Genomic DNA, 144,179 nt, shown 5'->3' on the forward strand with positions numbered 1-144,179 from the left:
CACGACCATGGTTAGACTTTGGGTCGTGACAATGAGTCACTTACTTGCTAGTGGCTTGCTTCCACTTGGGGTGGGGTTTTTATTTAATCTTTATCACTTATTAGGTCATTAGGTAATGTTCTGTTACCCGGTAATTAACCAATTACCCTTATAATTAAAAATTATCTCAAATTATTTAAAATTTTATTTATTTTTAGTATACTTTATACATCATACTGCCGTGGTCATATGGTACCTTGCATGGTACTAGTCCATAAGTGTTGGGTATTATAACTCAAACCGTATTTTATTCAAATTCGATAACCTTTAACGAAACTCATTTTCTTTAATTCGCGTACCCTTTCTTTCATGGAACTTACTTATTGCTTGATATAAATAGCATAAATATGCTAACCTCAAGATAATCTCATCCCCAAGTTTACATTCATTAACTGAGGACGAAACCTTAACGTACGAAAAACACGAGATGTAATACTCCAAAAGAGAAAGTGACTTAGCAACAAAAAGAAAAAGAAGAAGAAGTTTCTCAAATGTAGAGTAGTTATTCTTCAATGTAACGTGGCACATATATACATTTATCAAATACCTAAAAAAATACAACTAACAAAATATTATTAAGTACACATATGCAATGGTGAATTTATACTGAAAATAATATTATTTGATTGACATTTGGGTTGGGGTTGGAGGGGGAGTAAGATATGAAGTTGAAAGTTAAAAAAGAGTATTTGTAAGTTTTAAAATTCTCCAAATATTTTCAACATTTTTAGTGGGTGTTTGGACATAAGAATTGTAAATTTCAAAAAAAAGTGAATTTTTTTTTCAAGTGAAAATGGTTTTTGAAAATTAGAATTATATTTGGACATGAACATAATTTTGGGTTGTTTTTTTAATTTTTGTGATTGATCCGAGTGGAATTTTTGAAAAATAGCTTTCAACTTTTACTTGAAAATTTATTTTCAAGTAAAAATTAAACATATTATGGCTAAACACTGATTTCGAAAAGAAAAAAAATCGGAAAAAAGTGAAAAGATTTTCATGGCCAAACAGGCTCTTACCCAAAATTTATGGTGAAACGGGTTGACTTTTAACAGTAAAATCGTATAGAATGGAATACTTTGCCACTCATGTCTATTTTTCTCAAAGTCAAATTATAACTAATACTATGAAGCACGCATGCAACTTGGATATACACAGCATTTCAGGATTTTAGAAAAGATTGTGACTGTTATAAAATAAAGACTTTAAAGTAAAGAAATCGAAGACAAGTAGAGAGAGAGATTATTATTCAACTTCAAATTTATGTACATAATGAACCGAAATCTCTTCTATTTATAGAAGAAAAGAAGCTACTGTGTAAACTACTACTGCAAGCTGCTGTGTAAGTTGCTTGTAAGCTGCTACTTCAAGCTGCTGTTGTGACGACCCGACCCGTCGTCTCGTGAGTTACCGCCCCGTTTTCTCCATTTCCTATTTCTTTATGCTTCATTATCAGTGTTGGGTGTGAACGAGTTGATTTGGATTGGTTTTAGTAGGAAATGAGACACTTAGTCTCTTTAAGGAAGGTTTGTTTTGGAAAAGTCAATCGGACGTTGACTTATGAGTTAGAGGGCTCGGATGTGAATTCCGACAGTTCGGTTAGCTCCGGGAGATAATTTGTGACTTAGGAGTGTGATCGGAAGTAATTTTGGAGGTCCGGTGTAGAATTAGGCTTGAATTGGCGAAGTTAGTATTTTGGCGAATTCCGGTTGATAGGTGAGATTTTGATCCGAGGGTCGGAATAGAATTCTAAGAGTTGCTTTAGCTTCGTTATGTCATTTGCGATGTGTGTGCAAAATTTCGGGTCATTCGGACATGGTTTGGTTGGGTTTTTGATCGAATGTGTGTTTTGGAAGTTTTAAAAGAACTTAGGCTTGAATTCGATGTAATTCGATGATTTTAGTGTTAGTTGAGGTGTTTTGATGATTGGAGCAAGTTTGGATGATGTTTTAAGACATGTTGGCATACTTGGTTAGAGTCCCGAGGGGCTCGGGTGAGTTTCGGAATGGTTTCGGGCCATTTTTAGGCCAATTTAACTTGCTGGATTTTTGACAGCAAGGTTCGAAAATTTTAATGCGAGGAGCATAATTTGGAAGCTTATATCTCGTAATATATAAGGAATAGGAAAATGTATAAAGCATGAAAGTTGTAGCACTTGCATTTTAGTTTCCAGAAATATAAATCATTTGTCATTTGGATATTTGTAAAGAAAGTTATGATCAATTGAATAAGGGCTAGTAAAGTTGTTTTGAAATTTCCCAGAAATTTCTGATGCGAGGAGGCTAATTTGGAAGTTTATATCTCGAAATATATATGGAATCGGAAAATGTATAAAACATGAAAGTTGTAGCCCTTGTATTCTAGTTTCCAGAAATATAAACCATTTGTCATTCGAACATTTGTGCAGAAAGTTATGATCGATTGAATATGGCTGGTAAAGCTGTCTCTGGTGGACTTTTAGTGACGAAACTGGACTTTTAGTGACGGGTGGACAGAAACTTAAGGACCAAAAATGTTGATTTCTTTATTTTCGTTTTGGGATTTTTGGAGCTCGGTTCTTGGGCGATTTTGAGGTGTTCTTCACGATTTCAACTCAAGTAAGTGTCCTATACTCGAAAGTGTTTATATTACATAAATCCATGGTTATTTTCATCGTTTAATTCGGATTTAAATGGAAGAAATCAAGATTTTTGCAAAATCTTCCAAAAATGAAAAATTAGGATTTGGAGGTCGAGTTGTTGTCGGCATTTGATAATTTTGGTATGGTTGAACTCGTATCGGTATGGGTTGTCGGATTTTATAAGTTTCGCCGGATTCCAAGACGCGGGCCCCACGGGCGAATTTTGAGTGCAATTTCGGATTTTTAATGGAAAGTGTAGAATTCCATATGGAATTAATTCCTATAATTTTTATTGATTGAATCGAATTATTGTGGCTAGATTCGACGTATTCGGAGGTCGATTTGAGAGGAAAAGGCATTGTGGAGTAGTATTTTGCTCGGATTTTTGCTAATTTCGAGAATTTTGGTATTTTTCGATTTTTTGATTGGGCTTTGTTCCCTTAGCATATTATGACATATTCGTTCTGATTTTGGATAGATTCAACGCACGTGGAGGCCAATTAGAGGGGCAAAGGCGTCGCGAGCTAAAGAAGTAGCCGGTTCGAGGTGAGTAATTGATGTAAATGATGTCCTGAGGGTTTGAAACCCCGGAATTTCACATCGTAACGCTATATTGAGGTGACTTGCACGACGGATAACGGGCGTGGGGTAGAGCACCATTGGGGATTGTGACTTGGTCCGTCCCGAGAGATGTTTTACCGTGTTTTCTACTTGAACTAAATTGAGAATCATCCTTACTTGGATTTAACTGTTACATTTGGACTTCTTGCCAATTATTTGAATCCTTCAGGAATTGACATCACTGTTTTCGCATACATGCATATCATTTGATCTCAGTCCAAGGTTTTTAAATACTGTTTTGCAAACTTAGCCATCTTTCTAAGATTTGAAAACTTAAATGGTATTTTTAAATGATATTTCAGGCTGAGAACTACTATTTTACAAATGACCAAGGGGATTATGATGGTTTTTGGACTGAGCATGGATCAGGTTGCGCGCCGCAGCAGTATTACATTGATATTGAGGCCGAGAGCCTGGTTGAGTACATTGATATTGAGGCCGAGAGCCTGGTTGATTATACTGAGATTGATATGAGGCTGAGGGCCTAGATTTGATGTCACGAGATGGCTTGATATTGCGCTTGGGCTGTAGGAGCCCCTCCGGAGTCTGCACACACACCCAGTGAGCATCGTCGACGATAAATAAATGGATGGCTCGAGTTGCACGCCGCAGTGGGTACTAGAGTGTACCATCATATGCATTGCATTGCACTCATGCATTTGTTTTTATCGGTTATACATGTCTCAGTATTTGGTACTCTGATTTAATTGACTTGTTGCTTCACTATTTGTTGTTCTAAACTGCCAGTTATAGTTTACTTTGTATTTTTCTACGATTTCTTATTCTCAACCTTTATTTATGTTTATTACTCACTGGGTTGGAGTACTCACATTACTCCCTGCACCTTGCGTGCAGATCCAGGTACACCACAGGCTAAGTGAGGAATTGTTTAGTTGAGCAGGCAGTATCCGGGAGTATTGAGGTAGCTGCATGGCGTTCGCAGCCTTGATCTCTCCCCTCTATCTCTATCTTTTATTCCGTATTTTTCCTATACAGACTTGTAATAGGTGGATACTATGTATTAGAGGCTCATATTCGTGACACCGGATTCTATTGGGCTATGGTGTGGTATTTTAGTTGAATTTTCGCAGATTTTATTATTAATTATACACTTGAAAGTGATGACTTAGTAAATTCTCTGTGATATTTATCTATAATCTGAATAAGAATTTGGGATAATGTTGTTGAATGGTTGGGCTTGCCTAGCAGTGTGTTGGGCACCATCATGACCGGGGTTGGGGTCATGACAGCTATGTAAGCTGCTTGTAAGTTGCTTGTAAGCTGCTACTGCAACCTGCTGTGTAAGTTGCTTGTAAGTTGCTTGTAAGCTGCTACTGTACCAGATATAGATAATCTTCTGCCGGGGTAATATTTATCCATAACGGAGTACCCATATGGATAAGCTTCTTCACGAAGCTTATTTACAACGGAGTACTAAATGAACATCCATAATATTATATATATATATATATATATATATATATATATATATATATATATATATATATTTATAACACTCCCCCTTGGATGTGCATTAAAAGATAATATGCCTCATTAAAACCTTACTAGGAAAAATCCCATGGGAAAAAAATCCTAGTGAAGAAAAAAGAGTACACATATTTAGTAACATACATTTCTAGGTGCCTCATTAAAAACCTTATAAGGAAAACCCCGTGGGAAAAAACCTTAGTAAGGAAAAAGGAGTGCATCGCGTATTTTACTCCCCCTGATGAAAACTTTGTTTCAAATATTCGAGTCTCCGCATTCCAATCTTGTATACCATCTTCTCAAAAGTTGAATTTGTAGAGAATATTATTCACCACTATTTCAGATCGATTTAAATTAATCTCATCAAACCAAGAAGCTGCTACAAGTCATTTCATTGAGTTGCTTGCAACCTGCCTGCATCATCTGCTTGTAGAAAACTTCAATGGAGTACTAAATGGATAATCTTCTTCAGAAATATTATCTATATCGGAGTAATAAATGGACATCTACAAAAATATTTTCAAAACACTCCTCCTTAGATGTTCATTATTATGTGCCTCGTTAAAACCTTACTAGGAAAAACTCCATGAAAAAAATCCTAGTCAAGGAAAAAGAGTACACTAATAATATACATTGCAAGCTGCCTCATTAAAAACCTTACCAGAAAAAACTCAGTGGGAAAAAATCCGAGCAAGGGAAAAAGAGTACAGTGCAGAGACTTGGGTATATCTAGACCAAGGAGTTCATCATTCTCTTCTGGAGGTAAGAACGGATCCTTAATCCGTATAGGAGAAGAACTATATCTTGCTAGTAAATTAACAGAAAATGCTATATCAGGCCTTGTAGCATTAGCAAGATACATTAGTGCACCAATTGCACTGAGATAGGGTACTTCGGGACCAAGGAGTTCCTCATCCTCTTTTGGAGGTCGGAACAAATCCTTATCCACTTTAAGTGATCGAACAACTATTGGTGTACTCAATGGGTACACTTTGTCCATGTAAAAGTGTTTTAAGATCCTTGTTGTATAGGCAAATTGATGGATAAAGATCATGTTTGCTAAATGTTCAATTTGCAGACCAAGACAAAGTTTTGTCTTCCCAAGATCTTTCATCTCAAATTCTTTTTTAAGATATTCAATTGCCTTTTGGAGCTCTTCTGGAGTTCCAACAAGATTTATGTCATCAACATAAACAGCAAGTATAACAAATTCTGATGTCGTTTCCTTTATAAAAATATATGGACAAATAACATCACTTATGTAACTTTCTTTTAGCAAATATTCACTGAGGCAATAATGCCACATACGCCCAGATTGTTTTAAACCGTACAAAGATCTTTGTAATCCAATTGAGTACATTTACTAAGATTTTGAATATACTTCAGGCATTTTAAATCATTCAGGAATCTTTATAAAGATTTGATCAAATCAGTCACATAGATTATGACTCGCATTTAAATGGCATGACATCTTCAGGTGTCTGGACTACTGGTCTGATCCTCACAATATTTCACAGTATTGTGCACTATATCGTATCAAATATATCGTCGATGATCATTTTGTATCGGTTTGCAAAAGACATAACTTGTTGATATCTCATCACTTTCTTTATATTAAGGTACCTGAACTTCTTCTGGAGCTTCATGAAATGTTATGTTGTGGGCTCTTCTAGAGCTCATTTCCTCCCCATTATGATCATTTGATCATTATCTCCTTACAATTTTTCAAGGATTGTTACCTTTGGAACCGATTGGTCTACCACGCTTCATGCGTATAGTAAACTCTATCCTTCAGGGACTTTAAATTTTTAATAGGAGCATTTGCAACTGAAATATGATATTTGATTTTGGATCAGCAAATGCTTCTGGCGTTTGACTTGAATTATCTTCTAAGTGAGGATCATATTAATGATAATTCGATTCATATAGCATATTTTTCAGTTGTTTATTTCATTCCCCAAATATTAGAAAACTAACATATATTCCCAATCTTCTTTGGGAAACATATCTTTGTGCATTGTGGTAGAGAATTTAATCATATACCACACATCAAAAGATATTAAAAATATTTGGTTTATGATCCTAAACCAATTGTGAGGGGAGGACTTATCGTATATTGTTGGTATGATGCATACAAGTGTTGCTATATGCAATTTAGAAAATCTTAGACCAACACATGAAGCTTTGTTCTCATAAGCAATTATTTAGCCATTAATAGGAGGTATTCAATGCTAAACCAGCTTGGATGTAAGCCAGTATTATCAAGATGAACAGTCTTGATTTCATAATCTGAAAGTTTTGCTCTTAGTTGAGAAAAGCAATTTCAAATGTCAAACTACAGGTTGACAATGAACACACATGTAACCATCTTATATGTGCATCTATAAGTGGTTTAGATGATAGGTGAATGAGCCCATATTCACCTTTTATATATTCCAGAATTCAGGGGCCTTAGTCCCAACTTTAGCTGGTATAACTAATTTATTATGAGAACAAGCAGCACAAGAGAATTCTTGAAGAATCTTCTAGTTCTTCAGTATATGCTTATCTGAATTCTCAAATAACTCATTTAAAAATGGTAAATGAAAACTTCAAGTTTATCATGGCATGTGCTATCTCTTAGTAAACTTCTGGTATACTATGGTTGCTTTTGCATTAATAAACTTCTGATTTACTCTGATACATGATATAGTACAAAACTGAAGAATAGGGCGGGTAACTTCTCACATACATATTATTTTACCCCCTATAATTGTGCAAACATGAAGATTTTCAATCTTCCAATCATTTGTAGTCTCAATATGATAGTCATTTGTATTAGTAAACTTCAGGTTTACTGCAACATATATTTTGACCATAATCATATAATATGAATGACATATTTGTATATAAACTCTTTGAGAGCCTTCATTTATTATCCACAATTTAATATTTATCAGACACCACTAGTGTCATATGTCTTCTAGACAAACAGTTAGCTCTTCAGGAGTTGTTGATATATTTTATACTATCAAATATTGCTCAGACACTTCTGGTATCATAAGAGAAAATCATAATAAAATGAACATTATAAAAACAATTCTAAATTTATAAATGCAAGAAATTAAGAATTTCAATATTTTTACCTCCAACTTTGTAACAAATATCTCCTTCAGGGAGAAACATCATTAACATCTGAATATTTTATATCAAAGCGGCAACCACATAATCATTACATCCTTCACGGAAAGATACATGAGTTGTTATTTCCTTCGGGGAACTCGATAACTAACCATAACATATTAATGTGGTTGTAGTACAAAGCATTCTACAAGAATGATTTTTGCCTTAGAATGATATTTAATAAAATTATTCAAGATATTTTACGTACAACGGGTACGTGCGGCAATGATCTTTATGCCACAAAAATAAAAGTTATATCCTTTGTTATTCTACCTCTTCAGGAGGTGAGTTGTGGTATTTCTTCATTCACTCCACGAAATGAAAATGTACTTCAAAAATAACTTTGAATAGCTTATTATTTTGTTTAAGCACAGAAAGACACAGTTTCATAATATTTTCCTTCTTCAAGAGATAATTTCAATTGTGTTACTTCTTCAGGAGCAAATTTAAAATATGAAATATTGAGTATATATTCACTCAATCATATTACCTTTTCTGGAGGTGAATTGTAATATATTCACATTAAAAGCGCGTTCATATTTACGAGCTTTATTAATATTGTCACATTTACTTCAGGAATTGATTAATATTTATCAAAAGTTTTCATCCTTCAGGGAACAGAACATAATTATTTGAACGTGAATTAATCACACCAAATTGTGTGACGGCTTAGAACCTCTTTTAAGATATTGCTACTTCAGGAGCAAATCGAGGCATGCAAGTAAAGTAGAGAAATATTCTCTAACTTATCTTCAATTGTAACCATGGGAAGCCTAAATTATCACTTATGGCGGTTATAGGCATATACCACTTCTGGTTGTTAACAAAATTTAGTTACAATGAGATATACAAAACATAACCACTTCTGGTGGTTATATATTTCTTGCAAACTCTACTGGAGTTTAAGTGGATCTAACAATGGTATCCACTTTATAATCCCTTATTAAGATAATTAGGATGAAGAAAATAAATACCAAAATAGGTACTATATACGAAGCATATAACCAAGCAAGTGATGATAAAAATATTAAACTAAATATAAGCAAAAGACTCAAGTTACTTTACACAAATTTGGCCACTCCAGACGTAAGTGATATCCACATCTCTACTGCCAAGAAGAAATGTTCACCACCTCAAGGATATAATCTGCCTAATGATGCTCAGAATGAATAAGATCTAATCACGGATGTAAGAGTGTCGCCATTCATCGAAGACGAACACTGAAATAGAAATTAAATTTGAAGTAAATGCTCAAAATGGCAGAATTTCGTGCTGATAATGTGTTATAAAATAAAGACTTTAAAGTAAAGAAATCGAAGACAAGTAGAGAGAGAGAGATTATTATTCAACTTCAAATTCATGTACATAATGAACTGAATTCTCCTCTATTTATAGAAGAAAGGAAGCTACTGTGTAAGCTGCTACTGCAAGCTACTGTGTAAGTTGATTGTAAGCTGCTTGTAAGTTACTTGTAAGCTGCTAGTGCAAGCTGCTGTGTAAGCTGCTACTGCAACCTGCTGTGTAAGCTTCTTGTAAGTTGCTTGTAAGCTGTTACTGTACCGGATATAGATAATCTTCTGCCGGGGGTAATATTTATCCATAACGGAGTACCGAAATGATAAGCTTCTTCAGGAAGCTTATTTACAACGGAGTACTAAATGAACATCCATAAGATATATATATAAGTTTTTCTCTTAATAACTTTGTTTCTTTTTCATTGATTTATTTCCTTGCTTTGGTCTAGCTAGTATTAGTGTTAGTATGATATCTTTTATTCATAGATGTTTATTATTATTTATAATGTGACTAAATTTTTAGATACGATCTTATTTTATCTTGCTGTTATTTCTACTTGTTGCAATTACCTTTTCTTTTTCAACTATTCTCTAGCCAAGGGTCTATCCGAAAAAACCTCTCTATCCTTAATTTAAAGGGTAGGGATAAGGTTGCGTACATCTTACTTTCTCCAGACCCCACTTATAGAAAACTACTTGGTCTGTTGTTGTTGTTGTATTTCCTTGATTTGGCAGGTGTGTAATTATTGTTGCCTTAGTTATGTCAAGTAATGTTAGTTTTTGGAATAGAAATATATACAAATTTGAACTCACGATTAAGGGAATATACTAGGGAAATTACCAACTATGTCTATTTATAAGTAGCTCATTATAAAAATTGGCTGATTGATAAAATATTACTAATATTAGCCAAATTAGCTAATTAGCTATTGTAGCAAAAAAATATCAAATTTTTGCTTTGTTTTGAGTGGGTGTTATTAGAATAGATTGGGCACAATTTAAGGAGATTGAATCTCAGTTTTGGGATGATTTGGTGAAGTTTTGAGGTGGTTTGAATTGAAAATTCGAAGTAAAAGCTGAACATAAAAAAATGATATGTGTATCACATATGTATCATATTTGTATCAATTGTGTATCACATGTATATCCATGTATACTTGTGTGTGAGATACATGTTTGATTCATGTGTCACAAAAGACTTTTTTGAACTCGATTTAATTACGAATTTTGATACAAAACCAGTCCAAATCACCTCCAATCTTCCTCAAATTTTGTATATTGACTTATCTATATATTTTCAATGAATTTCAACTATACCCATTGAAAAAGTTCCTTTTTTGTTTAGATTTTTGGAATATTGTATAGATTTTTGTATTTCATCACCTTCTTTGTTACCCTATTCATGAAATTTCCTTTCCGTCTTGTATCTAATGTTGCTAATGACGCTTAAAAATATGAAACGTGATTTTTGCATGTGATTCTTTGATAGAAAGAACCCTATTATTTGGTTTTTCAATTTTTATTGGCTAGTTTTGATAAGTCTATAACTAATGGCTAGAGGTTGTTAAGTTGAGATTTATTTAGGATATTTGTGTAAGTTTCCCAATATACTAACATAGATTTTCTAGTGCAAAGGTATTCCTTAAAATTATAAAGATTCTATTGGAACAAGATCAAGGTGAATGGTAAGAATTTATTGTATAGTTATTTCCTTAAATATAATAAGATATATGAAGACCATATATGTAGCTCACTGGCAGTTTATTCTAACTTTTAATTATAAATCCTATATATAGGAGAATTACACCTGCCTTTCTCGAAGTTCTGACATAATACCGCACATCTTCTTTTAGTTCTTTCATATATTGCGTAAAAAGTTACATTATAATTTATAAATTGGAAAAGCACCAAATATATTCATGTACTATAAGAAAAGATTTAAATGTACCTCTCGTTACATTTTGAGTCTATATATACTCATGTTGTTATACTATTCGTTAAATATATCCTTTTTTCGTTAAGTATATCCAAAGTGGACATCAAATACTCCGTGACACTGACATTTGATGAGGTGGATACCACATGGCTTGCCACCTCAGCGTCCCTAACCCATTTTACCCCTACTTTCTATTTTTTTCCACCACCAAATTTCCTTCCCCCCCACCACTATTGCCACCATTACCGTTACCATGAAAAATATTATATTTCAATTTTTAGTCTTTTATATATGGATATTAGGGGCGCTCAGGTGGCATGCCATGTGGCATCTACCTCATCAAATGTCAGTGCCACGTAGGACTAGATTTTCACCTTGGACAAACTTAACAAAAGAAGGGTATATTTGAACTAATAGTATTACGACAAAGGTATATTTGGACCTAAAGTATAACTGTAACGACCCGGCCGGTCGTTTCATGAATTACCGCTTTGTTTTCCCCATTTCTGTTTTCTTATGTGTGGTTAAGCTACATTTTATCGTATCGGGTTAGTTGGCTCAGGTTTGGAGTAGTTTTGGAGTGTTATGAGACACTTAGTCTCTTAAGTTGGTCATTTAGTTGGAAAAGTCAACCAAAAGTTGACTTATGAGTAAATGATCTCGGAACATGGTTTTTATGGTTCGGATAGCTTCATGAGGTGATTTGGGACCTAGGAGCGTATTCGGAATGTAATTTGGAGGTCCGTGGTAGATTTAGGCTTGAATTGGCGAAATTGGTGTTTTGGCATTTTCCGATTGGTAGTGAAAATTTTGATATCGGGGTCGGAATAAAATTCTGGAAATTGGGGTAGGACTGCTATGTCATTTGTGACGTGTGTGCAAAATTTCAAGTCTTTCATGTGAGATTTGATAGGTTTTTGGATCGGTTGCGGAATTCGAAAGTTTTAGAATCCTTAGGCTTGAATCCGAGGGTGCTTTGGTGTTTCGATGTTGTTTTGAGTGTTCCGAAGGTTGGAATAAGTTTGAATAGTGATATGAGACTTGTTCATATTCTTGGGTGAGGCCCCGGGGGCCTCAGAATGATTCAGATGGTTATCGGAAAGTTTGGAAATTGGAAGAATTGTAGCTGAAGCTGCTGGTTTCGTTATAACCGCATCTGCGGTTAGGGGGCCGCAGGTGCTACAATTGCAGAAGCGAGGAAGGGCCGCAGATGCAGTTTGGCATCGCAGAAGCATAAGTTGAGACGCACCTGCGATCCCACAGGTGCGGATGAGGTATTTTAAATGAAATTCCGCAGAAGCGGAGGATTATGCGCAGATGCGGCCCCGCAGGTGCGTAATGGGAACCGCAGGTGCGGAAGTGCTAGGTAGGTTATATATAAAGGCTCATTCGCAAATTTTTGGTCATTCTTCACCATTTTTGACCGGGATTTAAGCTTTAGGCAGTGATTTTCAAGAGGAATCAAGGATTTTCAATGGGGTAAGTTACTTGGGCTTTATTATTTGTGTTTGTGATGATTTTTCCATTGTTTAATCATGATATTAGTGGAAATTAGGGAAGAAAGTTGGGAGATTAGGGCTTGAAATTTGGAGAGTTGAATTGGAGATTTGAGGGGCCATTTGAGGTCCGACTTTGATGTTCTTGGTATGTATAGACTCGTCGGAGGATGAGGATTCTTGTGATGTGATTTTTATCAAATTCCGAGACGTGGACCCGGGGGGGCGGGTTCGAGCAAATTCGGGGATTTTGGTCTAAATTGAAAATTTTTGTATGGGTTTCATTCCTTTAGCGTATATTGATGATAATATACTGATTTTGGATAGAGTCGGAGCATTTGGAGGCCTAATCGAGAGGCAAGGTCATCGCGGGCTAGAGTTTGTCTTGGCTTGAGGTAAGTAACGCTTCCAAACTTGGTTTTGAGGGTTCGAAACTCTGAACTATATGTTCTATGATTACTATTGAGGTGACGCAAATGCTAAGTGGCGGGCGTGTGGGCGTTCTGTTACGCCCTCCAGTATTACGACGATGTTGCACCCTGAAATATTGTACATTAACATTTCGTTTTTAATTAACCGATGTAAGACTCGGGGATGAGATCATCTTGACATTAACGTATTTACGCTAATTGTAACAAGCGATAAATAAGTGTCATGAAGGATAAAGTGTACACGAATTAAAAAAAATGAGTTTCGTTAAAAATGGCCAATTTGGGATAAAATACGGGTCGAGCGATAATACCCGATAATTATGGACTAGTACCATGCAAGGTACTATATGACCACGGTAGTACGATGTATAAAGTATATTAAAAATAAATAGAATTTTAAGTAATTCGAGATAATTTTTAAATTATGCGGGTAATTAATTAATTACCGGATAACAAAATATTACCCAGTTAACTAATAAGTGGATAATAATTTATAAAATATATCCATCTAAAATGTGGGAAAAAAGCCACCATGACAAAAATGACTCATTAGTCATTATGCCATGTGGCTATGTAAGAGCTCATTGAAAATTTAACCAAATAAAACTTGTAACAAGAATAAGAGATTAAGAACTCATTCAACATTCTGAATATATCCATACTAGCTCATGGAAACGTTATTCATTCTAAAGGAAAGCTTCCTTTCTTAGTTTATAGGTTGAGGATCAGAATCTAAGTTTCATAAGGAAACGTTAGAAATTCCAAACAACAAAAACTTTTCCTTTCTTTGTTGAACACTTCAAAATCAACAACAGAATCCCCAACGTCCAGTCACTTCAATGCCAAGAACGAAAGCTGATTTCGTTCATCAATTTCGAAACGCATAAGCTTAATTCTATTTTTGGGTCTAAGTTCAATTCACGAAGGTTTCCAACGGGATAATTATACGGAGTTATTCCTGCTCCAGGTATGTTAAGGTTATCCCTTCTTTCTTTTTGCATGATCCATACGATATGAACAAAACGTGCAAAAACACAAATTCCATAAGTGACTCTACTCATAGAAGTAATAGAAATATCTATGTTATTTAATTTCCATGTGTCATAATATTTTATCATTCGTTCATGGGTCTCAGAAAAATACGAAAGTTGAAAAGATGTTACTTTATGATATTGCTCAAGAGGCAAAATGGTCTTATGACATTCCGAATGATTTTATTGACGTACTTTACATGCATTGCATTCATGTGCATTGACCCATGACCAGATGGCGTTATATACGCGTATATATGTAAATATATGTATATGGGATACGGGAAAAGGTTATGGCGTTATATACGCACCACCACCTGATCAGCTGGTATATGATGATGATGTTGCCTACAGTGGCTGAAATATGATTCAAACGGCGTTATATACGCATATATGGGTATGTATTCAAATGGCGTTATATACGCATATATATGTATGTATTCAAACGGCGTTATATACGCGTATATATGTATGTATATATATGTATATGGGATATGGGAAAGGTTATGGCGTTATATACGCACCACCACCTGATCAGCTGGTATACGATGATGATTTTGCCCACAGTGGCCGATATGATATGATGGGATGCCCTCAGAGGCTGATGATATTATGAAATATGTACCTATGCACGACATGACATTCATACGCATATGCATGACATTAAAAGTAATTTATGATTTACAAAGTTATTCAGACTTACAGGTTGAGTTATGTACTCTATATGTCTTCCATATCTCTCATGTATTTACTTATGTGCCTTACATACTCAGTACATTATTCGTACTGACGTCCCTTTTGCCTGGAGATGCTGCGTTTCATGCCCGCAGGTCCCGATAGATAGGTCGAGAGCCCTCCAAGTAGGCTATCAGCTCAGCGAAAGATGTTGGTGTGCTCCATTTGCTTCGGAGTTGCTCGTTTAGTTAGTATTATTTAGACGTGTATTGTTTAGCGTGGCGGGACTCTGTCCCGACCCTTATGGCATTTATGTATTCTTAGAGGCTTGTAGACATATGTCGTGTACGTGAAAGATTGTATGGCCTTGTCGGCCTATGTCTTGAGTTTATAAATGATTATGTTGGCCTATTAGGCTTGTATTTCACGTGTATATGATGATGTGATAAGAAAGATACGTTACGTTGGTGCTCGGTTGAGTAAGGTGTCGGGTGCCCGTCGCGGCCCATCGGTTTGGGTCGTGACACGTTTACCGTGAGAATTGCGGCCTAGATCATTCCACGGCACCGCTTAGTGACTCTTTCTTGCTGATATCTATGTTGTAATTATGTGATTAAGTTAATGAGCTATAAATCATGCTAAGGCTTCACGCCAATACTGTTGAGACCCGATAGGTTGTTTCTTGCTGTCATATCATTAGCTTCATTGATATTCTGTACCCAATCCTGTTCATGCATATTATATCATGCATCAGTCTCGATTATTATTATTTGACACATCATATCATTGTTCGGGCTAGTATCATGATATTTTGAGCCCGTGTGTGTGAGACTGGAGAGTGATGACTGAGTGAGGCCGAGAGCCTGATATTGAGTGACAGTATGGGATCGGGCTCCACGCGCAACGAGATATTGAACATGCCTTCATTGGCTTGTTATAGCGCTTGGGCTAAGAGAAGCCCCTCCGGAGTCTTTACACCCCCAGTGAGCGCAGTTGATATTATTGAGGGATGGATCTTCCCTGGACATGGATCTTGTCCGAAGTACTTATTATCTGGAGATGGATCTTCTCCATGATGGATGGATTGACCTGTTCCTCGGTACTGGAAACTGTTGGTCTGTGATGTGTATATATTCTGGGATGGATCTTCCCTAGGCCTTGTGAGCCATATACAGTACCGAGTGGTTGTGAGGTTGTTATTGATATTATCGGGAGATGGATTTTCTCCATAGGCTGGAATGGCCTTCCTCGGTACTAAGTGACTGTTGTCAGAGATATATATATTCCTGGATGGGTCTTCCCTGGGCCGTACGCACCATATACAGTACTAAGTGGACAAGCATCTGAGATTGTGGGCACATGATGTTGATACCCAATTTTTTCCTATATATTTTTAATATGGATAAATATTTTTAAAATAGCATATATATCCATATATAAAAATGCACAAAGTTTTTATAATTGTTTCTATAATTTTAAAGATTTTAAATTGATTTATTTCCTCCCCTTTTTACTCATAAAATTCCAATTATTATCCCTCAAATTATTGTTGTGGTAATTTAGTCATCTAAATTCTATATTTATGCCAAAATATTGTTAAAATATTTTTAGTGCATTTTTATAATTGCATTTTGTATTTTTAAAGCTAATTTGCATATAATTGCAATATTAGCCTTATTAATGTACAATTACGTTTTATATGGATAAAATGATCTTCTATATTTTCAAAATGTTAAATATCTATTTTTAAATCATTTTAGTACACAAATTTATTTTGTAGAAATCATTTATTATTTATTATAAATTATATAGGGTTAAATTGGCTATTTAAAACTTAGCCAAATTGGATTTCAATTATAGCCTCAATTAAACCCAATACCCAGCCCAATTTCAGGCCAAATTACCCGACCCAAACCCTAAACACACCTACCCGACCTAGAACCAATTAAATCATGGTCGTTGCAAAGATCAACGGTCCGTATTGATTCTTGCCTTTTTTAATTCTAAACTACCCCCAACCCTAATCATTTTTCATATACCGCCACCCTAAAATCCTCTCTACTCTCAACCTAACCCTAGCCCTTCAATTGCCAACCTCTCTTCTCTGGTCATCTCTGGTGACCTCTCATCGTCTCCTAAGCCTCTGATGGTTTCTCTCATGCCACGTCTGCCTTCTCTAAGGTCTTCAAGGGCCCAGGGTCATGCCGACTTGCATCTAGGGTTCGTTACCTGCCTGTTCTTGGCTACTCTTGTGTGATTTCAAGCAAAATCATGCTATATTTGCAACGATCCTTGGGATTCTAGACAGGTTCCTTCATCTCTGTATGGGTGTCTTTTGAAACCCTAATTTCTTTCTATATCTCCTAGATCTACACAGATCTAAGACGATTTGAGTTTGTTTCTTTAATGTTTCACATTGTCCCTGAGATTCTTTACAAGAATCGTTGATTTTAAGTGTTTTTCACCTACTTCTAAAAATTAGGGTTTCAGAACTTCTTTTTAAAACCTTGTTTAACCGATTCTTTGTGTTTAAACTTCTATTTCTTGCATTATTTTAACTGATTTTATGACTTTACTACATCTTCAACTCATCTATGTTAAAAGCCCTAATTTTCTAGGTTTCTTCATTTGGTTTTGTGTATCAACATGACTGACCTGTTCTTGTTTGAGTTTCTGTGACTATCTTGCCTCGAATATGTTCCTACTGAATTTCTTAGCCTAACTTACATCAACTCTATATGCTTGTGTTCATCTTGACTGTTCAAAACTTGCCTCTTTCTATCAGTGTTGTTTAACCTCCATGTTTGCCATGTCTGGTTATTTTTATCTTACTCTATTTATATGCAAATACATTGACTCATGACTCTCTCTTTGATTGATTCTGAGTTCGCTGTTTCTTGGCTTGATTTGAAAACTTTCCTTTAGACCTTCGATTCTTCCTGTTAAAACTTGGTTTATTTGCTTATTCATGGGAACCTATGTTATTCTCCTTAAATCAGTAATTTCGAGTCCTTGATTCACTAATTTGCTATATGTTGATTCTCGATTATTTCCATATTCTGCAACCTTATTTATTTTTCTTACCTTATTTGGGTTAACCGCGTTATTTGCTGATTCTTCACTAACTGTTTTCTTAATTTAACCCTCATGTATTTATCCCTAATTGCATATTTTGTACCTAATGCCTTACTTGATTTCTTTCCTTAAGCATTTTTTGCCCATTACCGTTGGCTAATTACCCCTTAATTAAAGGAGTACTTGCATTGATTTGATTCTGGTTAGTACTTGGTTCCATAATTATTGCTGAACTTTGATTCTTGCCTTATTTTTTGCCTATTTTCAAACTATAAGTACCCTGCTTTTTATTAACACAACACACGAACACATTGGTTCAAAAACTCTCTCACACTCAAACACTTTTCTTCTCTCTCTCTCTCTCTCTCTCTCTTTGGTTACTTGCTAATATTCTGAGTTAGCCGGCTGCAAGCCAAGGCTAACTATTGTGCTTTCCTATTCCTTACTTTGTGTTTACTCTCTCTCTCTACTGGTATGTTCTGATTTCAATTCAAGTCTCAAAACCAATATGTTTCTTTTACTACTTCAGTTTATCATGTTTCTAATTTGTTTCTATCTATGGTTCTGTTGTTCAACATGCAATTAACATGTTTACATTATTGTTTCATCTAGCGTGCTAGTCTAACCTTCTTAGGGCTTTTCAGAACATGTTCTACCCCCTCCCTTAGTAGTCTGTCTCAACATGACTCTACCCTGCTTTGACTGCTTGTCTACTTGTTATCCAGTTTTGATATGCAAGCTGATCTGTCACTTTAAATGGCTAATTCTATGATTGTTTCTGAAACTCTTGTTGTATTGGTACCAATAGCTATCCCCTAATCTCTTAAACCCCACAAGAACTGCTATGCTCCTGATACTATGTGCTCTATGTGTCCCCAATTCCCATTCCCATGTATGAAGGACTGTTATTTGAGTATTGATGAACTTGTTTGACTGACCTGTTGCTTGTTTAATTACACCACTATTTTCAAAAGTTGTTTACCCAACAACTCTCTTGCTTACAAAGTTATTTCAACTAAGTCTCTTTTTTTACACTGTTTTCTTACCGAAACTCTTTCAAACTATGTCAAGCACTCTTACTCTACTCCTAAGTCCCTAGGTTCTGCCCCTCTAGTGTGTGTACTGCCTTGGGATCCTCTTGAGATATCTCTGAACTCTGGCACACTGAGGCTGGCCCTTCCACACTACACTTACTCAATTTGGTTACAAAGTCTAGGTGTGAGCACCGCCCAGGATCCTTGAGATCCTTAGGGAACTCTGACACACCTAGACAATGCTATTGTCTATGAAATTGACATTTGAGGCTATTGGAGGTTTGGGAAATCACTTGGGCCTGCTTCAGGCTCCCTATAGTGTAACTTCTTTGTCTTTATCTATTTAATTCATTCATCTAGTTTGTAATAATTTGTAAACGAATATTGGGGTGATTAGTAAAAGGGGGTGGGTAGTTACATATTTATGGGGTAATATGGGTAGAAACCATGCATATAAGATCTCATATTTGTTATGTTTGCCCTACCATGTTAGAAACCATGCCTATAGGATTTCATATATTTGTTATGTTTGCCTTACCATGCTAGAAATCATGCCTATAGGTTTTACAATCGACTTCACAAATAGATATCATAATTAAAGCATGTGATCAAGTTCAAGTTTCTGTTCCAATGGTTGTCTACATTTATTTCTACTAGAAATCATGCCTATAAGTTTATAAACAACTAGATATCATGCTCATAGGGAACAACATCAGAAAATCTGCCTATGGATCTAAAAATCAGTTTAGTTTAAATAAGTCAATCCAGTTCATGATTAGTTTACTTCGAAGTTGGTCTAATCAATGGTTTCTTTTTCCTGAAATGAATTCGTTCAAATACTTCCCTAGTTTACTATTAGAAAGCATGCCTATAGAAATTCAAGAGTCCGTTTTTTTTTAAATTTGCCCACTATTTTACAATATCAAATGCAGTTATCATGCTCTTAGGACATTACTATTCAGTATTTAGGCAAGCTTATAGGGCGTTTTCAAATCCTGCAACTATGAAAGTGCATTTTTGCTATTTAAAGTTGTTCAAATTTAACAGGTTAAAATCAGTAGGCAAAACTGATTAGGGCTTTACTGTCAAGTTTATAAAAACAAGGTTGCATGTTTCTGTGCATTGACTTTCACTTAGACGTCCAGTTCAGGCCTTTTCTCTAAACAAAAAAAACTGATCTTGTTTATGTTTGAGACATGTTACCTATGTGTATTATTTGTGGAGGTAAATCTGGGCCTTTTAACTGTCTATTTCCGTGTTTAGTTGTTAAGTCCTATGTGTTCTTGCCTGTCGCCTAGAATTCTCTCCTTTTTAAGCACCTTAGGGGTCGTCTAGAACTGCCCAAATTTAGAGGTCCTAAAATACCTCTAGGGCCATAAGGAAGGGACGGGTAGTGCATGCATAGGCAGTGTCAAGGTTACTAGAACGCTTTAGACTATGGCCATGGGGTGGGAAGGGTAGATATGGGATATGATGACTACGTGATAATGTCACATGTAGCCCCTCATTGAAGAGTGTTTACCGTACATTGTGTGGGGTGATCCTGTAGGCTAACCAACCTAGGACTCAACCTTTCCCAAAATGCCTTCTGTTGAAAACTCTGTTTTATATGTATACAACTTGTTCAGATCTTTTGTCTATTATCTGAGTCATACAATATCCAACCTGCTCTTATTTGCAATTATGTGTTTAAAAAATATTTATTTGTTAATGGACTAATTCGTAAGTTAAGTTTGGTCGGGACCCTAACACCTTCTCCTTAAGGTTATTTCGAGCCCTTACCCTAAATCTCTAGTAATGCAAACCAAGAGTTAATCTCTCTAGGTGTCCTAACGCACCATAATTCGTTAGGTGGCAACTCTTCAAATACCCAATTCCCAAAAAGGAAAGGAGTTATTACCCCTATGAATGTCAGAACTCGGACTTTCTCTGCGGAGGAAAAAATGGGGCGCAACACATGAGGCACTCTATATCATTATAGATTCTATATATATCAGTATCAGGAAGACAAAGGTAATGGCTTTAGATTCGCAGAAGGTCTCTTTAGAGCGGGTATCTCGGTTGTGGTACTTTTGGGGGTGCTTAAGAAGGATACGATGGTTTATGAGCCTTAGAGCGGTGTGGTTTTTTGCTAAAGTTTGTGGGGCAAGTTTTGGTTAAGGAAAGTGGTGTACTAGTAAGGAAACGTATCAATTTGAAGGTAATTCGAAAGGAGCTCAGAGAATTATGACAGTTTGGTAGTAGTTTGGATAAGCATGGTAATGGATATGATCGATTTTTGGGTGTTTATGATGCAGTGGGTTTCTACCGGTGTTTTGTGGCAATGAACTTAGGTTTTGATGGCTTGTATAGCTTGGTTGAGTTAGAAGGAGTCAGCCCTGACAGTTTGGTTTTGTGTAAATGGGATGCGGAGAGTTCTTGATTGTCTTCTACCACGGTTAGAGATGTATATTTTCTATTGGCGTAAGGAGCATGTGAAGTATAGTGATTTTCTTCTAGATTGGATCAAATGGAAAGTTCTTGGCTAGTTGAGTACGTAGTTGCTGGTGGCTCGGAATGGATTATGAAGTCCTCATATTTGACATAGGATGGCATGGTATATGCGGTATGTTGTGTAGGGTTGAGATAGCATGTGTAAGGTCACAGTTCAGTTCTAAAAGGAAGGTCATAAATTCTTAGACAGCACTGGCAGTTTCAAATGATTAGGCAAATGATATTGCTAATTGGTGTGACTTGATGAGGGCATACATTTCAGAAAGGGCAATATGATTGAGTTAATAATACATCATTGGTATTGTGGCACTCTTTTGTTTGATCGACTGTTGATACTCAAGGTTGCTTAGTGGCACAGAAGAATTATAGGAGTATCCCTTGTGGAATGATTAGGTATTAGAGGTGAGTTATATATTCGGATGGTGGAGTTGGGATCGGATATGATGATTCGTGTGCTATATATATTTGGAGACCCGAGTGGATCCTTTGTGCTTGGTATGTTAGATTTTGATATGATATTGGGTATAGACTGGTTGTCTCCGTGTCGTGTTATTCTGGACTGTTTCGCTAAGACGGCAACGTTAGCTATGTCGGGGATGCCATGGATTAAGTGGTGAGGTTCGTTGGATTATGTTCCCAGTGGGGTGATTTTTCATTTTTGAAGACCCAGCGGATGGTTGGGAAGGGTTGGCTTTCTTATTTGGTCTTTGTGAGGGATGTCAGTGCAGAGACTCCTACCACTGATTTGGTTTTGGTGGTGAGGGATTTTTTTAGATGTGTTTCCTGCTGCCGGGCATACCGCCGGACAGGGTTATTCTAATTTGGTGACCGGGCACCGTATCGTATGGCACCGGCGGATTAAATGAGTTGAAGGAGCAGCTTCAGGAACTCCTTGATAAGGGGTTCATTGGTAGGCCAATATGGATGTGTGTTCTGTATCAAGTCGGCTTTGTTGACTCCGAGTTGCTATTGTTGAGGGATGTGTTGATTCGATTGCTATTGAGCTTATTAGTGTTCTAGGGTGATCTATGAGTTACCTTTTCGTGTTGCGAGGCATTATGATTTATTGGTTATAGGTACATATGGTGCGGTTCTATTAGGGTCTCATAGTGGAATTCGAACGGGAAGAGTATTGGGTATTGCTCGGCGGATGGCATATCGGTTATGTCCTTTCGGGTTTGTGTGATGTTATGTCATTTGCTTCATTGTGGTTATGATGATTTGCCTTTGGTTCTAGACATCAAATTTCGCGTGGTTGTTGATTTTGAGCATAGTGACTCGAGGTGTTTCATATGGACCAGTGTTTGGATTAAGGTCGCACCTTGCAGCGAAGTTATATGGAGGTATGATCCTTCGGGTTAGATTCGTGTGTTCTGGTTCTACGATGTGTGATGGGTTCTCAGCATTGTGTTGTGGTGGTACTGGTGAGCTTGCGGTACAACTCTCTCATTTGAGTCATTTTTCATAATTTGAGTACATTTGTATTGTTGCTTATGGGTGCGCGGGTCGCACGAGTTATGGATCTAGATTGTATCGATGTGTCATGTCACTAGAGTAGTCGTGTTGGATGAGATGAGATCATTGAGATCTAGAATGAATACTATCGGATTCGATTTCAGTATGTTGGAAGGGTAATATCGGGATTCGGCTTAGAAATTTACTATGGTCCTTGCCAAAGGAGAGGGAGTTTCATGAATGGTTGATTGGAGGAATGATTATGATTCTGCGTGTTTCTTTCATCATTGGCAGTATATGAAAGTGTTGGAATGAGACTTTAATTGTTAAGAAGTTTATTAGCGGTATTCGGTTGTTGTGTGCAACTGTCGTGATTAGAAGTTATCGCTACGAGTGTCTGAGTTATGGGGTATATGGCTACGAGTGTCTGAGTCATGTAATTGCATCTTGGGTACGGATATGGGTTGATACAGCTTGTTCAGACTTATTCAGTGTATAGATGTGAGATTCTAATCTTATAGATAGTTTCGGAAGTAGAAAATTGGTACTAAGGTTATGGGCTAGGGTGAATTGTGAAATTTCAGTTATGTTGTGTTATCGGGCCTATATGGAATAGGGTTACATGGTATCACCCTCGGGTGTGTGCATGGTAAGGTTATACAGCGATTTGTTAGTTTTTGGAACAACTTTGGGCACGCTCGAGGACGAACGTTTGTTTAAGAGAGGGAGGATGTAACGACCCGACCGGTCGTTTCATGAGTTACCACTCCGTTTTTCCCATTTCTGCTTTCTTATGTGTGGTTAAGCTACATTTTATCGTATCAAGTTGGTTGACTCGGGTTTGGAATAGTTTTGGACTGTTATGAGACACTTAGTCTCTTAAGTTAGCCATTTAGTTGGAAAAGTCAATTAGAAGTTGACTTGTGAGTAAATGATCTCGGAACATGGTTTTCATGGTTCGGATAGCTTCGTGAGGTGATTTGGGACCTAGGAGCATGTTCGAAATGTAATTTGGAGGTCCGTGGTAGATTTAGTCTTGAATTGGCGAAACTGGAGTTTTGGCATTTTCCGATTGGTAGTGGAAATTTTGATATCGGGGTCGGAATGGAATTTCGGAAATTGGGGTAGGACCGCTATGTCATTTGTGATGTGTGTGAAAAATTTTAGGTCTTTCGGATGAGATTTGATAAGTTTTTGGATCGGTTGCGGAATTCAGAAGTTTTAGAATCTTTAGGCTTTAATCTGAGGGTATTTTGGTATTTCGATGTTGTTTTGAGTGTTCCGAAGATTGGAATAAGTATGAATAGTGATATGAGACTTGTTTGTATTCTTGGGTGAGGTCTCGGGGGCCTCAGGATGATTCGTATGGTTATCGAAAAGTTTGAAAATTGGAAGAATTGCAGCTGAAGCTGCTGGTTCTGTTATAACCGCACATGCGGTTAGAGGGCCGTAGGTGCGACGATCGCAGAAGCGTAAGTTAAAACGCACCTGCGAGCCCGCAGGTGCGAATGAGGTATCTTAAATGAAATTCCATAGAAGCGGAGGATTATGCGCAGATACGGCCCCGCAGGTGCATAATGGGGACCGCAGGTGCGGAAGTGCTAGGCAGAGTGTATATAAAGGCTCCTTCCCGAATTTTTGGTCATTCTTCACCATTTTTTGCCAGGATTTGAGCTTTGGGCAGTGATTTTCAAGAGGAATCAAGGATTTTCAGTGGGTTAAGTTACTTGGGCTTTATTATTTGTATTTGTGATGATTTTTTCATTGTTTAATCATGATATTAGTGGAAATTAGGGAAGAAAGTTGGGAGATTAGGGCTTGAAATTTGAAGAGTTGAATTGGGGATTTGAGGGTCCATTTGAGGTCCAATTTTGATGTTCTTGGTATGTATAGACTCGTGGGAGGATGAGAATTATTATGATGTAATTTTTATCAAATTTCGAGACGTGGGACCGAGGGCGGGTTCGAACAAATTTGAGATTTTTGGTCTAAATTGATAATTTTAGTATGGGTTTCATTTCTTTAGCATATATTGATGATAATATACTGATTTTGGATAGAGTCGGAGCATTTGGAGGCCAAATCGAGAGGCAAGGGCATCGCGGGCTAGAGTTTGGTTGGCTTGAGGTAAGTAACGCTTCCAAACTTGGTTCTGAGGGTTCGAAACCCCGAACTATGTGTTTTATGATTACTATTAAGGTGACGCAAATGCTAAGTGACGGGCATGTGGGTGTGCACCGTGAAAATTACGGTCTGGATCATTCCATGGCACTGTTTAGTGACTCTTTCTTGTTGATATCTATGTTGTAATTATGTGATTAAGTTAATGAGCTATAAATCATGCTAATTATCATGTTAACTGTTAAGGCTTCACGCCAATACTATTGAGACCCGAGAGGTCGTTTCTTGTTGTCATATCATTAGCTTCATTGATATTCTATACTCAGTCATGTTCATGCATATTATATCATGCCTTATAGCATGTTTGGCCAAGCTGGAGAAATCAGTTTATTTTGAGAAGTGCTTTTGAAAAAAGTGCTTTTAAAAAAAGTACTTTTGGAGAGAATCAGTTTGTGTTTGGCTAATCAGTCTGAAAAGCACTTTTGAGAAATAATTTGTGTTTGGCCAAGCTTTTTCGAAAGTGCTTTTAAGCGTCAAATTACGAATAAGGACATGAATAGATTTACTTAATAATTAATATTATAAGTAAATAAATAATATCAAAATTTTGTTATTACATGCAATAATTAAAACAAAATTCATTTTATTTAAGTAAAATATGAAAATAAAATTAAAAAGTACTTAATTCTTTTAATATAAGTTAAATATATTAAATTTCCTTCAACAAATATAAAAACATTCACCCCTAAAGTCACTATATATTAGAAAGTTTCCTAAAAATAAGAAGAATTATTTATAAATTAATATCATAAGTATTAGGTTTAAGGGTTATTTTGGTATATACTATATTTTGTTAAGGGTATTTTAGGTAAGAAGAAAGCCAAAACTGCTTTTGCTTCTGTTTTTGGAAAGAAGCTACTTTTTTCTGCTTTTCTGAAACTGCTTCTGCTTCTTCCCAAAAGCATTTTTTTCCCAAATAAGCTTGGCCAAACACCTCAAATTAGGAAAAAAAATGCTTTTGGAAAAAAAAGCACTTTTTTGTCTTGAGAAGCTTGGCCAAACAGGCTATTAGTCTCGATTATTATTATTTGACACATCATATCACTGTTTGGGCTAGTATCATGACATTTTGAGCCCGTGTGTGTGAGACTGGAGAGTGATGACTGAGTGAGGCCGCGAGCCTGATATTTAGTGACAGTATGGGATCAGGCTGCACGCCGCAACAAGATATTGAACATGCCTTTGCTGGCTTGTTATAGCGCTTGGGCTAAGAGAAGCCCTTCCGGAGTCTTTACACCTCCAGTGAGCGCAGTTGATATTATTGAGGAATGGATTTTTCCTGGACATGGATCTTGTCCGAAGTACTTATTATCTGAAGATGGATCTTCTCCATGATGGCCGGATTGGCCTGTTCACTGGAGATTGTTGTTCTGTGATGTGTATATATTTTGGGATGGATCTTCCCTGGGCCTTGTGAGCCATATATAGTACTGAGTGGTTGTGAGGTTGTTATTGATATTATCTAGAGATGGATCTTCTCCATAGGCTGGAATGGCCTTCCTCAGTACTAAGTGACTGTTGTTAGAGATGTATATATTCCGGGATGGGTCTTCCCTGGGCCGTACGCACCATATACAGTACTGAGTGGACAAGCATAAGAGATTGTGGGCACATGAGGCACTCAGCATGGTGCATTTCATATAGCATGTGCATTGACATGTAGATGTAGCAGAGTTACACTTCTTTCCCTTGTTCATACCTACTCTGTTTTACTGTTCGAGCTGTTTTATTTAATTGAAAGCATGCCTACATTTCTGTACATTATTTCTGTTATCCTTGAGGAGGTTGAGTTCGTCACTACCTATCAGTCCAAAGGTTGGACTTGTTACTTACTGAGTTGGTGTACTCACGTCACCCCCTGCACCTCGTGTGCAGATTCGGGCACTTTAGATCCAGTGGTGGTGGTTGATCGGGGCTTCTGACTTAGGAGATTATTGAGGTACCTGCACGGCGTTCGCAGGCCTTGGCTCTCCACCTTACTTTTCAGTTGTATTTCAGTTGTTCCCTTAGACATTATATTAGACTATGTATTTTTCTTAGACGCTCTTGCACTCAGTTACACTCCGGTTTTGGGCTGGATTGTATCTATTTCGATAAATTTCTTATGTTCCAAATAGTTCCTTAACTGTTAAAAGCTTCCGTAAATATTTTCAAATTTATTATTATTGTGTTGATTGTTGAGCTGAGGCTGGCCTAGTTTCACGATAGGCGTCATCACGACGGGTTGGGTTTTGGATCGTGACAATAATGGAGGATATATTTAATTAATATTTTCTCATAGTACAGGGATATATATGGCCCTTTGTCGTTTATAAATTGATAAGCTTATACCGCTTACAACTTGTTTGGATGGTTGCTCTGTATCGTTTCATATTGTATCTTAGCATATTATATTGTATTGTACTGTATTATTTTGATGTATAAAATATTTGGATAAATTATTTTGTTTGACGTCGTTTTATATGTCATGTACCAATAATATAAAGAATAAACTTGTAATATTACAAAGAAAAAATAAGGTATGAAGTAGAATTGTTATATAAGAAGGTAGGGTAAATGATAAAATATGATTATTTAATAATAAGAAGGGCAAAATGAGAGAGGAAAAAAATAAGGTAACGACGCGACCACACCAAATCGGTTGTTAGATAAGTTGATACTTTTACGTAATGACGGATTTAACAATACGATATAATAAAATTTAAGTAACAATAAAAATAAATATTATATTTAAAGTAATAATACGATACAATACAATAAGTAACAACCATCCAAACAAGTTGTGTCGAGTAACGGGGTATTTCTTTTCTCGGTAATAATTTTTTTTGTTTTAATCTTATTTTCTCATTGAAAGTATAATTTAACTCTTTCATCCCACTTGGCTTGTCTGAAGAAAGAAATCCCACTTGGCTTCCGTAAATAATTGTGCACATTAAAAATACTAATTAAGAATAACGTTTAAAAATTTGAGAAATGAAAAACGTCAGAATATAAAAGAAAAGATTGTTTCTACTCTTTTCAAATAATCTTGTCTATATATAAACACTTGGGAATCTAAGGTTCAATTTTTATGTATGGAGATTGATTTCAGAATACGTATTAATTACCTTTTTTTGGCCCATAAGAGGTAAGTATTACCGCCTAAACGAAATAACTACCATAGCTTTCCAATTAGCATAGATACCAGAAATAAAAATGGAAAAGAAATCTAGTTATAAAAGAAACTGAAAAGGAATAGGAAGAAATAAAGAAAGTAGGGTAAGTTGTGGGTATACTTTACCCTCTCCAGATCTCACTTATGAAATTACACTGAATTTTATTGTTGTTGTATGGTACCATTACTTTTATATAGTAAATGAAGAAATTAGATATGGCTTTGATTATGGAATATGAAATGCTGCTGATATTCGTCAGGCCAGAAGCACTATGAAAAAACCGAACATGTAAAAAACGTCTCTTATTGGTGTAGGGTACAAACAAAAATAATCGTTCTCCACCCCCAAAGGTTATGGTGGGTCTTGGGTTATAACCAGAGCTCTAAAGTTCGAACTTTAGGAATAAAGTCCGTCTTTAGTAATAAGGAGTGCGTTATCTCTTTAATGTGACTTTCTATCACAAATCCGAATTAATCGGCCCTTTATTAGAAAAAATATGAGTTAATAGGAGTAGAGTTACTTGAAAGAAAGGAAATAAATTAAATTAGAGGTGGAAATGATGCATCTCAAGCTGTCAAAGAAGTGATCCTTCCAAGGCTACCATTCCATCTCTTTTTAAGTTTTCATGTAGTTTGTTTGACTAGCGCTTAATTAATTTAACACTTTATACTACTGGTTTCTTTGATATTGGAGAAAACGTAGGAAGAAAAAGGGGAGAAATTCAAAAATAGCTAGATTTATAAGTGGTCATTCAAAAATAGCCATAGTTTCAAAAGTAATCGAAATTTAGCCACTTTTCAAGTTAAGATAAATTTAAACGAAAACACTGTTCAAAATTCGGAAAAATACTCCTTTATAAACCGGTCCAGCATAATATACTGGAGATTGGAGCAGTATATTATACTGGAACTTTCCGCGTGTTGGAGTTCCAGCATAATATGCTGGAATTCCATATAGAGGTGCACCGATCTTCAGTATATTATGCTGGAACTTTCCATGTTGCAGCAAAATAGTGGCTATTTTTTAATAACTTTACAAACGCTGGCTATTTTTGAATGACCAGTCCAAAAACTAGCTAGTCCTTGCTATTTTTACAAGAAAAAGTTTACTACTAGTAAAACATATTGTGGCCAGCAAAGCACTGGATCAAACTCGAATAATTCATGAAGGGATGAAATTTGACATTTGAATCAACATGAATTGAAAGAGGGAATGACTTTTACCTCAAAGATCACAAGAAAAAAGGAATTGTTTTACCAATCATGAGTTTAATTTTGATAAATTACGGTCTATATTTGCACTATTATTTTACCTAAAAGATAACTACAATCGTCTAAAAGTAACTGTTTTTGTAAGAGGTGTTACATTATGTTAAAATACATTGATTATACACTTAATTAAATGCATATAAGTTGTATACATCTTATCCATATTAGGTCTAGCGTGCATATTTCGACGGCAAATTCTTTATATGGTACCATTGTTCAGCCTAGCATTTGCTTTCATCCCATGTAAAGATGCTCTTATATAAGAAGTCAAATACGTAAAGTGGATCAACGCAAAAGGAAAGTGAACCATGCAGATATTATACGTATACCAAAAATATATAGTCGCATTTTCCTTGTACATGTTTGTGCATTAAACACTTATAGATCTTTCAATCTTCAACTTACCATGTAATAAACTTGTTTATGAACTATAAATATACCTCCATATCAATCCCTTTTTGCATGCATAAAAGTTTTGAGAAGAAAGTAAGTTTGAAAAAGAAGAGAAACTCAAGAAATCATGAATGGTTTTATGGATAATCAAAAACTACTTCGGGTTTTGATGTTTCCATGGTTAGGTTATGGTCACATTTCACCCTTCTTAGAGTTAGCCAAAAAGCTCAGCCAAAGAAACTTCACTATTTACTTGTGTTCTACACCAGTAAACCTAAGCTCTATTAAGAAAAAACTTAGCCCAGAATTTTCACCGTCAATCCAATTCTTGGAACTTCATCTCCAAACTTTATCTAATCTTCCTCCTTGTCACCACACTACCAATGGTCTCCCACCTCATCTAATGAACACTCTCAAAGAAGCTTTTGACTTAGCCAGTCCTGATTTTACCCTAATCTTGAAAACCCTAAAACCTGATTTATTGATTTATGATTTTCTCCAACCTTGGGCTCCAAAGGCTGCTGCTGAGTTAAAAATCCCTGCTGTTGAATTTATTAGTAGTAGCTCTACAATGACCTCTTATATGTTGCATGTGTTCAACAAGCCAGGTATAAAATTTCCCTTCTCGTCTATATATTATCGTGACTATGAGATCGCTCGTATAGAGAAAGATGAATCATCTATGCCTATGGAAAAGCTTGAGGAAGATAAAAAGCGAGTTAGAGATTGTTTTTACCTATCTAGTGATATTGTTTTGATAAAAAGTTTTAAGGAGATTGAGGGTAAGTATAGTGATTATGTCACTAATTCAACTGGGAAAAAAGTTGTGCCAGTTGGTCCATTAGTTCAAGAACCTACTCTTGACGATGGAGAATCAGAGTTAATAACATGGTTGAATGAAAAGGAGGAGAAATCCACAATATTTGTATCTTTTGGAAGTGAATATTTTTTGTCCAAGGAAGATTTACTGGAGATTGCTTGTGGGTTGGAAAATAGTAAGGTGAATTTTATATGGCCTATAAGGTTTCAAAAAGAGAAAGATGTTGAACTTCAAGAGGCATTACCTAAAGGTTTTTTCAATAGGGTAGGGAATAGGGGAAAAGTTTTTAAAGGATGGGCACCACAGGCAAAAATCTTGGAGCATTCAAGTATCGGCGGATTTGTGAGTCATTGTGGATGGAGTTCTGTAATGGAAAGCATGAAATATGGTGTTCCGATTATCGCTATGCCAATGCATATTGATCAACCAATTAACTCTAGGCTTGTTGAAGAGATTGGTATTGCTGTGGAAGTTGTGAGGGACAGTAATGCAAAGCTTCATAGGGAGGTAGTTGCAGCCATAATCAACCAAGTGGTGGTAGAGAAGGAAGGTGAATTTGTAAGGCAAAAGGCGAGGGATATGCAGGAAATCCTTTGTTCCAAAGGAGATGAAGAAATTGAAGAAGTTGCCAAAGAGTTGGAAAAGCTTTGTGCTAAGAAAACTCACAGTTTTATCGAAGGTTTTTAGGTTGTTAGTAAAGATTTATCTTCTAGTACTATTTTTATTTAGATGCTTATATAGTATAGTAGCTAGGGTGTTTTTGTTGCTTTATTAGTTAGGATTAAATCGTACTAGCTAGTCTTGTTCCCATGTTTTTTCATATGTTGGACACCCTACTATTATAAATTAGTTTTTATTTCCTACTATTTTAATTCCATTATCCAAGTTAAAAGTCAAATGATTCGGTGAAAGCTTTCAATTACAGGACTATCTTAGTTCTATTTTCTTTTCTTACTATTTCTCTAATTTAGGTTCTTGTGGTTATAATGGAAATAGTTCAATAATTGTATCGAGAGATGCATGGAATGTTTTTTAGCAACTTGGTGATTTTCAGCAACATTGTCCTTTTCTCGTCAAAGTCGAACAAGTAGATGGAAAAATCAGAATAAAATTAACCAGTTCACATATAGGTTAAGAAAGGGTCCCTAGACTCTAGGAAAAACTCGTACGTCATAACATCTTGTACTTGATATAATGATAAAATAGTGTTCCCTCCGTTTTAATTTAGATGGCACATTTCACTTATCGAAAGTCAATTTGATTAAATTTTGAAACTAAATTGTTTGAACACAAATCTATATTGAACATTCTTGTTATAAAATAAAGACTGTAAAGTAAAGACAAGTATAGAGAGAAACTGACATATTATTCGAATTCAAACTGATATAATGTACTGAAATCTCTTCTATTTATAGAAGAAAGAAAGTTGATGTGTAAGTTGGTACTGCAAGCTGCTGTGTAAGCTGCTACGATATATGGATAATCTTCTACTAAGAGTAATGTTTATCCATAACGGAGTACTGAAAGGATAAGCTCATTGTACCAGGTATAGATAATCTTCTACTGGGGCCAATGTTTATCCATAACGGAGTACTGAAAAAATAAGCTCATTGTATCAATTATGGATAATATTCTACCGGGGGTAATGTTTATCCATAATGGAGTATCGAAAGGATAAGCTCATTATACTCGACATGGATAATCTTCTACCGGAAGTAATGTTTATTCATAACGGAGTATCGAAAGGATAAGCTTATTATACCTAGTATGGATAATCTTCTACCGAGGATAATGTTTATCTATAACCGGGTATCGAAGTGATAAGCTTCTTCAGGAGGCTTATTTCCAATAGAGTACTAAATAGATAAACATATTTACGGCGGAGTCCCATATGGATAAGCTTCTTCAGGAAGCTCATTTACAACGGGGTACTAAATGAACATCCATAATATAATATATTTATAACACTCCCCCTTGGATGTTTATTAAAAGATAATGTGCCTCATTAAAACCTTACTAGGAAAAATCACGTGGGAAAAAAAATCCTAGTGAAGAAAAAAGAGTACACATATTGAGTAATACGCATTGCTAGGTGCCTCATTAAAAACCTTGTAAGGAAAACCCCGTGGGAAAAAACCTTTGTAAGGAAAAAAGAGTGCATCGCGTATTTTACTCCCCCTGATGAAAATTTTGTTTCAAATATTTGAGTCTCCGCATTCTATTCTTGTATTTGCATAACCAATACGATCTGCACCACATTTGTTAGCATTAGCAAGATACATAAATGCATAACAATTGCACTGAGATAGAGTATTTCAGGACCAAGGAGTTCTTCATCCTCTTCTGGAGGTCGGAACGGATCCTTATTCACTTCAAGTGATCGAACACCCATTGGTGTACTTAATGGGTGTGCTTTGTCCATGTAAAAGCGTTTAATGACTCTTTCTGCATAGGATTGATGGATAAAGATCATGTCTGCTAAATATTCAATTTGCAGACCAAAGACAAATTTTTATGTTTCCAAGATCTTTCATCTCAAATTCTTTCTTAAGATATTCAATTGTCTTTTTGGAGCTCTTCTGGAGTTCCAACAAGATTTATGTCATCAACATAAACAACAAGTACAACAAATTATGATGACATTTTCTTTATAAAAATACATGGACAAATAACCTCATTTATGTAATCTTCTTTCAGCAAATATTTACTGAGGCAATTATACCACATGCGCCCAGGTTGCTTTAAACCGTACAAATATCTTTATAATTTGATCGAGTACATTTTTTAAAGACTTTGAATTATATGCTTCAGGCATTTTAAATCCTTCAAGGATCTTCATATAGATTTAATCAAATAACTCATATAGGTTATGACTTGTATCTAAATGGTATAACATCTTCAAGTGTCTGGACTGCTGGTCCGATCCTCACAATCTTTTATAATATTGTGCACTATATCGTATCAAATATATTATCGACGATCATTTTGTATCAGTTCCTAAGCGACATAACTTGTTGAGATCTCATCACTTTCTTTATTTTCAGGTACTTGAACTTCTTCGGGAGTTTCATGAAATGTTATGTCGTGGGCTCTTCTAGAGCTTATTTCCTCCTCATTATGATCATTTTGATTATTAGCTCCTACCATTTTTCAAGAATTGTTACCTTTGGAACTGATTGGTATACCACGCTCCATGCGTACAGCAAACTCTATCCTTTAGGGACTTTAATTTTAATAAGAGCATTTGTAGCTGAAATATGATATTAAATTTTGGATCAGCAAATGCTTCTGGCATTTGACTTGAATTATCTTCTAAGTGAGGATCATATTAATGATAATTCGATTTATATAGCATATTTTTCAGCTGTTTATTTCATCCCCCAAATGTTAAAAAAATTAAAACATATCCCCTATCTTCTTTAGGAAACATATCTTTGTGTATTGTGGTAGAGAAATTAATCATATACCACACATCAAAAGATAGTAAAAATATTTGATTTCTGATCCTAAACCAATTGTGAGGGGAGGACTTTATCATATATTGTTGGTCTGATGCATAAAAGTGTTGTTGTATGCAATTTAGACCAACACATGAAGCTTTGTTCTCATAAGCAATAGTTTAGCCATTAGTAGGAGGTATTCAATGCTAAACCAACTTGGATATAAACCAGCGTTATCAAGATGAACTGTCTTGATTTCATAATCTGAAAGTTATGCTCTTAATTGAGAAAAGCAATCTCAAATGTCGCAGGTTGACAATAAACATACATGTAACCATCTTATATATGCATCTATAAGTGGTTCACATGATAGGTGAATGGGCTCATATTCACCTTTTATATATTCCAGAATTCAGGGGTCTTAGTCCCAATTTTAGCCGGTATAATATTATGAGAACAAGCAGCACAAGAGAATTCTTGAAGAATCTTCTGGTTCTTCAGTATATGCTTATCAGAATTCTCAAATAGCTCATTTAAAAATGGCAAATGAAAATTTCTAGTTTATCATGGCATGTGCTATATCTTAGTAAACTTCTAGTTGACTATGGCATAAACTTTTGCATTAGTAAACTTCTGATTTACTATGATACATGATGTAGTACAAATTGAAGAATAACGCGGGTAACTTCTCACATACATATTATTTTACCCCCTATGATTGTGGAAACATAAAGATTTTCAATCTTCCAATCATTTGTAGTATCAATATGATAGGCACTTGTATTAATAAACTTCAGGTTTACTACAACATATGTTTTGACCATAATCATATAATATGAATGACATATTTTTATATAAACTCTTCAAGAACCTTCACTTATTATCCACAATCTAATATTTATCGGACACTACCGGTATCATGTGTCTTCTAGGCAAACAGTTAGCTCTTCAGGAGTTGTTGATACATTTTGTACTATCAAATATTGCTCATACACTTCTGGTATCATGAGAGAAAATCACAATCAAATAAACAATGTAAAACAATTGTTTAAGCACTAGAAAACTCTTCTTCATAATATTTTCCTACTTCATGAGGCAATTTCAATTGTGTTACTTCTTTAGGAGCAAATTTAAAATACGAAATATTGAGTATATATTCTCTCAATTATATTACCTCTTCTGGAGGTGAATTGTAATATATTCACATTAAGAGCGCATTCATATTTACCAGATTTATTAATATTGTCACATTCACTTCAGGGGTTGGATTAATATTATCAAAAGTTCTCATCTTTCAGAAAATCGAACATAATTATCTGAATGCGCATTAATCACATCAAATTGTGATGTCTCAACCTCTTTTAAAATATTTACTACTTCAGGAGCAAATCGAGGCGTGCATTTAATATAGAGAATATTTATGTAGCTTATCTTCAATTGTAACCATAGAAAGCCTAAATTATCATTTCTGGTGATCATAGGCATATACCACTTCTGGTGGTTAACAAAATATAATTACAATGAGATGTACGAAATATAACTACTTCTGTTGGTTGTATATTTCTTGCAAACTCTGCTAGAGTTTAAGTTGATTTAATAATGTTATCCATATTCTTCAAAATGACATAAATAAGATATATTATAGTAAACATTATTATCAAATCATAATTTTTCTTTATGTACAACAATTACATAACCATACTATCTATTACAAACAACAAAAATTAAAATATTTATATTTCTACAGATTCACCACCGATTACATGACTTGTTTTTCCTTCTGGGAGTGCAAGGTAATCAGCTGCATCCAAATGCATGAAGTCCAAATTATCTTCAGAAATAAAATTTGCTTCAGCAGTTTTTTGTCTTCTTCAGGGAGGCTTGATAAAGCTCAACCAGATGCTTTGGCGTACGACAGGTACGTGACCATTGCCCTTTTCCTCCACATCTATAGCATGTATTTTTTGCATTTGGTGTTTGCATCGCTTCATGTTTTTGTTCCTTCCTTTTCCATTGCTGGTGGTGAGGAGGGTTTTTTGGTGCATTATTATTACCATGATTAAAATTTCTTCCCCGACCACGGCCATGACCACGACTGAGGCCACGACCTCTTCCACGTCTAGCTTGGTGGAAGTTCGTCTCATTCACTTCAAGGAATGGACAAGAACCAATAGGTCAGCTTTCATTGTTTTCATTAATAGCTCATTATGTTGCTCGGCTATAAGAAGATGTGAGATAAGTTCAGAATACCTTTTAAATCCAATCTCTCGATATTGCTGCTGCAGAAGCATATTCGAGGCATGAAAAGTGGTGAAAGTTTTCTCCAACATATCATGATCAGTAATATTATCACCACATAATTTATATTCACTTATAGATTTAAAATCTTGTAGCCTTAGATGAGTCCAATCATAACGTGTCTATGGAAGAACGACCATCTTCAGGTGGTCATATTTATCTTTCAAATTATTCCATATTATGACTGGATCTTTAATAGTGAGATATTCCATTTTCAGGCCCTCATCAAGGTGATAGCGTAGGAATATCATTGCTTTGGCACGGTCTTGGTTTGATGCCTGATTTTTATTCTTGATGGTGTCTGCCAGACCCATCGCATCAAGATGAATTTCAGCATCAAGCACCCAAGACATGTAACTTTTGTCTGATATATCCAGGGCTACAAATTCAAGTTTAGAAAGATTTGACATTATATAGAAAAAGAAAGTTCGTACCTCAGATACTTTCAAAGTATTTGCTGGAGATGGCAGAATCTCGTGCTGATAATGTGTTATAAAATAAAGACTGTAAAATAAAGACAAGTATAGAGAGAAATTGATATATTATTCGAATCCAAACTGATGTACATAATGAACTGAAATCTCTTCTATTTATAGACGAAAGGAAGTTGCTGTGTAAGCTGTTACTGCAAGCTGCTGTGTAAGCTGTTACTGTACCAGATATGGATAACCTTCTACTGAGAGTAATGTTTATCCATAACGGAGTACTAAAAGGATAAGCTCATTATACCAGGTATAAATAATCTTCTACTTGGGGTAATGTTTATCCATAACAGAGTACTGAAAGAATAAGCTTATTGTACCCGGTATGGATAATATTCTACCGGGGATAATGTTTATCCATAATGGAGTATCGAAAGGATAAGCTTATTATACCCGGTATGGATAATCTTCTACCGAAAATAATGTTTATTCATAACGGAGTATCGAAAGGATAAGCTTATTATACCTGATATGGATAATCTTCTACCGGGGATAATGTTTATCCATAACCGGGTACCAAAGTGATAAGCTTCTTCAGGAGGCTTATTTCCAATAGAGTACTAAATAGATAAACATAATTACGGCGGAGTCCCATATGGACAACGAGGTACTAAATGAACATCCATAATATACTATATTTATAACAATTCTGTCAAACTAGCTATCTTCTTCTTGTATTTACGTTTAAGGCCAATCCACATGCTATGTTGGAGACCCTCTATGGAAATCCACTGCTCAAAACTTTGATCATAGCAAAGTGACCTGGAAGTAAAGTATTTAACGAAATCCCAACTCTGGAGCAACATATAATAATCTCATCCCAGAAATGACTTAGCGTAATACGAAGCCCACTTATTCCTTTTCAAGCAAAGAAAAAAAAAATCAAAGATTCTTCTTATTCATAAACACCAGAACAACCTATGCTGGTACTCACTACCATTCTAATTCCAGTACAACATGACTGAGCAGAAACCACTCTAAGGCATCATTTGTTTGCACTTAATGTAGGTCTGAATCTTAATTATTAAGATCCCAGACATTAAGTACGTTTGTTTTTAAAGTCTGAATTTTAATTATTCAGATCTTAATCATTAAGTGTGTCTGTTTTTTTTACTTCACAACCACTTAATGGGTCTAAATAGGTCTGTATGATTAAGATCTATAACAGAGACTTGATTTCATTAAGATGCTATCACGTATTCATTATTAACTGCCGCCTACCATTATCAACTACCACCATGCTGCCGCCACCACCACCACCATACCCAACCGCCGCCGCCGCCGCCACCACCACCACCATGCCACCATCATCCTCAATCATAGCCTCCATGATCGACCATCACCACCTACTATCCCCACCACTCCGACCACCATCATTCTCACCCACAATCAACACTCATCCGCATCAACTACCACAACTGATCACCCCATCACCATCAACAATCACAGCCCGCACTGCCCATCATTTTAACCTTCCACAACCGACATTATTAACTATCACCACCCACCACCACCATCCTCAATCATAATCGCCACCACTACCAATCACTACTAGCTACTAGCATGAACCACCATCATCAATCAAAACTACCACCAACAACCGCCTCTAGTCAGCATTCACCCGTTAGTCATCACCACCAACAACTATCATATCTTTAAAAACTACATACTTTATTGATAGAATATTAGATTAGTTACTATTTCATTTGAATTTTATGTTTATTAATTTTCAAGTAAAAATAAATGTTATACATTCAGATGTTAAAAATCAAACCGTCTTAATTATTTCTATTCAGATCTTAATACACATCTTAATATATGCAGATGTGTATTCAGATTCAAATACGTTAATCTTAATACACATCTTGATATTCAGATGTGTATTCAGATTCAGACGTCTTAATCTTAAAAAAACAAATGAGGCCCAATTCCAGTATAACACGACCAAGCAGAAAGTACAATGACAATGTTTTGAGCTACAAACTGTAAGTACCAAGAAAGTGAAACTCAAGCTCTAGGTGGTTCCTTTCCGGTCTTGTTGAAGCATGTATTCTTTCTTCATTTCTTCCAAAACAGAGTCATTTGTACTGCATGAACAAGAAACAAGGAAAAAGAAATAGAACATCAGAGTGCATCGCGAAATTTAAGCGCTGAAATATTACAATAACATGTTGACCGCCCAGAGGATTTAGTTTAGTCGCAGAGATAAAGGGGTACAGTTCTCAACAACATACTCCGTATTACAATAACATGTTGACTGCCCAATGGATTTAGTTTGGTCGCGGAGATAAAGGGGTACAGTCCTCGGAAATCATTTATCCTGCCTCTGGTTTGTTCATTGAGTAGCTGAGGATTAGATGATGGTCTATTGGTCTCTAATACACCTACATTTGTTTTGAAACAAAATTTTGCCTATAAACTTGAAATTCCCCTTTGAATTACGGGTCAAAGAAATAATTTTACCCCTATTACATGTTCTGCCCCCCAATACCCAACAACCCACCCAATACCCATGGTTAACTTCTTTTTCCTTTCGGGTTTTTTCTGCTTTGGGTTGCAAGTCTAGTTCAAACCTGAGGACATAAGTGTCAAATATAACTTAATTCTACCCACTCCGTACTTTCAAAATGTCAAACATATTCAAAATATCAATTTACTTGCTTAGTCACAGCTTATCTCAAAGGGATGCCATGGACTAAGCTTGAGTGCATCTTAAGTTTTTATTTTTATTTTTTATTAAGTAATAAGCCTCTTATGGTTTATCTTAAGTTTTAACACACCTGTCATGAACAATGCTTCTAAAATAAGCATTCTAAGTTTTCAGAAGATCACATCCATAATGAGCAAAGTTGATTGTTTGAAGATTTGTTAGCTCGAACTTGCAGTATTCATATTTGGATACATAACTATTTGAACCTTGCAGTTAAGCTCAGTTTCTCTAGAGGACTTATTCAAAGAAAATCTCTCATCAGATCGTGGGAAAATTGCAGGCAAGCTAATGGAAGAAAGAGATGTCATGATTACCAAAATGAGAGCAAATAGTTGCTGAACATATTTAGATGTAACTAAAGATGAAAGAACAAGTTGAATCAAAGATGAGGAACATACTACTGATGGAGGCACCCATTTAATTCTTTAGCTTGTTTGCGGCACTGCCAAACAACAGATAATGTTCTTCCTGAGGCACATTCAGCATACTTTGCAGTGTAGTGATTGCATTGTTGAAGTGCTTTCTGCTTCATTTTACTGCGCAAAGCTGAATTATTGATGCATAAAACATTCAAGTTAAGGAATATGACTGAAAGATAAATTTATTTTTTCATGACAGTAGCTGAAAAACAGCGGACCGCAATACATAAGGGAACTGTCATTTAAGGCATAAATATAAGTCATATTTGTCGGATAAAAACAGGCACACAAATGTCAAACAAACATGGTCCTGACTATGTAACAGGGAGCTTTCGTGAAAGCATGAATGGCATACTTTTATCCAACTCTGTGGGACCAAATAATGTGGCAAGACATAAGTTGGAAAAGTGAACTAAAAGCTTTGTTCTTTTGAGCGTCCAGATCCAAGCAAGGACAACTGCTTGCATCACATGTCAAGACACCAAAAACCAAAAGCAACCAGATATTCTTGGCACATCTCAATCTAAAACAAAATTGGGCGCTAACATGGACAGTGATGATTCAAATAGCTAACCCGGCTTGCTAGTAGTTGTTGTTTTATTTCTCTGCTTTTGGATGACCAGAAAGAATGAATTGGACTCTAAACCAATAACAACCCTATCAAAACGAAAACTTCCTCAACGTTTAGAGGAAACAATTACAGAGAGAAACAAAATAAGCACTTAATGTGGAGGGTTGAAGATGATATAGAGTGTTCTTGATGAACATCAATAAGGGACAACACAAGAATACCTAAAATAGTTTCACAACCAACAAATTAAATTTTAAAGGCTTGAAAGTGGAAAATCATCTTTCTTCTTCATTCAGTAAATGGCGCATACAAATTTGATAATGTCCCTATCCAATAACAAGACTGTCTCTATTATCTAAGCAAATTTCTTGAACTTTGCTCCCATGGATTTTAAGCTAATGAGGTTTAGTTACGTGGAGTCTTGCTTAACAAATCTGCCTTCAATTTGTCAGAACGAGCCAGTTTGCACCTTATACTAAACAAATTACCAAATCAAACATATTTTTGTGTAAGCCCGCTGCATTTCTTACCGACACTCTATTTCTATAATATGTCGTCCTAAGACCCCTCAAACTACCCTAATCACGTTATATTAATAATGGCAATGGACAAGCAGCATGCTGACTGCTTAGCAGGTCTGGCTTGCCCTGCAATAATCCTTTTCCAGCACTACCTTGCATCCCTGGCAAACACTCTGTCCTGCGCAGTAGTAACCCTGCACTCTCCCTGCAATTTTTGTAATCTTTACAATATTCTGGTTATGGTCTTTCCTTCACCTCCTCCTTGCAGTCACAACGTAAAGTTTATGTATTATACTATGATGCCTTAATCCTGACGTCATAGCCAGCCACTCACATTCCCTTACAAAAGCACGCGAGAATCTATATCTAAACTGAAGAAATGTACCTAGTCAGGTAAGAAGAAAAAAAAGAGTGAAGCAATTGTAGACAAGGTGTACGGCTGTGGCAGACGAGGTGTCGAAGCAGAATCCATTTTTTCCTCCGTCGCCTCTCTCTCTCTTCCTGATTCTCACCCACCACCTCCTTATTGAATCTCTAGAGGTGATTTTACCCTAATTCCACACAACCTTACAACCTCTTATAAATTCTTTAACTGGAAAAACTACAATGGAGGAGGAGATTTATGTCCTTGATAAGCAATATAAAACATACTGAAACAAATAAAACTCTAAGAAGAACTGCGGACATATAGTGCCATATATCAGCAAGTAGTCCTTCTGCCTCATACCATTGAGATGCCAAAAAAATTATTCTAACAGAACTTAGGTCTACAACTCCAGCTTTCCAAATGGTTTGTTAGAAAATTAAACTGATGTGGAAAATGAATTGTGGAATATGGAGGTGATTAAACAATGTTTTTTTGCCATTTGAAGCTCACATTTGAGACTCGGCTTGAACTGCATAAAATATGAGCAATTTTTACAATATATACATTTGTACAAAATTGGCATTCATTTCCACAAAGTAGTAATGGGTGCGGTTGTATTCTACGCCTACTTGATGTTTCACAAATGACAATATATATGATTAATGTACATGACTGGTTAGGGGTTTAAGATCAAATTTACCTTCTTCAACCTTCTTCTTGACGTGATTTTCTCGGGCTTCCTGCACGTATCCCATTGCGATATTCCTGTAGAGGATTAACCCAAAGCAATTCTTGCCTGCGGCTCCGCCCGATAATCGGCTTTCGGACTTCTCAACTCTCTGAAACGGAGAGAGTACCCTTCATTATAAGTTTGACCCTTAATTATAGTTTGACCCCTTCAACTTTTTGGAATGACTTGATAACACCTCTAAAAGTTGTAAATAGCACATGAGAGACCAATTTGTAATTTCAAGTTTCGGTTTTTCCTTTTATTTGGTGATTCAAATCCTAACAAAAATAAAGATGAGTTTGTCTAAAGAAAAAATGATGCATCCATAACATTAAATTTAATGTAAAAGACAATTAAAATGAGTTTGAGTTCAATACTATTATAGTTTTTCATATAAAAAAGTATATTTTTTTTGTAACTAAATATTTTATTCATCACCAACAAACTTTACAAAACTGTAGTAACCGAGTAATTGTTCCACTACTACAACTTTTCTAGAATCTAAATGTATGAACTATTTTCCTAATTTTTTGTTGGAGCCCTCACACTAAAAACACATGCAATATCTCTTGCTAATGACTCGCTATTTCTGTACATTTTTTCAAAAATTCTCATGTTTCTTTCTATCCAAATGCTATGAACATATTCTGTGTATATCATCTTGAAAATCTGTGCAGCTTGAGTTCTCCCCTTTGATCTACTAATAATCTCATGTTGATGTTGTTGCCACCCCCTTGCATTCATTGGTCTTCCTTATGCCCATTGATTCACTATGTGTCATACTTCTTTAGCAAATTCACATTCCATAAAGAGGTGCTCATTTGTTTCCTCTGAGCTTTAACACGTCACATTTTGGGTATTTATCTCAATTCCACATTTGGTTAGCCTATCAGCAGTAAGAAGCTTGCCATGTAGCTGCAACCATAGTGTAAATCTTGCTTTTGGTCGAGCAGTATTCCCAAACATCATGCATTTCCATGGCACTCTAGTTTCCTCACTAATCAGTTGTATGTATATCTGCCTTGTGCTACTCTTTCCATTCCTGAAATTGCATTGTATATCTTCCAATATTGATCTAGCTTCCATAATCTTCCAAACCATCCAGCATGCCTGTTGAGGTATAGTCATAGAGTTTATTGCTTGGCCTTTAATATAATATGCATGTATCCATTTGATCCACAACTTATCCTGCTTGTGTGCTAGATCCCAATATTTTTTTGTTATAGCCGCTTTATTCCACATATGTAAGTTTGTCAAGCTAAGTCCACCGATACTTTTTGGAGAACAGACTTTATCCCAGGAAACCAGGGCTTTCTTGGTAATGGTATTGTAGCCTGACCAAATGTACCTTCTATAGTAGGCATTAATAGTTTTTAAGAATTTAGCAGGCAGTACAAAAAGTTGAGCCCAATAAGCTTGTATCCCAAATAGAACAGTTTGTACAAATTGAATTCTTCCTGCATAGGATAATTTCTTTGAAGTCCATGACGATATCCTTGCTACTATCTTCTCTATAAGTTGTTGCCATTGGATTAGGGAAAGTTTCTTGGTCGACAGAAGAACCCCAAGGTAATTAAAAGGTAGATCACTTTTAGAAAAGCCCAGTTCATGCTGAATTCTTTCTCTTTCTTCTCTACTCACTCCACCAAATATATTGAGCTTTTCCCTAAGTTTTCTTTTAGACCTGAGGCTTCTGAAAATTCATTACAGCACTGATGAAGAGCAGCCGCTGATGAGATGTCACCTCTGCCAAAGAGCAACATATCATCATCAAAACAGAAGTGTGTGATTACTAGTTTTGAACATCTTGGATGATAATGAAAGCCTTCCACATTTGTCATTCCTTTTAGGCTCTTACTCAAGCACTTCATTGCAGTGGCAAAGAGGAAAGGAGACATGAGATCTCCTTGTATGAGTCCTTTAGCTGCATTGAAAGGTTCTGATGGCTCACCATTAATCTATGTAGTATAATTGACTGTTTGCATACACACTAGGATCCATGTGATGAATTGTATAGGAAATCCTAGTTCCACCATGATCTGCTCCAAATATATCCACTCCACTAAATCATAGGCTTTTTGCAAATCTATCTTTATCATGCATCTTGGAGACACATGTTTTCTTGTGTAAGCTTTCACCAGTTCATGTGATAAGATGATATTATCTCCAATCTTTCTTCTAGATATAAAGTCTGCTTGTGATTCACTAATAATGGATTCAATGACCTTCTGTATTCTTGTTGATATGACCTTAGAGATAAATTTATACAAGACTGTGCAACAGGCAATTGATCTGTATTCTTTAACATCTTATTGGCTTATCATTCTTTGGCAGCAGAGTTATGGCTGTACAATTGATAGCTCTGTACATCTTCCTAGTATTGAAGAATTTCTGTACTACTCTTATCACTTCTTCTTTAATGATGGCCCATGATTTTTTGAAAAATGTAGCATTATACCCATCAATTCTTGGTGCCTTATCCTCACCTATGGAATCAAGTCCTCTTTCTTCAATGACTGTTGTAATTAGTTCAAGCTTCTGTTGTTGAGTTAGAGTTGGTCCTCTCTTCATGTTGAGTTTATTGATAACTAGTAGGTTCTGAGCTGAGGATCCCATCAATGATTTGTAGAACTTCACAATCTCCTCCTGAATATCTTTTGGTTCAGTAAATTTCACTCCATCTAAGGAGGTGATCTCCTTGACGTGTTTTTCTGGCTTTTTTCCTTGACCACAGCAGAAAAATATTTAGTGTTTGAATCCCCCAGCTGAATCCATTTGACCCCTGATTTCTACTTCATGATACTCGCTTCAATCAAAGACCATTTCTCCAAATTATGAAAAATAGCTCTTTCCTGCTCCATAAGGTTATCATACCATTGACAATTCAGTTATTTTTGGATTGCCACTAAGTCACTTCTTGCTTTGTCTACTCTCTATGAGATGGATTTAAACTCCTTATTATTTAGTTGCTTGAGCAATGGTTTAAGGGCTTTCAGTTTCATCCATATACTCCTCATCTTCCAGGTAGTGAATCTCTGCTGCCAAACTTTTTCAACTATGACCAAGTTGTTATGCTCAGCCCAGGAATTGAAAATTTTAAAAGGGACTTTGAAATTACTTTGATTTATTTTTAGAGAAAAAAACACTGGGGCATGGTCTGAAATTAGAGGTACATCATACTCCATCACTATGTAACCCCATTGCATCATCCATTCATGATTGCCAAAAGCCTTATCTAGTCTGCTACATATTCTGTCACTGCTTTGTTGCTCGTTTGTCCAGGTGTAGTAATCACCTGGCCATTTAACTTCATTTAGTAGCAAGTCATGTATATAGTCAGTGAAGTCTTTGATCTCTACATATTGAACTGGATTTCCAAAGAGTTTATCCTGTGGGTATAGAACTGCATTAAAATCTCCAACAATCAGCCATGACATATTTATTCCTTGAGCCAATTCCTTTAGTGTTCCCCACAGATACTTTCTTTGTTCACATGTGTTATACCCATAAATGACAGTTACTACACATGGCATACTAGTTGCTGTCATAGTAACTTGACAATATAATATTTGTGCCTCTTCTCTTGGTTTATCAACAGTGTATAGATTACTGTTTCACAGTAACCAAATTCTGCCATTAGTAGCGCTAAGGTAGTTATTTTAAAATCCCCAATTTGTAGCCATAGCTTTTGCCACAGTACGATCTTTATGCTCTTTCACCTTAGTTTCAGTAAATCCTGCTAAAGTAATGTGTTTGGCCTTTAGGTACTTCCTCAATTCCTTATGCTTATACCTTTTATTTGCACCCCTTACATTCCAGAACATCCAATTCATTGATTAAAGCTAATCCCACCTCCTTTGCCAGGAGGTGCTAATTGTGATCCACCATAGCCTCTATTTAACACTTCGAAGCCATTCTTAGTTGATACAGAACATAAGATAGGAAAATCCTGCAAGTTAAGTTCAGGTACATTACTTATTGTTTTCCCTTTGTTAGGTGTAATATTCTCACTTCCTGCACTGGGTGATAGCATGATGATGGATTGTTGCTCCTGCATCACTACATTCTTCTGTATTTGTTCAGCATCTTTTGTATTCTTATCAATTGCTTATTTGGTTCTGGCCACCTCTTGTTCTACAATCTGATCTGCCCCTTTATTGTTGTTTTTTATTGCTCTGTTACTTGTTCTTTGGTTACCCATATTTGGATGACTTTCTTAGGTCCTTCTTACTTTTTTGCCCGTTCTTCGTTTCTTCTTTGCTCCTTTGGGCAAACATGGCCAATTACTTGGCATTTGTTGCAGAAGAGTGGCTTCTAATCATATGTCACAGCTTGTTGAAAAATTCTGCCATTAGGATTCATAACTTCTATTTCATCTAGCATGAGTTTTGTCACAATGACCTCTACTAGCATTCGAGCAAAGGAAACACACGTCTGTTTAGCCGTGCATTCATCTGCATACATAGGTATCCCAATAGCACTTGCAATCCTACTCAGAGAGTTTTTTCCCCAACAATTCATTGGTAACTTTAGGAATTTTACCCACAGTGATATTTCAGTTGGGAACTCCCTATCAAAATCGAAATCAATTGTCCAAAGTTTCAAAATAATGGGGTCGATTATTGATAGTATAAGGGCCAGTATAAAGGATTTCTTGCATATCATATATGGATTGAAATTTGATGATATAGTATCCTTCATCATGCATAAAAAGATCTGGACTTGCAATTTTGTTCCATTTTAGATCTATATATCGCCGCATAGCATTATAATCTGGGTATTCCCCAATTACATATGCAATTAGGGCTCCTCTCCATTTTTTAGTTTCTCGTTCAACTTCCTCCTTTTCCAGCTGAATCACTACTTTGCCATTAACTAATTGAGGAGCAATATAGGAAAGAGCCATATCATTCTTCATTGTTCTGTTCTTCGCAAATAAATTCACCTATTGCTGTGTTGGTTGTTGTACTGTAGCATTGCAGTACTGTTCTATTGGATTCATATGGCTTCTTTTCATCAACAGAGTGGACATTTGTTATTGCTGTTACTTCAACCTCATTTCGTTTCTCGCTAGCCAGATCTGGGCTCAATTGAAATTTCTTAGCAGTTCCAGTTGATTTCGAAGACGATCCAGATGAATTGGCATAATTAACACTGATTCCTCATTTGTAGATTCCGGTTGCATGCGCGCTCCCACGAAGCTTCCAAAGGTAACTAGGGGAACTTTCTTTGTTCTTCCGCCGCGTCCCCTTCCATGGCCTCGTTCACGCCCTCGTGCCATGGTTATCCACATCATCGCAAGTTAACTATCTTGCGCTGAGAGCATGAGAATAGAGCTTTGTATATTACTTATTGATTACTTTTTTCATCGCTTTCCTGCTTTTCTAAAAATAAAAATAAAAACATCTGCAATAGTGATAATTATGGTAGCCTTTGTTATTTATATGTGCGCACTATGTGTACGTATATAAAGAGAGGGATTGCAGCCCTATTTGTTTTATTAAGATTAAAATGTATAAATCTGAATATATATACATCCAACTATTAAAGAACTATATCGATATTTAAACACTAGATAAATAGGATTTTCCATTTTTTTAACATATGATTATTTATAATTTATTTTGAGTTAACAAACTAATAGATTTAGAATTAAAATTATTTAATAAAATATATTAATCCACAAAAAATTATGAAAGATATAAATTGTTTCTTTGCTGACAGTGGCGGTGCCATGGTTGTTGTTAGAGGAGGGAGAATGGCGACGATAATTGTGGTAGAATGGTAGTTTAGAGATGATGAACATGCGATGGTAGCTGATGGGATGATTAATGATGGTTGTATGATAGAGACTCATGGTAAAGATGGTAATAACTGGTTGTGGATGTGATTGTTAGTGTTAGTTGTGTGATGAAAACTAGTATGTAATACTGGTGGCTGACGATGCGCACGATTGTTAATTTGATGGTGCTGATTGACGGTGGTGGAGTATAGTAATAGATTGTTAGTAGTGGTGGAATGTTGTGGAGGTGAATGGTGGTTAATATGGCCGGTGGTAATATTAAATAAAATAGCAATTAATTGTTGCATTTGTGAAATCTTTAAGTTAATGTCTTAAGAATTTTGACAGTATGCACAAGATCTAAATGATACAAAACATATTAAGAACTCGTTTGGTACGGGATAATTAATTTCGGGATTAAATTTGAGATGAGTTTATCTCATATTTGGTTGGGATAAAATTGTTGTATAATTAATCTCGGGATTAGTTATCCCGGAATTGTAGTGTTTTTTATCCCTATGAAAAAGTAAAATAACTAGTCCCAGAATAAATAATCCTGGGATAATTAATCCCAGGATAACTTATTTCAACCAAACGACCCCTTAGTGGTTGTGAAAGAAACAAAATATACTTAAATTAGTTAAGATGTGAATGATCAGATTTATATCTCAATTAAGTGAAAACAACTTAATTTAAAATAATTTAACTTTAATATTTTTATTTTTCTTTAAAATTAAATACAACTTTTTGTGACAGTTCTTAGATAAAAAAAAAGTTAATTATTTTTTCTTTAAATTGATATCTATTCAAATAGTATTATATAAAATTGAATGGTGGGTAATATTTATGTAGTTTTATTTTCACAAAACATCCATTAATTTTCCATTGGGTAGGGGAGTCACGGTTCGGTTCAAACAGTTATTTTATTAAACTTGTATTATATTAATTTTTGAATTACTTTATTTTGCATAACTATAATTAGATTTTTCGAAGCCGTTCTAATTAACTCTGTTTCTCTTAGGTGGTGGTATGATTCGATTAATTTTTTATATTTTTTAAATAGCATAGTCTTGTACTCTTTATTTTATAGGACTGGTACAAGAGGTTATAGCAGGCAGTGGATTTGATATTTCGGTGGCCGTTTGTTGTTGTTATTAAAGAAGTTTGATTAAAGACACGTTCTAGTGTGATAAGACATATTTGGTCATGCCAATATGCCATGATATCCTTATTGGCGATTAGAGTTAGATCAGAGTATTTTTAGCTTGCGTTGTTAAGTTCTCTTGTGTTTCAAAGTTTCAATTCCACATTTTGTGATGAACTATGTTCATGATCCTGACTAGCCTTTTTTTGTTTTAAAATTTGTTTGATAATCGTAATATCTGGACCAACTTACGCATATCTTGATTAGTTTTAACGAAATTAAAAGATTGATTGAATTACGAATAGAGAGAATCATGAATATCTTATAAGAATGCCACATAACTTTCAAGATGAAAGTTATCTCACCAGCAATAGGTACAGGTAATTATGTATAACAAAGCTTGGACAGATAAGAAGAAATCACCTAACGTTTTTATCTAGTTTTTTTTTTATTATTTATGATTTTACTTTTTAAGTTTCTATTTCATTGGGATCACTATTGTTTGTGAAATTTCGACGGGTACCACTAGAGGAGATTCTAAAATTGATCCATATTATTTACGAGGCCGAATACATAAGCTGCTTTTTAAAGCTGGTAACATGTTTTTATTTTTTAACACGTCAATTAAAGTTTGTACCTACAGTTCTTATTAAGACCAAAATGACATGAAATAAGAAATAAAATAAGAGACTTAAATTACTTGATTAATTTTGAATTCTCCGCTTTAAAGAATGTTAAATTTGTCTAATCTTTGCTAAATAACAAAGTGAAAAAAAAGGTTAAGTGTTGCGGGGTGAATCATGCCTTTTCCTAAACCATCCTTTTGAATTCACAAAAAACACCTAATTTGATTGATGTGTGAATCCAGAGGCGAAAAAGAAAAGATTAGGTATACAGCTAAACCAATATATCCGACACCCTCTCCCTTGTAACTTGTTTTCATTTAAAACTATTCACAGTGCCTTTTATTTTCAAGTAGTAATATGAAGTATTTATCCTTTACTTTAAATTTAAATACAGCAAATTATTACAACGTCACTCAATTATATAAAATTTATCGTAAAAGATACTACTACATATCTACTGGACTAAGAATAAAGTTAATTCCAAAGCAGCAATAATTAGAGAACGCAGCCCTCCCCTGTCCACTCCGATATTAGAGAAGCCACCATTTTTATGCACACAGCCAAGGGCGATTCTTGAATCAGATTCCCACCATACCAAGTACAGTACATAGTAAAACTCCAATATTTCCACTCTTAGCAGTAAAAGCGCACACACTACTGGTGAACAAACCCGAGAAGCAGAAAACTGAGAGCAGCTGCCACAAATATCTATGGCTTCCAGAACCGCCGTCATCGCTTGGTACAATGTCTGCAACTTCCTTTTACTCTCTCACTTCACTCTGATCACTATTTTTATTATATATATTTATGTTTTTAGGGGCTCTGGAGAAGATGGTCAATTGGGTATTGGAAATAATGAAGAGAAAGAATGGGTTTGTACTATTAAAGCTCTTAAGTACTCTGAGAAAGTTTCTTCTATTGTTGCTGGCAGTAGAAACTCTCTTGCTATTTGTGAAGATGGCAAAGTATGCTCCTTTTTTACTCTTTCACTCTCCATTATACCCTTTTATTGTTTTTTTATGTGTGATTTTGGTTATGTGGGTGTTTTAAATAAGCAGTTGTTTACATGGGGTTGGAATCAAAGAGGGACCTTGGGACACCCACCTGAGACCAAAACTGAGAACATTCCTAGTCAGGTTAAAGCTCTTTCCAATGTCAAAATTGTTCAGGTAATATTACAATCTCAGCTTTCAATTTTATTTGTGCAAAAGAATTTGCCTGAGTTTATTGGTGTAGGTTTTAATGGGCTATTTTTCTGATTGCAGGCGGCGATTGGTGGCTGGCATTGTTTGGCTGTGGATGATCAAGGCAGGGCTTATGCTTGGGGTATGCCTTAGCTTTATTCATCTTTACCCTTTTAATCATTTTTGTCTTTGGAATAAGGAAGGGTTGAAAATGTACTGCTGAGTATTCCAAATTTATGAGTTAGGGTGTCTTTTTTCCATCAAAGAATACACCAAAGATAAGAAAAAGAAAGGAAAAGTTTCAATTTTTCTTTGCGGTGGTTGATTATATCCACAAAAGTTAACATCTTTGAACTTCATATTGATATGCTTTATTTGGTTAAAACAACAATGGTTCAATACCATACTAGTAGGAACTAGGATCGACTATATGAATCCTCTATATCCACTTTGAGTTTATTTAGGCTTGTTTCTTTCCTATACTTAATAATCTGCTTTAATAGTTTAGCTTTCAAATTACTGAATTCTGGTGACTTGGAGCAGTTGCAAACTTGTACTTATTTTTTCAAGTTCATGACCCTTTACAGGTGGTAATGAGTATGGACAATGTGGTGAAGAACCGGAAAGGAAAGATGACACTGGAAGGCCTATTAAGAGAGATATCATCATCCCTAAGCGTTGTGCCTCTAAGCTATCTGTTCGTCAGGTGACGTTCTCGTTATATTGTGGAGTTTCTTTACTTATTGTGTTGGTTGATGATGATGCAAAGACTCTTCTTTGTTGGTTTTGGTTCTGAATCCTGGTAAATCCTTGCAACTTTATTGCATGTGCTCTCTAACCTCTAGTGTCTGGGTCTAAGCCTCATGCCAGCAAATTCATTGCTAATTCTTGAACTTCTTCCTTTCTAAACATCCATTTGATAGAATAGCTTTAAGATATAAGTTCAAGTTCGTTTGTTAAATATTCTATTCTTTGGAAGAAAAAATAATTTACTAAAGGTACTCACCAACCGAATCCCAATACATGCATGCCTATTAACTGCCTTTTCCCTTTCGTAGGATCTTTTATAATTATGTGCAGCAATTTAGGATGTGTTGTCTTTGTTGTCAATTAATTCCTAATTTCTTTAAACAGGTAGCTGCTGGTGGTACACACTCTGTTGTTCTTACAAAGGAGGGACAAGTATGGACATGGGGTCAACCATGGCCTCCTGGTGACATGTATAGTTATTCTAATCGTTGATCTTTAATAACCATGATATATACAATAATATTTGTTTTTTGTTGAAGAATTTCATCAGTGCTGCACTAAACTTTGCAGAAAGCAAATTTCTACTCCTGTCCGTGTGCAAGGTCTTGCAAGTGTGAGATTGATTGCCGTAGGAGCCTTTCATAACTTGGCACTTCTTGATGATGGAGTTTTAATGGCATGGGGTAATAACGAGTATGGGCAACTTGGAACTGGTGATACCCAGCCAAGATCACAACCCATTGCTGTTCAAGGGCTATCTGGTCTCACTTTGGTTTGTATTAATCTGTGCTTCGTGTCATTTTGACTCATTTTGTTTGCGAGATGATTTTTAATTGGTCATTTTCCTCCATCTTCTGCTTGTCCTTGGGTGTGTTTGGTATAAAGGAAAATGTTTTCCATGGAAAATGTTTTCCAAGAAAATGTTTTCTTGGAAAACAAGTAGTAATCTTATTCATTTTTTGGTGTTTGGTACGCAAAATCAAGGAAAATATTTTCTCAAGAGTATTCATAAATAATTTTGATACAATAAACATGAAGCCATAAACTTTGGAACCAACAACCTTCCAAACCCACAAATTTCATAAATTTCTGAACCGTAAAACTTTCGAAACCGCGAAATTTCAAACCAGTAAACTTTATAATTTCTAAACCCGTAAACTTTGAAACACATAGATCTCCGAACTCATAATTTTGGAACTTGTAAAATTTTGAACTTGTAAATCGAAAGATGAAAAAAGTAAAACTGAAAATATATAAAAAAATATTTTTTCCCGGGGGAGGGGGCAGGGGTGGGTGGTGGGGTGCAGAAAAAAAAACAGAAATTTGAAAATTACAAAAAAAAAAAAAATGTTTTTGCGGGGTGGGGTGGGGTTGGGGGTGACGAAGAAAAACCTTTTTGAAGAGAGGGCATAGGGTGGGGTTAGGTTGGTGGGTGTGGGGTGGGGTGGGTTGGTGAGGTTAAAGAATAGGGTGGGGAAGCTTGAGAAGGAGTTTTGGAAAATGTTTTCCTTCTCTTGATAGGGAAAACATTTTCCTCCAATTGAAGGAAAATGAGTTGATGAGGAAAATGTTTTCCAAAACATTTAAGCCAACCAAACATGAGAAAATTGGAAAACATTTTCCGGAAAATGTTTTCCTTCATACCAAACACACCCCTTGTGTATCTTCTTTTTCTCAAAAAAGTTATGTCCTGACTCCTGTGTGTCTAGTAGTTCAGTCCAATTTTCTTTGGATATATTACCTTACCAACAATCTTGGTGCATGAAATAACCAGCCTCTATCAATTCTATTGATTTTAGAACTGAAACAGGGCCAAAGAGTAATAGTAAATAATAATATACATCAATAAGAGAATGTAAGATGTATATAGAAAAACTATGTAAGCTGTTTCTGTTGTCATGTCCAGGTTGATATTGCTGCTGGAGGATGGCATTCTGCAGCTTTGACAGATGAGGGAGAGGTATATCTAGTGTTATACTGTTTATATTATTTCTGCTTGATATTTTTGCTTCATTTGTCCTGTACCTTTTTTTTAACAACAGTTAGTATATATGTTATGTCAAGATAAAAGACACATCCGGCAGAATTGTTGGGTATCTGACCATATGGCATTGTTATGGTATCTGATCAATAGATTTCCTGATCCTCTTATTTCTGGCTTGCGCAAAACCAAAGTGAAAATACTTGATGATTGGTGTTTTTTTTCCTTTAAATAAATCTTCTTACATACGAATAATGTAGTTTAAAGAAGCTGCATATAGTAGGCAATATGCATTTTCTCAACGGTCAACAACCTGTGTCAACTGTGTTTTAACCTCTGCTTACTGCAGGTTTATGGCTGGGGAAGAGGGGAACATGGTAGACTTGGATTTGGAGATGACAAGAGTAGTAAAATGGTGCCGCAGAAGGTTCAGCTTTTAGCTGGGGAGAACATTGTTCAGGTGACTTCTTCATATCCTTCAATATTAGTGGGTCTCTCTTCTGGTCTTAACTATGGAAGTCACTGCCCTGTGCTTCGTCAGCACTCTTTTTGTATCTGATGGAGGTGGGAAGCTAGCTGTATAAAGAATTGTACTTGTGTTCATTATTTTAGACTGACATAGAGTGATGCCTTTGCTAGAATCTACTTGAGACTGAAATATTGCTCATCATCTAAGTGGCGCAAATATGGACACTGGACAGGAGGTCAAAAAAGTTTACAGAACTAAGGGGACGCAACACAACATTTTTTTTATAAGGGGGGACACAACGCAACTTGGAGACTATATTATACCAAATTATGTGTCACCTAAGCTAATATGTGGAACATTGCTAGGAGTATTAATAACTGTCAAAGAAACGCAAAAATAATCTAGATTCTATATATTCTTTATAAAGCATCTAAATAGCACCAGATAAAACATGTAGCAAAGAAAGAGAATTTTAATCTGCAATTGAAAAGCAAAACATAATAGAGTTGCAAATAAGAAAATCAGTCAAACTTAAAAGATGAAACAAAAGAAAATAGAACAGTCAGAGTGGAACTGAAGAAAAAGAAGTAAAAAAAGACTGGAATTTTGAGAAACAAAACAGCAAATCAGGGGTAATAAGGTAGAACAATGCTCTTTTCTTTATCCAATAGTATCTATTTTTCTTCTTTCGAGTTTGGGTAATAATGTCGGTTTTTCTTCAAGTTTGATTGTATATTTTCCATTGTCGTTGAGGTCTCCAGGGTGTAGATTTAGGGTGATTCAGCTATTTGTTAGGCTTACGGTCTCAAAGTTTTTGTTCACTACATCGGTGCCCCAATATTTCTCGTCAATTGACAAATTTGGCATCCAAAAATAGGACATTTGTAACTAAACCAATTGGCCCAACAAATTAACCAAGGACATGCGTGCCAAGAAAATAAAAGAAAGCAGGAAAACCAAAAATAAAATATGTCCAACACTTGGCATGTGTGTGACCAAGTGGTGTCTGATACCGAGATGCAACATTAAATTTGGTATCATTGCTTCATAGTTCATAGAGAGTGGAAGAAGAGTAATCTGAATATGAATGCTTGAGTTAAGAATTTGTTTCTTGTTGTTTCCGACATATTTCTGAACTATTTGATCCAGGGTATGGTGAATTTAATTCAGTATTTATTCTTTTTTTGCGGAGGGTCTATCGGAAACAGCCTCTCTACCCCTCGGGGTAGGGGTAAGGTCTGCGTACACACTACCCTCCCAGACCCACTAGTGGGATTTCACTGGGTCGTTGTTGTTGTTTATTCTTTTTTTGCTTGTCCACCCTATGCCTATCCATTTATTCCTCTTGTCGATCCGTGCTCTGAGAAGAAGCATTGCGTTCCATTTCTAAGCTCCCCCCCCCCCTCTCCTTGCTTTTCTTTTAATAATTTATGTAGGTGATTTCCTTTTCTGATGATGCAGGTATCATGTGGGGGCACCCACTCTGTTGCATTAACACATGATGGTCGTATGTTTTCTGTGAGTATCAGACACTCTTTTCCTTCTAAGCCTTCAATTTGCACAAGCTAGGCTCACGCTAAAGCCCATCGTTTTACTTGTTTAAAAATCTGTAAGGAAAACATGCAAATGTCTTGTCTAAAAGCTCATTAGCCAGTTTGTTATGGCAACAAGCATTTGAATAATAATCTTGTGGGCAATCCGTATTTAAGCTTTTGGAAAAAGTTGAAATGTGAGTGTGTTGTACAATGGTTAAAATGCTTATATCTCCGGCATTTGTAGATAATACCTCATATTTCCATTTGAAACATCAATCTCCAAGGGAGTGAGAGCCAGTGGTCATCAGAAATTCTATCTTATCTTATGGCATTTAAAACGTTAAAGAGATTACATAGCCATTTGGTGTAGTAAAACATTACGATGCAATTGGTGATTAGTTATTCTGCATTACCGTCTTACTGCCCTAACTTGAAGATGAACTAACTCACTGGCTATTTGTATGTGGCAGTTCGGGCGTGGAGACCATGGACGACTAGGATATGGTAGAAAGGTGACAACTGGCCACCCATCAGAAGTTCCAATAAATATTCCACCTCCAAGTGATGTCAGCAGCACTGAAGGAGGGCGTTGGTGTGCTAAACTCGTTGCTTGTGGTGGCCGCCATACTCTGGCGATTGTGGAGTGGCAGGCAGAATCCGAATAGTCCGTATGAAAGTGTCAGATGTAAATCTGAATTCAGATATCTGATTCAGTGTCACTGTTGTATAAGGTGGTTGCACTTGTAATATGAAGATTATGAGCTGTCCATGTGACTCAAGTGGAAAATCCAGTTTTAACTATGGGGTAGAGAGGCGCTGATATTATAAAGAGGCAGAAATATGTAGGATTAATAGAATATGCTCTACTGGTACTATATTGAGAATAAGGGAATTTTTCTTTCTTGCTGCTTAAATCTAGTTGTTGGAATTACAATGCCAAGAGTGCGAATTTTTGTACTAGGATATTATGTTCTCATGCACGCAGCGTGGTCGAATGCGTTTATTCTCAAAAACATGTAAAAGAAAAAAAAGTCAGAAGATTTTCAGTGTTTGCAAACGTCATTAGAGAAAAGTTCTTATTAATGCTTCTTTTAGTTTTTACAAAACCTGAAAGACTTGTCTCCATTAGTGTTGGTTTAAAAACTTGTAACTGTATAAATTCCTTCGGTTAAGGGAAACCGTGGGGGGAATCGGAGAAGAAAGGGAACCGTTGGGGGAATCGGAGAAGAGGTAAAGGTAGGTCAAAAAAGTATTGGGGAGCATTGATTAGGCTGTATATGAAGCACATGTTCAGCTTAACGAAGATATGACTCTTGATAGGAGGGTGTAAAGGTCGAGAATTAAGTTATAAGGTTAGTAGTTAGTTGAGTGTATTTCTTTTCCATATTAGCAGTATTAGTATTATTCTCATATTTCCTTATTATTAGATTTCTATTACTACCAGATGTTTTTTCTGCTTTGGTTTTCTTATTGTTGTTACCGCTTCTTTTTCCATGGCTTCTTCTCTATGTATGCTTTCCTTGAGGCCGAGGTCTATACGAAACAATCTCTTGGTTCCCTCTTCTGGAAAACCATTGAGGTGGTTCTTTCTGTTTCCTCTCTTATCGGTTGGTTTCGGTCTTCAGTGCCTTCTCTTTTGGATCAGTCCACAACTACGTAAACCTTGCATTTCAATGAAGGAACTAACCAACCCTTGTAGCTTGTAAATGTGGAAACTCGAGTTTCCCCATCTTAGCCGGAAATCCATTTTTTCATGTATAGCTATTTCTTGCTATATATGCCAGTTGACGGAAATGGAGTGACATGTAAATTTTAACCACTGTTGAAAAGCAAGAATATTTTTCCCCAGATATTAGGCATACAATGTCCAAGTGTACCTCAGATATTGACAGTACAAAGTGGGGTCTATTGTATGCTGCAAATAAGCATCCATATAAACTTATTACTAAAAGAAGAAGAATGGTAGCTGAGCCATCCCACAAAACCTTTTAGATGTATATTCTAAGCAAAGACTTCCATTAGCTATTTCTATACACCGAGCCATACCAAGGGAGACTTGGCTAGTGCTGAGGCCCATAGGAACCATAAACAGGCCCGTACCTGCTGCGGAAAATGCCGGCGTGCAGCAACAGTATATACAGCAATTGACTCACCATTGCTATGGTAATCAAGGCTTCCAAAGTTTGCTGTCCATTAATTATACCAACAAAAAGATAAGTTGAAATGACTTGTTAATAGAAGAACAAATTTTGTAGCTGAGTATGAAATGGTGGTAATAAATGGAGGTTTTACAGAGACAATTACCAGGCGTTTTCCTCTGTGCCCTCCCATTATTATCTGCTTGCAAACTAGACTGCATCACAGGTTCATCCAACATTGTGAGAAGATGAGCAATTTATTGTCTAATCATGGAACGTCTCAAAATAATAAAAGGAATACTGCCTTCGATCCATATTATGTCTTAAATGCCCTCGTGTTGAGAACAACACGTATAGTTATTAGAGATGGACCCAGCATTTGAAAGTGGCAGGGTACCACCCTCGAATACAAATTTGCGCATATGCTGAAGTCCGAATGAATCCAGACAATGTACTAAAAAGTCAAGTTGTGCCCCACAATGCAAAATTTAAATCTTAGGATGCCAATTGAAATATATACTTGTAATTTAAGATATATACACATATTTTTTCTGAAGTTATCGGTGGGTAGGTCCGCCTCTGATTAGTAATAACCATAAAGCATTCGTCTAAACCATAAACATCATACTACTTACTTAATACTCCATTACCACTAATTGAAGTGGTAAGGGTTAATTTGGATATAAGGTACTTAATAAACATTTCTTATTTTTCTAAAATACGAACTCTTTTGAAACAAATTCAATTGGCCAAATGACAAAGAGAATATAGGTGGGAGGTAGCAATAGTTGTTAGTAGTACCCAAAAGCAAGAGCAGTAATGGCCCAAGAGATGATAGCTGAAGAAGCAGCACTAGTCAAAGTTTGAGTAGTCCATTTTCTGAGATGAACAAACCCCGCCAGCATAGAGGAAGCACCCATGACTCCACCAATCAATGCAAACATCAACATAAAACTTGTTGATGGATTCCCTCCTAAATCTGTTACATAATTCACATTGAACAGACACAAAATTAAACAAACTATACTATAAAACAGAGCTCAACACAAGATTATTTTATGAAGAAGTAGCTAACATACGAGGGTGATTTTGTTCGCCATCGATGTATTTATCAAGTGACCAGCCAGCAAGTCCTAGTACTATTAAATAAACTACAAAGTTTATGACCAAGAATGGTCCCATTAGGCTTCTGCCACCCCTTCCGTTCGCCATTATTTGATTAACTTAATTAAGCTCAGCTGAGAGTCAGAGTTCCACTGCTTTTGCCTTGCAGTATTGATGGTTGCATGTCTGGATTTTTCCTGAAAATAGGAGTTTAGTATTTTGGTTGTTGGTTACGTGGTCGCTTCAAGAGGACTCCATTGCTACACTTTACAGGTGTTACAACTTTGGAACAAACAATTACGTTGGAGTTGGACCCCTCGTCGAGGGCCGGTGGACTTGTATTTGCTAATTAAGCCCACTTCGCAGACTCTTTCCAAGCCCAAGACCATTGTTCCACGCCCCTGTGGGCCTCACCAATTGTCTCCTGTCAAAATAGTACCAATTTTTGTACTTGTACTTAATTCAAAAAGGAAATTTTAGAAAAGCTTAGTACCCTATTTATTTTAAATAAATACCATTTTAAAAAATTATATTATATAGCTACCTTTTATCTTTTATAGCAAAATATCTAATTATAGTTATATCCTACACTTAAGGCACTATATACGCTAATTAATATTTTTCTCTCTCCCTTTTCAGATTTTCTTTCACATAATAACGGTAAATTTCACAAACCACGTTCTCTCTCTCTTTACATACACTTTACTCTCTTCTCTCACAAAACCACGACTGTTGGCCTGCTGACTTTTCTCGAGTTTTTAACAAATATAGCAACAACAGAGAAAGAAAAGAGGTAAATATCAAGTTGCTTTAACTATGTGCCTTAGGGTTTCTGAAGTGAAAATTGTTATCTGATTGGTTTGTCGGTAACACATTGAAAGGCTTTAATAAAAACAACAACCGTCTCCATTCAGGGTTTTTGCACGACGGCGGATTCGTCGGAAATTCGGGTTTGTTCTTGAACAAAGACGACGGGTTTTGGGGTTGAGCAACTTATTTTTCTGTTAATATATTTCAATGTATTTTCAACGAATCACACTGTATTTTCATGTATTTTATTGTATTCATTGTCTTTTTTCATTGTAATTCAATGTATTTCGTTGTATTCCATGTATTTCATTGTATTCACTGTCACACCTCCTTTTTGCGCGCCCGCCCCGAAGGGTTAAATGCGCGAGGGAGTTTTTCCAATTTAAGTGACAATATTCGAAATGGAATTATTTATTTAATTCAGAGTCGCCACTTGGGAAATGTTTGGCTTTTGGTGTCCCAAGTCACCGGTTTATCTTGAATCCCAAATCGAGGAAAATATTCGACTTTTTCAAATGAAGTCTGCGAACCAGGAATTCTAAGTAAGGAATTCTGTTGACCCGAGGGAAGGTGTTAGGCACCCTCGAATCCCGTGGTTCTAGCACGGTCGCTTAAATTGTTATAATGGCTAAATATCTGATTTAAATATATGTTATGACTTACGTGCTTTTATTAAGTTTAAACCGCTTTTATTATTATCATTTATTTTTATAGAATTGCAACGTCGTGAAAATGCATCTCGAACCACGTCACAATCAATGCACCCGTGGTCGTCGACACATTTTGACTCCGTTGAGATTTGGATTTGGGTCGCATCAATGCACACCCGAATTTAAGAATGTAGTTTAATTAAATCGTGCCTAAAGAGTCCAACGTATTATTATCTTTGGGGAAGGCCGTAAAATTCGCTAAACGGCCTGTCCCGAATTCTAAGTATTTTTTATGGTTAATTATTGAGGGCCCCGCAATTCGCATTTTTTATTTGGCGAGGCTCATCTCATTTTTTGGAAGGATATCCTAAAGTGACTACATTTCTATTACGTTTGTCTCTAAAAAATAAAAAAAGGAAGATGCCAAACTTACTTGTTTAAACAAGTACATACTGAATTTTTACTATGTCTGCCGAATCCGAATTTTGTTTGATTACCTGATTGATTGTTTATGAAGTGAGAGTTACCTCATACCTTGTCTTCATCGAGTGAATACGCTTGTTAATTTGGTAAGTGAGGTTGCAAGCAAACTAATAACATATACTAAACTCATGTTGACGACCTCCAAGTTTGATTTTTAAAACTAGCCTATTTGGACTTGATAAATGAAATTGGCTGTTTATTAAGAAAACTACTACTTATTGAACTAAAAACGCCTGCTAGTTTTCCTCAAAAAGTCATCGCATTATTTCGAAACAGTGAATCTATACCGAAGCCCAATATCGAACCTATATCAGATCAAGTAATCTGACAAGAGAGTTGGCGTACATGGCCAAACTCTTAATGTGACCGCATGAGAGTTTGTTTGGGGAACATTTGTCCCGGACCAAATACAACAGATTTGGACAATTCAGTGGTCTAGACAAAATACATGCAGATGCTTGCCATGATTCTATGTTATACTGTCATAACTAAATCAAGACCCCAATGATTATATACATTAAAACACACCTGATCTAATAAACAATGCTATCTAATATTTCATCTCAAACAGAATGTATGTTAATTTATACAGAGCAATTGTTGTTGGAACGAACTTAAACAAATGCAGGCCGACTACCATTCAACCTATGGCCATGTTTTGAACATAGGTATTGTGAAGGAATCAACATTCATTTCTTTTATTTCTGCTTCAAAGCTTCAAGCTTTCAACAACAAGTAATTTCAGAAGTGTGTACCTGGAAGTGTTTACAGTTGAAGAAGAATAGAAGTCAGCAGAGTAACAATAGGAGCAACACCAAACAGCAGCAGTAGCAGCAGGTAACAAACAAGGCAGTGGAAATAGAAACCCCAGATAGACCAAACTTCAGGAAATAAACCAATGCAAACTACAACCAGTGAGCTCAGTTTAAACTTGGAAGGATCATAATCGATTGAACAAGTAGAAGAACAAATGAAATCCAGACAACAATGTAAAGAAAACAGTTCCTGATTTTTCTATATCCTTTCTCCCTTGTCTCTGTCTGTGTGTGTGTATATATCAAAATCTGTTTCCCCTAGGTTTTGTATGCCCCCCCTTTTCTGATGGAAGTCCTCCCCTTTTATAAGCCTTAACATCATCCCTTTAACAGCCTGTTAGACCAAAAGAATACCCCTCCCATGTGCTATCTTCTTTTCAGTTTCCACTTAGCTATTTAAGTATTAACCCCCCCATCACATTCCCTGGCAGACTTACTCTTTTAAATGAGGTTTAATACTTCTTAAACTAAAGTAGGGTAATGGGCAGCAGAATATATCTGACAGCATATGCTGTCAAACTATTTTTAAATCAAAAATCCCTTTATGCAGGAACCAGGCTGTGCATAAATGCACCTGTGGTGCACAAATGCACATGTTGCGCACAGGTGCACATGCCCTCCAATTCAGAACTTAAACAAAACATTCCTTTTACATTTCTAATTCAAATTAACAACTATAAGTAAACAAACTCAATTCCTAATTGATTCAAGCAAATGCTTAGCAGAAGTAAGTCGATTTGTTATTGTTCGGACAACTGAAACTAATTGACGACATATGTCGACTCGACTATACTAGTTATAACACATACAATCGTAACCAAAAATCAGACATTTAACAGTATCACACAAGGGGTTCAGATTGCAATGTTAATACAGAAAGGCCCTAGGAACTAAATGAACGAACCAATTCAAATTCATTTGATTGTACAACTTACACATACACATTATCAGTGAACAGAAGAGGGACTTAATCAAACACGTAGGTTCAAACAAAGTGGACAGGACACAGTTGATAAAATTCAAAACACAAATTTTCACAAAACATGAACAGCCTTTTAAACAATCACATGGACTAAAACAAATAAAGAAAAGAAAACAAAACTCACCTTAAACCCCGAAAAATCAAAAACCCTAGCTTGGACTCGAACAGACCTTTCTTAAGGCTGAACGGACTTTAATCGAAGTGTTTCTCATATGAGAAACACTTCGATTAAGGTCCATTAGACCTTAATCTCTTGGTTTAAACGAGATACGGACCAGTGACGAGGAACCCTAAGGTTCCAAAAATTAGATCCGGGATTCATGCTTCCCTGGTCAGATTCGGACCAAACCAAGCATGGTTTGGTCACGAGGGGGGTCTGGGGAGTGTCTGGTGTGAAGTTGAGGCCGACTGGTGTAAATCAGGTTCCGACTCGAATCTTCAAATGAAGATTCGAGAAGGTGGGAGGGGATTCGAAGTGTGTGATTGGTGGATTTGGGTTCAGGATGGTGAGGAGCATCTACGGTGTTAAGGGTGGGGTCACCGGCGTCCATGCCACCGGCTTTTCATGGTGAAAGTATACAGGGGCGGCTAGGGTTTGAAGGGGAAGGGTCTGGTGAAGACGAAGGCCGGGGTATTGGATAGGGGGCGGGGTACGGTTGTAGGTTTATATAGTTAGTGGATAGGTGGATCCTGGCCGTTGGATGAGACATGATGAAGGGCCAGGATCCTTCGACTAACAGGGAACGGCGTCGTTTCAAGGGTAAAGGGTTGAGGTCGGTCTGGGTGAGACGGGTCGGGTCTGTTAGTGGGTTCGGGGTGAGAGATCTTGGCCGTTGATCTTTCAGAGATCAACGGCTCAGATCAGCCTGGATTAAAACGGCGTCGTTTAGACGTTCTTGAAGTAGGCTGGTCACGGACCGGGCAAGCATGGGTTTTGGGCTGAGTTTGTTTGGGCCAATTTGTTTAAAATTGGACTGGCCCAAGTTCCTTTTATTATTATTTTATTTTCTTCTTTATTTTAAAAACAAAACCTAAGTGAATCAAATTAAAATTAAATAAACACTTAATACAATTATTTGCACACACATATTAAAATATTTAAAACAGGTAAAATCAAACAAAAACACAATCACGGACAAAGATGCCTATTTATGATTTTCTATTCAACGAACGGATCCCGGTTCAAATTACGCATGACACATACATTTTTTTGTATTTTGCTTTAATAAAAATAAAATGGGCAAAAATTATAAATAATTAACAAAGTGCCATGTAAAATCCAAAAAATTGTACAATAGGACCATTTGTTATTATTTTTATTTCTTTTTGGAGTGATTGTCGCGTAAAACAAAAATCACGTGCTCACAGCTGCCCCTCTTTGTTCGGAAACACGAAGAGTTTTCGTGCAAAGATAAAGTGAGCGGATATAAGCGATTTTTGCTTATAGACTACTCCGTGTGAAGCATGTTTTGAAAGTTTTGACCGAATCTTGCTTCAAAGATTTCCTACATATCCCGGGCTAAACAGGAATCAGGTCAATGTAGTTCGGGAAGCTTCGGTAGCTGGGACTACCATGGGATTGCAATGCTTGCTGTTACTGCTGTTACTGTTGTCACCTGCTTTAATGACCGCCTTATTACAACCAAAGAAAAATTGAAACTGAACTAAATACTTATATGCATGTCAACTGCTAGTTACAAGATCCCTATCTATGATTCTTCTGCGACTTGATCATGGGTCTTAGCTGATTTCGCTTGGAGACTTCGATCCGAATCTTGATGCTTGCAAGTTGTAGGTGCTTGTTTAACCTCTGGGATACTCAGTGAGACGTGACTGGCAGAGTTCTGGACCTCAATCAAAACTTGGAATGATCCGCCTTCCATTTTCTTCGGCATCTCGGGACATCTTCTTTTTGTCCTTTTCTTTCTTTTTCGGATTCTGAGTTGAGACTCATCTCGCGGGTCATTTCGATCTGTGTGGCTCGAGGTTGGACCTGCGGGAGAAAACAAACAAACGAACGAAATTTTCTGCCCCAGTTTCAGTAGGAAAATTTCGTTAATTATTCGCCAAGAAGTTCATAAAATTGAGGAAGGAAGATAAAAATGCTTAGTTCAGGGTTGGAGCCCTAATACCGACTAGCTGGGGAGAAACTCAGCTTAGGGTTTTAAAACCCAAATGCTGATTGCAAGAAAAAGCTCAGTTTAGGGTTTAAAACCCTAATGCTAGCTGAATGGGAAAAGTTCAGTTTAGGGTTTAAAACCCTAATGCTGACTAAAAGGAAAAGCTCAGTTTAGGGTTTAAAACCCTAATGCTGGCGGAATGGAAAAAAGTTCAGTTTAGGGTTTAAAACCCTAATGCTGACTGAAAGGAAAATTCAGATTAGGGTTTAAAACCCTAATGCTGACTGCATTGAAAAGCTCAGTTTAGGGTTTAAAACCCTAATGCTGGCGGAATGGAAAAAAGTTCAGTTTAGGGTTTAAAACCCTAATGCTGACTAAAAGGAAAAATTCAGTTTAGGGTTTAAAACCCTAATGCTGACTGCATTGAAAAGCTTAGTTTAGGGTTTAAAACCCTAATGCTGGCTGAATGGAAAAAAGTTCAGTTTAGGGTTTAAAACCCTAATGCTGACTAAAAGGAAAAGCTCAGTTTAAGGTTTAAAACCCCAATGCTGACTGCATTGAAAAGCTCAGTTTAGGGTTTAAAACCCTAATGCTGGCGGAATGGAAAAAAGTTCAGTTTAGGGTTTAAAACCCTAATGCTGACTGAAAGGAAAATTCAGTTTAGGGTTTAAAACCCTAATGCTGACTGCATTGAAAAGCTCAGTTTAGGGTTTAAAACCCTAATGCTGGCGGAATGGAAAAAAGTTCAGTTTAGGGTTTAAAACCCTAATGCTGACTGAAAGGAAAATTCAGTTTAGGGTTTAAAACCCTAATGCTGACTGCATTGAAAAGCTCAGTTTAGGGTTTAAAACCCTAATGCTGGCGGAATGGAAAAAAGTTCAGTTTAGGGTTTAAAAGCCTAATGCTGACTGCATGGAAAAGCTCAGTTTAGGGTTTAAAACCCTAATGCTGGCGGAATGGAAAAAAGTTCAGTTTAGGGTTTAAAACCCTAATGCTGACTGAAAGGAAAATTCAGTTTAGGGTTTAAAACCCTAATGCTGACTGCATTGAAAAGCTCAGTTTAGGGTTTAAAACCCTAATGCTGGCGGAATGGAAAAAAGTTCAGTTTAGGGTTTAAAACCCTAATGCTGACTAAAAGGAAAAATTCAGTTTAGGGTTTAAAACCCTAATGCTGACTGCATTGAAAAGCTCAGTTTAGGGTTTAATGCTGGCGGAATGGAAAAAAGTTCAGTTTAGGGTTTAAAACCCTAATGCTGACTAAAAGGAAAAATTCAGTTTAGGGTTTAAAACCCTAATGCTGACTGCATTGAAAAGCTCAGTTTAGGGTTTAAAACCCTAATGCTGGCTGAATGGAAAAAAGTTCAGTTTAGGGTTTAAAACCCTAATGCTGACTGAAAGGAAAATTCAGTTTAGGGTTTAAAACCCTAATGCTGACTGCATTGAAAAGCTCAGTTTAGGGTGTAAAACCCTAATGCTGGCTGAATGGAAAAAAGTTCAGTTTAGGGTTTAAAACCCTAATGCTGACTGAAAGGAAAATTCAGTTTAGGGTTTAAAACCTTAATGCTGACTGCATGGAAAAGCTCAGTTTAGGGTTTAAAACCCTAATGCTGGCTGAATGAAAAAAAGTTCAGTTTAGGGTTTAAAACCCTAATGCTGACTGAAAGGAAAAGCTCAGTTTAGGGTTTAAAACCCTAATGCTGGCGGAATGGAAAAAAGTTCAGTTTAGGGTTTAAAACCCTAATGCTGACTGAAAGGAAAATTCAGTTTAGGGTTTAAAACCCTAATGCTGACTGCATTGAAAAGCTCAGTTTAGGGTTTAAAACCCTAATGCTGGCGGAATGGAAAAAAGTTCAGTTTAGGGTTTAAAACCCTAATGCTGACTAAAAGGAAAAATTCAGTTTAGGGTTTAAAACCCTAATGCTGACTGCATTGAAAAGCTTAGTTTAGGGTTTAAAACCCTAATGCTGGCTGAATGGAAAAAAGTTCAGTTTAGGGTTTAAAACCCTAATGCTGACTGAAAGGAAAATTCAGTTTAGGGTTAAAAACCCTAATGCTGACTGCATTGAAAAGCTCAGTTTAGGGTTTAAAACCCTAATGCTGGCTGAATGGAAAAAATTTCAGTTTAGGGTTTAAAACTCTAATGCTGACTGAAAGGAAAATTCAGTTTAGGGTTTAAAACCCTAATGCTGACTGCATGGAAAAGCTCAGTTTAGGGTTTAAAACCCTAATGCTGGCTGAATGAAATAAAGTTCAGTTTAGGGTTTAAAACCCTAATGCTGACTAAAAGGAAAAGCTCAGTTTAGGGTTTAAAACCCTAATGCTGGCGGAATGGAAAAAAGTTCAGTTTAGGGTTTAAAACCCTAATGCTGACTGGAAGGAAAATTCAGTTTAGGGTTTAAAACCCTAATGCTGACTGCATTGAAAAGCTCAGTTTAGGGTTTAAAACCCTAATGCTGGCGGAATGGAAAAAAGTTCAGTTTAGGGTTTAAAACCCTAATGCTGACTAAAGGAAAAATTCAGTTTAGGGTTTAAAACCCTAATGCTGATTGCATGGAAAAGCTCAGTTTAGGGTTTAAAACCCTAATGCTGGCTGAATGAAAAAAGTTCAGTTTAGGGTTTAAAACCCTAATGCTGACTAGCTGGGGACAAAATTCGAGAACAACAACTGACCTCTTTTTTTGAATTTTCTTGTTTTAGTAAAAGACAAAAGGGAGTTTCGTGGAAACTTACCTTTCGAGTGAATTCCTTATTGCCAAAATATTTCTTGTACCCATGTACCTTCTTCTTTGGGCGACGCGCACTTCTTGCACCATTGTCTTCGATTAAACCTGTTTCAACTCTTCAGACAAAGAACAATTGTTAGTTCGGAAATGACGGTCGGTTTGGTGACCTAGATCGTTCCCGGTTGCTTTATTGCGTCTTCATTTCTGTTGTGAAGTCCCGCCATTGATTTGATTCATATGTCGGAACCTTTTAGACTGCTCAGGCTTGTATTTCCAGATTCTGTGATGATTTGCCTCGTAAGGCTCTTTTTCTTTCTCTCTTTTTTGTATCCCGTTTTGCTTGGTGGTTCTCAACGGGGATTTTATTGGAGGTATTCTGTGGGGATTTGTACAAAAGGAAGCTCTGTGGGGGAATATTTACAAAGTGGATTCTTTGTGCGGATTTTTGTACAATGGGGAATGCTGGGTAATTGTTTCGAAGGGGGGTTTCCACGATTTGATGGGGTAAGCTTGTTGAGGAATTTTTACAAAGGGACTCGCTGGGGATGTGCTGGGGAAATTCCAACGGGGATTTTTTTTTTTTTTTATATATTGGGGAGACTCTGTGGGGGATTGTACAAGGAGAGACTCTGTGGGGATTCGTCCGAAGGAGGACTTGCTGGGGGAAATTTCTCTTTTTCCTCTTTACTTTGAACGCCATCAAACATCATGATTTATCAAGTTTGGACAGACGTACCAACGAAACGGGGTGTTTTCCTTCATGAGACGGAATTCCGTGAAAACAAACCTGCCACCTGCCCTTTCCGGTGTATCCTGAACTTGTGGTTAAAACATAAAAAGGGATTCGAAGAGAAACAAAGAAAGGAGAAAACAAATTTCAAGAAGGGAATGTCTCTTTCGGGACGAGAAAGACTTATCTGAGGAAGATAACGCTGACTTTAAATGACATGACATGCTCTTTGGACCGGACGCCTGACCTTACATGAACTTGCGTTTCCCTGAACCAGAACGGATCTGTGATTCCAAGCCGGTGGAACTTTGCTGAGACCTCTTTGGGGTGGAGTCATTTTTTCCGGCCAACAGCGCCCTTTGCAGGTTTTCGCTGGCTGACCTCTCTCATTTCTCTTCCTGTCATCGCTTGATAGCACTCTTTGTGAGTTTTTACTAAACAAGCTCTCTCATTTTTGTTTCTCTACTCCCGTCGCCTCGTGGTGCCTGAAGGTTTTCACCGACGAGACTCTCTCATTTTATCTCTCTCAATTCAGAGTGTGCCGGTCTCCATTTGTGACGCTTATTAGTTCCCCACTATCTTTGGTAATTGATTTGAAGGCTTGTGCTTGGTAAAGAGAGGTAGATGATACTAACTTCTCAACTGCTCGACGTGCCCCGGTTTCAATTTCAGGGCGAATGGGATTTTATTGTTGGTGTGACTGAACCTCAGGGAGAGGCTGCCTACGTATCCTTTCGGAATCAAGTCAAACGTAGTTCAGGCCTCAATCAATGTTTTTTTTTGTGGCTCAAAAGCGGATCAAAGGTTTGTAGAGAGAATTGGGCAGTGTTTGGGGAGTAGTGGGGAATAAAACCTTCATCATTTCAAATGTGTCAAGACTACTGGAGTATAATTCAGACGTAGTATCTCTTGACTGCATCCGCATTTACTGCTGTGTCGGGGTCATTTCCTTCGATATCACCTAAATACAATGCTCCTCTCGGCAATATCTTCCTTATGATGTATGGGCCATTCCAATTTTGAGCAAACTTCCCTTTTGCTTCCTCATGATGCGGCAGAATACGCCTCAGTACCAGCTGACCTACTTCGAAATTCCTGGGTCGGACTTTCTTGTTGTAAGCACGGGCCATTCTTCGTTGGTACAACTGTCCGTGACAAACCGCGGCCATTCGCTTTTCATCAATCAAAGTCAATTGCTCTAACCGAGTCTTGACCCACTCGCTGTCTTCGATTTCTGCTTCGACAATGGTTCGAAGCGAAGGAATTTCTACCTCTGCCGGTATTACAGCCTCGGTCCCATAAACCAGAAGATACGGAGTCACTCCTACTGATGTGCGTACCGTAGTGCGATACCCCAACAATGCAAATGGTAACTGCTCATGCCACTATCGGGAACTTTGGATGGTTTTCCTCAAAATCTTCTTGATGTTTTTGTTTGCCGCTTCCACAGCACCATTGGCCTTTGGCCGATAAGGAGTAGAATTCCTATGCGTTATTTTGAATTGCTCGCATACATCTCCCATTAAGTGACTGTTCAAGTTTGCTGCGTTATCTGTAATGATAGTCGCAGGAATACCGAAACGACAGATAAGATTTGAGTGTACGAAATCCACTACAGCTTTTTTAGTGACCGACTTGAGGGTGACAGCCTCTACCCATTTCGTGAAGTAATCGATGGCAACCAGTATGAATCTGTGTCCATTCGAAGCCTTTGGTTCGATTGGTCCAATAACGTCCATGCCCCAGGCGACAAATGGCCAAGGTGCAGACATGGGATGCAGTTCCGTGGGAGGTGCATGAATCAAATCACCGTGCACCTGACACTGATGACACTTCCGAACGAAGCTAAAGCAATCCTTTTCCATGGTCATCCAGTAATAACCTGCTCGAAGGATTTTCTTCGCTAAGACATACCCGTTCATGTGAGGTCCGCACACACCTGCGTGTACTTCGTGCATGATCTTCTTTGCTTCCTCGATATCGACACATCTTAGGAGATTGAGGTCCGGGGTCCTCTTATATAACAGTTCACCGCTCAGAAAGAAACCACTTGCATGTCGCCTAATGGTCCTCTTTTGATCTCCAGTAGCGTGCTCGGGGTATTCTTGTGTCGTCAGGAACCTCTTGATGTCATGGTACCAAGGCTGCGTATTTGATCCCGCCTCGATTACACTGCAGTAACCGTGTCTTTCCTTGATTTGGATTTCCAAATGATCGACGTGGGCGTTGCCCGGGTAGGGTAGCATTGAAGCCAAAGTAGCAAGTGCATCTGCCAGTTCATTGTGACACCTCGGGATATACCTGAACTCTATTGATGTAAAGCGCTTGCTGAGGTCCTCCACATGCTGTCGGTATGGGATAAGTTTGACATCCCGAGTTTCCCATTCACCTTGGACTTGTCGGATAATCAGGTCAGAATCTCCCATAATCAATAAGTCTTCGACATCCTGATCGATTGCCATATGCATGCCCATGATGCAGGCTTCATACTCAGCTGTATTATTTGTGCAAAAGAAACGAAGTCTAGCTGTGGCGGGATAATGCTGACCAGAAGGCGAGATCAAAATTGCCCCAATCCCTACACCCTTGGCGTTCACGGCTCCATCAAAGAACATCTTCCAGACATGAGCGTCCTCCGAGACCACTTCTACGGTGTTTACTTCTTCATCTGGAAAGTAGGTACTCAATGGCTGGTATTCCTCATCGACCGGATTTTCGGCCAAATGATCTGCTAGCGCCTGGGCTTTCATTGCCGTGCGAGTGACATAGACTATGTCGAATTCCGTAAGCAAGATTTGCCATTTAGCCAGTCTCCCAGTAGGCATTGGTTTATGAAATATATACTTCAAAGGATCCAACCTGCTTATGAGGAACGTAGTGTGGGCTTGGAGATAATGTCTCAGCTTTTGAGCAACCCACGTGAGAGCGCAGCATGTCCTCTCCAGCAGAGTGTATTTGGCCTCGTAGCCGGTGAATTTCTTGCTCAAGTAGTAGATTGCTTGCTCCTTCTTTCCGGTTACGTCGTGTTGCCCGAGGATGCAACCGAAAGAGTTCTCCAAGACTGTCAGATACAAGAAAAGTGGCCTCCCTGGTTCTGGAGGGACCAAAACTGGGGGATTCGAAAGGTATTCTTTGACTTTATCAAAGGCTTCTTGACACTCAGTTGTCCATTTAATCGCTGCATCTTTCCTTAACAGCTTGAATATGGGCTCACACGTGCTTGTCAGCTGGGCAATAAACCGACTGATGTAGTTCAACCTGCCCAACAGACTCATCACGTCTTTCTTTGTTCTCGGGGGAGGCAGATCTCTGATGGATTTTATCTTAGTTGGATCTAGCTCGATACCTCTCCTGCTTACGATGAAGCCCAAAAGTTTGCACAACGGAACTCCGAAAGCGCATTTGGCTGGGTTCAGCTTCAAGTCATACTTCCTTAATCTCTCGAAGAATTTCCTCAAGTCTTGGATGTGATTATCCTGCGTCCTGGACTTGACTATCACGTCGTCCACGTACACCTCTATTTCCAGATGCATCATGTCATGAAAAATGGCAGTCATGGCCCTCATGTAAGTAGCCCCAACATTCTTCAAACCTAATGGCATGACCCGATAACAGTAGGTGCCCCAAGGCGTGGTGAAGGCAGTTTTCTCGGCGTCCTCTTCATCCATCAATACCTGATGATACCCAGCGTAACAATCTACGAAAGACTGTATTTCGTGTTTGGCGCAATTATCAACGAGGATGTGGATGTTGGGCAGTGGGAAATTATCTTTGGGACTTGCTCTATTCAAATCTCGGTAATCTACACATACCCGAGTCTTCCCGTCCTTTTTCGGTACTGGAACCACATTCGCCAACCATGTTGTATATTGGACTACCCGAATCACTCCCGTTTTCAGTTGTTTAGTGATCTCCTCTTTAATCTTGTCACTGACCTCAGTTTTGAACTTTCGTTGCTTTTGTTGAACTGGAGGACAATCAGGATGAATCGGCAATTTATGAACCACTAGATCAACACCTAGTCCCGGCATGTCATCATATGACCAAGCAAACACGTCTTTAAATTCAAAAAGAAGTTGGATTATCGCATCTCGCGTTTTCTTGTCCATGTGAATGCTTATTTTGGTCTCCCGGATTTCTTCAGGAGTTCCTAAATTAACCGATTCAGTGTCATTCAGATTTGGCTTAGGTTTATTCTCAAAATGTTCCAACTCTCGGTTTATTTCCCTAAAAGCCTCTTTCTTCATCATATTCTGGTTCTGGGTTCATTAATTCGCAGTTAAATAGCTCATTGTGATCTGGGCGTGAAGTCCGCAAGCATGTCATATTTAAAGCCGCATTATTATAACTGAAAGGAAAGATAAAAGGAAAAATAACAAAAATCAGAACAAAAGAAAGAATGGGAAAGCAATGATGATTTTTTTTCTTTGGAAAGTTGGAAGACAACAATGTTTACAACTTAGGATTTCAAAACAACAATGGAAAGGAAGAAAACGTTCAAGTTATGTCCTGGAGACAACTTGTGACACAGGAAAGGTGGCAGGACAGGTCTACCCGGACTTCCGTCTAGTCGGGAATGGCGTGGACTCCCAGTTTTGAAGTTTGGCGTTCGGCCCTACGTACATCATCTCAGCAGTGCTTGTGCCTTCACCTGGTTGAACCATATGGATCTCGTAGAGCATCTCTCTCATCGCTCCACATATCTTCTCGATTTCCTCAGCTGTGAAGACCTCATCATCTTCTTCTTCGGCGTACCTTGGCCTGATGAAAGTTGCATATAAATCTGGCAGTGGTCGAGGTAACTTCCAACCCTCATTTTTCCTTTTCTTTGCCCACTCTTCGTCTGCTGGAGTAGGTTTGAAACCTAGTCCAAAAGGTTTCTTGGTGACTGGCAAGGTAATGGGTTCTGTTATTCCCTGAAGGGTTCGTCCAAGCCCCTTCCCTGGCCTAAATCCGTGCCGGATCATCTCTTTGGCCACCATAACCGAGGCGTTAGACAAGAAAGGCTGGGGGCAGGGTATTCCCTCTTCGTGCTGCTCTGCCAGTACAATCTCAAAAGCTTGATAGACCGTATGTTCGCTCCCTTCTCTCGGTTCCAGATATGGGATGGATGGGTCCCGATAAATAGCATGCTCATCTTCCCCATGGACCACGATCTCTCGGTCTTCGTACTCGAACTTCACCATCTGGTGAAGAGTGGAAGGCACGGCTCCTGCCGCATGGATCCAAGGTCTGCCAAGGAGAAAATTGTAGGATGTATCCATGTCGAGCACCTGGAAGGTTACTTGAAATTCGACTGGTCCTATGACCAACAACAGGTCTATTTCTCCCATGGTATCTCTCTTGATGCCGTCGAAAGCCCTTACGCAGACATTGTTGGGTCGGATTCTTCCGGTCCCAATTTCCATTCTTTGTAGCGTGGAGAGCGGGCAAATGTCAACGCCTGAGCCCCCATCCAACATTACCCGCTTGACATAATAGTCTTCGCATTTAACTGTTAGATGCAAAGCCTTGTTGTATGCCGATCCTTTCGGGGGTAGATCGTTCTTGCTGAAAGAGATTTGGTTGACGGCGAAGAATCTTTCTGTCATCCGCTCTAATTGTTCTACCGAGGTTTCAACTGGCACATATGCTTCATTCAGGGTCTTCAGTAAGATCTTTTGATGCTCGGTCGACCTCATTAACAATGACAGCATGGACACTTGCTCGGGGTACTTGCGCAGTTGATCTATCACTTCGTAATCCGGCATTTTCATTTGTTGGAAGAACACTTCTGCTTCTTCAACACTTACGGGCTTCTTTGGCGGGAAGCGCCTTTGTGTGGCGTCGTTCAGTTTTTGGGTATTTGAATACCTTCCAATGAAAGTATTTTCTGGACGTTCTCCCATGACCTCTTTACCTTTGTACATTACCAAAGTCTTTTGATAATTCCACGGTACTGTGGACGGGTTGGTCATTGGCTTTTGTGGCACGCGTCCGATAACCACTGGCTCATTCAGCCGAGGTGGTTGAATCGTCCCCCGGACCAAATAGGCTCCTTTCGGCACGTACATAGGTTTTGTCTTTTTGATTCCGAAGCTCTGCGTCTTCTCAGCTCGGCCTCGTGGTATGTAAAGAACTTCATCCTTTACTGGTACCACTTTCTTCTCCACCTTCTTTTCAAGGACTTTCTTTATAGCTTTGGCCTCCTCCCCTTTTTCTGGTTTCTGGTCTGTTTCGGGCCTCTTTCCCGTGTCGACAATGGCAATTATGGCTTTCAGAGCAGGGTCGAACTCTTTGTCTTCACAAATCATTCCGATCAGCGGCCCATTATTGTGAGCAGGCAATGGATTGTTAGTTACATTCGGGATCTCCTCGTCCCTTAGCACTACTTTCCCTTGCTCTATCAAGTTTTCGACCACTCTTTTCAACGACCAGCAGTCATTTGTATCATGTCCCTCGGCCCCTGAATGATAGGCGCATCTGACTCCAGCTTTGTAAGAAGGTGACGTCGGGTTTTGCCTTGTTTGAGGGATTGGTTGCAAGAAACCCAACTGGACCAGCTTTGGGAACAAAGTTGAGTATGGTTCACCGATGGGCGTGAAAGTCCGCCTTCTGGGTGGCTCCTGAGGGCGAAAGTTATTCTGCGGGGGTTGTGGGTTATAGTGGTTGCGGTAAGGAGGCTGATTTCTGGGAGGTGGAGCTGGGCCTCGGTTGGCTTGTTGCGGTGGATGGGCATAAGGCTGGGCATTCATGACCATATAAGTTTGATGGGCATATGCCAAATTTTAGTGGGGGTAGTAGTGTTGTGGGGTTCTTTCTGGAAAACGGGGCCTGGGATGACGATAATCCCTTGCTTCCGAGGCTGCCATAGTCGTTTCTTCCTTCTTCTTCCCTCTTGTCATTCCTCCGGACCCGCTTTGGACGGCCTGGGAAGTCGCCCTTATGGCTGCTTGACTCAGAATCCTACCTGTTTTCAGGCCATTTTCCACCATCTCTCCAATCTTGATCGCTTCCGCGAATGGCTTACCCATGGCTGACATCATGTTTTGGAAATAATCAGACTCTTGAGCCTGGAGAAAGGTAGTGACCATCTCCACTTCATCCATGGGAGGCTTCACTCTTGACGCCTGTTCACGCCACTTAATAGCATATTCTCTGAAGCTTTCTGAAGGTTTCTTCTTCAAATTCGACAGAGAATTTCGGTCTGGCGCAATGTCGATGTTATACTGGAATTGTTTCACAAAATCTCTGGCGAGATCATCCCATATATGCCATCAGGACATTTCCTGGTCCATATACCATTCCGAGGCTATCCCTACTAGACTTTCCCCAAAATACGCCATTAGCAGTTCTTCTTTTCCGCCGGCTCCCCGCAATTGGTTGTAGTATTTCTTAAGATGTGCAATGGGGTCACCGTGCCCATCGTATTTTTCGAACTTTGGGGTCTTGAAACCCGTTGGCAGGTGCACGTGAGGGAACATGCATAGGTCGGCGTAAGAGACGCTCTTCTGTCCGCTTAATCCTTGCATATTCTTCAAACTTTGTTCAAGGCTTCTCATTCTCTTGGCAATCTCATTTTGTTCTGCAATTCTGGGGTTCTGATCCTGCCCGGGTGCAAGCTCGCACTGAGGTGGTAGAGGATTAGTGCTGGTAGCGAACCTAGTTGGTTCCATTGAGAACGATGGTGCTTGAAATGTAAAAGAGGATGAGTCAAAGCTTGGCTTGTACGTGGCAGATTGTGCCGTAATCGGGCAAGGCGATGCAGTAAATATGTTCATGCTTGCATCAGTGGATGACATTCGGGGATGAGGCTCAGAAGGCGATCCAGCAGAGAAGGCTGAGGTGGCTGGGTACCCGAATGGGGTAGCAGGATAATTTATGGGGACATTAGAAGTCCCACTCGACCTGGAGAATAATTCAGGGAATCCGGGGACGACACTTGGCGGTTCATTCCCATTATTCCATTCGTCTAGCATTTCCAACATGCGGAGCCGTAGGATTCTATTTTCCTCCGCAGTTGCGGATTCAGGTTTGAGGACGGCTGAGATTGAGCTCTCCTCAGAAACATGGATTGTTTGCAATGAAATTTCTGAAGACATTTCCACACTTCCTTTTGACCTGGTGAAGTAAGTGTGAGTACTGCTTCTGGTCCTAACAACAGGTAGTTGAACACTTCTCCTTGACCTCGTGAAGTATGAGTGCGAGGCCAGACTTTCACCAAACCAACCGTTTTTTCAAAAAACCCTGGAGGATACTCAACGACAAACGCACGGTTAATTTTGCAGCAAATAACAGATAGTTAATCTCACGTTGGGCATGATGCACCTATACAGTTAAGTGGATTACTACATGTTTGCTACGAGAGAATGCGTCCTTCCGGCATTTTTCCTTTTATTAGTTTTCCACCATTTTTCTTTTTTTTTTTTATTATTATCTTTTATTATTTTGCAGTAAAAGAAATGCGACAGGATCCGATGAGGATTGCCTACGTATCACGATGCCTACGTGAATCAGATCATTACGTAGTTCGAAAAACACAAATGAGCGTAAAAGAAGCAACCTCTTTATTGTTGAAATGGTCTATTACAAACTACATTTTGCAAAAGAAAGAGCAAACTTTGAAAATAAACCTAGACTCAAAATAGACCAAAAATCACCCTGATGGGAAAAACAGGTAGAAGATGCTAAGATACAGGCTTGACTTATGAGTGCATTATGGTTTTGAAAATTGGTGTCCGTGGGGCATCGTTCGGCCTCGCCGCGGTCCTAGGCGTGAGATCCCTCTCAAGTTGCTCCAACTCATGCATAGTCTGCTTGACATAACCCATCACTGCCGAGAGGACGGTAACGCTGGATATGTTCTCACATCGTAGACATCGTCTGGTGATGGCATGGGCAATGGCCTTGATCCTATCTCTGGTTTGCTTCTTCTCTACGAGTAGGCGTTTTATCTGATCGCTACATATCTTGAATACTTGGGCATCCTGTATATGCCGATGCTTCAGTCGCCGTACTTCCAACTTCATCTGGGCTATTGAGTCGTACCAGTATCTGCTCTCAATTTGGAAATCCTTGGCCTGATTAGCTGCTTTGATCTCAAGTGCAGCCATCTCTCTCTTTATTTTAGCAACAGTTTTCTCGTGGTCGCCTTCCAATTGATTCAAGTATCGGCGATGCTTATATGTTCTCGTATCCCACTGTGCCCTGAGCTCCGCTATGACGTTTTCAGATTTCTCCAAACCATCTTGCCATTCCCTGATTTCACTTTTTAACCTTTTTATCAGCTGCTCGTCTGATCGACGCCTTGGCTGTTTATCTGCATCCAACCTTATCTGTTTGATCTGGGCTCTGAGCATTTCGTTTTCTTGAATTAACCTGTTCCGCCCTCCCAGATCGGTAGCAATTTGCACGTTGTGCTCGTATTTCAAGCTTTCCACTTGTTGCTTCAACATGCTGGTTTCGGCGCAATAGCCTCTTTCCTTTGCTAACCAATCCCACTGCTTTTGCGATGATTCGGTGAAATTCCGGATGTGGGGTCTCTTAGCCGGCCTTTCATGCTCAAATTCCCTTCTATACCATGCAAGGTATCCTGGCGCCGTCTCTCCTTTGGCTCGATCCCGTACGCAAGTATCTGATTTCAAATATTGACACTCACTCCAGATTTGGCGAATCTTCGCTTCTGGGAATTGTCCGTTAGGACTTATCTCAACTGCTTGAGTGCTAAGATCTTCCTCATGAGGTACTGTCTGGCATCTTCCGAACTGTCTCAAAACTCGGCAGGGTGCGTAAGGTTGAATGCTCTTAAGCCCCATTAATAAGAAATGAGTTTTAGCTGCCGACATATATAGGATCTCATCAACAGGCAACCATCCTAACGTCCATTGTATTTGGCTGGCAGTAAGAGCTTGAAAGAACGAGGTCCATGCCAGGACTCCTTTGGGCAAACTGATCTCTTTGGTTCTCGTGTAAGATTCTTCTATGCAAGTCTTTTCCGGGGAACCATGGCTCAAAATTTCAGAATGATGGCAGAGGTGCTCGGTCATCCATATCTGTAGGAGCAAGTTACAACCTTCGAAGAAATTTCCCCCAGCTTTACAAGCTGTAAGAGTTCGAAAGATGTCAGATACCACCATAGGCGCGAGAGTACTGTCACTTTGCGTGAGTAAAGTGCTGACGACCCCGGATATCTTCAAATCAATGTTTCCGTCTTTCCTTGGAAATACCAGAAGGCCCAGGAACATCACCATGAACGCTACCCGTCTGTGTTTGTCCCACTTCTGACGAACACCTTTGCTGCACAGTTTGTTGATTGGATTATTGAATCCCCCCTCATGACCGTACCTATCATATATGAAGCATGGAGTACAAAATCCGGCTGCCAGATCCGGGTTGTGGACTGTTCTGGGTATCTTCAATGAATCTAGGAACCGATGTACCGTGACAACTCTTGGGGCGACCAAGTATTTTTGCCTCAACGGAAGTTCAGCATTCCCGATGTACCCGGCCATTTCTTCCAAAGTCGGGGTGAGTTCAAAATCAGAGAAATGGAAAACATTGTGCGCCGGGTCCCAGTAGGTAACCAAAGCTCTTGTGATATCTCCCCGAGGCTGGATTTCCAACAAACCCACGAGACCTTTCAAATATTTCTTGACCTCATTTTGTCCTTCAACACCTAGATCATTCCACCATAGCCGTAACTTGACAGGGATTTTGGTCATTATTGAAAAATGTTCATTTTGCATCGTGCTCATCCTGCACATTTATTAAGGTGATTTTAACAAAAATGACTTGACTCAAAAATATTTTACAGAGGGGATCAAGTTTTGAACACGGTCTTTAAACACTTCGGGGACGAAGATTTTAAGGTTGTGTGGGTCAACTGGACAAAAATGCTAAACAAGACCCAAAGGTGGCTGTTTATGCAAAGTCAGCCTTCCGGCGTCCCTTTTCGGGAACATTCGGCTATTTATGACAAAACAGCATCACCTGACTTATTTATGACTCTTTTAAAATTTGACACATCTTTTTCCTTTTTTTTTCTTTTTTTTTTATTTATTTATTGATTTTGGCTATTTTAGCAAAAATGAGGTTGAACCCGACGAGGGTTGCCTACGTATCTCACCATCCGGTGAGAATCAAACCGGCGTAGTTCGGGATATCGTGAATAGAGAAAATCAAATCAACCTAGAAATCAAGAATACGTATTTTTATTATATATTTTTTTTTGAAAAGAGACAAAGACATAAAGAAAATATTTATTATTATTTTTTTTAGGAAATATTTGGACTATTAGTCTGAATTTATAAAAGGGGTACTGCGAAAGAAACAACATTTTTTTTTGAATTATGAATTTTCCGTTTTTTTTTTACTTTTAAATAAATACCTTCTCTTTTTTGATTTTGAAAGTGATAAAAAGAAAACTTTTATATATTTATTTTTTTTTTAAAAAAACAAAGTAGAAGACAATCTTTTTTTTTCTTTTTTTTAAATATTTTTTAGAAGAAATTCCGGCGAGGTTTCGTCATTACTCGGACATTGATTTTTCCAAAAGAAATAATTATCTCCCTACGCTGTTATTTTCCCTTTTATTTTTAGAAACCGGTCAGCATGCGGAACTGAAGCAAATAAATGCGCAAAACAAATAGGATGCAGCAGGATGGTCTTTTCGTCTCAGGTTGCCTGTCCTAGACAGACCCAACCCCTGTGTTGAGTCCCCTAAGTCCAATGCAACATGATGCAAATAAGCGTTCCTACTAGGGATCCGGCATGAAGTTTCGTTATACTAGGTTCACAACCTGGGTATTTGTTCTAGACTGTATACCCGAGCGGACAACTCGAGTCGAGGAGGGGGCTACGTACCGGGGACCCGCGAGATCGTCCGGCTTTGTAACTTGTCCGACCTCTTTCTTATTTCGGGTATTGACACTAACAGAATAGGGAGTCTCGACCAGCGAGCTTCTCCCCGGAGGTAAGAAGAGAAGGGTTTCGGCACAGTTTATATACAGTTCAGATAATATCAAAGCGGTAAAAGACAACATTTAGCACGTTATGCAAAACATGTAATAAAGATCAGATAATAAAGCCAAATATACAATTATTCTAAGCTCGAATTCTTGAACCCTCAACCAGTGGTTCTGGGTTGAGCTCATCCCCAGCAGAGTCGCCAGAGCTGTCACACCTCCTTTTTGCGCGCCCGCCCCGAAGGGTTAAATGCGCGAGGGAGTTTTTCCAATTTAAGTGACAATATTCGAAATGGAATTATTTATTTAATTCAGAGTCGCCACTTGGGAAAGGTTTGGCTTTTGGTGTCCCAAGTCACCGATTTATCTTGAATCCCAAATCGAGGAAAATATTCGACTTTTCCAAATGAAGTCTGCGAACCAGGAATTCTAAGTAAGGAATTCTGTTGACCCGAGGGAAGGTGTTAGGCACCCTCGAATCCCGTGGTTCTAGCACGGTCGCTTAAATTGTTATAATGGCTAAATATCTGATTTAAATATATGTTATGACTTACGTGCTTTTATTAAGTTTAAACCGCTTTTATTATTATCATTTATTTTTATAGAATTGCAACGTCGTGAAAATGCATCTCGAACCACGTCACAATCAATGCACCCGTGGTCGTCGACACATTTTGACTCCGTTGAGATTTGGATTTGGGTCGCATCAATGCACACCCGAATTTAAGAATGTAGTTTAATTAAACCGTGCCTAAAGAGTCCGACGTATTATTATCTTTGGGGAAGGCCGTAAAATTCGCTAAACGGCCTGTCCCAAATTCTAAGTATTTTTTATGGTTAATTATTGAGGGCCCCGCAATTCGCATTTTTTATTTGGCGAGGCTCATCTCATTTTTTGGAAGGATATCCTAAAGTGACTACATTTCTATTACGTTTGTCTCTAAAAAATAAAAAAAGGAAGATGCCAAACTTACTTGTTTAAACAAGTACATACTGAATTTTTACTATGTCTGCCGAATCCGAATTTTGTTTGATTACCTGATTGATTGTTTATGAAGTGAGAGTTACCTCATACCATGTCTTCATCGAGTGAATACGCTTGTTAATTTGCTAAGTGAGGTTGCAAGCAAACTAATAACATATACTAAACTCATGTTGACGACCTCCAAGTTTGATTTTTAAAACTAGCCTATTTGGACTTGATAAATTAAATTGGTTGTTTATTAAGAAAACTACTACTTATTGAACTAATAACGCCTGCTAGTTTTCCTCAAAAAGTCATCGCATTATTTCGAAACAGTGAATCTATACCGAAGCCCAATATCGAACCTATATCGGATCAAGTAATCTGACAAGAGAGTTGGCGTACATGGCCAAACTCTTAATGTGACCGCATGAGAGTTTGTTTGGGGTACATTTGTCCCGGACCAAATACAACAGATTTGGACAATTCAGTGGTCTAGACAAAATACATGCAGATGCTTGCCATGATTCTATGTTATACTGTCATAACTAAATCAAGACCCCAATGATTATATACATTAAAACACACCTGATCTAATAAACAATGCTATCTAATATTTCATCTCAAACAGAATGTATGTTAATTTATACAGAGCAATTGTTGTTGGAACGAACTTAAACAAATGCAGGCCGACTACCATTCAACCTATGGCCATGTTTTGAACATAGGTATTGTGAAGGAATCAACATTCATTTCTTTTATTTCTGCTTCAAAGCTTCAAGCTTTCAACAACAAGTAATTTCAGAAGTGTGTACCTGGAAGTGTTTACAGTTGAAGAAGAATAGAAGTCAGCAGAGTAACAATAGGAGCAACACCAAACAGCAGCAGTAGCAGCAGGTAACAAACAAGGCAGTGGAAATAGAAACCCCAGATAGACCAAACTTCAGGAAATAAACCAATGCAAACTACAACCAGTGAGCTCAGTTTAAACTTGGAAGGATCAGAATTGATTGAACAAGTAGAAGAACAAATGAAATCCAGACAACAATGTGAAGAAAACAGTTCCTGATTTTTCTATATCCTTTCTCCCTTGTCTCTGTCTGTGTGTGTGTATATATCAAAATCTGTTTCCCCTAGGTTTTGTATGCCTCCCCCCTTTTCTGATGGAAGTCCTCCCCTTTTATAAGCCTTAACATCAGCCCTTTAACAAACTGTTAGACCAAAAGAACACCCCTCTCATGTGCTATCTTCTTTTCAGTTTCCACTTAGCTATTTAAGTATTAACCCCCCCCCCCCATCACATTCCCTGGCAGACTTACTCTTTTAAATGAGGTTTAATACTTCTTAAACTAAAGCAGGGTAATGGGCAGCAGAATATATCTGACAGCATATGCTGTCAAACTATTTTTAAATCAAAAAGCCCTTTATGCAGGAACCAGGCTGTGCATAAATGCACATGTGGTGCACAAATGCACATGTTGCGCACAGGTGCACATGCCCCCCAATTCAGAACTTAAACAAAACATTCCTTTTACATTTCTGATTCAAATTAACAACTATAAGTAAACAAACTCAGGTCCTAATTGATTCAAGCAAATGCTTAGCAGAAGTAAGTCGATTTGTTATTGTTCGGACAACTGAAACTAATTGACGATATATGTCGACTCGACTATACTAGTTATAACACATACAATCGTAACCAAAAATCAGACATTTAACAGTATCACACAAGGGGTTCAGATTGCAATGTTAATACAGAAAGGCCCTAGGAACTAAATGACCGAACCAATTCAAATTCATTTGATTGTACAGCTTACACATACACATTATCAGTGAACAGAAGAGGGACTTAATCAAACACGTAGGTTCAAACAAAGTGGACAGGACATAGTTGATAAAATTCAAAACACAAATTTTCACAAAAACATGAACAACCTTTTAAACAATCACATGGACTAAAACAAATAAAGAAAAGAAAACAAAACTCACCTTAAACCCCGAAAAATCAAAAACCCTAGCTTGGACTCGAACAGACCTTTCTTAAGGCTGAACGGAGAAACACTTCGATTAAGGTCCATTAGACCTTAATCTCTTGGTTTAAACGAGATACGGACCAGTGACGAGGAACCCTAAGGTTCCAAAAATTAGATCCGGGATTCATGCTTCCCTGGTCAGATTCGGACCAAACCAAGCATGGTTTGGTCACGAGGGGGGTCTGGGGAGTGTCTGGTGTGAAGTTGAGGCCGACTGGTGTAAATCAGGTTCCGACTCGAATCTTCAAATGAAGATTCGAGAAGGTGGGAGGGGATTCGAAGTGTGTGATTGGTGGATTTGGGTTCAGGATGGTGAGGAGCATCTACGGTGTTAAGGGTGGGGTCACCGGCGTCCATGCCGCCGGCTTTTCATGGTGAAAGTATACAGGGGCGGCTAGGGTTTGAAGGGGAAGGGTCTGGTGAAGACGAAGGCTGGGGTATTGGATAGGGGGGTGGGGTACGGTTGTAGGTTTATATAGTTAGTGGATAGGTGGATCCTGGCCGTTGGATGAGACATGATGAAGGGCCAGGATCCTTCGACTAATAGGTAACGGCGTCGTTTCAAGGGTAAAGGGTTGAGGTCGGTCCGGGTGAGACGGGTCGGGTCTGTTAGTGGGTTCGGGATGAGAGATCTTGGCCGTTGATCTTTCAGAGATCAACGGCTCAGATCAGCCTGGATTAAAACGGCGTCGTTTGGACGTTCTTGAAGTAGGCTGGTCACGGACCGGGCAAGCATGGGTTTTGGGCTGAGTTTGTTTGGGCCAATTTGTTTAAAATTGGACTGGCCCAAGTTCCTTTTATTATTATTTTATTTTCTTCTTTATTTTAAAAACAAAACCTAAGTGAATCAAATTAAAATTAAATAAACACTTAATACAATTATTTGCACACACATATTAAAATATTTAAAACAGGTAAAATCAAACAAAAACACAATCACAGACAAAGATGCCTATTTATGATTTTCTATTTAACGAACGGATCCCGGTTCAAATTACGCATGACACATACATTTTTTTGTATTTTGCTTTAATAAAAATAAAATGGGCAAAAATTATAAATAATTAACAAAGTGCCATGTAAAATCCAAAAAATTGTACAATAGGACAATTTGTTATTATTTTTATTTCTTTTTGGAGTGATTGTCGCGTAAAACAAAAATCACGTGCTCACATTCACTGTCTTTTTTTTCATTGTATTTCAATGTCTCCCGATATATTCTATGTATTTCATTGTATTCACTGACTCGATATATGCCATGAATGTATTCATATGTTTTTTTTAATTAATATAATTTACGTATTCAGATGTATTATATAATTTCTCTGAAAATTGCTATGTTCTTGATGTATTTTTCGGTTGAGAATCTTTTTTATAACTGAAAATACAAAATTTATGTGTTATAATTGAGTTTGTTGAGTTATATTAGTAGTCTATTATGTTAATTGATTCACTTTCCGTTTTAAAAACAATGCAATCCTCTATTTCACGCCGTGAATACAGTCGAATACAATAATTTGTCCACCTGTAATCTCACGTTTCACTCCATGAATACAGTCGAATACACTCGAATACAACAACTGATTAGCTGGACTTCCTGATTGACGCCTATTTTTGCTACTATATTCATGAACACAATAGCTTAAATACATCAAATACATCTTATAACTACAAAAATGGTATCTATAATCCGTAATATAGCAAATGGTATCTATAGATGACTAATTACTACTAAAAGATAGTGATTCATGAAAATTTCTCATTGAAAAATAACCAGCATTTGTAAAGTATAATTTTGCTGAAACACAGAAAGTTCCAGCATAGTATGTTGGATTATGGAGCTCTTGCGTATAAACTTTCAGCATAGTATGTTGGAACTTCACCACATGGAAAGTTTCAGCATAATATGCTAGATTATGGAGCTCCTGCATGTAAACTTCCAGCATATTATATTGAAATTATGAAACTCCATCACATTATGCTGGAATCTCATATCCAAAAAATTGGAGTTTTCCGAATTTTAAGTGTGTTTTTGTTCAAATTTTATCTTTATATAGTAAATTTGACTATTTCTTATTTTTTTTCCCCGTTGTTCCTTTCTCTCTTTTTTTCCTTCCCTTTTCCCTTTTATGGAAAAGTGGAAGTAAAATTAAAAGTTGTTGGGTGAGAATTGAATTTATATCCTTTAAGGAAAAGAAAAAAAGCAATTAAAGCAAACAGTTTATTGATTTTTTATCATGAAATCTTGCATGATAAAATTGTACAAGAATTTGCAAAGATCAACAGTTAGACAATTTTTTGAAGTTCATTTATTCAAAAACTGTATGCAACACGCCTATTTACAAGGTATTTGAGGTTTTAAGCACTCTGCTTCAGTTCAGAACCTGTCAACAGCTTCAGCTATTGAGTTAAGAGGAGGTTCTATAACCAAAAGCAAGGAAGCCAGCAGCAGAATGAAGACTGAGAAGTAAAGAAGAGATTTACAAGGATCTGAATATTGTTTAACCAATGTGATTCCTTCTTTTTGACTACTTTCTGAAGCTGCATTATCCACTTGAAGAGTTGGACATGTAAGATAGCCATATGCTATTCCCATTAAAGCTGCTCCAAAATGTGCCCTACAATTTTAAAACGTCAAATATTTCAAGTTTGTCAAAACGACTAATATTTAAGACTGAATGTAGTACTAACCAGTTATCTATGGGACCAAAGTTGCTAAGCACAAAGCTGAAAGCAGTAGCCATTATCGCCTTCTCAATCATGCTTTCTTTTCCTAGCATGTCTTTGTTACGAACTTGATAAATGAGCCATGCTCCTATTAGGGCAAAACCAGGTCCCTAAGAAGTAGTACATTTTTTTGACTTTAGATTTTCATTTCTATAAATATGTATAGTAGAAACATGCTTCAACTCCACATTTGTAAAACTTCTTAGGAAGGCACGAGAGTAATTGATGCCAAATAGGTTGAAATGAGAAAGAAAAAAAAAGAATCTGATGTAGTGGCAATGGAACTTACAGTTCCTCCAACAGTTGGCTCTGGGGTGTGAAGAAAGCTGATGAGGTTACCAGAAATACCTCCAAGAATATATATCAGGAAAAATGCAAATGAACCGTATGCTTTACATACTTGAGGCCCAAAACTAAGAAGCACCCAACAACCAAGGGCTATGTGAAGGACTCCTGAGTGCTGCAATATAGCAGATCAATAATCAAATTAAATGGATTTAAGCTATATTCACCGACAATGTCAGCATAAATTAACGTGCTATAGAATGCTACTTGCCTTATTGTTCATGTTACAAAATATGTAGTTACCTTTAAATGACCAGATATTGTAAAAAAGCATTTATACTATCCGTGTATAGAAGTTAAACTCTTACTAATAACTAACCTATCCTTAATGTTCTTAACAACAAATAAATTAGCTGATTTTCCCTTAATTCTGTATATCTTGAATAACTCTAGTCCAGTACTCTAGGTTCATCAGCAAAAGCTGATTTTATGTAACAAAACTTGTTTAAGAAAGCAAAAGTTAATTTTCTGTGTGGTTGCTGGTACCTTGGCATCCGGCAATTCACTTAGTCGTCATATACCATGCTAAAATCTTATTGTACTTCTATACAGTTCTAGGGCAATTAAATCATGTAAGAACGAACCAATTTTCAATCTTGTACCAGAAACATTGGTGTCAGAAGTCTCCACCATTCACCAAGTAGGATCAAATGATTTATCTTCGCACCATATACCATTGGAAGTGAAAGCATCCCTATTTCAGAGTTCCTGACTGGACTAGCTGTTTCGAAGAGGAAAACTGCAATGTTTATAGAAGCCAGTATTCCTCTTCATTAAGAGAGGCACGAAGCATTAGAAATGGTAGAAACCTAGAAAATATACATGACTAAAGTATCAGTAACAAAATTTCAATAGGAAGTTGCATTGGCGTCTTACATAAAGTAAAAACGAGATGATTCTTGGTTAGAACTGTCAATGTCCTTAGCTTTTAACTTCATGTACTGTTTTAGTTTCTTAGCCCTGCCACCACTGTTGATCATTTTCATGGAAAAATATGATGCTTCTTCAAATGTTTCGTCATCATCAGAAGCAGAAAGAGCATGCAATTTTGACTCTGCACCTGAACAATGTAAGTATAAGGGCTGCTAGATCACAACAATATAGGTGATAGTATAAAGTTAGTCCATAGGATAGCTGTGCTTGCATTCTTACCTCCATTGGCTTTTCCACTAAAATCATTTAAAGATTTCAGTGACTTCTCTGCTTTAAGTTGATGCTTTTTTCCAGTTAGTTCTTCTATCTCATTCGAAGATGAAGCTCCTGTGCTATTATGGAGCTTCTTGAAGTAAGAATCTAAGGCTCTCAGTTGCTTCTCCTGACTGTTCAATGCAGATTTCACTGTCCCAAATATACTTCTCTGAGTACTATGTGAAAGCCGGGATACGAAGAGGTGCATTCTTTTATTCTCCTTATATACATGACTTATTTTAGGCACAACCAGCTGTGAGATGCATCCATTGTGATGAATTCTTCCCATTAGTACATTAGTGCAGACCATTGTGTTTTTTTCAGTAATGTACTGGTTCCTTAAGGTAATGCATAGTCATTCTTGCCACTGACCTTAGATAAATCTTTGCGAATTGAGAAAAATGTCACCTTTATTGTACATCTTATAAGTGATGTTACACTTCTGCATCCAAAAGAAGATTTGTTTCAGAAACAAAAGCGCTTTCAATTTTTATGTAAGTACCAATGAATTGTATGAACTTCAGGCTTCCTGGATCTCAAGGATGTCATTTTTGAGAGCAGCCTCTAATGAAAAGTGTTATTCTGTGTTGTTTGCATGGTAGGTTAGTTTTCTTGGCATATCCTTTGTATTTAAGAAAGAAAATATCTTTTTCCCTGTTTTTGTTGATCCACATAACATTTCATTTGGGGACATCTAAAGAAACTCAGCAACTATTTACAATCAATGTTCTCTTCTAGATATCTGTTGAAGTTTGACGGCAAATGATAGGAAAGGATGTATGATCATAGTTGCTGAATACCGACTAAAGTATTACTGAACTAAATTTCATGCCCTAAAGGAATTCAAATTCAAAAGAAGATATTTAAACTGAGTTCAATGAGAGATCCAAGTGGAGCTTTGAAATATATATATATCATGAAGCATCACTAGTGGGAACCTTCTCTCATATATTTGGAATGCAAGTAAATATGACTCAGTTTATTGCATACATGTTCATGAATGATTGAAATAGAGAAACCATATTTCAGGGGGTATTGTTGTACCTTTTATCTTCATCTACTAGCAGATTCTGATCCTTATTTAGTGCAGTGATTTAACTTATATTATACACACTGACAATTACTTTTCTATTACATTATAAGTATATTTTAACGTTTTGTAGCAGGTAGCACATCCAGGCAACTAATTACATAAGTATAGTTTTGTAAAAATTATTTTGCAATGGATTGAAAGTTGAAACTCCTGAAAATAGGCCATTTCAAGATTTAACTGCCTTATTACAGCCAAAAAAAGAAGCTATATAAGATGTCAAAACTACATCAATGAAACTTCCATTCATGAATAGCAGCAAACAGTAGATCATGAAACTCTGCAAATCCAACCACTTATGTTTTCCACATAAAGAGTTCCACGCTGGCTACAGAGACATCATTATTCAACCGTTACTATAAACAACAGATAATGGATAATGGATGTGTAGTAATTAATTAGTATAAGAAGACAGTTAGTATAACGTATGACCTTTAGAGAAGAACTAAAAGGAGATCTTCCGAGATAGTTTGAGAGATGTCCATAAACAAGAGCACAGCAGCCTCATCAGTTCCATTTAATGCAGGGAAGAGAATACAGTATTAATTATATTATTATTAGAAGATCCTAACTAGGCAATGGAAGACGTACAAATTAAAGAATCAGAAAGATCCAATGAAATTGTACCTTATCTCCCTTGTCCCACTAAAACTTTGCCACCTGTAGTTAAAACACTGCCATAGCCAGTATTTGGGCTTTGAGCAGGTCCCACTAAATCTATTTCGCTAAACCAGGATTAATGCTCGAAAAAAAAGAGGTTTCTAAGGTCTATTTAGGCCGCATTCCTTTTTTTCCCCCTCTTCTTCCTTATAACAAGTGGACAGTGGAGTAGCATATGTATAAGTAGGCTATTCTTTAACGGGGCTGACGAGCAGTGGTGAAATCAAGATTTTTATTAAAAAGTCAAGAATTATCAATATATACTATAATATACATTAGTTACATACTATTGGAAGGGGTTTCACTTGACATCCCTCGAATATATGTCAGCCGGCTGGCAACACTCATTTACGTCTTGAGTTTATGAAAAATTGGCTCTCGTAGTGCAAATATTTCTAATAGCGACACGTTATCAGTAAAGAAGTTTAACATGTGATAACATATTAATTATTGATTTTACAAGTATAATTTATTATAGAAATTTTTATACAAATTACCTTCAATTTGCAGCATATCTTAGAATGGAAACTGAAGTTATCCCTCAAGAGATCTTATGATTTTCTGACTATAGCCGCTGTAAAACTAATCAAGGTACTAAATAGTAGTATGTTCTTTTAATTAGGTGTTGGCAAAGATCAATCTTATAGCCTGTTTGGCCAAACTGCAAAAATCAGCTTATTTTGAAAAGTATTTTTTCTTAAAAGTGTTTTTTTCAAAAGTACTTTTGATGAGAAGCACTTTGTGTTTGTCTAATTTATTTGAAAAGCTATGTTTGGTCAAGCTTTTAAAAACCGCTTCTAAGCGTATTTTTCTCAGAAGTGCTTTTGGAGAGAAGCTATTTTTTTCTGCTTCTCCAAAATTGCTTATGTTTCTACTCAAAAACACTTTTTTCCTTTAAAAGCTTGGCCAAACACTTCAACTTTGGAAAAAAGACTTTTCTTTTTTTATAAAAAAAGAAGAAGAAGTGTTTTTGGCGTGAAGAAGCTTGGCCAAACAGGCTATTAGTGATAACTGATTGATAATTTTCACCAAAGTCATTCTTAATTAATTTAAGTCCTTTTCTCTATCAGAATAGGAGTAGTGCTGCAATAATATCTTTTTTGAGTATCTTTCTCAACTAATATCAGTTTCTCACAATCAGGAACCGTGCAATAATTGGACATGTTTAAACAGTATGTTTGAATAGATTCTTCTGCATGCATGCCTAGCACAAAAATTTTGGTTTCTAACGGAAGCATGCATGCACGTGATAGTCAAGTTGTCAGCTCTACTCAGAACAAAATTATGTTACAAGGCAGAGAAACAACATAAGTACATATAACATACCTAGAAGGCAAAAAACAGAAAAAGATTTAAAAAAAAAAGAAGCAAAAATGCATGGCCCTATTAGATTCTGAACTGCTGCAAGTCATGATTGCACTTTGATGTTCCTCTAATAGATTTTGTAGTATCTAAGAAACGAGAGAGAAATATAATAGAGAAGAGACAAGTACTTATACTGATCAAAGGGAAAGAAAGAATCTTTCTATCCAAAAGCAAGCTAAGGACATAACATTGTTCCATTTAACATCCATTTATATGGCAAAGAAAAATGTTGTTGTTGTTGTTCTTCTTCTTCTTCCTCCTTATTGATTTACAGCTAGTACTATTATGCTTTTTCTCTCTCATACATAAACTCCTCCATGACAAGCACCCTGCACCAATTTCTCTGTACCTGCTCTTACTGCTCTGCTTCCCTTTGTAATTATTATTACTTGTATTTCTCATCTCTTCCACCTGCTCCCCATTTCTTTTTGTGTCTTCTTCTCGTCTTGTTTCTTTCACTTCCACCTATAAACACAATATATTACATTCAATGTCACCATCTCTAATGTTTGCATGTGATTCTGAACTCAATTCACAATATCACTTCGATTGGGAAATTACTTAACTCGTGTCATAAACAATATCCTTATTTTTGTTTGTGCACTTCAATTATATACATTGACAGTTGATTTTTCGTTTATATATATTCTCATATAACATACTACAGCAGTTCAGGTACCAGTTTTACAAAGTTATCTATTACTGCTAGCTATCAAAGAGATTTACCTTTAATTGCGTTATAGGTGATCAAAATTGTGGTAAATACAAGTAGTATCTTTTACTGTGGTGTATTGAATTCTTGTTTTACACATTTTCTTTTAGTAGGAAAAAGATATGCTTTACCTGAAAAAGGTGACTATGATATATACAAGGCCACGGTAAAGCTCTCAGGATATTTTAAGAATCTTAAACTAAAAGTTATGAGTATATATATAATAGCTATAGCTGGAAAGAAGAAAAGAAAAAAAGGTGAGATAAGGTGCAGTTTGAGGGAGTTTAACTTCTATACATAATACAGTGACCGTTCTAATTTACACAAGTTGAGCCGCCTAAAAGAACAAGTGATTATGCATAACAGCCTACTATAATAACCTTAAAAGTTACAAATCAAAATATGAGTATTACTTTAGTAGTATAAAAGAATATTATACTTGTGTGTATATAAGTTAAATTCACTTTGATAAAGGGGATGCTGATATATATGGTACTGGAAAGAAACTTTTCTTTCTTGCATGAATTATTGAAAAGTACGTAGTTGAGAAGATGACAACTCCTAAAGAATCTTTTCGGTGGAGCACATAACTAAAGTGACCTTTTTCCTCTACAAGCACAGCTTGTAACCATTTCTGGTAAAATCAAACTAAAATAAAAAGGGAAAAATAAGTGAAAGCTACGATGTCTCACTCGTTCCAAGAAGTAGCACAAAAACTTAGTGCCCACAAATGCAAGTAATGTCATATTTGCATGTGCATGCTACTTTATATGTCTCTAGGGACCAATTAATTGTAAAGTCCCCCACCTAGTACGAAAAGCAATATCACTTATACAAACTTCTAAAATAACTTATTTTGAAAAATATATTCTCAATAGTGCATTTACAAAAAATATTTTTGGAGCGAAACAGTTTGTGTTTTGTTAATTAGTCATTGATGTTTGTATCAAAGCATGTTGCTTACATTACACTCTTGGGGTACGACCCTTCTCCCAACCCTATGTGAATGCGGGATAATTTGTGCATCGGGCTGCCCTTTTATTTTTGAGCAGTAATTATGCTTGACCAAATTTTTAAAAATTACTTTTAAATGTATTTTTCTCAAAAGTACTTTCGCAAAGAAGCTACTTTTTCTGCTTTTCAAAAAATTATTTCTGTTTCAACTCATCAAAAAAAAATCCTTCTAAAAACTTGATCAAACACCTTAACTTTAGAAAGAAAAAAAATACTTTTAGCCAAAAAGAAGTTAGGGCAAATAGGCTATTAGTCAAAGGCATGCCTGTGTCTCATGAGCTAAGAAACTATTGAGCTACTAATTACTCTGGAAAAATTATATGCTAAACGAAAACGTGCATTTTAGACTACGACTAACTCAAACAGAATTTAACTTATATATTGATAGTGTATACACTATCATTGTTGCGTACCTTATATTCCAGGTCACTGATCCACATTTCAAATATTACATGTACGCCATGCAAACAGTTAATTAATTAAGTATTGGGGTTTGTCATAGAAATAAAAGTACAAAATAATTACGTACCAGTTTCTCAGATTTTAATTCAGGAGTAGTCATAGGTGAATCATCAGCATCTGCTACGCAGCGTTTTGTAGATCTTTCCTCAATGGATGGAGTACGAGCAGGACTTGGACTCTTTGAACTCATGTAAGCTGGACTACTGCTCTGTATTCCCACATCTCTAGTAATGCTACTCTTCTTCTCTAAAATAATAAATAAAAATGTACAAAACAGTAAGCGACTGAGTAGAACAAATGACATGATTTAAGTTACAGTATAATTATATTTAACATATATATTATAGTAGCGAGGAAATGGAAAAGATCGAGAACAATTGTTTAGACCTTTGCTTGGAATTTGTACTTCATTTTCATGTGTAGACAAATGAGGTACTACTTTTATAGGAGGTTTTGTTTGGAATTGTGGAGTCTGAAATTGAGAAGGATAAATCAAAGGTGCAGACATGGTGATTTTGCTGGTTAATTGGCGAAATGATCTCCCACTTAGTGTTTTTGCTGATAGACATTCCAAAGGAACTTCTCCTGATAATGGATTACAGATATATTTCTCAGCTTCATTCCACTTGGAATTTAGAGCCAATCCATCTGGTGACATGTATTCCCAACTATATACTGTTTTTGCCTGCAATGCTGCACTCATAAAACAAACCAATAATTCTGTGAAGTTCAAAAATGGAAGAATTTGGCTCAAACATTATAATTACACATATGGCAGGGCAGCCCAGTGCATAGCGGTCCGCACCCCAAGAGGTGTGATGCAGACAGCCTACCCTAATGTAAGCGTCAGACGAAGACAACTTTACTGTTGCTCCCATTCGAATATACACATATGCTAAAGAAATTATTCTGAAATCATTGACTCTAGATGTTGAATTCGACACAAGTTTTGACTGATTATATTCTAAAGGACTCACCTTTAAGGGCAGTGGTAAAAGAATAAGTTGAAGGGTCAATTTCTTCTGTAAAAAAGATTAAAACTTTATAAGAAAATAGTATAAAACAATAATGATGAGGGAAGAGGGAAGAGGGAAATAGTGTTAGTTGTATTACCTCTTAAGGTGTAGCCAGGGGAAGAAGCAGTACTTGAAATAGATATGTTTGATCTAAAAGACTTAGCATCTTCTCTGAAACTTCTAATATAAGAAGCTGAAAATCTTCTTGAATTGGTATTTTCTCTGCTAATTTTAGCCTTAAGAGTCCATTCTCTTAAGTTGAAGTCTCCATCATCTCTCCTTCTTGAACTTCCAATAGTTGACTGTTCCATACTAGGTTCTAGCTTCATGATAATGAAGATTTTGATGGTTTTTAAAAGTTGTTCTCTTTTTAAATAAAAAGAAAATAAATTTCAAAAAAAACTTTTGACTGCAGAATCAGCAAAAAAAGATGCTAAAAAGAGCAGCTGCGCAACAAGTAACTTCCAAAAACTAAAACTCAGAGATTTCAAATTTAAATTTCTTATTTGAAAGCAGCCCACACCCTCTTTTGAAAATAAAAGAAAAAATTCACGAGGTTAAAAGTGGGCCAGATGAATATTTGGTTTATCTGCTAATAAAATTTAAGGAGAGGTCCAATCTGATATTGGGTTTACAACAAAAAAGGAGGAGAAGTTTGGTGACTAGGTGAATTAGAGTAGGTAAATATACCCCATATTGGACATACAATTTGGTATATCATTATTAATGACCATTTGTTCATCTATCTTTTTCTGAAATAGTACTATTGGGACATGCATTGTGGTCCGTCTTAATATTTGGTACAAATGATATAGCTTTGTGTAGATGAGATGAGTGTAATCAATCGTGATTTTGTTAATCTTCTTGTTCAATTTTAGTTAAACAAGCTACCACAATATTTTTCTATGAAAGCGGGCGGATTAGTAATTTGGCTTGGTTGGCTTTTCATCCGCCGTTGAATTTTTTATTCGCATGATGTATCAAAATATGTATCGTCCTCACATATAGGATAAGACTGCTTACAATAGACCATTGTGGTCCGTCCCTTCTCCGGACTCCGCGCATAATAAGAGCTTAGTGCACCGGGCGCCCTTTATATTCTCCTCACATATAATTCAATAGCACTAGTAATTCCTCCGACACCATCCACCAGATGAAAGAGCATAAAGATTTAGCTTTTCCCCTTCTTGAATCCACAATATACTCCCTCATATTTGGAAGAAAAAAGTAAAAGAAAAGGAAACTATAGTTTAGTCTCTAAAAAGTTCCTAATAAACCTAGCAATACTTTGTAATTGAAGCAGCCAACATTGAAAGGGACAGGTGGAATACCCGCCTTGCTACATTCAAAATTTTAAGAGAGGAAAGTTCTTTATTATGCAAATTAAAATTCTTTAATTCAATAAAATTTCAAGTGTAATAAAGACATGTTAGGCGAGAAAATCCAATTGATGGCCATATCCTTGAGATATTTGGGAGGGGATAAAATTTCAGTGTTGGGTTATTTTCATTGTGAGTTGGGAAGATTGTGTTGAAAGAGAAAGGAGAATAATGAATATTGTGAGAGGATGAAATTTAGGTGGCGTTTGGAGATAAAAATATGTGAGATTTAAAAAAAGTAATTTTGAAGTTAAGTTAAAAAAAATATTTAAAAATTAAAATTATGTTTGGACATGTATTTAACTTGAAATATATTATGGTTTTGTAAGAGAAAAACATTATTTACTTTTAAAAAAAGAAGATAAAACCCACTTTTTCAAGTTTGAAACTCATCTTAAGACTTTTTTATAACTCATCTTCAAAATTCAAGAAATATAAAACCAAATACTCGGTAATATTTTGAAGATGAATTCAAGAAAAAAAGTGAAATAAAGGGATATTGAAAAAAAAGATATAGTTATATTTGTGGACACCCATGAATACATGTGAAGATGTCAAGATCATCCTCGTAATAATTAGGGGTAGGCTAGTAGGAGGGGTAGGTCCATTATCTTGTGGGCACATAGTCATTGTCAGGTTTTGTCTTAAGTGTATGCAAGGTAGGTTTCATATGGCAGTTTAGATATATATTCAATTGTCTCATGTCACATTTACCCATTTGATCCTTAAAAGAGAAAAAGATGTTGATCATTTTCGACTGTCCCACTTTTCCATTTTGTAATGAATGTTAAGCCTCCCCAAACTTCCAATAATCAATTTGTTTTTGATTAATTAATTTGAAAAGTACTTCTGAACAACAATTATTGTTTGGCTAAATTATAAAAAAATGCTTTTAAATATTTTTTTCTCAGAAGTGCTTTTCAAAAAAGTGTTTCTGAAAGAATCTACTTTTTTTTTGTTTCTACAAAATTGTTTCTACCTCTACTCAAAAACATTTTTTTTAATTCTAAAAGCTTGGTCAAATACTTCAACTAAGTGCTTTTACACGATTTTAAGAGGATGTTTGAATTGACTTTTAACTCTGGTCAAATCAGCTTTTAAGCTCTTTTTAACTTTTTTCAAATTTTTAACAAAGTTAAAAAAATACTTAAAATAAGTTAAAAATTGCTTTAAAAAGCCAAAATCAATAAATTAGACGACTCCAACTTATTGCTTTTTGGCTTAAAAACTATTTCTGTTGAGATATCACTTTCTTAAAGCCAACTCAAACAGAATCTAAATTTCTTTTATTATATATGTATACATTGTTTAAGTAGTTGGATTGAATTCACAAAACTCTAGCTAAATCTGCCTCTAAACTAGTGGCTATCAGGCCAAATGCCACGCTGCCACTCAAAAGGAAATAATTATTTGTACGCTCCCAACTCTTGAGTGGAAATGAGAATCCAACTTTATTTCTGTCCCTAATTTTGAATACTGATTTACCCGAACTTGTTCAGTTGTTTACAGTCAAAAGACAGACAAGGAATTGATGTCTGAAGAATCTTTGCAGTGCAACTCAGCCGGACCACACTTCAAACAGCAGCAAACCGATAGAAAAGAACAAAAGCCTCAATTACTTTTTCTTCACTGTAAAGTGGTAACACACATGATTCTACCTGGTAGTTACAGTTAAAGCTTCATTTTCTCAGCAGTGAAATCTACATAGTTTAGCTATTCAGATACTGTTTCGACAATAGCCCTCTACCCCCCCCCCCCAAAAAAAAGGTCTGAAAGACGAGTGATAAGGTTCAAATGGAGGCTATCAAATGAAATACTATACAACACCAGTAATTGTCCAGTCAGCAATGATCCTCGGCCAGAAACCAAATCAGAATTAAGCTGCATACAAGTAAAGAACTTAGCACAGCGGTGAAGAGTCATAGATGGTGAAAACAACATATTATATTCCACTTAAGTCACCACCAAGTTGAGTTCTACAGCATCCATACTCGAGAAAGGCAAGAGATAATAGCAATAAAGAGATAGAACGTCAAAGGAGGAAATTGTTACCCCGCTAATTAACATCCTCGAGATGATTCTCGACTACAATCATGAATAGGCTAAAGACTTCTTATTCCATAATATGTGGTCTATGAATAACGATGTAGTATGACAGCTTAAGTATCCAGGTATCAGTATAACCATAACCCCATATCTGACATACATAATTCTGACAAGCTTATTACAGAAAGAAGCTAAACTTCCAAAAACAAGCCGATATTAGACCAATACAATGGCAGAAGCCCTCTTACCACACGTTTCAACATGGATGCTTGATCTCATACCCCATCAATGTTGAGGATTCCAGTAGCAAAGACCAGGAACACATGTAACATTTATATCATCATACATGCACAGCTTCAGTGGTTACAATGCACTATCTTTGCAGTCATGGAAGTCGTGCAGCACGCGGGCATCAATTGCTGAAAGAGTTGACCTCGCCCAACAGCCAATAGTCAGATCCTCCAATAGCTTCTCTACCAACAAAAACACAATATAAGGTATTAAATATGTTTCTTATACAACCTACATATGGTGTATCAAATAATTCACTGAAAGTAAAATATGAAACCAATAACAAAATTTCGACCCAGATACAACAGGTGAAGATCTAGTTGAATTGACTCAATTATTCACCCTTCACAAGTTATCCGAGAAACAATGACATCTCAACCAGATTAGAATCCATCATAAGAATGTAGTAATTCTTTAAAATTCTTCTATCCATAGCTCGTGCCACCACGCACACATTTTTGAGAAGGAGAAGGAATTTTTTTTTTGTTGAGAAAGATGCCACCACAACCATATACTTCACAAACAATGCATTTATCAATATTTTGTAGATGCATTGAATAGTTACAGGTAAACTATTCGTGTGGAATAGATTATGCTACACACTCCTCTATGCGACCCTCTAACCGATCCAGTTTCTCAAATAGTCTTTCACAAAATACTTCTGAACCCTAAAAACACTAGCAAGTTCTTAATACATCTCTCCGAGATACTGAAAAGTTTTTCATCTGGTAGAGATAGTGAGAAATGAAAAGATCAAGATGCTTACTTCAAGAGCTCAGTCTCCTTCACTTGATATGAACCATTTGATAGATATTGACAGCTGCAGCTCAAAAACTGCTCACCACCCACAAAAGAAGTACAATAGCCAGGTGAAACAAACGAAGATGACCAAGTTCTAAAACTTAAAGAAGGAGCATTTTAATAAACAAATCACTTCTAACACTTACTCCTCCCACAAGAGAACTCCAGCAAAACCACCCGATTGGCATTACTTTTCTATCCAAATGTGAAACGTGAATAGCCTGCAAAAAAAAGGGAGACGAGAAAAGGTTTATATTTCCAAGTCTTCAAAAACTAATTTAGTTTATAAAGCACTGAAACATAAAAAAAATTCTTCATACGAGCAAACAAAATAACTTGATAGTTATGTGTAAGATAGCTCATGTAAATATCTTTTTGACACCAATCAAGCAAAGAAATTTCTGCTGATGCCCATAAGAAATCACCTTGTCAGAAAATCCAAAATACTGGTAGAAAAAGTATGTTAATGAAGGGGAGGACTCACTGACCAAAAAGAACCACTCAGCATCTCTAGGAAATTGCATATGCAAACATACTTCCTGAAAATAACAGAGGGCGTGATCAGCAGAAGTTCTTTATAAACAAAGAGTTTGTTTTCCACCAATGACTGCAATATCTAGGGCTAATGCTTCTAGTATATAAGTCAACAAATTACACCTGCAGGATGTTGTCAATTAATATTTAAAAAGTCAACTCATGTATTTCAAGCATGAAACTCAATAAATCGAACAGGCTGTTGTCATTATTTTTTTTTTGGTAACGTAATAAATTTCATTAGAGAAGGGGCAAAAACGTGCCCGAATACAGTCAACTAAAGGTCAAACTGACCAACAGTTGCACAAAAGAAAGAATTACCTTGTAATGGATGACCTCAAGCATGTTAGTTTAGTTTTGAGTTTGAACTACTCTTTATTCAAGCACGCTAACTACCTTGATTGAATTTTTACTCTTGTCATTAGTAGGAAAAAATTTAGGGATGCATGCTCCAGATACAAATTTAGTTGTGCATACCTTGTCCAAGAAGCAATACTGTATTCGCAGCCAAAGCTGCAATTTCTTGGACCTTTTCACTGGAAAATATTGCTTGCACAACTACATAAAGGTAAAAGAAGAGAACAGTTACTTAAGTTGCTAATAGCTCTTAACTTTATAAATGATCAGTACTGATATAATCAGTGGTCAGAAAAGACCAATCACGTATCTAATCAAATTAATTCATCCTTCTTGGAATAACCTCAAGGAACAGAACATTTGCAAGTTGAATAAACATGCAGAATTGTTGAAAGACTGAGATGCTCTACGAATCACATTGATTATACTCTTAAGAGGATCCAAAAAACTCAGGGAGGAAAAAGAAAGACCAGGATTTATCTGGCTAGATGAACCACTGAAGATAACAATGATGCTCACTGAAAACCAGACCACCAATCACCTGATGGTAGACAAATATAGTATTGATGAACTTTGAAGGCACTTTTGATATGACATAGTCACGAGCACCTTGGGAATCTAATGGAATAACCCATGTACCCTCCTAGTCCCAAATGACACTTGGATTGTGATAGCTCAATGCATTATCAACAGAAAAAGGGAGCTGATAATACAAGGATGGCAATCTTAAAATAAACAAATGAATGTTCTTCATCTACGCATATCCTCGTACATGTAAAACCATCCGAAGTTTGAACTGATGCATATTTGGTGTTACATATCATTTTAATAGGCAACTGAATCAGAAATATTAAAGGCATAATTCATGATATAAAATGCTTCTCCTATTTTAGAAACATGATAATACATGAAAAAGAAAAACAATACCTGAAGTATGTACAAGCTTCTCTGCAGGGTCTTTGCTGTCAGTTTGATTGACAGAAGTATCCATGTCCGTCACCACCATCATGTGAACAGTATGGAGTGCATCTGACATCCAAACAGTCTGTGATCCTGAAAAGATGGAACATTCAATGGCATTACAGAACAGAATTTTTTATTCTCATGATAAAGCTAAAGGAGAATGCTGATATTCTATGACATAGCCTTTTTATATAAATTTCTGAAGTAAGATATTAGCAAACTAACACGGCATTACCTCCCCCAAAATGAACAAAATGAACACAAAGTTATGAATTGAAAGGGATGGGCTTATACTTGTAGAAGAATCCGGGAAAACAACGAGCTTTCGAACTTTCATGTTGTGAGTCAACTGTTTCATGTAATAAGGTGTCTCTGATCCCTGGACAGAAGCTGCCAGGAACAAGAGGTGAAGATTTCCTTCAGAGTCCAAGATCAGATACTTGGTTGAAGACAAGGCCTGAATGCCAATTGCTTTTGCTGACTTAGCCGGCATCTTGATTGACTCGAAATTATCATCCTTGCTCTTGAATGCCACAAAGCTTGCAATCCATTCTATGGAATTTTGTGTAAGTCTCACAGACCTTAACTTTGCTGCAAGTTAGAATGCACAATCAGCAGCTGTAGGAAATGACAAAATTAGAGCTTCAAGATCTAATATGATGGAGAAATCACAGAAAACTTAAAGCAAGTTGTAAATGATACATTATTACATTTTTAAAATAGCAAAAATAGCAGAGGTACCTTAGTCACAAAATTAAGACAAGACCAGCCCAAATAAAAGGAAAAAAAATGGTGATGGAGGCAGACATGAAAATAGTAGAACTAAGGAATTTTTTTTACTGGAAATAAGTATAATAATCTCCTACAAGCCTTGTCATGCATTCATATCTTTGAGCGGGCGAAAGAAACATAGAGGAGGTACAGAGGACAAGAAACGGAATGCCAAGTGTTCCACACCAAAATTCAAAGAATGAAATTAGGGCTAAAGTCTTCAGTTCGGTCGTTAGCTTAACTAATTCACACCGCACTCTATGACTTTGACAGTGACACTGACATTATACAAATCATTGGTGTCATACTTGTTTTGTACTATTTTTCATTAGGAAGGGTCTGTCACAAAAGGCGGATAAGGATAAAATATTGCAACCCTAACCTGTTGGTTTATTGTTTGGAACAGGGAAGTTACCCCCTCCATCCCAAAATACTTGACCTACTCTCTTCTGTTATCCATCTTGAAAAACATTACCAATTTTTTTAACAGAACTTTTTTCTGCATCCTAACTCCTAAAATTCAAGAAAATATAACTAATGCTAGTTCACATTATCTCCAGGTCGATTTGACATCTTTCTAAATGACTACTTCAACCTTTCACATTTCAAAAAATATATTTTAAACGTGTATGAAACTCAATACAATAATAAACTCAAAAAAATACTCTCAGTGCCCGTGCAGGTAAAGGTAGAACTGGAATAAAGCATTACCATCATTCCAACGTAAATATACTAATCCAAGACTAGCTGAACCAGATAATTTCAATGAAAGCACCATCTCATTTAGTTTCTTCACTCTTGATGATACCTTTCAGACCATAGATGTGTCTAGTTTCCAAGACAATAAATGTGTCTCTCAGAAAGGAAAAGAGAGAGAGAGATAAAGATAAAGATATATATATATATATATATATATATATGAGAGAGAGAGAGAGAGAAAGAGAAGAGGAGGATGAAGTGTATCATCTAAAGAGAACTCACAACATAATTAAAGCCGTATCTTTGATAAGTCAAACAAAATATTACACCAGTTACAAGTCAACCAATCAATGGCGCCTCAATCCCAATTATTCAGGGTGTGCTATAAAAATCCCCTTTTTGATAAAGTAAGTAGTTTCATATTTGCAAACAGTCTCTCTATCCTCACAAGGTAGGGGTAAGGTCTGCATACACACTACCCTCCCAAGACCCCATTGGTGTGGGATAATATTGGGTATGTTGTTCTTGTTGTTGTAAGTAGTTTCATATTCATTGATGGCATCAAGAAGATGTAATGGATACAAAAGAGAAAGTTAGCTCCATAACATGACTACTTTCTAACATAAGATCAGGAAGTTAGCAAAATCAAAAAAATGATCAATATTATTTGCTGAACACAAGCTACTGGGAAGACATTTAGGGATAAGAATACTCTGTATCCATTCTGCTCTATTCACGTTCATTTCATTATGATAGTAACTAATTTTAAGAGTTCTCTAAAACTAGAGGTTGTGTACATCTCACTCTTATCCCTATGTGAATATATAAGTCTCTAACCAGAATAAAGTGACGCTTTGACGAACACCCGGCATGTAAATAAACCTAATCTTAATTAATTGGTATCGCTTATAAGGATCCTATTATTATATTGTATTATGTTCTTAGTTAAGTCTGTTTGATTCGAAATCAATTGGATATCTTTTAGCCTGCTTTTCTCCATTTGATTTTAGGTCCTCTTTTATCATTTTTAATCATTATAAAACTGCAACTATGAATCGGCACATATGGAGATATACGTATGACATAACTAAACCATTTAAGATAACATCTCATTATATCATCCATGGGTGTTACTTGTACTCTCTAACAGATGTGATAGTATCTAACATCCGTCAAATTCTGTATATCTGCATCCATCATAACGTCCTTATATCTATGAAACACATCTGAAGCTCAAATTATCCCAAGCATGACATTGTTGGTATCAGACTATTCTAATAGGATGTATTTACCAAGCATACTAAGAAGGTACTCTTTTGAAGACAATTTAGAAAGTCAAACCCCGTGACTTGTGAAGTTATGGGTCTTGAGAGGGGTGCAGCGGTCGCTAAAGTTGCGGATAAATAGCAGGAAACCAGTTCATTTTATTTAACCTTTCTAGGCAGCTATTTCTACTTAGAAACTAATCCAAGCAATGTATACACGAAATACCCACTAAAGTATTGCTTTTACATAGAGTACATAGACAAGTTTTAAGGAGCTAATTACCTTGAGGAATACTATGATCTTACCTAATTTTATACAAAGATATGCTGGACTAAAAAAAGTAAAAAACTGAGTAAAACAGTAGATACATGTACAGATCCTGTATCCAGGCTTAAGCAGTCCATATCACCAGAAATGCAAAATAGCAATTTAAAAGCAATAACCATTAAAACAGCTAGGGGTCTCCACCCTAAGCTTCTCAAATAGCTACAAAAAGACAGCAAACAAGAAAGTATTTCAGCACCTGATCCAGTGCGGTTTTCGATCCTTTCCTCCAACACACCAGTGGAAGGGAACTTCAATTCCGTAGTGAATTTGTTACCATCAGCAGAACAAATCTCAGCATTAATTCCATTAATCATCCCATTTCGTAAAGACACCTTTTTTATCTCCATCTTATCTTTTTCTAACCCTCCATTCAAACTCTTCTTCTCTTTCTTAATAACTCTTCCTTTGACCAATGGCCTCAAGGGTAAAACCCTAACCCCATTATTTTCCCCCAAAATCAGGAACCCAAACGAAAGACTAATCGAAAACACCGGCAATGAACAATCAATCACAGCACACTTCATTAGCTTCACCTCATTATCCCTCAGGTGCTTCACAGCAAAAATCCAAATTTTACCATTCAAAATAGAGTATAGAGCAAACACATTCACATCCCCAACCAATTTCAGCGAAACCCCATGAGAAACCCTAAAAACAACCCCAGATTTACTCTCGTCAAACTTGAAATCACTGTGATTGCACACAACTTTCGCCGGAGCAAAACTTTTCCGGGCGGCGTTGAGGATGTAGAAGCGGAGGAGAATGGAGGAACCGCCGGAGATAGGAGAAGAGATGAGAAAGAGGGTAGTAGGGTAAGGGTTCCGGAGGAGGAGGAAAGCGGCGGCAGAGACGGGCGGAGGGATGGTGGTTTGAGGAGGAGGAAAGGAGGAGAGAGAGAAAGGGGAAAAAGAAGGGTAGAGAGAGATAGAGGAATCGGAATGGAAGAGAGCTAAAGAGAGAGAAGAAGGGTCAAAGAGGAAAGAAGAAAAGTGAGGGGGTGGAGAAGGGAAAGAAGGTGAAAAGAAAGGGGGTTTTGGGAGAAATAGCTGATGAGCTTCAACAACCATTGTTATTGTGAAACTGTAATGAAGTTTGATGAAGGAGGAGGAGAGAAGAGAATGGGTTTCGGACAATTTGGATTTTGGACCGGTTTTTGTGGCAATGTTAATGTTGATGTTCGGAGAAGAAGAACCATTTCAATTTTTGCAATTGGTGAATTCGTTTTTGTTAATGTCGTGGGTCGTGAGTCGTGACGCACATGAAAAAGGTAAAGTGGAGATGAAACACAGAAAATTGATGGTAAGCTAAACCCCTGAACTATTTCACTAAACCAGAGTAAATTTTTTATATGCATTAATTAATAATCTGATATACTAATTAAATAAATGTTAAACTTGTTATAAATATATTATATTATGGATGTTCATTTAGTACTCCGTTGTAAATAAGCTTCCTGAAGAAGCTTATCCATATGGGACTCCACCGTAAATATGTTTATCTATTTAAGTACTCTATTGGAAATAAGCTTCTTGAAAAAACTTATCACTTCGATACCCGGTTATGGATAAACATTACCCCCGATAGAAGATTATCCATACCGGGTATAATAAGCTTATCCTTCCAGTATGGATAAATATTACCCCCGGTAGAAGATTATTCATATCAGGTATAATAAGCTTATCCTTTCACTACTCCGTTATGGATAAACATTGTTCTCAGTAGAAGATTATCCATATCTGGTATAGTAGCAGCTTACACAACAGCTTCCTTTCTTCTATAAATAGAAGAAATTTCAGTTCATTATGTACATCAGTTTGAATTCGAATAATATAACAGTTTCTCTCTATACTTGTCTTTACTTTACAGTCTTTATTTTATAACACGTTATCAGCACGAGACTCTGCCATCTCGAGCAAATATTTTGAGTCGTCTGAGGTAAGAACTTTCTTTTCCTAAATAATGTCAAATCTTTCTAAACTTGAATTTGTAGTCCTGGATATACCGGGCAAAAGCTACATGTCTTGGGTGCTTGATGCTGAAATTCATCTTGATGTGATGGGTCTGGCAGACACCATCAAAGACAAAAATCAGGCATCAAACCAAGACTGTGCCAAAGCAATGATATTCCTACGTCATCACCTTGATGAGGGCCTGAAAATGAAATATCTTACTGTTAAAGATCCAGTCATACTGTGGAATAATTTGAAAGATAGATATGACCACCTGAAGATGGTCGTTCTTCCACATGCACGATATGATTGGACTCATCTAAGGCTACAAGATTTTAAATCTATCAGTGAGTATAATTCTGCTATGTTCAGAATTATTTCTCAATTGAAGTTATGTGATGATAATGTGAGCACGTGATTTTTGCCCTATGTGAGAATTACTCCCAAAAATTCAAAATAAAATAATTTTCCTTTGTGTGCAATTGTGAGAATTTTCGTGGCATTTTTGGATAATTATTGGTATTTGTCTGTGCATATTTATTTGTTAAATTAATAAAAATACAAAAATATATCGCATTTGCATTGAGGATTTAAGTTTACAATTAGAAGTAATTAAGTTTGTTTTACAAGAATGAAAATTACAAAAATATGCATCGTTTGCATTTTTAGCATTCAATGTCAAATTGTGCAATTTTGTTTTAATTGGTGTTTAATTATGTATGATAATTGTTGCTAGGAATTAATTAGTATTTTTGATAAGTTAATTTAGTTTATAACTTAAATTAGAATTTTAGTTTTATTAATTAGAACGTAAAAGAAAAGAGAGCAAAAAATATAAAGAAAATCGGAATTAGGCCTCTTCTTCAATTTTAAACATAGGCCCAAATAACCCCTTATCCAACCCAAACCCCCACCGGGTCAACCCGACCCGGTCCGCCCCATAACCCAAACGAGTTACCCCCCCCCCCTCTTCCCATTTTTCATTCTTCATTTTCCCCAAACCCTAAAAAAACATCCCCCCCCCCTTCTTCTCTCCATCTTCTCCAAACGACCCCAAGCTCCAGCTCCCATGGCTGCCCTCCCATGGCTGACCCCAAGCTCCAGCTCCTTCGTCGTCCATGGTTCTTCTTCGAACCAACAACCCAGCCTCCATAACCACCAGTGACGCAGCCAACCAGACGACGCCATGGTTGCTTCTTCTTCTTCTTCTTCTTCTTCTTCTTCTTCTTCTTCTTCTTCTTCTTCTTCTTCTTCTTCTTCTTCTTCTTCTTCTTCTTCTTCTTCTTCTTCGGTCTGCTCAACACACACACACACAGCCTCCACGTCCACCAGCAGCTCCGGTCATCTTCTTCCTCGTTCCACCTGAAACCTCAGCAAGTTCCATCTCCGCACAACCCCCTACGGACTGCCCAGCGCCCCAGTACTGCGTTCCTGTTCGTCGAGCAACCTAGCTCACTCGTGCATCAACCAGTCACGACCCTCGTCGTCCACCCAAACCACCCGCGACGACACTGCCAACGACCCCCGCCATTGACGAGCAGCAGTGTTGTTGCAGCTTCTTCGACAGTGCTGCTGCTTCATCTCACGATGCACAGCAGCCTCACGCTGCCTCGTCGCCCACCAGCAGCTGAGCAGCTCGTCGTTAACCATCGTCGAGGTCGTCCACCAGCAGCAGCTTCATCTCACGTCGAGGTCGTTGGCAGTCTTGGTTCGAGTTTTCCGTTTCCGTTCGAGTTCGTCGTTGTTCGTTTTCGGTTAGTTGGTTTAAGTTTCATTTCTGTCCGTATTTTGTTTGATATTATCGGATCTGAAATCAGTATATGTTTGATTCTTTTCTTGTTCGTTGTTTTTCATTTCTTGATTATTTCTTCAGTTTGTTTTTCTTCATTTGTTCTTGTTTAGTTTTAATATAGAAGTGTGTTAGTTTAATCACTTGAATCCTTTATCTTGGTTATAATGTTGTTAGATTTAATTTGAAGTTCAATTGATTATTGAGTTTAGTGATTTGAATCTACTTGTTTGTTATGTTCAATTTGTTACTGTTGTTGAATCTGAAAGTATGTTTGTTGTTAAAAATATTGTTCAGTCAAAATGATTTCAGTTGTTTCTTTATTGTTCATCATATGGTTTGGTTCCCTGAATCTTTAGTCTTTATTTTGATTATATTTGACATAATCTGAGTTTCTAGCTTAAAACTGTTGATGAAATTTGATTAGGAATTGGTTATAGCTGCTGTATTTTGGTTAATTGATTAGGTGAATTGGTTATAGCTGATGGGGGTAGAATGGTAATTTCAGAGGGTATTTTTGGAATTAAAAATTTGAACAATTATTTATTTTGAGTGCTTTGTCCACTAAGCACTAATAATATTAAAATAAGGTATTAAAATAATATAGTGGGGGACAAGACATATATTAGTGGGGAATAATACATTTGTTTAATAAAAATGGGGGACAAGACATGTAGTAGTGGGATTACGGGGCTCAAGAAGATGTGACCTTTTCTTTATTTGTTTAAAGTGGTCTGTTTTTTGGACATAAATAAGGGGAGTTTGGGCAGAATTAAGGACGAACTTTTTTAAAAAAAAAAACTTGGAGAGTCAGAGTTAGAGAGTTAAAAAAATAGACTGGATTTTATCATCAAAAAAATTCAGAGCTTAAGTTGAAAAGAAAACTGATTTGTCAGAACTTAAGAAATTCAGTCTTTGAGAATTAAAAAACTGAAAGTGAAGCCTTTCTTTACTACTGAGGATCAGAATATTGTTACTGCTTCTGTGGTTTGCATTTGGTACTACTGATTTTCAGATTGGTTTTCCTGGGTTTTCTTTTGGTTTTGGAGGGCTGTTTCATTGAATGATTGGGTTTCTGGTATTGGTATTGCTGTCGGGTTATTTTTGAATCTGTTATTGGATGTGGAATCATCTCTGTTGGTTTGAAAATCCATCCCTGGGTGTTCAATTTGCTACTGTTGTTGCTGATTGTTCTGGTTGCTTTGCTAATGCTGATCTTCCTCTTCTTTTACTTCCAATACCAGGTACATGGATGTAACCTTGTCGATATTGTAAGTTGAAATGTGAAAGCATGAATACATATGAAGAATGGAACTTTGAAGTTTTAATTTAGCTTTTTCTTTGTTTCTTTTACTGATTGTATTTAGGCTATTTCATGTATTATTATTCTGTAAATTTCTGTCGCTTTGTATAACTAGGCATCTTGTAGTGATGTATTAAACAATACTCTGCTTTAGTTTGATTATTAGGTAATATATATTTAAGCATGCTCATTACTGTCAAACTGTTTAATAATTGGAATAAGAGGAAAATAACATAAGTTGGTCTTTAGTGAATCGGCTTGGCAAAACTGATTAGTTCACTAGCTATGAAGGTTTTAATATTGTCAACAGTAGGTTAATCGTGAACATGTAGCTAAATTTAGTTAAAGCATGAATTTAAATTAATTTCGTGAATTAGGCATTTTGGCATGATTTGAGTTCAAACAAGACGAGTTAACGTTTAAATTTAATAAACTTTCGAATATGCATTAGTAAGTAAGATTGATTCTAGTTTCAAATAGTTGTAAATAATTAATTCCAACGGTTCAAGTTATCTAACAATGCGAGTTTAATCTAGTTATAGGATATATAGTTTCTTTTGAATATATTATTTGTCGATTCCGTATTTTATTTATAATTCAATTTTAGTAATATTCCTTTCTGTTAACATTTGTCTTAATCTAGCATTTAATATGTTACGCCTTTTTTTTCAAGCATGTAATTAATTAGGATTTTGTTCTCTTCTATTTTAGAGACGAATTTAATAGAAATGTAGTCACTTTAGGATATCCTTAAAATAAATGAGGCGTGCTTCGCCAAAATAAATCACAAGCTGCGGGGCCCTCTATACGTGTTTGTAAAGTTACTTAGACTTCGGGACATGTCGTTTAACAAAATTTCACGGCCTTACCCAAAACAATGATACGCTAGTCGCTTAGGGCGCGCATTTAATAAATTACTTCCTTAAAAATGGGTGTGCATTTATGTAACCCAAATCCAAATCTCAACGAAGTTGGGACGTATCAAAAATTGCGGGTACATTTATGTGGCGCAATTCGAGATGCATTCTCACGACATTGCAATTCTTTGAATAAATAATAACAAAGCGGTAAGCAGTTAAAATTTGCACGTAGGTTCATAATTGTAAAAAATCAGATAATTAAGCCGAATATGACAGTTGAACGACCGTGGTAGAACCACGGAACTCGGGAATGCCTAACACCTTCTCCCGGGTTAACAGAATTCCTTACTCGGATTTCTGGTTCGCGGACTGTTAAACAGAGTCATTCTTTTCCTCGATTCGGGATTAAAACCGATGACTTGGGACACCATAAATCTCCCAAGTGGCGACTCTGATTCTTTAATAATAATCCTGTTTCGCTTGTCCTTTAATTGGAAAAAGTCCTCTACGCCTTTGCGGGCGCGCGTAAAAAGGAGGTGTGACAGATAATATTACCGATCATGATATGTTGGAGAAAACTTTCATCACTTTTCATGTCTCGAATATGCTCCTGCAGCAGCAATATCGAAAGATGGGATTTACAAAAGTATTCTGAACTTATCTTACATCTTCTTATAGCCGAGCAATATAATGGGCTATTAATGAAAAATCATGAAAGCCGACCTACTGGTTCTTGTCCATTCCGTGAAGTGAATGAGACGAACTTCCACCAGGCTAAACGTAAAAAAGGTCGTGGCCCCAGTCATGGTCGTGGTCGGGAAAGAAACTCTAATCATGGTAATAATAATGTACCAAAGAACGCTCCTCACCACCAGCAGTGGAAAAGGAAGGAACAAAAGCATGAAACGGTGCAAGCACCAAATGCAGAAAATGCATGCTATAGATGTGGAGAAAAAGGGCACTGGTCACGTACATGTCGTACGCCAAAGCACCTGGTTGAGCTTTATCAAGCCTCCCTAAAGAAGACAGAGAAAAATGTTGAAGCAAATTTTATTTCTGAAGATAATTTAGACTTCATGCATTTGGATGTAACTGATTACCTTGCACTCCCAGAAGGAGAAACAAGTCATGTAATCGGTGGTGAATCTGTAAAAATGTAAATATTTTAATTTTTGTTATTTGTAATAGATAGTATGGTTATGTAATTGTTGTACATAAAGAAAAATTATGATTTGATAATGATGTTTACTATAATATATCTTGTTTATGTCATTTTGAAGAATATGGATAACATTATTAGATCAACTTAAACTCTACCAGAGTTTGCAAGAAATATACAACCACAAGAAGTGATTATATTTCGTATATCTCATTGTAATTATATTTTGTTAACTGCCAGAAGTGGTATATGTCTATGATCACCAGAAGTGATAATTTAGGCTTTCTATGGTTACAATTGAAGATAAGCTACATAAATATTCTCTATATTAAATGCACGCCTCGATTTGCTCCTGAAGTAGTAAATATTTTAAAAGAAGTTGAGGCATCACAATTTGATGTGATTAATGCGCATTCAGATAATTATGTTCGATTTCCTGAAGAATGAGAACTTTTGATAATATTAATCCATTCCCTGAAGTGAATGTGACAATACTAATAAGTCGGGTAAATATGAACGCGCTCTTGATATGAATACATTACAATTCACCTCCAGAAGAGTTAATATAATTGAGAGAATATATACTCAATATTTCGTATTTTAAATTTGCTCCTGAAGAAGTAACACAATTGAAATTGCCTCCTGAAGTGGAAAAGTATTATGAAGAGGAGTTTTCGTGTGCTTAAACAATTGTTTTACATTGTTTATTTGATTGTGATTTTCTCTCATGACACCAGCAGTGTCTGAACAATATTTGATAGTACAAAATGTATCAACAACTCTTGAAGAGCTAAATGTTTGTCTAAAGAATACATGACACCAGTAGTGCCAGATAAATATTAGATTGTGGATAATAAATGAAGGCTCTCGAAGAGCTTATATACAAATATGTCATTCATATTATATGATTATGGTTAAAACATATGTTGTAGTAAACCTGAAGTTTACTAATACAAATGGTTATCATATTGAGACTATAAATGATTGGAAGATTGATAATCTTCATGTTTCCACAATCATAGGGGTAAAATAATATGTATGTGAGAAGTTACCCGTCTTATTCTTTAATTTGGACTATATCATGTATCACAGTAAACCAGAAGTTTACTAAAGCAAAAGTTTATGCCATAGTAAACCAGAAGTTTACTAAGAGATAGCACATGACATGATAAACTTGAAGTTTTCATTTGCCATTTTTAAATGAGCTATTTGAGAATTCAGATAAGCATATACTAAAGAACTAGAAGATTCTTCAGGAATTCTCATGTGTTGCTTGTTCTCATAATGAATTGATTATACCAGCTAAAGTTGGGACTAAGACCCCTGATTCTGAAATATATAAAAGGTGAATATGGGCCCGTTCACCTATCATGTGAACCACTTATAGGTGCATATATGAGATGGTTACATGTGTAATTATTGTCAACCTGCAGTTTGGCATTTGGAATTGCTTTTCTCGATTAAGAGCATAATTTTCAGATTATGAAATCAAGACAGTTCATCTTGATAATGTTGGTTTATATCCAAGCTGGTTTAGCATTGAATACCTCCTATTAATGGCTAAACCATTGCTTATGAGAACAAAGCTTCATGTGTTGGTCTAAGATTTTCTAAATTGCATATAGCAGCACTTGTATGCATCAGATCAACAATATATGATAAGTCCTCCCTTCTCAATTGGTTTAGGATCAGAAACCAAATATTTTTACTATCTTTTGTTGCGTAGTATATGATTAATTTCTCTACCATAATACACAAAGATATGTTTCCCAAAGATGATTGGGGATACATGTTAGTTTTTCTAACATTTGGAGGATGGAATAAACAGTTGAAAAATATGCTACATGAATCGAATTATAATGATCCTCACTTAGAAGATAATTCAAGTCGAATGCCAGAAGCATTTGCTGATCCAAAATTAAATATCATATTTCAGCTGCAAATGCTCCTATTAAAATTAAAGTCCCTGAAGGATAGAGTTTACTGTACGCATGAAGCATGGTAGACCAATCGGTTCCAAAGGTAACAATCCTTGAGTTAAGTAGGAGCTAATGATCAAAATGATCATAATGAGGAGAAAATAAGCTCTAGAAGAGCCCACGACATAACTTTTCATGAAACACCCGAAAAAGTTCAGGTACCTGAAAATAAAGAAAGTGATGAGATCTCCACAAGTTATGTCGTTTCGGAACTGACACAAAATGATCGTCGACGATATATTTAATACAATATAGTGCACAATATTGTAAAAGATTGTGAGGATCGGACTAGCAGTACAGACGCTTGAAGATGTCATACCATTTAGATACAAGTCTTAACCTATATGACTTATTTGGTTAAATCTATATGAAGATCTTTGAAAGATTGAAAATGCCCGAAGCATATAATTCAAAGTCTTGAGAAATGTACTCGATCAAATTATAAAGATCTTTGTACGGTTTAAAGCAATCTGTGCGTTTGTGGTATAATCGCCTCAGTAAATATTTGCTGAAAGAAAGTTACATAAATTATGTTATTTGTCCATGTATTTTTATAAAGAAAATGTCATCAAAATTTGTTACACTTGTTGTTTATGTTGGTGACATAAATCTTATTGGAACTCCGGAAGAGCTCCAAGAGGGTCTTAAAAATACTTTTACATGGGCAAAGTATACCCATTAAGTACACCAATGAATATTCAATCACTTGAAGTGAATAAGGATCCGTTCCAACCTCTAGAAGAGGATGAGGAGCTCCTTGGTCCTGAAATACTCTATCTCGGTGTAGATGGTGCACTTATTTATCTTGCTAATGCTAACAAAAGTGGTGCAGATCGTATTGGTAATGCAGATGCAGGTTATTTATCCGATACCCATAAAGCTCGATTTCAAACCGGCAAGCAGGGAGTGCATATGATTGAGATCAGTGATTCATTCGAGAAACATGTGGGTTGGAATGTGATAAAAGACCCACAATATTATACGGAGACAATGTTTTATGCATAGCACTATTAAAGGGAGGATTTATAAAAGGAGATAGAACGAAGAACATTTTACCAGAATTATTCTACATACATGATCTTCAGGAAAATTGTGACATTGATGTGCATCAAATTAGTTCAAGTGACAATCCAGCAGATTGTCTTTACCAACATCAATTTTTGAGAATATGGTATACAAGATTGGAATGCGGAGACTCAAATATTTGAAATAAGGTTTTCTTCAGGGGGTAAAATGCACGTTGTACTCTTTGTCCCTTACTAAGGTTTTTCCCACAGGGTTTTCCTTATAAGGTTTTTAATGAGGCAGCCAGCAATGCGTATTACTAAATATGTGTACTTTTTTTTCTTCACTAGGATTTTTTCCCACGTGTTTTTTCCTAGTAAGGTTTTAATGAGGCACATTATCTTTTAATGAACATCCAAGGGGGAGTGTTATAAATATATTATATTATGGATATTCATTTAGTACTCCATTGTAAATAAGCTTCCTGAAGAAGCTTATCCATATGGGATTCCACCGTAAATATATTTATCTATTTAAGTACTCTATTGGAAATAAGCTTATCACTTCGATACCCGGTTATGGATAAACGTTACCCCCGATAGAAGATTATCCATACCAGGTATAATAAGCTTATCCTTTCAGTACCCAGTTATGGATAAACATTACTCCCGGTAGAAGATTATCCATATCAGGTATAATAAGCTTATCCTTTCAGTACTCCGTTATGGATAAACATTGCTCTCAGTAGAAGATTATCCATATCTGGTATAGTAGCAGCTTACACAACAGCTTCCTTTCTTCTATAAATAGAAGAAATTTCAGTTCATTATGTACATCAGTTTGAATTCGAATAATATAACAGTTTCTCTCTATACTTGTCTTTACTTTACAGTCTTTATTTTATAACAAAACTATGTTTGTAGCGTCAACAAATATTTACACCGTCAACGATGTATAACTGTAACGACCCGAAACGTTGTTTCCTGTATTTTCGTCTCGTATTCCCCGTTAAATGCTTATTCATGTTTCAATATGTGTACTTGGTGAATTTGAGTCAATTCGGATCGAGTTTGGTATGAAATGGGACAATTAGTCTCTTTAAGGAAGAATTAGTTTGAAAAGTCAACCGGACGTTGACTTGTGAGTTAGAGGGCTCAGAATTGAATTCTGATGATTCGATTAGTTTTGGGTGATTATTTAAGGCCTAGGAGCCCAATCAGAATTAATTTTGGAGGTTCGGTGAAGAAATTAGCTCATTTTGGCGAAGTTAGTATTTTGGCGATTTCCGGTTGATAGGTGAAATTTTGATCCGACGGTCGGAATGGAGTTCCGAGAATTTCTGTAGCTTCGTTATGCCATTTTGTATATGTGTGCAAAATTTCAAGTCATTCGGACATATTTTGTTCGAGTTTTGATCGAAAGCGCATTTTGGAAGTTTTAAAGGAACTTAGACTTGAATTCGGTGTAATTCGATAATTTTGGTATTAGTCGAGGTGTTTTGATAATTGGAACAAGTTTGAATAATATTATAAGATGTATTGGTATTTTTGGTTGAGGTTCCGAGGACCTCGGGATGATTTCGGATGGCTAACGGGAACTTTTCAAGTTGGAAATTTCATAATAGACGAAAGTTGTAAATAAGTGCGCACAAAGCCTCACTTTGAACGATAATATCTCTCGTTATATAAGGAGTTGTGTGAGATACAACCTATCAAATTAAAGCACTTTGAGTCTAGTTTCCAATGCAACAAACCGTTCATCATTAGGAGGTGTATACAGGAAGTTATGACCATTTCACTGGTCAGGTGTCAGAGCACACGAAGTATCGCGTGAAGTCGCGTATTTCGCGCGTCTGAGGCAGAATGCTCAGCAAAACGCGCGAACAAACGCGCGAACAACGCGCGAACTACGTGACTGAAGGTTTTAAGTACTCTAAAGACCGGAAATAAAAGGAATTGAGTCATTTCTCAAGCTTAGGGCTTCCTCTACACCCCCAATTCGACCAAGGCACCCAATTGCACTCCTAAGGTAAGATTTTTGGAGTATTTTGAGTTGATTACTACTCCCAAACACTTATATTAACATGGATTGATCTTAAAAATCCTTAGATTTTCAAGAAATTCCTTCAAGAACTCAAAGAAGGGTTTTGCAAGATTTCTTCCAAAAGGTAAATCCTACACCTTAGACTCACATATACGGATATATTATGGAAATATGAGTATGAGTCAAGTATTACAACTTATTGTATGGTGGTTGGAAGCCATAAATTCCCTATTTAAATACATGAACATGGTAGGGATTTAGAGGTGTTTATTTGATGGAATTTTTGTTGGTTTGGGTGTGAATGGTTGATCACACATGTGATGTTAGGAGTATAAATTGTTAAAGAATAATAGTGTGATGAATTGTTGGTTAATGGTGATAGTTAGAGGAACCAATGCTATAGTTAAGAGGTGTAAATATTTATACCTACAAGATGTTTGATAATATGCCTAAATGGCATAATTTATGGGATCTAGTACTAATATTGGCCATATTGAGTGTTATATGGTAGATTGAAGTTACATAACTGTATGGGATCATTATAGTATCATTAAGGGGCGAATTTCAGATATGTATGGTTAAAACCCCGTCTTTTAGAAATCGAACTTCATCGAGGTTTGTGTGATTTTTGGCAGATTCGTCACACGAGGAGGCCAATTAGAGAGGCAAGGGCATAGCGAGCTAGAGGTGAGTAATAGATGTAAATGCTATTCTGAGGGTTTGAAACCCCGGACTTTCACATCGTAACGCTATATTGAGGCGTGACACGCACTCCATGGCGAGTGCGGGGTCGGATACTATTGGGGATTGTGACTTGGTCCACCCCGTGTGATGTTTATACTATACTGGTGATTGATACACATACTTCATTGATATTACTGGGCTTGATGCCATGTTTGGGTCCTTGTGCTGATTTGTAAAATCCTTCGAGGATTGATATTACTGCTTAGCATGATTTGTATATCATTTAATTTCAGTCCAAGGTTTTAAATGGTGTTTTGTAAACTCAGCCATAATTCTAAGTGTTGAAAACTAAAATGATATTTTTAAATGTATTCCGGGCTGGGAACTTCTGTTTTGTAAATGCCCAAGGGGTTTATTATATTATTTTCTGGACTGATTATAAAGTGACTTGAAACAGTGGTAACAATGACACTGGGTGATATACTTGAAACAGTGGTAACAATGACACTGTGTGATATACTTGAAATAGTGGTAACAATGACACTGGATGATATACTTGAATAGTGGTAACAATGGCACTGTATGATATAAATTGGTCAGGTAACAATGGCTGACCGGTCAGGTAACAATGACTGACCAAGATATTGCGCTTGGGCTGTAGGAGCCCCTCCGGAGTCTGTACACACCCCTAGTGAGCGCCGTCGACGATAAATAAATAGGGATGGCTCGGGGTGCACGCCGCAGTAGGTACGGGAATGTACCATCATATGCATTGCATTATATTCATGTATTTGTATCTATACTGTTGTTTAACTGCTCAGTTCCATATGTTGCTGCATATTTGGATTTTAGCTTACTTTGTGTATTTACTAGGTTTTCTTATCTTCGGACTGTAGTTACTTTTATTACTCACTGGGTCGGAGTACTCACATTACTCCCTGCACCATGTGTGCAGATACAGGCAGAGCTGAGTTCGCTCATGAGCGCTGATTCTTTCCAGGCCAGGCGGTGACTAGGAGTAACGAGGTAGCTGTTGACGTCCGCAACCCCATTTTCTCCCTTATCTTTGTTATTTATGATAATTCCAGACTTTGTAAAATATTAGTAAACTCTGTAGTATCTCATGACTTGTGACACCCCGATTTCGGGCTGAGTTGGGATGGTTTTCCTTGTTCTATCACGTTTACTTCGCATTTAAGATTATATTGCCCATGATTTAGACTTATTCCTGCTAGGTAATTATAAAGAGATGTACTGTTTTGTCGATTGGTTGGCCTTGTCCTCACGAGAGGCGCCATCACGACCGAGTTGGGATTTTGGGTCATGACAAGTTGGTATCAGAGCCTAGGTTACTTGGTCTCACGAGTCATGAGCCGGTTTAGTAGAGTCTCGCGGATAGGTACGGAGACGTCTGTATTTATCCTCGAGAGGCTGCAGAACCTTTAGGAAAACTTCACATTCTTGAATTCTTATCGTGCGTTATTGATTCAGCTTGAAGAGTAACTCTTGAAATTCCTTCCACGTGTTCGCATGCACGCATGAACGCTCAGTATCAGATGTGCCTCGATGGCTTTTGATTCCCCGATCGAGGGGCAAAGTGTAATCTCTGTGAGTTTGAAGTTAGGTCAGTCTGGAGGACTTGAGGCCGAATCTTTGCCAATGGCTTGAGCACCGAGGTGCTGATTTTGTGAGCAAGTGCTTTGAACTCATATGTTCATTATTGTCCTTATTAGCCGGAATGGCGGTTGGATATCCACGTCATGAGTAATGTGTATGGTAGTGGAAGGTATACCAAAAAGAGTAACTAAAGGTAAAGCTAATGGGTAATTGGCTTATGAGGGAAATCTATTTGTCATACTAGTTAGATAAGTCTGGGAGCTGGGATCGCTTCTGTAAATGTATTATGATGAAATAGTTGAGTCAAGGAGACCACCTTGAAGGTCGAAAACATTTAAAGAAAGAATATGTTCTTACTCGGTTGAATAGCCCAATAATGGGGGGTTGAAAGGTATTTTCTATGTATTATGATTCAAATAGGTGCAACGCATGTCCATGTATCAATTTTGATAGTATAATACATGTAATATTGAGATTTATGTAATTGATATGCATTGTGATGCTTTGTCAAGTTGTGGATATGTTGTTAGGATGGTTTTGGTGATTCTCTGGCAGGTGGATAGGCCCAATTACAAAGGAGACTCTGCCAAAATTTTTGAAAAATTTGGGACTTAGTAAAAAATTTTGGTCGCCTAGAGAGTGGGGTAAATGCAAAAATTGCAGAAGAGTTAAAATTCCAGATGATTTGTGTTCCCACGAGCGTATGAAGGAGTGAGTTTAATCTCACTATGGTATTACAGCAGCATTAGAATACTTGCGTTGTGATTTATTGAGTGCGTTTTGATCAATGGCTTTGAGCCAAGTTGGGGAGTTTGCTATTAAATAGGTCAATTACACGATTATATGCTATATTGGTTAGAGTTTTGATGTTTACGGTAAGTTGGTATTGTCTTCAACGTCACCTAAGATCGGTGTTTTGTAAAAAGGGTCATGCATCCTGGTTAATGATTCTTGATCGCTCTTCAGCATTAGAGCGACCGATGATTTGGAGGTACACTCCAGATATTGTTGTGGTAGGTTGTGGGAGTGTGTCCCACGGGAAGATTATATAAGTGTGGCATATGATCACTTGATTGATTAAAGATGTAAACCAAGTATGAAGTTTGTGATGGTGTCGTTAAATTAAAGATTCATGCCTGAAGGGCACTTGGCATATTGGGTTGTGAACTAGGGAGGATTACTCCGATTGTGATGGTTGTTCTTGTGTTTTATGAAGAAAATGGAAGTTATTATGGACCTTTGAAAGGTTATCAGACTAGTTCAGTGTGATCAGAATCAACTTGAAGTCGGTGAGTGAATTTTATGTGAATAATGGCTCTATATCAGGCCAGATGTGTTAATTTTTTTGTAATGCGGTCCTCATGGAGGAGTAGTTAGGTTGATGCTTCCTGTCAGATATTTCGCACAGTGATGCATTGCGTTGTGTGAGTTGTGAGACGACTTGAGAAATTTCTATGTGTTGAGAATCCGCGTAGGAATGACGTTATATAAGCATCTTGGCTCTTGAAATTCAGATTGTACATCGCACCTCAGTTGTGCTTGAGTTTTGTAGCTTATAACGCTATATGTCCCTCAGAGATATTATTATGCACTTAGCATTGCTTATGAGTGATACTCGGTATTTTGTTGTAATGAGCAAATTTGGCTCGATGTGCATCTCCTTATGTGAGATCTATGTGTGGATCGGGTGGCACGCCGCCATGGGTATGTTATCTGGATCGGGTTGCACGCCGCAACAGTATGATTTTGAGTATAGTTTTCTATATGCTATTTTGTATGCCTTGCTTCCTATTTTCTAAGGAAAGTCCGTAGTAGTGCGTGGGATTGGTAATTCCTTCCCGAGTTTGCTTTCCTTTTGTACCGCATTCGAATTGGTAGCCTATTGGTATATTGAGGCATCATATGCGACTTTTGATTATGTTTATTAACTGAGCAGTTCGTAATGGGTGAGACGAGATCATTGAATTCGAGATCAGTGCAATCTGAGTATATGAAGTAAATTAAGGGGCTAAGACCATTATTTGGTTCAGAATGAGGTGATAGTTCTTGCCAGAAGTGTAGACCCAATGAATATTTGATTCGGCGGTGTTATGAATTTATACAGATTTTATCCGTCGTGTCGGTATTGTAAGAATTTGAACAAGACTTATATGTGTCATGCAGAGTATGGGATGTGTAATGGTTTTTCTTCTAGAGGGGATCAATGAAAGTTCTTGACTAATTGAGTACGTAAACATTCCTGGTTTGGAAGGGGAGGTGAAGTCCTCATGTTACCTTAGGATGATATGGTATATGTGATATGTTGTGAAGGATTGAGAATTGCGTGTGTAAGGTCATGGTTCAGTCCTGAATGGAAATTCATAACATTCTTAGGCAGTACAGGCAACTTTGGGTGATTAGAGAAATGAGCTTCAGATGATTAGGGTGAGTGATTTTCAGATGATTAAGGAAATTTTACTTCTAATCATAGTGATTTGTAGAGGTTACATGTTTCAGAAAAAGGCCAATGTGATTAAGTTGATGGCACTTCAATAATATTGGGGTAAGGTATGATGATGCGTGTGCTACATGGAGTTGGAAACTGGGAGTTCTCATGTACAGGCTATATTGTGGTTATGGATCGTGTGCATCGGTACTATTTAACGGCTATCAAAATTTGGAGGTTCGAGAAGATCTTTACTTGCTGGTATGTTAGATTTTGTATGTGATGTCAGAATTTAGACTGGTTGTCTTAGCGTCAGGCAATTCTGAACTATTGTGCCATGGGCTATGCCGGGAATGCCACGGGTTGAGTGGCGAGGTGAGCTGGATTATGTTCTATCAGGTTTGTGTAGTAGGTGTTATTTGTATCACCGTAGGTGTAATGATTTGCTCTGGCTCCAGCCATAAATTGAGCATGGTTGTCGATTTCAAGCATTGTGACTTGAGGTGTTTCATGTGGAGTAGTATTTGGATAAGATCGCGCGTTGCAGCAAAGATGTGTGGAAACATGACCTTGCTGGTCAAATTGTGTGTCCTATTTCTATGATGTGAGACTGGGTCTCAGCCTTGTGTTGTGGCAACACTAGAGTTTGAGGTACAACTCTCTCAGTTGAGTCATATTCATAATTTGAGTATGTTCGGACCGTTTCTTATGGGTGCGCGTATTATGCAAGTTGTAGCTTAGGCATGTATTGGGGTGTTATAACACCAGAGTGGTGTGTTGGATTCGAGGTGATCATTAGGGGCAGTGATGAATAGGAACAAAAATCGATTCCGGCTTGTTAGGAGGATAATATCGAGGTTCGGCTCGGAGATCTGTTGCGATATTTGTAAAAGAGGAAATGACTTTATAAATGGTTGATCTGAGAAATGGTTACGTTTTATCGCGTGTTTTATTTATAGTTGGCAGTATATGAATGTGTTGGAATAATACTTTAGCTAACAAGAGGTTTCCTATCGGTATTTGGGTATTGTGGGCAACTGCTGTGAATAGAGACTATCGTTCCGAGTGTTGGATTGTGGGTTATTACAGCTGGTTCGTGTTAATTCTGGGTATGACTTCGGAAAGTACAATGTGGGTCTACGGTTTATGGTCTAAATGGCTATGAAATTTTAATTTTATTGTATTATCAGACCTACGTGAGATAGGATGACGTGAGTTCATCCCCGGATTTATACATGGTAAGGTTATTCAGCAATTGTTGGGCTTTTGGAACAAGTCTGGGCACGTTCGAGGACGAACGTTTATTTTAGTTGGGGAGAATGTAACGACCCGAAACGTTGTTTCCTGTATTTTCGTCTCGTATTCCCCGTTAAATGCTTATTTATATTTCAATATGTGTACTTGGTGAATTTGAGTCAATTCGGATCGAGTTTGGTATGAAATGGAACAATTAGTCTCTTTAAGGAAGAATTAGTTTGAAAAGTCAACCGGACGTTGACTTGTGAGTTAGAGGGATCAGAATTGAATTCCGATGATTCGATTAGTTTCGGGGGATGATTTAAGGCCTAAGAGCGCAATCGGAATTAATTTTGGAGGTCCGGTGAAGAAATTAGCTCATTTTGGCGAAGTTAGTATTTTGGCGATTTCCGGTTGATAGGTGAAATTTTGATCCGACGGTCGGAATGGAGTTCCGAGAATTTATGTAGCTTCGTTATGACATTTTTGATATGTGTGCAAAATTTCAAGTCATTCGGACATATTTTGGTCGAGTTTTGATCGAAAGCGCATTTTGGAAGTTTTAAAGGAACTTAGACTTGAATTCGGTGTAATTCGATAATTTTGGTATTAGTCGAGGTGTTTTGATAATTGGAATAAGTTTGAATAATATTATAAGATGTATTGGTATTTTTGGTTGAGGTCCCGAGGACCTCGGGATGATTTCGGATGGCTAACGGGAACTTTTCAAGTTGGAAATTTCATAATAGACGAAAGTTGTAAATAAGTGCGCACAAAGCCTCACTTTGAACGATAATATCTCTCGTTATATAAGGAGTTGTATGAGCTACAACCTATCAAATTAAAGCCCTTTGAGTCTAGTTTCCAATTCAACAAACTGTTCGTCATTAAGAAGTGTATACAGGAAGTTATGACCATTTCACTGGTCAGGTGTCAGAGCGCGCGAAGTATCGCGCGAAGTCACGCATTTCGCGCGTCTGAGGCAGAATGCTCAGCAAAACGCGTGAACAAACGCGCGAACAACGCGCGAACTATGCGACTGAAGGTTTTTAAGTACTCTAAAGACTGGAAATGAAAGGAATTGAGTCATTTCTCAAGCTTAGGGCTTCCTCTACACCCCCAATTCGACCAAGGCACCCAATTGCACTCCTAAGGTAAGATTTTTGGAGTATTTTGAGTTGTTTACTACTCCCAAACACTTATATTAACATGGATTGATCTTAAAAATCCTTAGATTTTCAAGAAATTCCTTCAAGAACTCAAAGAAGGGTTTTGCAAGATTTCTTCCAAAAGGTAAATCCTACACCTTAGACTCACATATATGGATATATTATGGAAATATGAGTATGAGTCAAGTATTACAACTTATTGTATGGTGGTTGGAAGCCATAAATTCCCTATTTAAATACATGAACATGGTAGGGATTTAGAGGTGTTTATTTGATGGAATTTTTGTTGGTTTGGGTGTGAATGGTTGATCACACATGTGATGTTAGGAAGTATAAATTGTTAAAGAATAATAGTGTGATGAATTGTTGGTTAATGGTGATAGTTAGAGGAACCAATGCTATAGTTAAGAGGTGTAAATATTTATACCTACAAGATGTTTGATAATATGCCTAAATGGCATAATTTATGGGATCTAGTACTAATATTGGCCATATTGAGTGTTATATGGTAGATTGAAGTTACATAACTATATGGGATCATTATAGTATCATTAAGGGGCAAATTTCAGATATGTATGGTTAAAACCCCGTCTTTTAGAAATCGAACTTCATTGAGGTTTGTGTGATTTTTGGCAGATTCGTCACACGAGGAGGCCAATTAGAGAGGCAAGGGCATAGCGAGCTAGAGGTGAGTAATAGATGTAAATGCTATTCTGAGGGTTTGAAACCCCGGACTTTCACATCGTAACGCTATATTGAGGCGTGACACGCACTCCATGGCGAGTGCGGGGTCGGATACTACTGGGGATTGTGACTTGGTCCACCCCGTGTGATGTTTATACTATACTGGTGATTGATACACATACTTCATTGATATTACTGGGCTTGATGCCATGTTTGGGGCCTTGTGCCGATTTGTAAAATCCTTCGAGGATTGATATTACTGCTTAGCATGATTTGTATATCATTTAATTTCAGTCCAAGGTTTTAAATGCTGTTTTGTAAACTCAGCCATAATTCTAAGTGTTGAAAACTAAAATGATATTTTTAAATGTATTCCGGGATGGGAACTTCTATTTTGTAAATGCCCAAGGGGTTTATTATATTATTTTCTGGACTGATTATAAAGTGACTTGAAACAGTGGTAACAATGACACTGTGTGATATACTTGACATAGTGGTAACAATGACACTGTGTGATATACTTGAAATAGTGGTAACAATGACACTGGATGATATACTTGAACAGTGGTAACAATGGCACTGTATGATATAAATTGGTCAGGTAACAATGGCTGACTGGTCAGGTAACAATGATTGACCAAGATATTGCGCTTGGGCTGTAGGAGCCCCTCCGGAGTCTGTACACAACCCCAGTGAGTGCCGTCGACGATAAATAAATAGGGATGGCTCGGGCTGCATGCCGCAGTGGGTACAGGAATGTACCATCATATGCATTGCATTATATTCATGTATTTGTATCTATACTGTTATTTAGCTGCTCAGTTCCATATGTTGCTGCATATTTGGATTTTAGCTTACTTTGTGTATTTACTAGGTTTTCTTATCTTCGGACTGTAGTTACTTTTATTACTCACTGGGTCGGAGTACTCACATTACTCCCTACACCATGTGTGCAGATACAGGCAGAGCTGAGTTCGCTCATGAGCGCTGATTCTTTCCAGGCCAGGCGGTGACTAGGAGTAACGAGGTAGCTGTTGACGTCCGCAACCCCGTTTTCTCCCTTATCTTTGTTATTTATGATAATTCCAGACTTTGTAAAATATTAGTAAACTCTGTAGTAACTCATGACTTGTGACACCCCGATTTCGGGCTGAGTTGGGATGGTTTTCCTTGTTCTATCACGTTTACTTCGCATTTAAGATTATATTGCCCATGATTTAGACTTATTCCTGCTAGGTAATTATAAATATTTGTACTGTTTTGTCGATTGGCTGGCCTTGTCCTCACGAGAGGCGCCATCACGACCGGGTTAGGATTTTGGGTCGTGACAATAACTTTTTGACAGTATCCTAATCAGATATTTCTAGTAACTTTTGAAAGCTTTGGAAATTTTTGCCAAAATACTTTCCACAAACCTTATAAGTTTTGAGTGTTGGAACATGTGTAGCGGAACCAAGCATACAATCCAGACATCAAATATATGTGAATTAGACAACACAATAATAACGAGATTAGAATCACTAACCTCTTGAAGTAGTTGCACAAACCTTCCAAACAACAAGAATCCAGGGTTGCAGTCTTTTGCTATTTGCCTAGTAAAACCTTTGGACGATTTTGCTATTGGGTGGGCAAGAATAATACAACTGAAAGGTAAGTTATTAGGTGAAACTAGTCTTCCTTTAATAGACTTATTTTTTTTTTTGGACGAAAATCCTCCTCCAAAAACATGTAGGATTCTCCTTCTCCAAGTAGAATCCTACTCCAACTCTATTAGATGACTTTTCTCCCAAGTCACTTTTTACCCAAGTCTTGTCCAGATTTTACTAGGTATAGCAAGGACCACAGAAATAATAAGAGGCTACCAATTATAGTATTAATTCGAAATTAGCATGAATTAATTCTTACTATAACAAATTGCAATTTATTCCACTAAAAGACTGCAATTGAATTCCTCAATATGAATTTCGAAAATTTAATAACACTTATTTTAACTCCCCATGTTAAGATCTCAAATACCAGTTAATCACTAAAAATTTAATTTAATCAACTAATTAAATCCTTTACGATTCCGCTTAAAATATTTCATGTGACAGATACAAAATTTATCGGCCGGATTTTCACATGAAAACTTATAAGCTTACATAAAGGGGTATCATCAAACTCAAAACGAGTCATGGATTCTATCAACTAATTATTATTCACAAATATTATTCGTTATTGTCCAATCTATTAGGCATACACTAACTCTAAATAGAGTCGTACCTTTTGATAAATCAAAACAATAAATAAATTACATTGATCATAATAATTATATCAAGATTAGGAGTATAAGCTCATTTAATGAATTAGAGAAAATATTTTATATATTCAGTACAAAAACATCTTTTCTCTACTTAGTCCGTTCAATATACAATGAGTATACTAGCACAAGAAGTTGGAGAAAACTACTCTCATAATCAAGATAAATTATACTATAATTTTGCGCTACAATCATCAAGATATTTTGTCCAACAATATCTTTGATTGTGAACATAGTTTATTAATTATGAGAACCAACAATTTAATCTTCTGTGCATGAGTTAAGACTCCATACACTAAGTTGTCTACTACATAATTAAAAGGATACACATGTAACAAATAATCTATTTAAAATAGTACTTTATTGAATTGAATAAATTAAATAAACAATTGTTCCATAAAGAATAAAATATAATATTATGTCTAAACCGCATGGTTAATAGTATATCCCAACAATCTCCCACTTAGACTCATAACCATGTGTCTACTGCTCTAACACTCATTCCTTCTACATGCTTGTTAAAAATCTTCTGTGTCAAGCTCTTTGTAAACGGGTCTGCCACATTGTCCTCTGACGCAATCTTCAACACTCTTGCATCACCTCTCTGAGTTATGTCCTGAATTAAGTGATATTTACGCTCAATATGATTACTCCTTTTATGGCTTCTTGGTTCCTTCGAGTTTGCAACTGCATCACTATTGTCACAATAAAGTACAATTGGTGTTTGAACCGAAGGAACCACATTAAGCTCTTTCAGAAAGTTCCTGAGCCAAACAGTATATTTAGCTGCCTCAGATGCAGCCACATATTCGGCTTCCATGGTGGAATCAGCAACATATGATTGCTTGATGCTCTTCCAACTTATGGCTCCATCTCCTAAGGTAAAAACATATCCTGAGGTAGATTTTCTAGAGTCTCTATCTGACTGGAAATCTGAATCATTATAGCCAATGGGTGTAAGATCACCTGAGTGATACACCAACATATAATCCCTAGTCCTCTTCAAGTAGTTGATTATATGATTAACAGCAGTCCAGTGTTTTCGACCAGGGTTAGACTGAAATCTACTAACCATTCCAACAGCAAAGCTGATATCAGGTCTAGTACATAGCATAGCATACATAAGACTCCCTACAGCAGAAGCATAAGGGACTGCCTTCATCTTTTCTATCTCATCAGTCGTTTTTTGGGACTGATCTTTTGACAAAGAGATTCCATGTCTAAAGGGGAGAAACCTTTTCTTGGAATCTTGCATGCTAAACCTGGTGAGAATAGTATCAATATAAAGTGCTTGAGACAAGCCTAATATCCTTTGCTTGTGATCTCGCAAAAGCTTGATCCCAAGGATATGTGCTGCATGTCCCAAGTCTTTCGTATCGAAACGTGAGGACAACCATTCCTTTACTGAATTCAACATGCTCACATTATTTCCTATGAGCAAAATATTATCTACGTACAAAACCAAAAATGTAACTTTATCTCCATTCAACTTCTTATAGACACAAGACTCATTTTCACATTGATCAAAATTGTAGGTCTTAATCGGTGTGTCAAAACAAGTGTTCCATGCCCTAGAAGCTTTTTTCAATCTATAAATGGATTTCTTTAATTTACACAACATGTGCCCATTACCACTTTTTATAAAACCAACTAGTTGTGCCATATAGATGCACTCATCAAGACTTCCATTTGGAAAAGCGGTCTTGACATCCATTTGCCATATCTCATAATCGTAATGAGCAGCAATGGATAAGAGAATCCTAATGGATTTAAGCATGGCTACTGGCGAAAAAGTTTCCTCATAATCGATCCCTTCTTTTTGAGTAAACCCTTTTGCAACAAGCCCAGCTTTAAAAGTTTACACTTTTCCATCCACTCCTCTCTTTTTCTTATAGATCCATCTACAACCTATAGGTTTGGCTCCAGTAGGTGGTTCTACAAGATCCCAGACTCGATTGGAGTACATGGAATCCATTTCAGATTTCATAATATCAACCCATTTATCAGCATCTGCATCATGTAGTGCTTCGTCGTAATTAATAGGTTCTGTATTGGGCTCTTCAGGGATTCTATCATAAGATTCTCCCAAGAGCGCAAACCGGAGAGGTTTTCTAATAATTCTCCCACTACGACTAGTCACTACAGGTGAAAGCTGATTTTGTTGTTGAATCACATCATCATTTCCTGGAACTGAAGCCTCAATGTTATCATCCAAACCTTGTGGTGTTGGGATATCATTAACTTCTTCCTGGAGTGCAGGTTGCATAACAATTTCAGGTTGTTCAACAATCTGAGGTTGCTCAACAATCTAAGGTTGCTCAATACTACTCCCACTACTTTGGGGTAGTGAGATGTCAGGCAATTGTTCTTGTGCAATCTGCTGCCTATTGACATTTCTCCCACTACGATAATGCAGTGGTATGACAATACTGGCTTCCGGGATACGTTCCAGAGATGATTCTTTAGTTACTCCATTATTTAATTCCTATAAAACTAGTTTACTTCTAGGAATATGGTTCGTTAGATAATCCTCTTCTAAAAATCTGGCATTTGTCGTAACAATTACCTTCTTTTCTTTGGGACAATAAAACAAACCGCCTTTTGTTCCTTTTGGATATCCAATAAAAATGCATACTTGTGTCCTTGATTCCAATTTATCCTCTTTCCCTTTCAGCACATGTGCTGGACAACCCCAAACCCGAATATGCCGTAAACTTGCCTTGTGCCCAGTCCACAATTCTACTGGAGTTGAAGGTACTGACTTTGAAGGAACCAAATTTAGAATGTAGTTTGTTGTTTCTAAGGCATATCCCCAAAAGGAAGAAGGCAAATCGGAATAACTTAACATTGATCTAACCATTTCCATAAGAGTCCTATTTCTTCTTTCTGCCACACCATTTTGTTGTGGTGTTCCTGGGGCAGATAATTGAGATGTAATTCCATTATCTGATAAGTATTTTATGAATTCCATAGAAAGATATTCACCACCACGATCAGATCCCAATGTTTTGATGTATTTATCATGTCGTTTCTTTGTTTCCGTCTTAAATTCTTTGAATTTCTTAAAGCATTCAGACTTACGTTGCAACAGATAAATATATCCATATTTTGAGTGATCATCTGTGAAAGTCACAAAATACTCAAAACCACCTCTTGCTTGTGTATTCATAGGACCACACAAATCAGAGTGAATTAATTCTAGCTTATCACTGGCTCTATTTTCTTTTGAGGGGAAATGTCTCTTGGTCATTTTGCCTTCTAAACAAGATTCACATGTTGGTAGTGACTCCACTTTCAATGAACTCAAAGGTTCATCAGAGACCAATCTCGAAATCCTATTTAGATTTATATGGCCTAGATGTAAGTGCCATAAATAAGTTTGACTCAATTCATAAATATGTTTTCTTTTATGTGGTAGACTAATGATATTTAGTTCTTTTGGTTGTTATAACACATGAGGAGATATATCAAGAATAAAAAGCTCATGTACTCTAGCAGCAGTGTAGATAAAATGTTTATTAAACTTAATAACAACAGAGTTATTAGCAAAATAAACATTATAACCAGCATCCATTGTTTTCGAAACCGAAATCAAATTCCTTCTAATAGAAGGTACATAGAGAACATCTTTTAAAACTAAAATTCTATCACTACTAAACGAAACTCTAATATCTCCTAAAGCTAAAGCTGGTGTTGGCTCGCCATTGGCTTGAAAAACGCAAACTTCATTCTCACTTAGCCGTCGTGTTTCCTGAAACCCCTGCAAAGTAGTGCAGATATGATTAGTGGTTCCCGAATCTACACACCAAAATATGGTAGAAACATCTACTAAATAAATTTCAATGACATTTAAATTTGAATTACCTTGCTTATTCAACTTTGCCAGATAGGCAGGGCATTGCTTCTTGTGATGCCCAGGTTGTTTGCAATGATAACACTTGCCTTTGGTCTTTTTCACACCAGTCGCACCACCAGGTGCCAGAACCTTTTGAGCCTTCTTCTTTTTCTTATTGTCTTTCAACTTAGAAACCGAAGCTTTCTCAATATTGAGTGCCACAACTGGAGCTTGTTGTTTGATAATAGATTATGCCGCTTGCAACTCATTCAATAATTTCGCTAGTGACAAATCCATTTTGTTCATATTATAGTTCAAGCGAAACTGTTGAAAACTGTCAGGCAGAGTCTGCAGGAGCATCTCAACTTGAGACTCCTTATCAATCACAACTCCAAGGACCTCCAGTTCATTCAGAAGACTCATCATCTTCAGAACATGGTCCCTGACTGATTATCCTTCAGCCATCTTGGTGTTCAAAAGGGCTTTCATGGCTGTCTGCTTAGCTGCACGATTTTGCTCACCGAACATCTCTTTAAGACTTTCGAGCATATCATAAGCAGACCCCATAGACTGATGCTAATGTTGCAAAACATTCGCCATAGAGGCAAGAATGTAACATCGCGCCATCTCATCAGCCTTAACCCATTTGTCATAGGCCTTAACTTGATCATCAGTAGCATTTTCAGGTTTTTTTGGACATTCCTCAGTTATTACAAATTTGTAACCTTCAGCAGTTAGGACAATATCAAGGTTCCTTTTCCAATCAACATAATTCGGTCCTTCTAACTTGTTTTGGTTCAAAATTGAGGTAAGTGGGTTGAATGAAGACATGGTTAATCTAAGAGATATTCACATTAAATAGATCATTAGTTATGTATTTAGAATGATTAAATTCAAAATAACACATTACACATATAGCCATGCTCATTGAACAGTTAGATTCGTTAGGGAAACTTAACTATTCATGCAAAATATATGAGTGATGTTAGATATTAACCCCATAAATTATAACAAGACCAACTCAGAAGGAGAGTAAACTGTTAATTTAAGATAGGTAAATATCACTTTTATAAACTCTAGTTTCATTGAATCAACATGTAACTCATTCGGAGAGTTAATACAAGTAATGAAATAACTAGAGGCAAAACTACAGTAATCATCTATAATGAATTTATCCGATGTGAAAGAAGACCTATGTCAACATATAAATTCATTATATTACTGTACAACATGATTGGAAACAATGGGAATTGAACCCTACCATCACAGATTTCTATTAATATTTTTTTTATTAAAAAATATTCCAGAAAATAGAAAAAAGGCCAAAACTCCATCTAAACAATCCCGAATGCCCAAAAAACGACGTACATCATCAACAAAGCTTATGTGTTTTGTAAGTTGGGCCGTTTCCGATGAACCTTCCAAATTTGAGGTCAATCGGAGTTCAACAGAATTTCAGAATTCTATGCGTGACTAGAATTCTGTTTTTGGCGTTTTAAGGGGTTTTAATTATTTTGACTTGTTCAAATCACATAATATACTGATATTTGTTAACACATGATTTCCGAACTCAAAATATTTTTTTATTTAATAAAAACGTGTTTAGACAAAATTGTAAAAATAGTATGTTTTCACTAGTCAAAAACTGTACTGTTCATAATTCTGTATATTAATCCAAAAATACAGAACTAATATCATACAAAACAGTCAAGTTTTTATTAATATAACACTGTGATTATGGACCGAATGCAACTAAAACAAATTAATGATATTACTACATTGTTTATGCATATGTATATTAATCCATAATTACAACAGTAATAACATTCAAAAACACAGTCACGTTTTTATCAAAAAAATTGCTATTCAGCAAAAAACGTAATTTAAACAGACTGTTATTTAAATATAACACCACTGTTTATACATGTGTATATTAATTCATAGTTATAGAATTAAGATACTAATAAATACAATCACGTTTTTAATATAGAATAATCATCCCAAACATGTATCAATAAATAACACGTTTTAATTTAATCTATGCATGATGTATTACATTATCTAGTTATATGTAAGACGACGTCTGATACCAATTGTTAGAACATGCGCAGCGGAAGCAAGTATACAATCTAGGCATCAAATACATACGAACTAGACAACGCAATAATAATGAGATTAGATCACTAACCTCTTAAAGTAGTTGCACAAACCTTCCAAGCAGCAAGAATCCAGGGCTGCAGTCTTCTGCTATTTGCCTAGTAAAACCTTTGGACGATTTTGTTATTGGGTGGGCAAGAACAATACAACTGAAAGGTAAGTTATTAGGTGAAACTAATCTTCCTTTAATAGACTTATTTTTTTTTGGACGAAAATCCTCCTCCAAAAACGTGTAGGATTCTCCTTCTCCAAGTAGAATCCTACTCCAACTCTATTAGATGACTGTTCTCCCAAGTCTTGTCCAGGTTTTTACTAGGTATAGGAGGGATCACAAAAATAATAAGAGGCTACCAATTATAGTATTAATTCGAAATTAGCATGAATTAATTCTTACTATAACAAATTGCAATTTATTCCACTAAAAGACTGTAATTGAACTCCTCAATATGAATTTCGAAAATTCAATAACACTTATTTTAGCTCCCCATGTTAAAATCTCAAATACCAGTTAATTAAATTAAATCACTGAAAATTTAATTTAATCAACTAATTAAATCCTTTACAATTCCGCTTAAAATATTTCATGTGACGGATACAAAATTCACCGGTCAGGTTTTCACATGAAAACTTATAAGCTTACATAAAGGAGTATTATCAAACTCAAAACGAGACATGGATTCTATCAACTAATTATTATTCACAAATATTATTCGTTATTGTCCAATCTATTAGGCATACACTAACTCTAAATAGAGTCGCACCTTTTGATAAATCAAAACAATAAATAAATTACATTGATCATAATAATTATATCAAGATTAGGAGTATAAGCTCATTTAATGAATTAGAGAAAATATTTTATATATTCAGTACAAAAACATCTTTTCTCTACTTGGTCCGTTCAATATACACTGAGTATACTAGCACAAGAAATTGGAGTAAAACTACTCCCATAATCAAGACAAATTATACTATAATCTTGTACGACAATTATCAAGATATTTTGTCCAACAATATCTTTGATTGTGAACATAGTTTATTAATTATGAGAACCAACAATTTAATCTTCTGTGCATGAGCTAAGACTCCATACACTAAATTGTCTACTACATAATTAAAGACACACATGTATCAAATGTTCTATTAAAATAGTACTTTATTGAATTAAATAAATTAAATAAATAATTGTTCCATAAAGAATAAAATATAATACTATATCTAAACCGCACGGTTAATAGTATATCCCAACATTGAGTCCTAATTTTATTAGAGTACACAAAGCAACGTGAGAACATAAACAAGGAAGCCATGATAAGATAATTCATTGTGCAAATTGCTTAGAATGGAGTAAATAGGACGGGAGTGAAGTTGCAGATTACGGTCCAAGTACGTGTTTGGACATAAAAAAAAAAAATATGAAAAGTAATTTTTAAAGTTAAGTTAAAAAAATATATTTGAATATTAAAATTATGTTGGACATGTATTTCACTTGAAAAATTATTACAGTTTCGTAAGAGAAAAATATTGTTTATTTGAAACATATGTAAAAGACACTTTTCTAAATTTAAAACTCATCTTTAAAAAATTTTTAAACTCGTCTTTAAAATTCAGTTAAACGTATAATCAAATATTAATTTGAAAATATTTTATGGAAAAAGAAAAAAAAATTATGTCCAAACGGCTTCTAAGATTTGACATTCATATTCTTCTTTATTCTCCTCCCCTATTATTTAATGTCTTACTTCTAGGCCTAAAAGAGTTTTTGAAAAAGTAAATAAATGAGGCTGTTCTCATGGAAGAATTTTATAATATTTGCAACATTCAAGATTCAACCTTTGGAAAAATCACCAGATGAGGGTAGTTCAGTGGGCATATGGATCTGAACCATATTAAAAGTAGAATTCACCCGAACTGAATACTCGTTTTGGTAATTCGAAGATGGAATAATGTTCAAAAGTCGGGACTTTGCCCGGTCCGTCCTTGGTTTGACATTCGTTGGGCGAACGGCACAAATAGCCGCTAAAGGCTGTGGCTTTTATTTTAAAGCCACTATTTTCAATGTATTTAGACTTTAGCCATTTCTTTTAAAAAACTTATACCTGACTGGACGAAAATACCCTTCTGATATAACTTATACTTACGCTATCAACACAAGCAGCAATTACACAAAGAGAAGAAGCGAGCAACATCAGCAGCGGCGATCAACTGAGGACGAACAACCATTTCTCTTCCCGATTTCAAAAATTCAGCAATCTAATCCAAAAAAACAACATAGATAAACAGTAAGTTGTAATTTCATGTGTTTCTATCAATTTTTATTTCGCTATAGTTATACTTTTTTAGATCTGTATTGATTTGATTATATATTAGATAAGAATTTGATTTTTTTGAATTTCTGGATTGATAAATTTATAGACACCGCCTGCCTCCTATGATAATTCTGTATTCCGGACATAGTGTCTTCATTTTGGAAATTGAATTCAAAAAAATAAGAACACTATGTCCTTAACTTTGATTCTACTGGCCTCATTTTGCAAATTGAATAAAAAAACTTAAGGACAAAATGTCCTTCACTTTGTTGTTGTTCTTCTGTATACAAAGTCCTGTAGCTTGAGTTTCAAATTGTATGTTTTATGTTTAAATGTTAAAGGACAGACAGTCCTTAGCTTTTAATTTCTGGTTCAAAAGTTAAGGACTGGTAGTCCTTAAGTTTTAATTCCATGTTTAAAACTTAAGGACTGACAGTCCTTAACTTTTAATTTTAATTCCATGTTTAAATGTTAAAGGACAAACAGTCCTTAGCTTTTAATTTCTGGTTGAAAAGTTAAGGACTAGCAATCCTTAAGTTTTAATTCCATGTTTAAATGTTAAGGACTGACAGTCCTTAACTTTTAATTCCATGTTTAAATGTTAAAGGACAAACAGTCCTTAGCTTTTAATTTCTAGTTCAAAAGTTAAGGACTAGCAATCCTTAAGTTTTAATTCCATGTTTAAATGTTAAGGACTAACAGTCCTTAACTTTTAATTCCATGTTTAAATGTTAAAGGACAGGCAGTCCTTAGCTTTTAATTTCTGGTTCAAAAGTTAAGGACTGGTAGTCCTTAAGTTTTAATTCCATGTTTAAATGTTAAGGACTGACAGTCCTTAACTTTTAATTCCATGTTTAAATGTTAAAGGACAAACAGTCCTTAGCTTTTAATTTCTGGTTCAAAAGTTAAGGACTAGCAATCCTTAAGTTTTAATTCCATGTTTAAATGTTAAGGACTGACAGTCCTTAACTTTTAATTCCATGTTTAAATGTTAAAGGACAGGCAGTCCTTAGCTTTTAATTTCTGGTTCAAAAGTTAAGGACTGACCTTAAGTTTTAATTCCATGTTTAAAACTTAAGGACTGACAGTCCTTAACTTTTAATTCCATGTTTAAATGTTAAAGGACAAACAGTCCTTAGCTTTTAATTTCTGGTTCAAAAGTTAAGGACTGACAGTCCTTAACTTTTAATTCCATGTTTAAATGTTAAAGGACATGCAGTCCTTAGCTTTTAATTTCTGGTTCAAAAGTTAAGGACTGGTAGTCCTTAAGTTTTAATTCCATGTTTAAAACTTAAGGACTGACAGTCCTTAACTTTTAATTCCATGTTTAAATGTTAAAGGACAGACAGTCCTTAGCTTTTAATTTCTGGTTCAAAAGTTAAGGACTGACAGTCCTTAACTTTTAATTCCATGTTTAAATATTAAGGACTGGCAGTCCTTAACTTTTAATTCCATGTTTAAAACTTAAGGACTGACAGTCCTTAACTTTTAATTTCATGTTTAAAACTTAAGGACTGACAGTCCTTAACTTTAATTACATGTTTAAATGTTAAGGATAAACAGTCCTTATCTTGGTCTTGCACTTACAGTACACTTGTTCTTAATTCTACAAGGATTGCTTTATAACGTATGTCCTTTGTTTCCCATTCTCTTGACTTGTAGGATGGAAACAATATGCATAATAGTTGCTTTTAATGGTAGATGGACTGAAGACTATAAATATCTTGATCATCAAACAAAGCTTTTCCTAGCACCTGAGTCAATTCAGTTTGAAGATTTCGTTAAACAGATTTTTGAGCTTATTGAATTGGATAGTGAAAAGTTTGAAATAGTGATATGGTTTGATATCAACCTTGGAACAAGCAAAGGAATGCTTGTATCCAAAAATTTAGATCTTCACACATGTATAGAGTTGCTAAAAACTCATTCACTCTTCAAGAGCTGTCATTTCATAGTTGATATTTCGGAAAGAGTTTTTGCATCAACAAGCAATGAACATGCCAACACAAAAACTCAACATGACAATCAAGAGCGATACCAACAGATAGTTGAAGTAGATATGGTTGAAGCTCAACCATTAAATGAAGAGGTGCATCAAACATTTGATTCTATTCAAGTAGAAGGACAAAGCATTATAGAGATTGACAACGAACAAGCTTTGGGTATTCAAGTCTTAGAGAGTGCACCGGTAATCGAAGTAGTTGCTGACAAAACCTGCACTCAAATAATTAAACGAAGATCAAATTTGAAACAAAAAGAATCCCCAACTACAATATTAAGAGAAAATGCTTCTTTGGATCAAATAAAAGTCGGATCAGTATTTGACAATAAGAGGAGCATAATTAATTATTTTTCTAATGTAACAATCAAAGGACATTTTGAATTCAAAGTTGTTAGATCAAGCTCAACAAGATATTCGTTGACATGCAATGATGATAGGTGTCGTTGGTGTGTGCGTGCTTTCAGAATTAAAAACTCAACATTATTCAAGATAGTAAAGCTTGAGAAAAAGCATGACTGCTCTGTTAACACTAGGAAAGCAGATCAAAGGCATGCTACTTCAAAGTTGATTAGTGGTTACATTATCGATAATCTTCGGGACCCAAGATTTGAAGTTACACCAGCTTTTGTCATGGCAGAGATGCAAAAATTGCATGGACTAGACATTGGATATCATAAGGCGTGGCGTGCTATTCAACATGCTTCCGCTTTAATAAGAGGAAGTCCCGAAGAAAATTATGAATTATTGTGTTCATACTTGTATATGATGACAAGTAAAAACCCGGGAACTTATACTAACATAAAGATAGACGACAACAACAGGTAAACAATTTAGGACATGTTGTCTTTAGCCTTGTTAACTTTTGAGTTATAACCAGAAGTTGAGGACTGCCTATCCTTAAGTTTTGAACTTGTAATTAAAAGTTAAGGACTTCCAGTCCTTAAGTTTTGAACTTTGAAATAAAAGTTAAGGACAACATGTCCTTAACTTTATAACTTGTAAATGTAAGTTAAGGACTGACTGTCCTAAACTTCGGGTATTTTAACCTTGTTTTATATTGTATTTCCAGGTTTCTTTATATGTTTTACGCATATGGATCATCGATAGCTGGTTGGAATCATTGTAGACCAGTGATTGCTGTTGATGCGACTTTTTTGAAGTCAAAATATCGTGGTGTTTAATGATTTCAGTTTCAAAAGATGCAAATAACCAAATTTTCCCATTAGCCTTTGGAATAGCAGAATCTGAAAACAACAATTCCTATGAGTGGTACTTTAGTCAGCTTCGCAATGCAATTGGGAGCCGTGAGAATTTGATTTTTTTATCAGACAGGCATCAAGCTATTGCAAATGGCATTGTAAAGGTATATCCTGAAAGCCATCATGGGATTTGCATCTATCATTTGGAGCAGAACCTAAAGCGAAGAAAGGTGAAAAGTGAGGTCATAAAACTTTTCCAAAGTGCTGCAAGAGTATACAAGCGTAAAGAATTTGACATATACATGTCAGATATTGCAAATGTAGATAAGAAAACTTATGACTACTTGATGGAAGAACCACCGGAAAGATGGGCACGTTCTTGTAGTCCACAACGAAGATATGACATGCTCACAACAAATATAGTTGAGTCGATGAATTCAGTGCTATTAGAAGCAAGAGAGCTGCCTATACTAAGAATGATGGATTTCATTCAAGTGAAGCTACAACATTGGTTTTATGAAAGAAGAAATAAAGCAGAAGGAACATTTTATGATGTTTCTTGTTGGGTAGAGGAGGAATTGAAGAACAGAATAGATTTAGCATTTACTTTGAACGTAAGTATTATGTTTTATGTTTATATTATGATTTTGACATTTTTTAACATAATGTACTCACTTATAATTTTTCAACATTGAAGGTCTTCCCTGTTGATTCATGGCGTTCTAGAGTTGAAGAAGAAGGAATAACTTTCTTGGTGGACTTAAACAAAAGAACATGTGATTGTTTTCAATTTCAACTTGATGAATTACCATGCATACATGCAATTGCAGCTATCGAGAAGAGAAACATCAAGAAGTCTGACTTTTGTTCGCACTGGTACTTAAAGGAATCTTGGCTGAAAACATATGAAAGACAAATACATCCTGTAGGACATACTGATTCATGGATTGTACTAGAGAGTGTTAAGTCACAAATTATTAAACCTCCAGATTTCAAAGTGCCACCAGGTAGAAGGCAAAAGAAAAGGCATATTCCTGCTACCGAGCCATCAAAAATAAAATTCAAATGTGGTCGTTGCAGAAGAATTGGTCATAATAGAACAGCTTGTATATATTCTCCGGCACTCCATCCATTTTCAAGAAAGCATAGAGAAGAGTAGAAATATACACTTATGTTTATCGACTCTTTTAAGTTTTTGCTATAGATTGTATTCATTATTATTCTAATTTGAGCGGATGCCTAGATTTTCAATATTTATATCATGTTACGTTCTTTTAATTTCTTTTGAGTTCAACAATTAAAAGTTATTAACAGGAGTCAGTAAGTTCAACTTGCAATTTTGAAAACGTAATGACTGTCTGTACTTAACTTTGAATTTCAAGTTCAAAAGTTAAGGACATGAGGTCCTTAAGTTATAGTCTCATGTTAAAAACTTAAGGACTGTCTGTCCTTAACTTTGAATTTTAAGTTCAAACGTTAAGGACATGAGGTCCTTAAGTTATAGTCCCATATTAAAAACGTAATGACTGTCTGTCCTTAACTTTGAATTTCAAGTTCAAAAGTTAAGGACATGAGGTCCTTAAGTTATAGTCCCATGTTAAAAACTTAAGAATTGTCTATCCTTAACTTTGAATTTCAAGTTCAAAAGTTAAGGATATGAGGTCCTTAAGTTATAGTCCCATGTTAAATACTTGAGGACTGTTTGTCATTAACTACAGGAGTCCTTAAGTTTGAAATACAAGTTAAAAACTTAAGGACTGTCTGTCCTTAACTTTAAATTTTAAGTTCAAACGTTAAGGACATAGGTCCTTAAGTTATAGTCCCATGTTAAAAACTTGAGGACTGTTTGTCATTAACTACAAGAGTCCTTAAATTTGAAATACAAGTTAAAAACGTAATGACTGTTTGTCCTTAACTTTAAATTTCAAGTTCAAAAGTTAAGGACATGAGGTCCTTAAGTTATAGTCCCATGTTAAAAACTTGAGGACTGTCTGTCCTTAACTTTGAATTTTAAGTTCAAAAGTTAAGGATATGAGGTCCTTAAGTTATAGTCCCATGTTAAAAACTTGAGGACTGTCTGTCCTTAACTTTGAATTTTAAGTTCAAAAGTTAAGGATATGAGGTCCTTAAGTTATAGTCCCATGTTAAAAACTTGAGGACTGTTTGTCATTAACTACAGGAGTCCTTAAATTTGAAATACAAGTTAAAAACTTAAGGACTGTCTGTCCTTAACTTTAAATTTTAAGTTCAAACGTTAAGGACATGAGGTCCTTAAGTTATAGTCCCATGCTAAAAACTTGAGGACTGTTTGTCATTAACTACAGGAGTCCTTAAGTTTGAAATACAAGTTAACTTTTGAAATTGTAATTTTGCATAGCTGTTACAAAAAATTACGCTATGCCAACAAAACAAAATATAAGTGCCTTTTCACAAATTTACAGAATATTTCAGAACTATCCTAAACTGGCATAATTCAGATGTCACCTTTACAACAATTTTATACAAAAATAACACCACAATTTCTTTACAACTCCTTTGGACAGAATGTTTCATTTTCACTCTCATAATCATCACCAACATTTTCTGGTGGAGTATCATAACCAGAATTTCTTTTCCATTCACCATGTGCCCAAAGATTTGCAGCAAGTTCTTTTCGAAAGTCTTTTATGTCTTCGGGTTGGAATTGCTGCACGTCCTTTCCAATCATCAGCAACTCGGCAAATTTGATCAGGAATGCACCACAATCAGTCCTAAGAGAAATGTAAGATATGCAGTGAATTAAACAATAAATCTTAAGTACATATAAATAATATAACAAATAATAACACGTACGATCCAGTTTGGTGTGGTGATCTTTGCCACTGTATATCAAATTTGTTGAAGACATTCCCAAAAGACTTGTGATTTTTGTCAAACTGTGAGAACTTTAGCAAATGGGGGATCATGCGTGCATACATTTGCATGTAGTTCATTCCTGCTTCATATGGCTCACTGTATATGGAATCATATACATCAATCTTTTTTTGATTCAAGTCCAATACTCCCAACAAAAAGTGTGTCACAGCTTCATCATCTTCTGAAGGAAGCCGACATGGAAAAAAGATTTTGTCAACCTCAGTCCATGCAATTCCACATCTACGGCTGTCCCCCCACACATATGGTGTCAGAAATAACTGATTATCACCAGCACACCAAAACTCATCACTAGCATCTTCACTGAAATCTTTATACACAAGTGCCATATAATTATCAAAAAGAACATCAGTAGTTGTGCATCGAAAAAGATGATCGCGAGGGTGGTAGCATTCCTTCTTTCTCAGATAATAGAGAGCAATGTCAATATGCTTCATAAAAAGGCAAAAAATAAAACAAATCAATAACAAATCAGTCATAAAATAATGAAAAAATGATAAATTAATTATAGAAAAAATAAATGCCTTGTGAATTATCTAACCTTATCATCAAGAACAAATTTGCTATCTGAAAGCTCAAGAAAAAACATTTTGCTACTGATTTTTTGATGATACAATTTGTATGGTTTTTTCCTCAAACTATTATCATCAGCATATAAATCAATTTGTCCCCTGAAAATTTTGAAAATGTCAAGTTAGAATTTTGAAAACTTTAATCTATAACTTAAGGACCAAGTGTCCTTAGCTTTTGAATTTGATACTCAAACTTAAGGACTGCATGTCCTTAGCTTATGAATTTTGAATTCAAACTTAAGGACAAGAAGTCCTTAAATTTTAAACTTGAATCTATAAGTTAAGGACAGTTAGTCCTAAATTAGTCTTACAATCACAGAAGTTAAGGATGTAGTGAAACACATTAAGAGACTTACTCTTTTTTGCAACCTCTCCTTTTCTCCTTGCCCAACCACACAATGAATTTCTTCACTAATTTTTCATCTTCTTTGGCATAATGAAAAATACACCTACGAGTATAGGTTGATTTTATCCAACGTGAACTCTTCAGAGTATTTTGATTGTCTGCCTTGGAACTTACTGCTTTTCCTTCCTTATCAAAAGGAGATTTCAACTGCCAGCTTAACTTCTTGTTCCTTTTACCTCAACCAAGTTCTTCTTCAACATTTCATTCACCCTCCATAGTCAAAGTCGCATCAATGTCCATTAGCTTACTTGGAGGAGTAGGAGTAAGAAGAGAAAATGACGGACCATCATAACCAATACTGTCTCTCTTTCTTTTCCTTCTATATTAGTTAATATTGTCATCATTGGTGTCCTCTTTGTTTTCCTCTGCTGGCGACACTATATATATATAGACACTATATATATATATATATATATACATATTCATATTAGTTTTCTGCAACAGGTCAAATGAAGAGACAAAATTTCAATTGTACATATAATAATTAGGGCACAATCAGTACCTGTCTTCTCCGCAGTACCTTCTTGTGTTTTTTCAAGAGACAACTCAGCTAAAATATTGCGTGCAACATTTTCTTTTTCTTGCAATTCCACATTTTCTTTATCTTGCAGTTGTTCACCATGATCTTTAGATGCTTGTTGACAAGATTCTGCAAAAATATTTACAACAGCTAACATGTTAATAATCTTTAATTAAAACAAACATATATAAAATTAAAAAAGCACTGCCTAACCATTTGCAATATCCAAGATCATTCCAGCTACATCATCATCATCACATATTGCATCTATAGATTTGGAACCAATCTCACTTCTGCCTATGTCTTGAGATTGTAGTCCAGTTTTCTCTTGATACTGCACTCCAGCTTCTTTGCTTGCTGCTTCAAAAGATACAATATATAATGAAATAAAGATATAATATATAATGAAAATTTTATCTAACCTTGACTGGCACAAGTTTGAACTCCAAATTTTTCTTTGTATGACAACGGTGTAGAGAGATCATACGTTCCTTCTAAGCATTTGCATACAATCTCGCTGACACTTGTCCCCAATGGACTTGTTAAATCCTCCTGTGATTGCAATCCAAAAACTCTACAAATTTTCTCCGGCACTCCACAAACTTCTGCATGCACATGCATAGTTTGTATGTATTAATATATTGAATATACATTTCAACGAAAATAAAAATAAAAATCTATAACTAACCTTTCCCAATATCAGTAACATTTTCAGTTTCATCATCTAGATGTGCATCTCTAAATTCTCTTTCATACTGACCCTCTGCATGCACATCCATATAATCACGTTCAACACCACCTGCATCTTGGTTGAATATGCCAGTACGCTCAGTAGCACGACAATGATCATCAACTCCATATTTTCTAATTGGAACACTAGATTCTCTATCTGTGTTCATCTGATCAGCTTTCCCAAACATGTTCATCAAAGTATCAAGCTTTGATCCTAGAGTTTTCTTTAAATCCTGAGAAAGCAACTAAGTTACAAAGAGAAGGACATGTTTAAAACTTAAGGACAGACAGTCCTTAAGTTTGAACTTAAAGTTCAAAACTTAAGGAAATGCAATCCTTAAGTTTGAACTCCAAGTTCAAAAGTTAAGGACAAGAAGTCCTTAACTTTGAATTCCAAGTTCAAAACTTAAGGACATAATGTCCTTAAGTTTTATTTCAAAGTTCAAAAGTAGGGACAGACAGTCCTTAAGTTTGAACTTAAAGTTCAAAACTTAAGGAAATGCAATCCTTAAGTTTGAACTCCAAGTTCAAAAGTTAAGGACAAGAAGTCCTTAACTTTGAATTCCAAGTTCAAAACTTAAGGACATGATGTCCTTAAGTTTCATTTCAAAGTTCAAAAGTAAGGACAGGCAGTCCTTAAGTTTGAACTTAAAGTTCAAAACTTAAGGAAATGCAATCCTTAAGTTTGAACTCCAAGTTCAAAAGTTAAGGACAAGAAGTCCTTAACTTTGAATTCCAAGTTCAAAACTTAAGGACATAATGTCCTTAAGTTTCATTTCAAAGTTCAAAAGTTAAGGACAAGAAGTCTTTATCTTTCAATTCCAAGTTCACTGAAATTACCTTGATTTCGTTCTCAATCTTTTTTTCTGATACAACAATTTTCTGATTAACTCTGGTAACTTCTGCTTGCAAATCCTTCTTAAAACTCTCTGATAATCTCTGAATCAAAAAACATATATATAAAAAAAAGGTGTTTGTAAGCAAGAAATAATCAAATAAAAAACTAATACTATTCAAAGGCAGAAACACATACTTTAACAATTTCCTTAAGTACGCCTTCGTCAAATTGTGTGGAAGAAGACCTTGAGCCTTGATCTTGTGAAACTGGCTCCTCCACACAAAGAGGCTGTGTATCTTCTTCTTCCACGGGAATAAAGGGTGACACCTCAATCAACTTAAACACCTATTATATAAGAAAAACTAAACATAAGTATACATAACTAAAACAAATAAACAAAAAAAGAGATAGTAATTACATTAACTTACTTTTTTATTATGGAAATATTTTCTACAAAGAGCATCAAATTGTGGAGACTTCATTTCAGAATAACATAACATTCGAGGATAACCAACTTCTTTGATGTTCACAAATTGTTTCTCTTGGAAAATAGGAAGTACTTCCATAATCCAGACACAAAATGCAAAAGGAAAGCCAACTAAAGTGTAGCTATCAATATCTTTTTCTTTCTCTTTCTCCTTCTGAACATCATTCTCATTTGATTTCAAGCAACTCTTCAATGATTTTAATAGAGTCTCATAAGCAAGAGAGCCCCAGTTGAAGGAAGCGCAAAGTGCATCATCGTCAACAATTTTCATTATTTGCTCCGACACATTCCTATTTTTCCTCTTGCCCATCAAAACCGACTCAACAAAATAGAGTGTTGCCAACTTCAAAGCATCATCATCACTGCCAGCAAATGATGAAGTTGTACCATGTGGGCGACTAGAAATAAAACTATACAAATCAGCCAACTCAATTTTGTCCTTTCCAGGGAAATAGACTCTTAAAAGCCTATTCTCTTTCTCATTTAAACCTTTCATGTCAAGCGACAAATAAGACTTCAAACCAGTAATAATATGGAATGCATCACGAGTAAACTTAATATCGTGGTCAAATACCTTGAAGGTCATCGAATCAGGTTCATTACTAACAATTTCAGAAAGCAATACACAGTGCATAAGTTTACCCGAGAACTTCACACTTTGTAATCTGATGAAGTTGCCAAAAATGCTTTCCCTCAATTTCTTCCATTGGCTATTTGACAGAAAACTTTTAATTGTTTCCTTATATTGAAAATCTCTTTTCCAATATACCAGAAAATTACGCCAATCGTCAAAATCAAACAAATGATCGCCTTCCATTATAACA

General features: G+C 36.5%; 10 protein-coding genes and 3 long non-coding RNA genes across 25 annotated transcripts; 6 read left to right on the plus strand and 7 right to left on the minus strand.

Moving 5' to 3' along the window:
- Positions 1-13,752: 13,752 nt before the first annotated feature.
- On the plus strand, positions 13,753-15,267 carry LOC142175071 (uncharacterized). The gene is made up of 2 exons (XR_012704254.1): positions 13,753-14,055; positions 14,928-15,267. It is a non-coding gene; the product is annotated as an uncharacterized LOC142175071 (long non-coding RNA).
- Positions 15,268-29,975: 14,708 nt separating this feature from the next.
- On the plus strand, positions 29,976-31,355 carry LOC107782440 (UDP-glucosyltransferase 29-like). Its single transcript, XM_016603326.1, has one exon. It carries the CDS (start codon positions 29,976-29,978, stop codon positions 31,353-31,355), a length of 1,380 nt encoding a protein of 459 aa, XP_016458812.1.
- A 7,438-nt stretch (positions 31,356-38,793) lies between these two features.
- On the minus strand, positions 38,794-42,337 carry LOC107782465 (uncharacterized). Its single transcript, XM_016603353.2, has 3 exons — positions 42,177-42,337; positions 39,997-40,144; positions 38,794-38,975 (listed from the first exon to the last, which is right to left on the minus strand). Exons 1-3 carry the CDS (start codon positions 42,229-42,231, stop codon positions 38,903-38,905), a joined length of 276 nt encoding a protein of 91 aa, XP_016458839.1. The 5' UTR covers positions 42,232-42,337; the 3' UTR covers positions 38,794-38,902.
- A 4,183-nt stretch (positions 42,338-46,520) lies between these two features.
- On the minus strand, positions 46,521-47,124 carry LOC142177378 (uncharacterized). The gene is made up of 2 exons (XM_075245861.1): positions 46,999-47,124; positions 46,521-46,901 (listed from the first exon to the last, which is right to left on the minus strand). Exons 1-2 carry the CDS (start codon positions 47,122-47,124, stop codon positions 46,521-46,523), a joined length of 507 nt encoding a protein of 168 aa, XP_075101962.1.
- A 3,082-nt stretch (positions 47,125-50,206) lies between these two features.
- Positions 50,207-56,591, plus strand: LOC107782456 (ultraviolet-B receptor UVR8). Its single transcript, XM_016603344.2, has 11 exons — positions 50,207-50,497; positions 50,576-50,723; positions 50,817-50,927; positions 51,024-51,084; positions 51,530-51,648; positions 52,077-52,162; positions 52,263-52,464; positions 53,599-53,652; positions 54,023-54,133; positions 55,604-55,660; positions 56,148-56,591. Exons 1-11 carry the CDS (start codon positions 50,469-50,471, stop codon positions 56,340-56,342), a joined length of 1,173 nt encoding a protein of 390 aa, XP_016458830.1. The 5' UTR covers positions 50,207-50,468; the 3' UTR covers positions 56,343-56,591.
- An 896-nt stretch (positions 56,592-57,487) lies between these two features.
- LOC107782447 (membrane protein PM19L-like) lies at positions 57,488-59,158 on the minus strand. Its single transcript, XM_016603335.2, has 4 exons — positions 58,895-59,158; positions 58,617-58,794; positions 57,982-58,030; positions 57,488-57,863 (listed from the first exon to the last, which is right to left on the minus strand). Exons 1-4 carry the CDS (start codon positions 59,025-59,027, stop codon positions 57,738-57,740), a joined length of 486 nt encoding a protein of 161 aa, XP_016458821.1. The 5' UTR covers positions 59,028-59,158; the 3' UTR covers positions 57,488-57,737.
- Positions 59,159-85,457: 26,299 nt separating this feature from the next.
- LOC107820731 (RHOMBOID-like protein 9, chloroplastic) lies at positions 85,458-89,303 on the minus strand. 3 transcript variants are annotated; one of them, XM_016647067.2, is made up of 7 exons: positions 88,954-89,303; positions 87,396-87,873; positions 87,120-87,297; positions 86,846-87,011; positions 86,188-86,358; positions 85,863-86,008; positions 85,458-85,789 (listed from the first exon to the last, which is right to left on the minus strand). In XM_016647067.2, exons 2-7 carry the CDS (start codon positions 87,739-87,741, stop codon positions 85,549-85,551), a joined length of 1,248 nt encoding a protein of 415 aa, XP_016502553.1. In that variant the 5' UTR covers positions 87,742-87,873; positions 88,954-89,303; the 3' UTR covers positions 85,458-85,548. The 3 variants fall into 3 exon arrangements, with proteins under 3 accessions (XP_016502553.1, XP_016502554.1, XP_016502551.1); XM_016647068.2 differs by having other exon boundaries at positions 85,458-85,772; positions 87,120-87,303; XM_016647065.2 differs by having other exon boundaries at positions 87,120-87,303.
- Positions 89,304-90,431: 1,128 nt separating this feature from the next.
- Positions 90,432-94,341, minus strand: LOC107820732 (uncharacterized). 2 transcript variants are annotated; one of them, XM_016647070.2, is made up of 5 exons: positions 93,848-94,341; positions 93,712-93,753; positions 93,122-93,427; positions 92,802-92,980; positions 90,432-91,011 (listed from the first exon to the last, which is right to left on the minus strand). In XM_016647070.2, the coding sequence occupies exons 1-5, from the start codon at positions 94,077-94,079 to the stop codon at positions 90,745-90,747; spliced, it is 1,026 nt and encodes a 341-aa protein (XP_016502556.1). In that variant the 5' UTR covers positions 94,080-94,341; the 3' UTR covers positions 90,432-90,744. The 2 variants fall into 2 exon arrangements, with proteins under 2 accessions (XP_016502556.1, XP_016502555.1); XM_016647069.2 differs by having other exon boundaries at positions 93,712-93,756; positions 93,848-94,332.
- A 2,717-nt stretch (positions 94,342-97,058) lies between these two features.
- LOC107820733 (uncharacterized) lies at positions 97,059-104,464 on the minus strand. 10 transcript variants are annotated; one of them, XR_001655980.2, is made up of 8 exons: positions 103,381-104,464; positions 100,416-100,712; positions 100,086-100,211; positions 99,279-99,359; positions 98,756-98,806; positions 98,414-98,488; positions 98,233-98,300; positions 97,059-97,648 (listed from the first exon to the last, which is right to left on the minus strand). XR_001655980.2 is itself a non-coding variant. In XM_016647073.2 (8 exons), the coding sequence occupies exons 1-8, from the start codon at positions 104,249-104,251 to the stop codon at positions 97,588-97,590; spliced, it is 1,626 nt and encodes a 541-aa protein (XP_016502559.1). In that variant the 5' UTR covers positions 104,252-104,450; the 3' UTR covers positions 97,059-97,587. The 10 variants fall into 10 exon arrangements, 3 of the variants coding, with proteins under 3 accessions (XP_016502559.1, XP_016502558.1, XP_016502557.1); XR_012707820.1 differs by having other exon boundaries at positions 98,752-98,806; XR_012707818.1 differs by having other exon boundaries at positions 97,059-97,643; positions 98,752-98,802; positions 103,381-104,450.
- Positions 104,465-115,205: 10,741 nt separating this feature from the next.
- Positions 115,206-116,984, plus strand: LOC142175075 (uncharacterized). The gene is made up of 3 exons (XR_012704256.1): positions 115,206-115,256; positions 115,337-115,395; positions 116,911-116,984. It is a non-coding gene; the product is annotated as an uncharacterized LOC142175075 (long non-coding RNA).
- A 5,352-nt stretch (positions 116,985-122,336) lies between these two features.
- LOC142175078 (uncharacterized) lies at positions 122,337-124,190 on the plus strand. The gene is made up of 3 exons (XR_012704258.1): positions 122,337-122,387; positions 122,468-122,526; positions 124,043-124,190. It is a non-coding gene; the product is annotated as an uncharacterized LOC142175078 (long non-coding RNA).
- A 12,678-nt stretch (positions 124,191-136,868) lies between these two features.
- Positions 136,869-138,046, plus strand: LOC142177385 (uncharacterized). Its single transcript, XM_075245869.1, has 3 exons — positions 136,869-137,501; positions 137,585-137,606; positions 137,718-138,046. The coding sequence occupies exons 1-3, from the start codon at positions 136,869-136,871 to the stop codon at positions 138,044-138,046; spliced, it is 984 nt and encodes a 327-aa protein (XP_075101970.1).
- Positions 138,047-139,303: 1,257 nt separating this feature from the next.
- LOC142175081 (uncharacterized) lies at positions 139,304-140,225 on the minus strand. Its single transcript, XM_075241490.1, has 2 exons — positions 139,720-140,225; positions 139,304-139,637 (listed from the first exon to the last, which is right to left on the minus strand). Exons 1-2 carry the CDS (start codon positions 140,127-140,129, stop codon positions 139,412-139,414), a joined length of 636 nt encoding a protein of 211 aa, XP_075097591.1. The 5' UTR covers positions 140,130-140,225; the 3' UTR covers positions 139,304-139,411.
- Positions 140,226-144,179: the final 3,954 nt, after the last annotated feature.

The sequence above is a fragment of the Nicotiana tabacum genome, chromosome 3 (assembly GCF_000715075.1).
Source record: "Nicotiana tabacum cultivar K326 chromosome 3, ASM71507v2, whole genome shotgun sequence".
Classification (NCBI taxonomy): Eukaryota; Viridiplantae; Streptophyta; class Magnoliopsida; order Solanales; family Solanaceae; genus Nicotiana; species Nicotiana tabacum.

Coding starts and splice junctions, on each gene's coding strand:
- LOC107782440 (XM_016603326.1), top strand. CDS start 29,976: ATGAATGGTTTTATGGATAATCAAAAACTACTTCGGGTTTTGATGTTT.
- LOC107782465 (XM_016603353.2), bottom strand. CDS start 42,231: ATGGGATACGTGCAGGAAGCCCGAGAAAATCACGTCAAGAAGAAGGTT. Junction 40,145..42,176: donor CAAGAAGAAGGTTGAAGAAG/GTAAATTTGATC, acceptor TCAATAATTCAG/CTTTGCGCAGTAAAATGAAG. Junction 38,976..39,996: donor AATGGGTGCCTCCATCAGTA/GTATGTTCCTCA, acceptor TTGTTCATGCAG/TACAAATGACTCTGTTTTGG.
- LOC142177378 (XM_075245861.1), bottom strand. CDS start 47,124: ATGAAGAATGATATGGCTCTTTCCTATATTGCTCCTCAATTAGTTAAT. Junction 46,902..46,998: donor GAGGAGCCCTAATTGCATAT/GTAATTGGGGAA, acceptor TGCATGATGAAG/GATACTATATCATCAAATTT.
- LOC107782456 (XM_016603344.2), top strand. CDS start 50,469: ATGGCTTCCAGAACCGCCGTCATCGCTTG. Junction 51,085..51,529: donor AGGCAGGGCTTATGCTTGGG/GTATGCCTTAGC, acceptor GACCCTTTACAG/GTGGTAATGAGTATGGACAA. Junction 51,649..52,076: donor CTAAGCTATCTGTTCGTCAG/GTGACGTTCTCG, acceptor TTCTTTAAACAG/GTAGCTGCTGGTGGTACACA.
- LOC107782447 (XM_016603335.2), bottom strand. CDS start 59,027: ATGGCGAACGGAAGGGGTGGCAGAAGCCTAATGGGACCATTCTTGGTC. Junction 58,795..58,894: donor TGGCGAACAAAATCACCCTC/GTATGTTAGCTA, acceptor ATTATGTAACAG/ATTTAGGAGGGAATCCATCA. Junction 57,864..57,981: donor GGCACAGAGGAAAACGCCTG/GTAATTGTCTCT, acceptor ATTAATGGACAG/CAAACTTTGGAAGCCTTGAT.
- LOC107820731 (XM_016647065.2), bottom strand. CDS start 87,741: ATGGTCTGCACTAATGTACTAATGGGAAGAATTCATCACAATGGATGC. Junction 87,304..87,395: donor TAGTGGAAAAGCCAATGGAG/GTAAGAATGCAA, acceptor TACATTGTTCAG/GTGCAGAGTCAAAATTGCAT. Junction 86,359..86,845: donor TTCTGACACCAATGTTTCTG/GTACAAGATTGA, acceptor GCTATATTGCAG/CACTCAGGAGTCCTTCACAT.
- LOC107820732 (XM_016647069.2), bottom strand. CDS start 94,079: ATGAAGCTAGAACCTAGTATGGAACAGTCAACTATTGGAAGTTCAAGA. Junction 92,981..93,121: donor AGTACAAATTCCAAGCAAAG/GTCTAAACAATT, acceptor TTATTATTTTAG/AGAAGAAGAGTAGCATTACT. Junction 91,012..92,801: donor AATTAAAATCTGAGAAACTG/GTACGTAATTAT, acceptor TTGTGTTTATAG/GTGGAAGTGAAAGAAACAAG.
- LOC107820733 (XM_016647071.2), bottom strand. CDS start 104,251: ATGGTTGTTGAAGCTCATCAGCTATTTCTCCCAAAACCCCCTTTCTTT. Junction 100,212..100,415: donor TTTCCCGGATTCTTCTACAA/GTATAAGCCCAT, acceptor CCATCTTTTCAG/GATCACAGACTGTTTGGATG. Junction 99,360..100,085: donor GAAGCTTGTACATACTTCAG/GTATTGTTTTTC, acceptor ACCTTTATGTAG/TTGTGCAAGCAATATTTTCC.
- LOC142177385 (XM_075245869.1), top strand. CDS start 136,869: ATGATTTCAGTTTCAAAAGATGCAAATAACCAAATTTTCCCATTAGCC. Junction 137,502..137,584: donor ATTTAGCATTTACTTTGAAC/GTAAGTATTATG, acceptor TCAACATTGAAG/GTCTTCCCTGTTGATTCATG. Junction 137,607..137,717: donor CTTCCCTGTTGATTCATGGC/GTTCTAGAGTTG, acceptor ATGCAATTGCAG/CTATCGAGAAGAGAAACATC.
- LOC142175081 (XM_075241490.1), bottom strand. CDS start 140,129: ATGGCACTTGTGTATAAAGATTTCAGTGAAGATGCTAGTGATGAGTTT. Junction 139,638..139,719: donor TCACCACACCAAACTGGATC/GTACGTGTTATT, acceptor CATTTCTCTTAG/GACTGATTGTGGTGCATTCC.